The 144179-nt window shown below is 35.1% G+C and overlaps 1 protein-coding gene and 1 non-coding gene across 2 annotated transcripts; both read left to right on the top strand.

The window, feature by feature from the left end:
• Window positions 1-32496: 32496 nt before the first annotated feature.
• Window positions 32497-136383, top strand: LOC106883885 (peregrin). The gene is made up of 15 exons (XM_014935024.3): window positions 32497-32689; window positions 46353-47073; window positions 55171-56027; window positions 71406-71559; window positions 82867-82998; window positions 86819-86947; window positions 89249-89437; window positions 107745-107871; window positions 120089-120190; window positions 122042-122164; window positions 124608-124931; window positions 128106-128867; window positions 131627-131733; window positions 131909-132051; window positions 135995-136383. Exons 2-15 carry the CDS (start codon window positions 46429-46431, stop codon window positions 136185-136187), a joined length of 3987 nt encoding a protein of 1328 aa, XP_014790510.1. The 5' UTR covers window positions 32497-32689; window positions 46353-46428; the 3' UTR covers window positions 136188-136383.
• On the top strand, window positions 131214-131287 carry Trnat-agu (transfer RNA threonine (anticodon AGU)). The gene has a single exon. It is a non-coding gene; the product is annotated as a tRNA-Thr (tRNA).
• Window positions 136384-144179: the final 7796 nt, after the last annotated feature.

The following is a 144179-nucleotide window of genomic DNA, read 5'->3' as shown; positions in this document are numbered from 1 at the left end:
TGCTTAGGATATTAGACATTATAAGCACCCATTTGAGGCAGAAAAGAGAAACATGCCCACTGAAAGATTCATTTACATTCAAACCAGAACAGTTAATTCATAATTTGTATTACATATGTTAGCAAATACAATTTTAAGAGGAAAAAGTTAATAACCTTTGACAAAAATTGGATTATTTCATCAGAAGTTATCAAAACTTCCTTTTAATTCATATTTTTTATGTGTGTTTTACAGATTATTTTTTAAAAAACATTTCCCTGTAATATATTCCTAAAATATTTAGACTAAGTAAAACCTCATGTTTACACACACACACACACACACACACACACACACACACACACACACACACACACACACATATTGTGTAACATTTGTGAAATATTTAGAGCTATATTCTTAAAGGAAATTTTAATCAGTATAATTTCCTTACTTTTCTCCATGAAATCATTATATAGATATGATGATGATGACACAATTTCATGTATAATTAGACACACACATAAACAAGCATGTAAACATATACATAAATATATACATTAACACACATGTATGGCATTGTAAGTGTATTTCCTTTCTCTCATACATATGAATGGATATGTGTGTGTGTGTGTGTGAGAGAGAGAGAGAGAGAGAGAGAGAGAGAGAGAGAGAGAGAGAGAGAGAGAGAGAGAGAGAGAGAGAGAGAGAGAGAGACAAGTGAAGTTTTAATTTCAGTCACTGGAGATTTCAGAATTTATGGTTTCAAAAGACTATAATAATAAGGATTTCTAATGTAGGCACAAAGATGATTTTTGAGGGGAGGGTGTTTGTCAATACCACTGACCCCCAATAGTACTTAATTTTTTGATACCATGAGGATAAAAACAAAGTCGACCTAGGCAGAATTTGAACTCACAATGTAAAGAACTGAAAGAAATAGAAGACATTTTTTTGTCTAATGCATGGTTCTCAACCATTTTTTTGTCTATGGACCCCTTTGATTATTATTTTACCTGGGTGGACCCTCATAGTCATTCAATGTTTTAAAAAGTCCTATTACATTTTTGTACTTAAATATGAGGTGCAGGCATGGCTGTGTGGTAAGAAGCTTGCTTCCCAAACACATGGTCCGGGTTCAGTCCCACTGCATGACACCTTAGTAAAAGTGCCTTTTACTATAGCCTTGGGCTGACCAAAGCCTTGTCAGTGGATTTGGTAGACAGAAACTGAAAGAAGCCTGTCATTTGCTGGCCGAACGTTTCTCAGACTGGAGAATGATACTCCACATTCCCATGTGGCGGACAAAAAACAAGACAGGAAAACAAACAGAAAAGGCTTTACGGCCAGACGAGAAAAATTATGTGTGTATGAACGCGATGAGGCACGGAACCGAGAGAGACAAAGTGGTGGCGTGTGTTACTTGGCGAAAGCCAAGGAAGGAAAGGATTATTGACCGGAAGCATGTGACCATGCCGGTGTAAAGGGAAGAGAGAGAGTGGTAGAGGGAGAAAGAGAGGGAGGAAGTAGAAGAATGGTGAGCAACGAGAGGAAAAAAGAAAAAGAGGAAATACGAGGGGGAAAAAAAAGATACGTAGTAGTAACAGAGATATATATATATATATATGTGTGTGTGTGTGTGTGTGTGTGTGTGCATATCTATATATCTGTGTGTGTGTGTGTGTGTGTGTGTGTGTATGTGTGTGTGTATGTATGCATATCTATATATCTGTGTGTGTGTCTGTATTTGTTGCCTCCCCATCACCGCTTGACAACCGGTGTTGGTGTGTTTACATCCCCATAATTTGGAGGTTCAGCAAAAGAGACTGATAGAATAAGTACTAGGCTTAAAAAATAAGTCCAGGGGGTGATTTGTTTGACTAAAATCCTTCAAGGCAGTGCTCCAGCATGGCCACAGTCAAATGACTGAAACAAATAAAAGAATTATAAGGAATTGTATTAAAAAAATTGTTAAAATATTTTGTGTATTGTAGAAGTATAACCAATATATTGCACATAAATTTTATATGGACCCCTAAGGGCCATGTGTACCCTACTTGAGAACCATTGGTCTAATAGGTCAGCCAATCCACCACAGGTACAATGCCAGCAATTCTGGCAGGAGGGGATTAGTCAATTATATTAACTCCAGCACTTGACTGGTACTTTATTTTATCAATCCTTTCATTTTTATCAATGAAATGATGTATGATGGAAGGAAGGTTTTTATGATACTTTTGGGGTATCTTCTTCTTCCATTATAATTATTCTGTTGATTCAAGGAGCTGGAAATACGAAGAATGAAGTTCTCAGGCGGAGTAAATTCAAATAATCGTTTATTCAGAGGTGCTTCATACAAGGGATTTGCTTTCAGTAACCATCTTCACAGCAGTGCGTAGTTAGCCTTCTCTCCCATACACATGAGGTTCAATAACCTCTGGAGAAAATTCATGTGGTATCACAGCAGGACAAAAGTCCACTATGAGCTCCTGGCTTTGAAGTCTTGCTTGGCATCAGTGTGAGAGGAATGACAGGGAAAATGTTATTGTCTTTTCCTTAAATAATGGTTACAAGCGAGATCTCATTTTTGTCTCACATATGGCAATGGTTGCAGGCAAGATCTTGCTGTTTCAAAATGGCACTGGCTTCTTTGTGCCTCACTACAGGGGAAAAGGTTAAGTTGGGGAAAATGTTGGGGAAAAGAAAAACATCCTACTATTTTAAGGAAAATAAAAGTAAATTACAAAAATAAGGAAGTAATTGGAGAAAATTACCATGTGACATGCTAAGGGAGACTTCCGGATTAATAAATAATATTTCAAATTAACCTCTCCCTCTCAAATCCCTACAGCCATTACCCACTTTACTACTTAACTCTCCACTGCAACTAAATGACCACACCCAACATTTGCCTACCTCTTAACTTCTTTCTATAGAAACCAAGATAAAAACTTCTGTCAAATAAAAGGGCTTTTAAGAGAAAACACATAAATCAACAAAACATGGTGGTGGTGGTTGTGATGGTGCTGATTGTGGTGGTTGTTTTGGTGATGACTGCAAGAATGGGGTAACAGTAGTGGTGGTGAATATGTGTGTGTGGTGGAATGATGATGTGGGTTAGTGTATGTTGATAGTAATGGTGGTGGTGGTGGTGTTTTTGATGGTACTTATGAAAGAAGTGTAGTAATGGTAGTGTTTGTGGAGTGGTGGTGGTGATAGTTGTTATTGCATTGAAGATGATGGCAATGATAATAATGAGGTGGGTAGAACTGAAGATGAAGGGAGAAGAAAAGCAATGATGATGCTTTGAGTTTTGACGAAGGTAGTGGCAGTGGTGGTGGTGAAAGTGATAGTGATGGTAGCTGTGAATTTGAATTTTGTGAAGTAATATTTCTTTTTTCTTTATATATTTGTTTTGTTTCTCTCAACAGATTGATAGACAGTGGCTTTTGAAATAATGTTACTGTGTTTGTTCTGGTGGCTAGTTGTTTATTAGTGGCTAGACATCTAATTGTAGATACTATATAACAGAGCTTCTCAACCAGGATCCACAGGAACTTAGTGTTCCATATAAGATTTTATTGTTAAAATTTATGTACAATAAATTGGTTATACTTCAAGAAATATTTTAGCAATCTTTTTTATTCAATTCCTAATAATTTCAATTAAAAAAAATACAATAGGATTGTTTAACACTTCAGCATTCAAATTATTCTGTCAATGAAATGCTTATTTATTCACATTGTTTTGAATTAGTTATGCATTATCTTGTAGCTTCAAGATTTCGATGATGTGACTGCTTACTTTTTGCAATGACATTATAGGACAGGTGGGAGATGTTGAATCTGGCTAGTTTGAACATAAAACTGGCAGAATATTTTGGTCAGATCTGGGCCAGTTTAAATGCTAAAGGGTTAAACATCAAAATGGTGATAAGGATCCATCCCAGTAAAATAAGAATCAAAGGGGCCCACAGGTAAAAAGTGGTTGAGAATCACTGCTATATAGGCTAGAACCACAGTACTTATACATGTATATATATCTAACTAAACTTCGGAACTTATCTATTTGGAACTATCCAAATAATAGTAATCAATTTACATGAGTAAAAACTTCTTTTTTAACAATTTTTATCCTGAAAATCACCTGTTTTGTTTTAAAGTGAAAGACAGGAGAAAATGAAAGATGTATGAACATGTATATGAAATGGACGTGTGTGTGTGTGTGAGAGAGAGAGAGAGAGAGAGAGCCTCTTACATATGCACGAGAACATACACATTCATTCACTCTCACACACACACGCACACGCGCGCGCGCACACACACACACACACACACACACAAGCACATGTACATACTAAAAAGATGTATGCATATGTATTGATGTATGTACTATACATGACAGCACACCCCTTCACTCACTCTCTCTCTCTTTCTCTCTCTCTCTCCTATTTTCTCTCGCTCTTCCTCTCTCTCTCTTTCACACACACACATCCATTTCATATACACACACATACATCTTTCACTTTCTTTTCTGTTTCACTTTGAAACAAAAGTAAATAAATAAAAATTTTTTACAGAAATTAATGCACACCAGATGATGAAATCACATTCAGTTAAAAAGATTTCTAAATGATTAAAACATTGTGTACATCAAAAAGTCGATGTTTTTTTCTTAGAAGGCATGAAGACTATGTGTGTGTATATGTCACAGATAGTGGACATATGTTCGTGTTGACTGATATGCCATGACATTCATTATATGTGTGTGTATTCTGTATGTGTGTATACATCACAGAAGTCATATTTTTTTTGTCAAGAAATAACAAACAAAAATTGTGTGTAATCATTTAAATAGAGGTCCAAAATCACAAAAATCTGTACTGCACTGCTGAAGGTAAGTATGAAAATAAATATGCAAAAAAACAATTAAGATAAAATATTTCGGGTACACACAAACATCTCTAGAGTTTTAGCATTATTGAGATATATATATATTCATGCACACACATATGTATGTGTGTGTATGTTTGTGACTCTTTGTCTTGACATTATTGTAAAATGGTTGTTGTAACTGTCATACAATAGTGTCATTCATACAAGTAGTGTCATTCATTTCCAGTATTCTATGAGAACATTCTGGCCATAGTGAAAACAGGTAAAGATTGGTAGCAGGATGAGCATCTGAGCAAAAACTCTGCCTCAATAAAACTTTGTTTGGCCTATGCAAGCGTTAAAAAGTGAACATTGAAATGATGATAATTATGATGATCATGATGAAGATGATGATGATGAAGATGATGATGTTAGATTGCATAAAGGATCACTAATATATATGCTAACTAAGCTCAACATTCTTTATATTCTAAGTTCAGACAAAAACCAATAATTTTATGGAGTATGGTCAAAAGGTGCAGCATGGCTCTTCCAATATAACTCTTTGAAATTTCACTAAATCTAAAGCAATTAACATAGAAATATTCTTCAAAAACAGTAAAAGTTTCATGGATATTGATATGAGGGTGGGCTGAAAAGTTCATAGGCTGCCTATGAAGGAGTGATGCTGGAGTTGTGAAATCTTGCATGTATTCATTTCAACTTTTCTTATTAAATAACTGCATTCTTTCTTTCTAGGTAAACTGATATCTTGCTGTTCAAAGAAGATTTCAAAGTAACTGGTAGCAATTTCTTGGGAAAATGGACAAAATTTGGCATCATGGTGTTATCAAGTACCTGCTGAAAAAGGGTTTAACTTCAAGCACATTTATGCTGACATGGTTGCTACATTAGGGGATGACATCCCAGCTTTATCAACTGTGCAAAAGTGGGTAGCTAAGTTTAAGAGGGGAAGAGAGAGAGTCTTGAAGATGATCCAAGGTCTGGACATCCTGCAATGCCACCAATAAAGAAAACATTGCCTGTGTTCATCATATGATGATGGATGACAAGCAATTGACTATGAGTCAAATAGCCAATGCTATTAGCATATTACATGAGAGAGTTGAAAATATTCTGCACAATGGACTTGGCATGATGAAGGTTTCTACTCTGTAGGTACCATGTAATCTGACACCCGATCAAAAGCAGACTAGGCTGATTACATCACAGAAAAATCTGACATTGTTTGAGACAGAGTCAGTTGGTTTCCTTGAACGTTTCTTAACTCAGGATGAGTGTTGGTTTCATCACTTTGAGCCAGAGACAAAGTGACAATAATCCATACAACTGCTCCAAAAAGACCAAGGTTGTTTCATCCGCAGAGGATATAATGACTTCAGATTTTTGAGGTTGCAAAAATCATTGTGTTTATTGACTATCTTTAAAAGAATCACACCATCAATGGAGTGTACTGTGCCAACTTGATGAGGAAGTTATGAAAGGTTATCAAGACCAAACACCCAGGAAAACTGACGAAAGGGAGCTTGTTTCATCCGGACAAAGCTCCAGAATACAAGTCCTTGCTTTCAATCGCTGCTGGTTTGGCCACATCTGACTGTCATCTGTTCCCCAACATGAAAAAACATTTGGCTGGGAAGCAGTATCATAGTGATGATGACATCGTACCTACTGTTGATGACTCTTTTGATCAACAAAATGAAAGCTTCTTTACCAGCGGGATCTGAGCACTACAACACTGATGGAAGAAGTGTGTAGACCTCAAGGGGGACTATATTGAAAAATAAACCTCATTTGGTCGCATTCCATGAGAGTATCTTGGTTACTTTTCAACAGAACCTTGTATGTATGTGTGTGTCTGTGTGCATACATACATACATATATATATATATATATATATATATATATATATATATATATTGCCTGACTGGCCCTCATGCACGTAGCATGTAAAAGCACCCACTACACTCGCAGAGTGGTTGGCATTAGAAAGGGCAGCCAGCTGTAGAAACTCTGTCAGATCAGATTGGAGCCTGGTGCAGCCATCTAGTTTGCCAGTCCTCAGTCAAATCGTCCAACCTATGCCAGCATGGAAAGCAGACGTTAAATGATGATGATGATAATATTTCTAAAGATGTGTGTTTATTTAATTTAATTTTTTTTAATAATTTTTAATTTAAGAAATCTGAAATATTTTCATAACTTGAAATTGAGAGCTGAAATCTGATGAATAAAACTTAAAAAATTAAAATTGAAATTCAATCAAACTCTGTAATTTGATTTAACCTGAAAAACAAGTGCTCATTGAATTTTGCTTCAAGTATAAATTCCAGTTTGAAATATGATAGTAGTAGTAATAATAATAATAATAATAATAATAATAATAATAATAATAATAATAATAATAATAATAATAATAATAATAATAGTAATAATAATAATAATAATAATAATAATAATAATAATAATAATAATAATAATAATAATTAATAATAATAATAATGATAATAATAATAATAATAAATAATAATAATAATAATAATAATAATAATAATAATAATAATAATAATAATAATAATAATAATAATGATAATGATAAACAAGAGACTGAGACACTAATTAGCCACTCAGGAACAAGTCATTAGAACTAATATGATAAAAGCTAATACTGACAAAACTCAGTCAGACAGCAAACGCTGAATCTGCAGGAAAGGAGATGAAAGTATCAATCATCTTTTGAGTAAGTGCAGTAAATTAGCACAAAAAGATTAATAAGTGTGGGCATGTTTTGGTAAAAGAGTACATTGGGGTGTTAGCTGAGTGTGTGGTTTGAAAATAATAGAAAAGTTGTACAAGCATGAACCAGAGGCTGAGATAGAAAATGAGAATTACAGGATCTTGCAGGATTTCCCCATAAAAACTGATCATATTAGATAGAAGACCAAATAGGATTATAGTGGACAAACTAGACAAACAGTGTAAGATCATAAACTTTGCAATTCCCTATAACAACAGAGTCAATATCAAAGAAATTGATAAGATTGAGAAAGATCAGAATCTAGCCAGGGGGCTGAAGAGACTGTGGACGACTAAAACAACAATTATTCTTGCGGTAATTGATGCACTTGGGACAACACCCAAAATACCACCTAAAAGACTGAATGATAGTGGAATTGAGATTTGCATTGTTAACCTACAGAAAAGTACCATCCTATATTTAGCAAGAATCCAAAGAAAGATTCTTGAGATTTGAGGAGACTTATTACCAAACCTCAAGACAACATTCCTGCTGTACTAAATTATAATAATAATTGCAATAATAATTAACATAGGTGAGACTGGTTGAAGAAAGGAACAGTCTGGTAGTGGACAAGGTGAACTAAATAGTAAAGAAAACAGACTAAAAAAATAGACATATATAATCCCCTTAGATACAAGATAGCTTGACTATGGAAAAGGAAGATGATGAAGATAGTGCCAATTATTGTTGGATCCTTGGGGACAGTATCAAAAGGCATCAACAGGAATATAAAGGAAATCAGAACAGAGTACCCAGTAGAGCTGTTGCAAAACGTTTGTCTTCTTGGCATGACCAGAACCATCAAGAAAGTATTAGATAGCTGAAAAGAACAGATAGCATGTTATAGTAGGCTGCAAGTAGCAAGCCCGCTTTGAATGCAAGACTCCAGGAGTTCAAACAAAACCTGAGTTATAATAATAATAATAATAATAATAATAATAATAATAATAATAATAATAATAATAATCCTTTCTACTATTGGTGCAAGGCTTGGATTTTGTGCACAGGAGCCAAGTCAGGGAACACTGGTATCGATCACATTTGGGTGATGCATTTTATGTGCCACTGGAACGGGAGCCATGATGATGATCATCATCGTCGTTTAACGTCCGCTTTCCATGCTAGCATGGGTTGGACGATTTGACTGAGGACTGGTGAAACCGGATGGCAACACCAGGCTCCAATCTAATTTGGCAGAGTTTCTACAGCTGGATGCCCTTCCTAACGCCAACCACTCAGAGAGTGTAGTGGGTGCTTTTACGTGTCACCCGCACGAAAACGGCCACGCTCGAAATGGTGTCTTTTATGTGCCACCCGCACAAGCCAGTCCAGGGGCACTGGCAACGATCTCGCTCGAAAATCCTACGGGAGCCAGTCAGGCGGTACTGGCAACGGCCACGCTCAAAATGGTGCATCTCATGTGCCACCCGCACAAGAGCCAGTTCAGGGGCACTGGCAACGATCTTACTTGGCTTGCCGGGTCTTCTCACGCACAGCACATTTCCAAAGGTCTCGGTCAGTAGTCATCGCCTCAGTGAGGCCCAATGTACGAAGGTCTTGCCTCACCACCTCAGCCCAGGTCTTCCTGGGCCTACCTCTTCCACGGGTTCCCTCAACTGTTAGGGTGTGGCACTTTTTCACGCAGCTATCCTCATCCATTCTCACCACATGTCCATACCAGCGCAATCGTCTCTCTTGCACACCACAACTGATGCTTCTAATGTTCAGCTTTTCTCTCAAGATACTTACACTCTGACAGGTATTCACATTGACATTACACATCCAACGGAGCATACTGGCTTCATTCCTTGCGAGCTTACGTATGTCCTCAGCAGTTACAGCCCATGTTTCACTGCCATGTAGCATGGCTGTTCGTACGCATGCGTCATACAGTCTGCCTTTTACTCTGAGTGAGAGTCCCTTTGTCGCCAGCAGGGGTAAGAGCTCTCTAAACTTTGCCCAGGCTATTCTTATTCTAGCAGCTACACTTTCAGCGCACCCACCCCCACTACTAACTTGGTCGCCCAGATAGCGGAAGCTATATATATATATATATGTATATATATATATATATATATATATATATATATATATATATATAAAGTGTAGTATATTGCCACTTAAGTGTGGCTGACCCCTAGGGGTGGATGTTACTGTTGCTTTTAGCCCCAGGAGGACATCTCCTCCAGCTGGCTTATCGACACACGACTGTGTCCTGTTTGCCAAGGGAGTTATCCCTCTCACCTCGACCAGCAGCACGAACGTATCCGGATTTCAGGGTTATTTCCCTTCGTCGGCGTTCGACAGCTGATGACCTTGGTGAGAGAGACAAAAACCTGGCAAACCTTATATCTTCTTTTCCAGTGAAATTCTTCACTGATATTGAAAAGGTGAAAACAAGCAATGTTAATTCTCTAAATGAAGTATTAACAGTAACTGCACGATAAAGTGTAGTATATTGCCACTTAAGTGTGGCTGACCCCTAGGGGTGGATGTTACTGTTGCTTTTAGCCCCAGGAGGACATCTCCTCCAGCTGGCTTATCGACACACGACTGTGTCCTGTTTGCCAAGGGAGTTATCCCTCTCACCTCGACCAGCAGCACGAACGTATCCGACGAAGGGAAATAACCCTGAAATCCGGATACGTTCGTGCTGCTGGTCGAGGTGAGAGGGATAACTCCCTTGGCAAACAGGACACAGTCGTGTGTCGATAAGCCAGCTGGAGGAGATGTCCTCCTGGGGCTAAAAGCAACAGTAACATCCACCCCTAGGGGTCAGCCACACTTAAGTGGCAATATACTACACTTTATCGTGCAGTTACTGTTAATACTTCATTTAGAGAATTAACATTGCTTGTTTTCACCTTTTCAATATCAGTGAAGAATTTCACTGGAAAAGAAGATATAAGGTTTGCCAGGTTTTTGTCTCTCTCACCAAGGTCATCAGCTGTCGAACGCCGACGAAGGGAAATAACCCTGAAATCCAGATACGTTCGTGCTGCTGGTCGAGGTGAGAGGGATAACTCCCTTGGCAAACAGGACACAGTCGTGTGTCGATAAGCCAGCTGGAGGAGATGTCCTCCTGGGGCTAAAAGCAACAGTAACATCCACCCCTAGGGGTCAGCCACACTTAAGTGGCAATATACTACACTTTATCGTGCAGTTACTGTTAATACTTCATTTAGAGAATTAACATTGCTTATATATATATATATATATATATATATATATATATATATATATATATATATATATATATATATATATATATTATACAACATATTATACTACACTCTCTGAGTGGTTGGCGTTAGGAAGGGCATCCAGCTGTAGAAACTCTGCCAAATTAGATTGGAGCCTGGTGTTGCCATCCGGTTTCACCAGTCCTCAGTCAAATCGTCCAACCCATGCTAGCATGGAAAGCGGACGTTAAACGATGATGATGATGATGATGATGATGATGATGATGATGATGCTTCTTTCAATTTCTGTCAGCCAAATCTGCTCACAAGGCTTTGATTAGCCTGGGGCTAGAGTAGAAGACACATGTCTAAGGTACCAGGCTGTGGAACTGAACCTAAGACAATGTGGTTGGAAAGCAAACTTGTCTACCACACAGCCACATCTGCATCTTAGAAACATGCTTTCTAATTTTATTTATGGAAACAATTCAAATTTTATTAATTTTAGATTTCAACTCAAAACAAAACAAAAAAAATATATTTAAATGGGTCAAAAAATATATAATCTGAAATCAAAATTCTATATCTAGTTAAAATACCATTTTTAACATGTAAATTTATAGTGGGATGTTTGTAAATTCATTCAAGTCATTTTTAACTCAATACATGTTATTTAAAATACACATACACTGTCCCTACAGCCCCGCATACAAATGAAGATTTTTAATGTTAGAGATGATGATAACTTTTTTGAATCTTAGTCAACTGATTTATAAACTTTTTGCTGTGTGCAATATCTGTCTGTTTCTTGTTTACCTTTCATAACAGTTTTTTCAAGTTGCTTAAAAGTCTTATCTCAAAGAAAATGAACTTTTCAAGAAGATAAGAAGACAAACTTTAAAATACTAAAGATATATCCACAAATACTGCGATAGTGAATATGCACACTATCACAGTATGTCCACTAGTTTGCAGGGTACTTCTTTGGTCATTGTCTTTTTTTCCTCAGCTTGATGACACACATCAGATTATGGTCCTTCTACTATTATTTATATTTTATTATAAAAAGCCTGAAAGGCAGCAAGCTGGCAGAATCGTTAGCACACTGGACGAAATGCTTAATGGTATTTTACTATGTTCTGAGATCAAATTTTGCCAAGGTTGATTTTGCCTTTCATCGTTTCAGGGTTGATAAAATAATACCAGTCATTCTGAGTACAAATTCCACCAAGGTCGACTTTGCTGTTCATCTTTTTGAGGTCAATAAAATAAGTACCAGTTGAGTACTGGGGTCAATGTAATCGACTAGTCCCCGCCCCCCACAAATTTCAGACCTTGTGTGCTGGGAAAAGTGCTTAGCAGCATTTTGTATGTCTTTATGTTCTGAGTTTGAGTTAAAAATCCACTGGTGGGGGGGTCTTTGCTTTTCCTCTTTTTGGGCGAGAGAGAGAGAGAGAGAGAGAGAGAGAGAGAGAGAGAGAGAGAGAGAGAGAGAGAGAGCGAGAGAGAGAGAGACACAGAGAGAGTTGAATTGCCTTGTGAATAAAATGCCTTACTGATTTCAAATCCTGACTTGTCCAACTTTGTGCTTTGTCCCTTTAAGTTTGATAGAGAAAATACATGTCAATACTGTTTCTCTCTTTCTCTGTCAGTCTCTCTCTCTCTCCATTCTCTCTCTCTCTCTCCATTCTCTCCTCTATATGTGTGTGCACGTGTGTATACACATGTGTATCAGTGTTTTTGATGGCTGTGTTTGCATATATATAAACATGTGCATGCAAGTGTGACTATCTGTGTGTTTGTTTACATCTATGCTCACTTATACATACATCACGATGTTTGAACAGTGTTGTTTCTGGCACAATGATAAACTGTCTACCTGCTTAGTATTTTAAAATCTGTCTGGAATAAGAGATCATTTACTTGAAAAGCAGGTAAGGATTAGCACCAGGAAGTGCATTTGACAGGAAAATAATATCTCAATAATATATTCATCTAACCTGTGCTAGAATGGGAAAATGGGACATAAAAACAAATGACTGAAAGCATAATCAAAGGGAAGAAGGAAGGGAGGATGTTTGCATCAGATTGTATACATACACCAGATGCTTACAATGGATAGTACTCTGACACAAGCACCCATAGACCAGATGGTGATGTTAAACTAGGTATTGGATTAAATCTACCACCCAAAATAGGGCATGTCTTTCTGACAGGCTTCAAAAAAAAAAAAAAAGCTCCTTCTACAAAATTTCATCCATAAGGCTTTGATTGATACAAAACAATAGCAGAAGATACTCAAGGTTCACACACTGTTGGGATTGAACTCATAACTATGAATTTGAGAAGTAAACTTCTGAACCACACAGTCATATGACAACTGAGAGGAAAATGTCTTTGCTATGGACCTAATAAAGTGCTATCGGCAGCTGACAGTTCTGGATCAATCAGCTGGCAGACTCGTCATTTTATCAATTTTGCCAGCTGTTCTTCTGACAGATGTACTGACATATGTTCCAAAATACATACACACTCCCATGCACACAAGTACATGTGCACACACACACACACACACACATACAGGAAGGGAATATATTTATGAATAGGTATGAATGCATATTAACCAATATATCCACACACATGTGTGTGTGTGGGTGGATAGATGGATGGATGGATGTTTGGTATATATATGTGTATGTGTATGTTTCTACACATATGTGTATAAACTGGGTGTAGCCAAGTTTGCAAACTATTCAAGAGTTAAGTGTGACATTAAATACCAGTGTCTCTTAGTCACTTTTACCCATTTGACATTTTTTTCCTCTGGAATGATCAAAAGACTATATACACTTATTTCCAAATATTCTTGGAATAAATTTACTTATCATTAAAATATATCTAATCAGAAATTGAAATATTGATTATAATCAAAAAATCAAATTGATTTTTTTAATAATTTCACAAAATATTTTCTAGAATTTTAGTTCCATGGCATGAGCATTCAATAGTTAATAGATTTTAGTAATAATTTGTTTCAATTTCATAATTTGAAGTTTATTTCATTACCTGTTTTAAATTGGTAAAAACTCAATAACATTTTTTGGCTCAATGCTTACCAGCAGTCAGCCAAAAGTTGTTATTGAATTTTATTTCCTAAGATTCATATGTGGTTTAATCTCAAAAAAATGGGTGCATCAATAAACATCATAAGTCATTCAAGCAATCTAATCTTTCGCCTTCATTTATAATGTATACACTAAGAAGAAAGGACATGAAGAAGAAAGGACATGAAAATGTTACTAGAAGAGCTTGCTGAATAAAGAAAATGCATGAAGGATGGAGAGAGGTCTACTGCAAGTAGAACCAAAAGCAGGACCAGTTATCGATGGTGACAGCAATATAATCAAAACTGTGAGTATATGAATGTAGAAAAGTTGCTTGACCACAAAAATTGGTTTCTGAGATGCTGTAATTAGAAGCATATGTCACGCAGGCAATCAGTTATATGGTAGAAAGAGGTGTTATCCACAATGACTGCTGTTGTGATATCATCAAGTGCTATAGAACAGTGAAGACACTCTCAAGAGAAACAACTACAGAGGCATGAAATAGATGGATCAGGTGATGAAGGCAACAGAATGAGTTATAGTATACCTGATTTGAAAGAGAACTTACATGAGAAATACTGTTTGGGTTTGTGTTTGGTTGTGGTGTCAATGGTGCTCACTTTCTATTACAGGAAATTTTAGCTAAGTTTTTAAGTCTCTATACCTAGTATTTCTTTACTTGGAGAAAACCTTTGACAAGGTGCTACACAGTGTAGTTAGGTCGTCACAAGGTTAGTTAACTGTGGAAGCTGTCAGTAAGATGGCTGTAAGTAATAATTATGACAGGGAAATTATAGTGCAAGCAGGTATCCAACAGGGCACACTACTCAACCCGCTCTTGTTTATTTTAGTTTATCAAGCCATAGCAGAAGAGTTTATGACTGGTTGTCCATAGGAACTTCTATGCAGGAACTACTATGCTAATACCCTATTTCTCATAGCTGAATCTGTTGAAGAATTAGAGAAGTAATTTCAAACACAGAAGCAAAGAATAGAACTGAGATGCTCAAAGTAAATTAACCAAAACAAAATTTCCTATGAGAAAGAAGATAGGACACTGTAGTTATTAAAGAGGCACCAATGCACAATACGTAGAAAATGAGTCTGTAGAATCTCTTGGATCTGTCCTTAGTGCAAACTATAGTTACGTAAGTGATGCAGTGAGATCATAGAAAAATACTGACAGGCAAGAAAGATTTTGTATGTAACAGATATTAGTAGTAGGAGGTCCTTGTAAATCTAAGGAGACTCCTTAGAAGCGGCTTTTGTTAGCTAGGTGACCTTATTAGCTGTGGAGGTGGGTGTTCTGAAGGCATAGCACTCAGCAGAAGAACTGGGTGGAAAAAGTTGAAGAACTATTATTTCTTCTGAAAAGAAAGTATTCCTCTCTTAGAGAAGGGAAAATTGTATAATGCTTGTGTATGACATGCAATGTTGCATGGTACTGAAAGATAATTATTGAATGAGGAGGAGGTGGGAAAGCTGCAGAGAAATGAAGCAAATGTTCTCCATTGGATATGTTATGTTAATGTGAAAGAACATCAGAGCACAAATGAGCTAAGGAAAATACTGGTTATAAGAAAATCATATGGAATATGCTAGAGAGAAGGCTGTGCTGACATGGTTATGTAATATACATGAGAGAGGATGACATTTGGGTAAGTGCTAAATGATTTCCCTCTTTCACAGAATCCAAGGATAATGTGGAAAAGAAAGGTCGAGGATCTCAACAGGCTGAACTGCATGAAGAAGATGATGAAGGAATGCAGTAAGTGCTGAGCTGCTGAACTTGAGAAAACCAGTTCAATCCCTCTAGAAATGTAAAAAAGTGGTTGTAAAATTATGATGATCATGCATGCACATGCACACACACACACATACATATGTATGATGAGCTTCTCTCAGTTTTCATCTACCAGATCCACTCACAAGGTTTTGATTGGCCAGAGGGTATAGTTAAAGACACTTGCCCCAAATGCCACACAATGGAACTGAACCCAAGACTATATGGTCATTAAGTGAACTTGTTAAATATACAGCCAGGCCTATAATGTTTTATCTTTTTCTTACATGCTTCAATCAATGGATTGCAGCCATGCTGGAGCACTGCCATACAGGGTTTAGTCAAACATATTGATTCCAGTACTTGTTTTCTAAGCCTGATACTTATCCTATTGGGATTTTGTTGTTGTTGAACTACTAAGTTATTGGGATGTAAACAAACCAACACTGATTTCGAAGCAGAGGTGGGAGAGGATGAACACAAAGACACACACACACACATATATATATATACATGACAGTCTTCCACCCAGTTTCTGTCTACCAAATTGACTCACAAGGCACTGGTTGGCTCAGGGCTATAGTAAAAGACACTTACCTAAGATTCTGCATAGTGGGACTGAAACTGAAATCACGTGGTTACAAAGTGAGCTTCTAAATCACACAGCCATGCACTTAATACATTCAGGGAACTATTTGATGTTAGGGAGGGTAATCACCTGTAGAAGCCATGCCCATAATGGAATAGTAATGCAAGACATGGTGCTCCAACCTGTCTAGGAGAGAAGTAACTCTGAATAAGAAATTACTTGGACTGCTGACCTGTCTAACCTTTGCAAGCATGGGAAGTAGACATAAAATAATGATCATGGTGATGATGTTTGAATTCATAAAGTATAAGAGAACTAACAACTCAATGCTTGTTTGCAAAGTGCAGTATATTTTTGTGTATTACAGGCTGAATGTTACAGCGCCACATTAGAACTTGAGTTTCACCATTTTATGAGCTCTCTAGATGAATAGTATATGAAATGTAATTGCATATTCATATTATTAAAATTTGATATCAAAATTACTGTCAATTTCTTCTGTTATATTTCAAAATTGTAAACAACTTTGATTGTAACTGGTCAATGGGGTTGATGGTGTGTGTGTGTGTTTGTGTGTGTGTGTGTGTGTGCATGGCCATCTGTTTGTGTGTGTCTGTGTGCATGTGGTTATGAAAATTATGTAAGTGTATGAGAAATTTTAAGGTGATTTTAATAATAAATTATAATGTCTCAGATCATTGTGAGCTACCTTTTGCTAGAATACAAAATACAAAAAATGTTGAAGAAAATTTTAAATTTGAATTTTTAAATTATATCCTTTAGGAATATTACTGAAGAAGGAATGCTATGTATGACAGCTGACAAAAGAAAAAGTTTTCTCAATAAATTCATAAAAATCAAAGATGATACATAAATTGTCCTACTGCAGAGAAATACTAAGAAGAAAATAAACAGTTTAACCCACAATAGATATATTACTATCCGATGACCATGAACTTTACATTGTAGATGGTTTGGAAATCATAAAAATTTTTGAATCTGAATAAACCATTTCAGGTTAGATTGTATTACTTTGAGTAAACTACATCAACAGCAAGAATAAATCTAACTTTTCAAATGCAAATCAATCTAACACCAACTCTTTTTCTGAGATTTTTTTTCTCTTAAAACAACATCATTCAAGTGACTCTAAGTGAATGAATTGGATATTATTATCTAGAAGCTAGAATGTCAAAAGTGATGTTGCCATGTAAGGGCTTTTAAACTGTTATTAGAAATGTTACACAAAATATTAGAAAATATTTATTTTGAGACAATATTCTATAAAATTGGTTTGTTTTCACTGACCTTTATTTTCTATAACAGGGTTATGAATGTATGCATTCTAATACTTTTCCCAAATGGTTTCTTAAATATTACAAAGTTGTCTTTCTTTTGAATATATAAAAATAGAAATATAGAGAAAGGCTATCAAGTTTTAAGAGTTTATACTAACCATATAAAAACACAATATTCTTACAGAATTTCAGCAAAGAAAGATACACATTTTGATGCCACAATGCCTATGCCTATCATAATGTTCATCTTTTATGGTTACTATTATTATCATTCTGTTATTGTGCAACCAAAGAGAATTTGATTTACATATCATTACCAGTGCTGTAGAGAAAATTCTAGCAAAAATACCTAACTATCACAAGCCCAGCCAGCCTAATTGCTTTGTGTAGCAAGAGCAAAATATACTGAATATTTCATAAAACTTGTTGTGATAGGTGGTTGACTTAATCTAGTAGATAGTTTGACATCACCACCTCACCTTTGGATGCTTTTAGCAGAGTTCACTTTGTTGCAAGCATCAAGTTCAAGTTTTTGGTCTGAAGATAACTTTCTCCCTTCTTCCTACAAGCTATTGAGGATTTGAAAATGGTCAGGGATACTGCTTTTTCTCCTTTGATCAAACTGTTAAAAAATCCTTCTAAAAGAGAAAAAGAAACCACTTAGTCTTCAGTGATGTCACAAAGACATAATGCATTATCAAAATCCTTTGCTGAAATTGATTCTACCAAATTTACAATGAAAATTTTAAACATCTAAACAAATTTCTTATTATTTGAATTTAATTTTTATGTCTTTCAAGAATTTTAAACAATTTTAATTGCTTAATTTGTTTTTTTTTTTTAATGAACCTCAGGTACATTTTTATCTTTCTATAACATAGCAGACTGTTCTGTAACCAACAATTTTAGTTATGAATTCAGTTGGTTATGAGGTCTTCTTTAACTGTATAATGAATTTTGTTTATACATTCAATGATATTTCATTTTCAGAAGTATATGAACAATTATGAATGGAATAAATGACTGCAGATGACCATTTGGACAATGACTGGAATAAATGAGTTTACTTTTTTGTAAGTTTACTTATTTTACGAGTCATAAAAAATCATAGGATTAGTTATTAACTTTGATTTCTATGATAATAAAAATAAGAAAATAAGTCTTGTAGATAGCCATAGCATTTTCAAACCCTCCCCTAAAAAACTGGTAGTCATTGCTCCTATCAGACAATCTGAGCTGTGTTGGAGTAACTTTTTAATGGCTTAGTCAGAAGCAGGGTCAGTGGTAATGATTGTTGCTATCCCTCCATGACTATTGAGACTTATATGGCTGATGTTCAGTTTTAACAACTGTAAGTCCACTAAGCAATGTACAACCCATCTACAAAGATGCTGTCAGTAAGGTGAAGTTAGCAACAAGTATAATGAGAAATTCAGGGTACAAGTAGGGGTTCACCAAGGATCAGTCCTCAGCACTCATTACACTCTTGGAGTGGTTGGGGTTAAGAAGGGCATCCAACTGTAGAAACCATGCCAAATCAAATTGAAACCTGATGCAGGTTTCCAGCTTACCAGTTTTCAGTCAAACCATCCAAGCCATGCAGCATGGAAAATGGATGTTAAATAATGATGATGAAGTCAACATCTGCTGTAAAAATGTGGATGAAGGAACATGTGGGCAAAGAGGTGGATGAAACACAATGGGGAGTGGTTAGAGGAGGTTAAAGAGATGTGTATCCTTAAATAAAGGTGATATGCAATTAACTAATTTAGAAGAACAGAGGTTGTAGTGTGGTTGGTGTGTGAGTCTACCAATCAGATGAAGGAAAGATACCATGTAGTGGATATGACCAAATGGTATATCATCTTGAACACTGAATATCAATGTCAATCAGACATTTTGTGATAATAAGGAAAAATGGCACATTATTTTGAATGTGATATTAATTTGAAGTTGTTAATTTTTTGGTCACAGGCCATACATGTAGAGCAGACCTATAAAAAAGATATTTCAACCAGATCGTTCTTTTCTTTCTCTTTTTTTAAGAAAGTTGACGACTGTAATTTCAGGGAGATTTAGCCTGTATTTCCAGCAAGCTGATCAATTATATGGAGGCTTCCTCATTAGTCCATTTAATTGAAAGTCATTTTGCTACATGTCTGCAAGTAGACAAAGGATAATCTATAGCTGCAAATAATTCCTCCTTTTTCCTCAAAAAACATTCATGACAGGTTTTATTCACATTAAATTGCAGTAAATTTCCCTTGAGAAAACTAAGAAGGCTACATAATTTCAATTTCCTGTCGTCTATAAATATAAGGTCTTAGGGAAGGTTTTTGATATCTTGAAATCAGAAGTCATTGCTTTTATGTGGTTCTTAGAGCCAGCTGCCCACTTTTCCTCAACTAAGACGGTTCAGTTAGCAGCACTTCCATCGAAAAAAATTAATGTATTGTTGACTGTTTCCTCTACATTTCTACACTGCACTCAGCAAAACTCCTCCTGAACTCTCAGTTTTCATGCTCCCAGTATCACCCCAGTCAGGTCAGCAAGTGCAAAAGCCACTCCAATCACTGCAATCTAATGCCAGAAACCCACAGCATTATGTCACAAAACTCATTAGTGCTTCCTCAACTAAGTTGCTTGTCCTGTTTTACACCTTTCTCTCATTTCTTTGACAGGAAGATTTTCCATCTGACCATACCAGTGCAACTCTGCCAGTAAGGCTCACTCCGGTACTTAGTCTCTCAATTTTGATGTACTCCAAAGTCCAGTAATATCTAACATGCACTTTTTCCATAATTAATACCTACTTGCATTCTTTCTAACAAGGCACTCATGGGAAGCTTTGCTATACTTCATTTCCCATTAAAAAAAGGTAAAGACCTCCTTTGGTCATGAATGACCATGAGGTTGCACCTAGAAAGTTCCCCTCTGAGGTACAAGTCTGGGAAAATTTGTTTATAGAAGATCAGCAGTCATCCATGCATACCTGCCTCTCTTCACCACACCATTAATGATACCCAAGGGAAATACAAAGGCAAAGGCTGATACAACTTGGAGCCAGTGATGTTGCAACTTATTTCTAAAGCTGAGTGAACTGGAACAATGCGAAATAAAGTGTCTTGCTCAAGAACTCAACACATATCCTGGTCCAAGAATCGAACTCACTACCTCATGATTGTGAGCCCAAAGTTCTAATCACTGAGCCATAACCTTCTACATACAGATGAGGATATGACAACACAATCTCTTCTACCAGTACAAATTCTCAGTTGCTAGACATAGTTTATAAACATAAGTGTAGCAATTGTGTGTTACACTCTAATCATAATTAGTACAACTAAAACTCAAATTTGTTTCAAATTCTAGTCCATGCTATCCTGGATGATCTTCCATAGCTACTCTATAAACATGATAACATTAGGATTCTATTTTACAGGAGATACTTTAGCTCTAATTAGTTGTTAAGCCTCTAGAAAAATCAAGTTAAATCCATTTTCAATTTTGTTCACATCTATGAGACAGTGCTGCTGCTATATACACAAAAATCCTTGATTGCATCAAAGACAAGGTTATTCAATTGGCAAGGATTCAATCACCAACAGGCTTTAACCACTTGCTCATAGATGTTATGTTTTTTTTCTATTTGCTTCTTCTATTGCTATCCCATTATTCTCTGCTCCTCAAGATTAGCTAGCTCTAGGTTCTCCCAGCCTCTCTTTCATAGAAATGTAATCCTCTGGAATTCTTCTTTTGACAATATTTTCCAGCAAATTTTCAAGCTGAACAATGACTGTCAATCTTGTCAATCATACCAAACTAAGGGAGTCTTTATAAGCCATGAGTACAGTCCCATTTCTGATAATTTAATAAAGCTAGCCCTTTAACCAAAATTAAATTTCATAGTTATTTCAATAACGATGTTAAATATCAACCAAAAACTAGAGTTGATATTTTCTGCAAGTCATGTTGTCTCATTAACCTTGACATATCTTATATCCTTTACTTGTTTCATTCATTAGACTGTGGCCATGCTGGGCACCACCTTGAAGAATCTTTAGTTGAATGAATCAATCCCCAATACTTTTTTTTTTTTTAAGCCTGGTACTTATTCTATTGATCTGTTTTACAGAACTGCTAATTTATGGGAACAACACGTCAATACCAGTTGTCAAGTAGTGGTGGTGGGACACAGACACACACCCATTGTACTCAACAAATGTATAGAGTAATCCTTCAGATTAATGTAAAATTGTTTTTATTATAACTGAACAGAAAAACAAACATTAAGATATATATATATACACACTTCAGGAAACCTGCCAGTCACCTAGTCACCTACCGCTCCGGCAGACACTCTAGCCAAATCGACTACATCCTCGCCAGAAATAGGGAAAGAGGGCGGCTTATAAATGCCAAAACTTACCCTGGCGAAGAATGTACCCCACAACATAGATTAGTAGTTAGCGACTTTGGGATCAAGGCAAAATGGGTGCCCAGAATTAGACAGGCTTGGAGGAGAAGGGTGTGGAAGCTTAAAGACCCTGCAAACTGACAGAGACTTAGAGACAAGTTACTTGAAGCATTTAACGAAATAGAAGGGGATATAGCATCATACAACGTGGAAGACAATTGGAGATTTCTGCGGGACAACCTGTTGAAAGCCACCGACCAGATTTGTGGGTGGTGTAAGGTCCCCTCCCGACCCAGAGTAACGTGGTGGTGGAACAAGGAGGTAGACAGGGCTATTAGACAAAAGAAACAGGCTTGGAAGGACTGGAAGAACGGTGGTAGCAGGGAATTGTACCAATGTGCCAGAAGGGAGGCTAGGCGACAGGTTTATTTAGCCAGAGGGGAAGCAGATAAGGAAAGATTTGCCAATGTTCTGCGCCGTGAGGACCAAAGACTCGAGGTATTTCGTGTTGCAAGACAGTGTAGGAGAGAGAATAGTGATGTTGTAGGAGAGAAATGTGTTCGCATGGATGATGGTACGCTTGCACTAAATGAGGATGCAAAGAAAGAGGTCTGGAGATGCCACTACGATAGATTGCTTAATAAAGAGAATGAATGGGAGAAAGAGAGCCTGCCGTATGTCGACCCAATAGAGGGACCAGCTATCCGAGTTGATAGTACCAGGGTAGATAAAGCAATTAAGAGTATGAAGACCGGGAAAGCCCCCGGCCCATCAGGAATCACTGCAGAGATGCTCAAAATATCTGGCAGTGTTGGCTATAACCTAGTCACCCGTATTACGAACCAGGTGATACACGAAGGAGTCATACCCAATGACTGGTGTAGCAGCATCATAGTCAACTGCTACAAAGGTAAAGGTGACGCTTTAGATACAAATAATTACAGAGGCATCAAGCTGTTAGATCAGGTTATGAAAGTTACAGAGAGGGTCATAGCCCAACTAATTAGGGAGCGAATCAATTTAGATGAGATGCAGTTTGGGTTCGTGCCAGGTAAAAGCACTACTGATGCCTTATTTCTAGTGAGACAGTTGCAGGAGAAATACCTAGCTAAGGATAAACCTCTGTACCTGGCTTTCGTTGACATGGAGAAAGCCTTTGACAGGGTCCCCCGATCCCTTATCTGGTGGTCAATGAGGAAACTTGGGATAGAAGAATGGTTAGTGAGAGCTGTGCGAGCCATGTACAGAGATGCTGCCAGTAAGGTGAGGGTTGGAAATGAGTACAGCAATGAATTCTGGGTAGAGGTAGGGGTCCACCAAGGTTCCGTCCTCAGCCCCCTCTTATTTATCATAGTCCTCCAGGCAATCACAGAGGAGTTCAAGACAGGTTGCCCCTGGGAGCTCCTCTATGCTGATGAACTTGCCCTAATTGCGGAGTCACTATCAGAACTAGAGGAGAAGTTTCAGGTGTGGAAGCAAGGTCTAGAATTGAAGGGCCTTAGAGTCAACCTAGCTAAAACCAAAATCCTAATAAGTAGGAAGGTAGATAAAACACAAACCCCTTCAGGTAGATGGCCCTGCTCAGTATGTAGAAAAGGAGTAGGTAGTAACTCTATAAGATGTACCCGGTGCAAGCTATGGACACATAAGAGGTGCAGCAACATCAAAGGCAGGTTAACTAGCAAGTTAGTTTTTGTTTGTGGCAGATGTTCAGGTGCAATAAAGACTGTAAACAAACAGGAAACAACTTCTATCTCATTCCAGGGTGAAAAACTAGAGGTAGTCGATAGCTTCCGCTATCTGGGCGACCAAGTTAGTAGTGGGGGTGGGTGCGCTGAAAGTGTAGCTGCTAGAATAAGAATAGCCTGGGCAAAGTTTAGAGAGCTCTTACCCCTGCTGGCGACAAAGGGACTCTCACTCAGAGTAAAAGGCAGACTGTATGACGCATGCGTACGAACAGCCATGCTACATGGCAGTGAAACATGGGCTGTAACTGCTGAGGACATATGTAAGCTCGCAAGGAATGAAGCCAGTATGCTCCGTTGGATGTGTAATGTCAATGTGAATACCCGTCAGAGTGTAAGTATCTTGAGAGAAAAGCTGAACATTAGAAGCATCAGTTGTGGTGTGCAAGAGAGACGATTGCGCTGGTATGGACATGTGGTGAGAATGGATGAGGATAGCTGCGTGAAAAAGTGCCACACCCTAACAGTTGAGGGAACCCGTGGAAGAGGTAGGCCCAGGAAGACCTGGGCTGAGGTGGTGAGGCAAGACCTTCGTACATTGGGCCTCACTGAGGCGATGACTACTGACCGAGACCTTTGGAAATGTGCTGTGCGTGAGAAGACCCGGCAAGCCAAGTAAGATCGTTGCCAGTGCCCCTGGACTGGTTCTTGTGTGGGTGGCACATGAGATGCACCATTTTGAGCGTGGCCGTTGCCAGTACCGCCTGACTGGCTCCCGTAGGATTTTCGAGCGAGATCGTTGCCAGTGCCCCTGGACTGGCTTGTGCGGGTGGCACATAAAAGACACCATTTCGAGCGTGGCCGTTTTCGTGCGGGTGACACGTAAAAGCACCCACTACACTCTCTGAGTGGTTGGCGTTAGGAAGGGCATCCAGCTGTAGAAACTCTGCCAAATTAGACTGGAGCCTGGTGTTGCCATCCGGTTTCACCAGTCCTCAGTCAAATCGTCCAACCCATGCTAGCATGGAAAGCGGACGTTAAACGATGATGATGATGATGATGATACACACATGCACATATATATATGCAATGGGTTTCTGCATAGTTTCCCCCAAATCTATTCATGAAGTGGTCAACTCAAGGATATTATTGTAGAAGACACTTGTCTATGGTACCTGGAACTATGTAGGTATGAAAGAAACTTCTTAACCATGCAGCCATGCCAATGTCTATGCATACTATATGCTATCTTTCTCTCTGATAGCAGTGATTCTTGTTTTTGTAGGAACAACACAAATTATGTTGACATTTTATTTTAGTTGAAATTTGGATTATTTCTTCCAGATTGGTTTGACATATGTTTTTCTATTCTACTGCAATTTAGCTCAGTTGTATGTACTTCTGAGTCACTATTACTTATTTTGTCACTTTCTACTGTTCCTAATTGACACTAATTCACTTGAGTGTCTTGGTGTCATTGTCCAACCTTCCAAATCTTTTTTGAGACATGCGAAGATGTTTTCTATTAAACTTTTTGCTGGTCATGTTAATCTCAGGAATTCAGGGTAGTTTTGAATTTTCTGTATTTCAGTCCTCCTTCATCTTCTGTTAATACTATTCTCCCTATTTATGTTTCTACTTCTACCTGTTTATAGTTGATATCAATACTCAGACAGATATTACATGACTACATAAAATATGACTACATAAAATATGCTCAAATCAAATACTGAATTTTTATTGACTTACTAAAAGATTGTGACCTTGTAATAAATAGACACTATTTATGCATATAATTTAGTTAAATACACACTATTTTGCTGAAATTAGCTACAGAGTAAACTTGAAACCATATGGCATGTCTGCTTGTCAAACCCAGTTAACATTTGACCTTATGACAAGCTGGTCTGTTGCTATTATAAATTTCTCATATGGATGAAATAACACAATAGTAAAATGTATCAGTGACTCAGATAAATCAGTTGGGCTATAGACTAATACTGTAATTTAGCTAAATTTTAAAGAGAAAAGGGGTACAATTAATTGAATTGAATTCAGTGAAATTGAGAGTCTGATCTTTAGTAAAGAATAAATTTAATCAGACAACCATCATCATTGTCTAACATCCACTTTTTCATGCTTGTTTGGGTCAAATGGAATTCCTTGAGGCAGGGTTTTTTTTTATGGCTGGATGCCCTTCTTGTTTCCAGGCAAGGTATTATTTTCCCATGGCCAGACATGTTTTTCTTGAAAGACTAAAAACAAACCACACCACTTGGTGATGTTCTTTATTTATGGTCATCATATGGTGATGATGCTCACTCACAATCCTTACATGATGTTAAGACAAGGGGACACACACACGTGGCAGGCTTCTTTCATCTTACGTCTACCATATCCACTCATACGGCTTTGGTCAGCCTGAAGTTATAGCAGAAAACTTGCCCAAGGTGCCACACAGTGTGACTGAACCCAAGATCTTATGGTTGGGAAGCAAACTTCTTAACCACACAGCTACATCTGCACCCAATATCTCTAAGATATAACAATATACTCTTAGTCTAATGTACTGGATTAAAAAAAATTCTAACAGGAAATACTGTCATAGAAGTAATGTTTTAAAATTAGTTCTTGATTATTTATTGTTTGTTAAGTTTTGGAGTTATCAGAACGTGTTGCTTTGTTTACTTCCTCTGATTAGCTCAAAGTTACGATTGTCTTCAGTATGAGATAAACATGAACTATTTGTTTCAATGTGAATTTTTATTAGATAATATATTTTATTTAAGAATCACAACAAAGTCAATAATATGCCTACCTACTTTGTGGGAGTTAATTATTTGTATCACATCAATCATCTACTCTATTTAACTATAAAATATTATCATTAGAAGAATCACTTCTAAGAAGAAAGAAACAGGAATAGAAAATAATTGGTGAATTAATTTAGCAGAATGAAAAAGATGTAAAATTACTTCAATATATAATTAATAAGTCTAATCAAAAGCACAAAAATTGTTTCTGTCAGTTAATTAACTTTTAATTTACTCAGCAAAGTATGAACTCAGTTAATATAGCAATTTGTTTTTTATTGGTTATAGATGAGTCAGAAAATTAGTCAATTAACACTAATGGAAATATTCTAATGAATTCTTCAAGAGTTTTTTCCTTTGTGAGTAAAATGTTTGAGATGCATTGGAAAATTAGTTTCAGTTCTATTGGATGGAATAATTTTTGTTTGAATTTCATTGATTTCTAGTGTCTTTTCATGACATCCTATTTGTTTCAACATAAAGGGGATTATGTAACCAATCAACATAAAGAGGATTGGTTTCCCAAACAGAGGTAATTTTACTTCCAAGGGACAAATTAACAGTGGGTAAATTTTCCATTTCTGGATTTGTTGAGTTTTTTCTTTACAGCTATAATTTAAAAAAATCAAAAGTTGAGGAGATTTGAAGAAGGCCCATTTTCTGAGTGGACATACCAAAAAACTAGTTTCTTAAATTTTCTAGTTGAATTCTCAGACTTGACTGTAAATAACTAAAACTTATTCTGCTCACTAACCTCATTTCACCTTCAATCTTCAGCCATGTTATAAATTTCATTCACCTCAATATGGTAATAGTTACTCCTGATTGCAGCTTCACTCAACAGCAGAATACAATTTTTAACAGATTCCATTCCAATTGGAACCAGGAAAACATCAACCATATGAAGAAACTGAATGTTAAATTACAATTCCACACAACCTTACCAGACACTGTAAATTTCAAGCTGAAAGAAATGATGTCTATTCAGAGAAGAGCATTATATATATTAATCTATATTAGAGATCTTCAGAGTACCATATTCAACACAGAATCCTTGTAAGCCCTTCACTGAATCAAGAACAAGCAATTACCTAAATTTATTCTTTGGAAACTGCTCAGAGAAATGCAAAAGCTTACCAGTGATTTTCTCACTATCTTAATGCTCTCTTAAGAACTGCAGCAGAAACAGAGTACTGCTCTCCAACCTATAGATGAAAATATTATTTTTGTATTGGCCTCTACAATAACCGTTCTCTTTGTCTTGTGAAAGATGAAAACTGAAGTATTTAGTGTTAGTGAATGAAAATTTGAGTGGCATGAAAACATTAAAAAATGACTGAACATGGGGAAATGTTCAGAGATACCTGCTTTATGACAAACATTTAAAAAAGTAAGTGCAAATATACATAATGTAGCATTACCAAAAATTTAGTAAATTAAAATTACACACACATTGTCATTAATATTAATGATTTTTCTTCTTCTTTGTCTTTCGTCCTTTCAGGGTTGATAAACTAAGTGCCAGTTGAGCACTGAGGGCAATGTAATCAATTTAACCCCCTCCCAAAATTGCTGGCTTTGTGCCAAAATTTGAAACCGATATTAATGATTTTTTTCCTTCTCGTTTATTTAAATAAATTTATGATTCTTTTTAGCTCACCACTCTTAACTATTTGCTTTTCTTGTTGAAACTTTTCAATATTGTTTGTAAAAAGAGATTGCTGAGAATGTAAATGCTGTTAATGCACATGTACACATTATGCAATGCAACATTACTGTCACCACCACCACTGCTGCTATCACCATCACCGTCACCATCAGGTACTGTCCACTCTCAGCATATCCTTATGCTCACCTTAATATATTCACTGTATTTTAAGTTTGTCCATTTCTTGATATTAACCATCTATGTCATTGTTGGTTCCCCTTCTCCCTTTCCCCATTTAGCTTTCTATTAAAAGATTTTGTAATCCATTTTTTATAATTCATTGCCCCAAATATTTTATTTACTTTTTTATTTGATGGTAATTAATGAGGTTTTCTGTATTTTGCTATTCTTACTACTTCTTCATTGATCTTGTGTCCATGATATTTTCAAATGCCTTCAGTATACCCATATTTCAAAGTCTTGTAATCTGTTTGATAATACTTTTATCAATATCTGAGTTTTGCTGTCACTGTCTCTGATACCATCACATTCCTTATAGCTTTGTCATTATCACTCTCAAATTGTCCAGTATTCTTTTAGTGAATTTGCTATAGTGCAATGTAGTCCTTATAGATTTTGCTATAGTATCACATAATCATTATGATTTCCACTCCTTTCGCTCCTGAATACAACATTGAGTAATTTTCTCAAACAATTTTAACATCACCAAGCAGATATTGGAGCTTGGTGCAGTCCTCTGCATTACTTGCTCCTGTCAAACCACCCTAACCCATGCCAGCATGGAAAGTAGACATGTGATGATAATATATGCTCTCTAAACATATAAGCCTTTTGGTCTAAATTCTCTTCTTCATGTACATACCCTCACATTCTTCTTTGTCCTAATCTTCTCATCCTTTTACCTTTCTTCTGTTTGAGATTTCTTTTTCCTTTGTCATTTTCCTTCCCCTATCTGACTCTTCCAAGCCATGCATTCAGACAAAACTCTGGGGCTGATTTCTCTTCTTTGTGGACTTAGCACTTTCACTATCTTTGGACTCTCAAAACTTGCTCTTTTTCCTCCCTTTCACTATGCCTTAACCTCTGTCACATATTTACACAGCTATCAGTTGCCTAAGTATACCACCTTGCTAATTTTCCATTATCAGCTCCTCACCATATTTTAGACATTTCTTTTTCACTCCCCCTGGTGATTGCACCAGTTACATATCTTCTTGGACTTTTCACCAGTATTGAATTTTTATTTATTTTTGCAATTATTTTCTCTATTTTTTTTTGATTTTCCTCCTTTCTCTGAACTCACTGTTCACCATTATAACTTTTTTCTTCTTCCTTCCATTTATACGCATTATGTTCACCTCTATCATCTCCCTTTTGCCTCTCCATGTGATTCAATAATTTTTTTTCCCCCATAAAACTATTTTTTGGACCAGTTTTGTATTACAACCCACCTTCCTCTCTTTTCTTCATAACTTCTACATTATGATGGCGCACACACACCCATACTTTTACATAGACTTCTATCACCTCCTCTTTTACTGCACACTTACCCATTCCAATCTCATTACTTCCATGTTTTCCTCTCACACACACCCCAACTAAGCCATGTCACTATGTTTCTGTATTTTCACAACTGTACACCACACAGCAGCACTCATCCCACTTATGCCCATTTCAAAACATGATACACTCCCATACATGTGCACGTGTACCTGTCCTTTCCTTCCATAGAATCGCATTCCGACCTGGCCCTCTTACCCCTCACCTGTTTTTTCTTTTTTTTCAACTTTCTCCCTTTCATATTCCTACATCACTTCTCTCCTGATGAAGAACTTGTGTCTGAAATGTTAAAACTCTTTCCCCTTTCTTTGTGTAAAACCAATACAATATTTGTAAAAACGTGTCCCTCCTATGTTGTTTTTGTTAATTACCTTTACAATATGGTAACTTTTACAAGGATATCTGGCATTAGCCATTATGAGTGCTTGCCACCCCACCATCACATTGGAGAAAGGTCAAATATCAGTTGGTGTTCAAATATTCGTATTACTTTTGCACGATGCAAATCATTATCAGTTTCCTTGGATTCGAGAGAAATTCATTAAAAAATATCAGGTGTTTCACCTTGCAAAATATATATAAAAAAAGTTTGTACTTTTTTATATTTTACCATTGCTATGTCTATTCCTGTCAGTGATGACAGAGAAACTATTGAGCCATACTTGATGTTTTCCACTATAAAGATTGATGTTTGACTTTTCTGAATTTCATTTCCTAGAGATGAATTTTACCTTTCATTAAATTAACGATAAAATAAGTACTTCGATTCTATTTATTATAGTTCCACTAGCATAAAACTGTTCTTTCTGTCGACTTTATAGTTTCATACCTATGCAAGATAGTCTTCTTCCTTACATAAAGTTAAGGATAGCAGAATATGGTAACCAAGCTCTACCTATCATGAATCACTCACATTGCAGCTTATGCTGATATTTATAATCTATCGACTAGGGTTCGCTCTAAAGCTCAGTTATATAATTTAAATACTCTCTTATTGTCATTAATGAACTTCTCGTTGTCACATTTCAGCTATACGTATTAGGGTGCTGATGAAATCCCATCGCATTATGTAAATACTTCGTATTTCAATAAATTAAATTCAAATAACTACACTTCATCGTATGCACACATAAGACACCCTCGCTAATCACGAACACGCAAGTAAAATCACCACACACCTCTTTAAATTCGAGATTTTAGAAAGTTTTATGACAAAGAAATGACGATATATTCTCTCACTGAACAGCTGCTCAAATTATGAGTTCACAAATACGCTCCCTAGGGGAAGCCTATCATTGACATTTTTTATGCACCATGGCCAAAATGGCCATTCGCCAAGATATTAGCTTGGAACATTTACAGCACTCGGTCGTGATATACCTTTTCTATTACTATTAGAATGGCATGCTTATTTGAAGTTCAAGACCCATGCTATACAGCTCACGTCTATACTACTTCTATGTACACACCTCTCATATAGATGTCATCGACAATGTTTAAAATCATCCGATCCATCGTACCTTTAGCTACTTCTGTTTGTGAGCGTACTTTGCCAAGGTTTTCCCTCCAAATACTTATCTGCTATGATATTGAACGAACATGAACCGCATTAAAACTACGATCACTATAACACTAAGGCTCTGGGAGAGTTTGAAAAGACTACGGGCCTGTCCTATTTTGCAAAGTAATCAAAAAAAAAAAAAAATTTATACTGCTTGCAGATGGTTTGTGATGATACAGGAAATTATATTTCTATATTCAAACAAAACAGAATTTATAGAATTTAACATTAAAAAAAAAACACCGAAAACTGAGTTTCACATTCTAATTATGTATTTCATATTTAAAAAAAAAATCAGACCTGTTTTTTAATATTTAATTTTAACCAATAATTTTGATAGTAAAAGAAAATATCTAGGAAAAAACAAACGAAAAGGTTAATTAGTATTATCAATTATATTTAAAAGTTTTAAAATGTACATCAATATATATCGAGACGGTATTCAAAAAGTTGTAAGACAATATTCAGTTTGCACTTTAACCGCCACTTAACACTGGAAACTGAACGCGCGCTTAGCTTTTTTTAATTTTATTTACTAACCACAGAAAACACTTGTAATTTATAATTAGCTAAACAAATCAAAACCACTATTCTTTTTTACATCTAAAAATCAACAAAATCCCCATTCAGTTTCAGTTTAAGGTCATTGTAACGGTGCTTTTAAAAGAATTTCATAATGGAACTTACCAAAGTTCAAAGTTATTGATAAATATAAGACAAAAAGGGGGTGGAGGATAACAACTTATGAAATATTATTAAACACTATCGGAAGTACATTTTAATGGTATCAATAAGTAATCGTAAGTTTATCTAGGATCTGAGAAATAATAAAAGTAGTACCAGTAGAGATGCATTGTATTAACCGATACAGCACTCGCTCTATAATCACGCTATTGAAGGATTTTTTCATAACTGATCCCGCTTCTTCTCATACTCCTACTGTAAATGATTATTTTTGTATAACGTTGTAAGTACATGTCTAAATTCCGTTGTACAGTTTATTAATTATTCTCATTTCCATAGTTCAAAATATATTTATAAACATTAGTAGCGAAAGTAATTCGTAAATAAGAAAATCTTAGGTTATTTTGCCTACTAAGCAGCTTGTTAAAAGTAATGAGAAGAGCCCAGCCTGAGTTTACCGGAAGTTATTAATGCATATGCGCAGTACTGTTCACAGATGAAGTAGCAGATTCCTATTTGTTTCCTCTGGAAACGACTTTGAATTAAGAATAACGATTTAATTATATTTCATCACGCAATGATCAAAATTTTGTAATTGTAGACTAAAATGAATATCTGGAATACCTTAGCCGAAAGAAAGAACCTAAACGATTTAACACTAAAAGTGGTAGGTTTTTCTTTGTTTCGTACAAACTATTTTTCTCTGTGAGCATTTGAATGTACACAGTTCGTTATTCAAATTTCAGATTGCTTGTTCAATTTATCATTTTATTACCGAATAATCTTACATTTCCAAATTGAGAATAACTTCCTGCTTTGTTACATTATATTATCTACTTTATCCGTTGCATTCTCTGGCTTTTGATTTCCAGAAGCCATGTTGGATATTTAAATATTGACGTTGTTTCAACACTTCCTGTTAAATTGTTGCTTAGTTAATAGATGTGCTTTTTAAGTGTACACCTATATTCATTAAATATTCTAACATAAGTGATCAGTATAGTGGCTTATATTTGTTGTTAACATATCCCGATCGTTCTAACGATATCTAATTATATATTTTACCCCCTTGAATTTATGTAGTCGGTCCGATAAATAAACCGGTATTAGTTTTTAACTGAAATTATTCAGATCGTATTATTTTAACAGCATTACATTTCTTTTCACTAATTGAATATCGTATGTTTATATATATATGTATGTATGTATATATAACTATATGATGAAAAAGTTTATTTTTTTGTAATTAGATTAATTTCAGTTTACAAATTATTACCTCCCTTATTTTTACTTATCCCCCCCCCCCCTCCTTCACTCTTGTTTTTCCTGTTTTCCCATTTCTTTCTTCCCTTCTCTTTCTATTTCCTCTCTGTTTTACTTCTCTCTTTCCCTCCCTTTCCATAACTTCTGCCTTTTTCTGTCTTGCAATTATGTTTTTATATCGTTTCTTTAGTACAGTAAATTTTAAAGAATTATTATTTATAAGCGTTTCTCTCTTGTTTTATATTTCTCTTTTACTCCTTATGTGTCTATCCTCTTACTGCTGGTGTTTATATTTTGTTTGTAGTTAACGGTGAAATTGCATTTAGCTGCTGTATACCCCTCCTCACTTTTCACATAGGTATTGTTATCCTCGTATGCCGTGCTATTAATTCAGTTAACAAATGAACTCTTCTGTCCCCGTTTATTGTAGTTCATGCCTGCATTTAAATTTTTTTCATAAATATATATCTAGGTATGGTTCGATTTCATCGAGCGAAATTGTTTGTTTTCTTTTGTCTTTCGGATTTTGTTGTTTACATATTATAGTTTATTGTATTTTTTTATATTGTTTACACATATCTACTAAAGATTCATTTTTCATTTTCCTATGAAACTATTGGGGGAACATAGAAACTAATCGTTTTGTGAACATTATATTGCAGTTATCCTTTGTCTTATTTATTCCCTTGTTGCTGTTGAAATATCCTTGCCGTCTACTTTTGTTCATGGAAAAGCAAAACAAAAACTTTTCTTTCATAAAACTAAACTGTTGTTTCCGCTTCTCTTTCCTTCCAATTAATTTTTATGTAATTGATGATTTATACACTTTTGTTTGGGTTTCAATATACAAATAAAGAAAATCTAGTTCATTGAATGAGGAATATTGATAAGTTTCTTTTTGAATGTCGACATTGGTTTTTTCATTGTTTTTGAATTCAAACCTCCTTTCCAGTTTCCACGTCTCTTACTTTACAAATTAAGTAAATGTCGTTGATATCTGAGAGATGTTACTTGTTTTGAAAAATTGATTAGAATTGAACAATACTACCACAGTTACCGGAGGAGATCTTTAACATTATATGTAAACATTTTGCAACTAACGTGTTGCTGGCTAACCTAGTAACCGACCGATAAATGCTGTAAATGCAATATTCCAACTTTCCCGGGTAATTTGAAAAGCTGAAATCCAGAAATTTTTTTTTCTGAATAATAATCTCACGTAATGATTTGCATCATTTTAGGGCATTTATTTCATTTCTTCTTGTAGCTAGGAAATTAGCCGAGGTAACAAACCGAACCTTTGTTTTAAATTGATCAAAATGCTCGGGGATTATTCAAGGTAACAAGATGATATAAAATTTCAGCCTTGCTTCATATTGATGATATTTTCCTATATTCCCTAGGTCCAGAATAGTTCTTTCAGGGCAAGTGCTAAGCTCCTGTTTCGCAAAATGACATGGAAGAATGATAAATCTGAATGGGACTCATGTATATCGAAACAAGGTGCATATTTCTGCAACTCGGTTAACTGGGGCGTGTAAAATTAATTGACGTACTCAGAAACAACGCGCTTGGCATATGAAAGTAGGGTCTAGACTGGTTGGTTGATCGTTTCCCAGAAATAGTCAATATATTAAACAGCAGACCTGTTCAGTACATGCTACCAGCATGGAAAGACAGATGTTAAAATGTTGATGAAAAGCATTAAATTAGAATTCTGCTTTTATTGGATATTTTTCACTACGGAAATTATTTGGTATGCTAAAAGCTTGATCAAGCGACTAGCTTAAAAGTAGTTAAATGGTGAGTGCTTTTCTGACAACAAATATGACTTTTGGCTCAACTGAAGAAAATGAAAGCTAGAACACAAAAGTAGATTATCAAATGACAGTTTGTGTTTTATTCGATTATTTTAATGAGTTCAAGAACGTGTTACTTCAAATATAGGTCAAGTATCTATTTTTGATCTGCAAGTGATGACAAATCTCTGATCAATTTGTTTAAAAATCGCGAAGTAATCAAAGAAGCAACATAAAGTAAAGAAATGTGTTGGAAATTCCTTATTAAATTGTTTTTTGTTTTTTACCACTTACTCTCTGAACCCTTTGAAGCACTGCAGTTTGTGGTAAACTCAGGGCAATTTCTGATATTCTTCGCTATAGCTTAAGCAATATCCCAAATATATCCAGCAGATATTTCCTGACCATATTTTATTGATAAGGTCACTCTGACATTCTGAGAATATCTGAAAGTTTTAACTGCATCGTTGACAGCAGAAATTTTAACAACTTATAAAATTGTGATTAAGCATTTCAATAGTAAAAAAATAATTTGTATGTAGAGTTGTGCATAAATTACTGTGAGGGATATATAGCACCAAGGGCGTGCTCCAGCATGGCCACAGTCAAATGTCTGAAACAAGTAAAAGAATAAAAGTATGTATCATCATCGTTTAACGTCCGCTTTCCATGCTTTCCATGCTGGACAGTTTGACTGGTGAGGCAGATGGCTGCACCTGGCTCCAATCTGATCTGGCAGAGTTTCTACAGCTGGATGCCCTTCCTAATGCCAACCACTCTGAGAGTGTAGTGGGTGCTTTTATGTGCCACCGGCATGAGTGGCCGTTGCCAGTACTGCTACCTTAAATGGTGTTTTTATGTGTCACCTGCACAGGAGCCAACCCTGTGGCACTAGCAATGCCCTCGCTCGAATGTTGTTTTCCACGTACCACTGGCACAAGTGCCAGTAAGGCGATGCTGGTAATAATCACGCTTGAATGGTGCTTTATATGTGCCACTGGAATGGGGGCCAGTCAGCGGCCCTGGTAACGATCACGCTTGGATGGTGTTCTTAGCGCTCCACTAGCACGGATGCCAGTCATGCAGTGCTGTCATCGAATTTGATTCCGATTTCACTTGCCTCAACAGGTCTTCACAAGCAGAGTTTAGTGTCCAATGAAAGAAAGGTATGCCTAAGTGGGCTGGTTACACCACTGCACTTGATTTACCGGGTCTTCTCAAGCACAGCATATTTCCAAAGGTCTCGGTCACTAGTCATTGCCTTGGTGAGGCCTAATGTTTGAGGGTTGTGCTTCACCACCTCATCCTGGGTCTACCTCTTCCACAGTTTCCTTCAAACGCTAGGTTGTGACACTTTTTCACACAGCTATCCTCATCCATTCGTACCACATGACCATACCAGCACAGTCGTCTCTCTTGCACAACACATCTAATTCTTCTAAGGTCCAACTTTTCTCTCAAGGCACTTATACTCTGTCGAGTATGCACACTGACATTACACATCCAGCGGAGCATACTGGCTTCGTTCCTTGCAAGCTTACATATGTCATCAGCAGTCATGGCCCATGGTTCACTGCCATGTAGCATGGCTGTTCGTACACATGCGTCATACAGTCTGGCTTTTACTCTGAGCAAGAGGCCCTTTTGTCACCACCTGCGGCATGCACCTCCACTCTCTTTCACTTGCTTATCTGCACACAATTACACTCAGCACCCTCATATATCTATCATAACCCCCTGAATCTCTCCTATATCTTAAACAATCAATTGCTACAGTCACCTCTTATCTCTGACCATCTCCCTTCATACTCTTATGAAACATCCCTCTCATTCCCTCTTGCCTATTCACCCTGTTCAATCTTCTGTATCACATATATTCACCTCCCACTGTACCTTGAGGATATGTACTGCCATATCTCTACCATCATCTTTCTCTCTCACTCTGTCCATCTTTCTGTCTCTCTCTTTTCTCTCCTTTCTTTTCCAACTGGGGCAGCCAAGTACCTTCTCTATAGCAAGACACCTATTTCTATCCCTCTAAACTGCACAAAGCCATCTTCCTCAATAATACTGCCCCTCCCACTCAGGAGTCTTTTCTTGCAAGCTATTTGGTTTTGGTGTCATATAAAAAGCACACAGTACCCTCTGTGAAATTGTTGGTGTTAGAAAGGGCATCCAGCTATAGAAACCATACCAAAGCAGACAGAAAGGCCTTGTGTAGTTCTCTGGCTAGCCAGCATGGAAAACACATTAAATGATGATGATGTGTGCATACACGATAGTGTGATGTAATGTCAGTGTTCATAAATGACAGTGTGAGCACTGTGAGAGAAAAGTTGGACATAAGAAGCATCAAATGTGGTGTGCAAGCAAGACAACTACTAGTATGATCATGTGTTACATATGGATGAGGTCAGCTGTGTGAGGAAGTGCCACACCCTAACTGTGGCAGAGATAGACTCAGGAAGACATAGGATGAGGTGGTGAAGCATGACCTTTGAGCATTGAGCCTCACAGATGCAATGACAGGAGACTGTGACCTTTGGAGATTATGCTGTGATTGAGAACACCCAGCAACTAAAGTGAGATTGCAGCCATGGCTGATGCTAGTGTTGCATGTCCAGCCCATTTAAGAGTATCCTCGATGTGTTGGGCGATATGTTATGCTTGAGAAGACCTGTTGAGTCAAGTAAAACCAAAATCGTAGCTGTGACCAGTGTTCCCTTGACTAACTCCTGTCCCTGTGACATGTAAAAAGCACCATCCAAATGTGGTTGATACCAGGGCCGCCTGACTGGCTCGCATGCCGGTGGCATGTAAAAGGCACCATCTGAACGTGGCTGATGCCAGTACCCACTGACTGGCTCCTGTGCCGGTAGCATGTAAAAAACACCCACTATACTCTCAGAGTGGTTGGCGTTAGGAAGGGCATCTAGCTGTAGAAACACTGCCAGATCAGTTTGGAGCCTGGTGCAGCTGCTGGCTTTCCAGATCTCAGTCAAACTGTTCATCCCATGCCAACATGGAAAACGGACGTTAAATGATGATGATGATATATATATATATATATATATATATATATATATGTATATATATATATATATATATATATATAAAATCATCATCATTTGCATCAGCCACAGGAGTGGCTATGTGGTAACTAGCTTGCTTACCAACCACATGGTCATGGGTTCAGTCCCGCTGTGTGGCACCTTGGCAAGTGTCTTCTATTATAGCCTCGGGTCGACCAAAGCCTTGTGAGTGGATTTGGTTGACGGAAACTGGAAAAAGCTTGTCGTATATGTATATATATGTGTGTGTGTGTATATGCTTGTGTGTCCGTGTTTGTCCCCCCAACATCATTTGACAACCGATGCTGGTGTGTTTACGACCCCCGTAACTTAGCGGTTCGGGAATAGAGACTGATAAAATAAGTACTAGGCTTACACAGAATAAGCTCTGGGGTCGATTTTCTCGACTAAAGCGGTGCTCCAGTAAAAGAAATAAAAGATATATATTAAAAGAAATAAAAGATATATATTAGCTGCTTTCTCATATATGAGCGAAGCCATAGTTGCTAGAAAGAATCACTTAAATGAGTCATTGTTGATGCAATGCTAGGCCCTTGTATGACTCTTGAGCCTGGCCAAAGATTTGCACATTCTATTGCATAATGCATAGCTGTGCTGGCTGGCAGAAGGAACAGGTGCCACAGTATATACTCTTTTGACATGCCTTTTCAATTCTCCAACTGAGAGGCACACCTTTCCACAGGTTGCACATGTTCTCTTGTGAACAATAACCATATCACAATTTACAATAGGTTGATTCCTGTGAATTCTATAATGGCTGACCAGGCCGGAATGACTCAAACATTTCCTTCCACAAATCACACAGATAGTAATGTACATTATTTACATTTGACGGATATTTGTCCTCATCTTGTTTGTTGTTAACACAACCTTTCAGCTGATATACCCTCCAGCCTTCATCAGGTGTCTTGGGGAAATTTCGAACTTGGGTTCTGATTCCTATGGTTCGAAATTTCCCCAAGACACCTGATGAAGGCTGGAGGGTATATCAGCCGAAACGTGTTAACAACAAACAAGATGAGGACAAATATCTTTCAAATGTAAATAATGTACATAATCCCTCATCTCTTAAATATAGAACTGTCAGATGGTAATGTGTCTTTTAATTTTTGTCTTTGTATTATGGTTAAAAAAGTTCAGTTTGCATATTGTATATGTAAAGTGCATAGGTTCTGTATTTTAGATGATGACTTAGTAAATTTGGTAATATGGGTATTTTGATTTTTATGTTAATATTTCACAAATGGAAGATAATCATGACTGATCACATTGAAATAATCTATCATCTAATTTGTTGATATCTAACTGTTGATCAGCATTCAGAAGGAAAAAGAGTGAAATGGATTTGCAGAATCATTTGTGTAGTGAGAAAAATGCCTTGCAGTATTCATTCTAGTTCTTTATATTCTGAATTCAAATCCCACCAAAGTCTACTTGCCTTTGATCCTTCAGAGTTTGTAAAATAAGTACTATTTAAATGCTAAGGCTGATGTAATCAACTTGTTCCTTCTCTCAAAATTGCTGTCCTTGTGCCTAAATTAGAAACAATTATTATCATTAAGGTGGTGAAGTGGTAGAATCAGTGGAGTACTGGACAAAATGTCTGGCTACACTTAGATTCTTTTATGTGCTTAGTTCAAATCCTGCTGGATTTCAATTTGCCTTTCATTTGTCTCAGATCTAAGAGACAAGTTGGAGCCATTAGAGGGCAAGTATTGTGTGCCAGACACCGTTGAATGCTATGTTGATGTCAAGTTCAGCAACACCTTTTACCAACACTGTTATTTTGGATTTTCAATATGTCTACCAAAAAAATACATTGTTTGCACAATCTCAGCTTTAGTTACCCTAGCAACATAATTAAATAGGCTAATCCTGTGTTTTCTGGGTTAAAAAAAAACCACTGGAAGCATTATTAGATTTCTAATCCTAACATTTTTTTACACTTTTAGGCCTTTTTATCTATTATGTGGTCAGTGCTATCAGGAGCATATGTGCTCCTAAGTGATATAAAAAGGATAATATCTTCTGACCAATAAACTCTTCATTCACTTTGCCTAGTTATGTTTCCAGAAACAAGGACTCCACTTGTAGTATTTTAGGAGCTGAAGAGAAGTCATCCAAAATTCAGGCCTGACAGGAAGATGTCATGAAGAATAAGATACCATTTGTCTCCATTGGTACTGACCATACATGCAAACAACTAAAGAGGATGACTCTTGGTTAGTTGATACTTCCAATAATGTTAACATGTGGCAACAATTCTTACTGGATACCCTAGAGCAAAGGTTCTCAACAGGGGCTATATGACCCCCCTCCCCGGGGGGGCTGGGGGCATTTGGAGCTCAAGGGGGGCATTTTGGAGGAAAGGGGCTCTCTTGTACCAAAGAGTACTCTTTTGATAGACAACATGTTGATCTCAAAAGTGTTGCATGGTGGAAATAAACGTAATTACCAAACTTTCAATTCATTATTTCATTTCTTTTGCATTTCAATTTGTACATTTGTACTCCCAATTGCGTACAAGCACATGTGTAAAATGACGTCCTTTATTTTTTAATCATTATCTGCTGATATCAAAATAAGTAGTATATTGAAAAATGAAAATATTTTCGTGGGGTGGGGGTGGATATATGACTCCAAGAGTCAAAAGGGGGCCTTTGGCCAAAATGGGTTGAGAACCTTCGCACTAGAGTTTTCATGCCTCTCAACAGTTTAATGTCCTTACTCATACACCACAAAAACACCTTGAGATACAACTAAGAGTATGACATTAAGTGGGAATCCCTCCTTTGATGCAGAAGGGGATTAACTTCACTCCTTCATGATAGATGTTTGTAGAAATTCCGAATGTGGACAAAAGTGGCCAGAAAATTATAGTGTGTATTTTACTGAATGAATCGGTTTCTACAGGTATCAGGAAGCAGAACAATGCCATGTTTATATCAGGAAATTTTCAAAATGCACAAGGCACCAATATTTGAGGAACATGTTTGTGCAGCAGAAACATCTTCAGCATGCTTGCCATTGTGAATGAAATATTCTTTGTACCAACTGATGGAAAAGAAATCTGAGACAACCACCACAGCTAGAGATCTTGACAACAATTCAATGACAGGCTGTTCAGTTTGATAGTAGTTTTTGATGAGGCTATTCTGGTCTTTGATACCTACAAAATAGAAAACGGCTGAAATAATGGCAAGGCAAATATTCATTCAGTAGAAGATTGCTGGCAACACAAACATTAACCCAGTTCTTTATTGCAAGTAATTACAACCATTGCTTGGGTTTGTAAAACAGGAATGAAGGACTTTTCTATGCAAGAAACGAAATTTAGCTTCATTTTAGAAAGAACATCCTGTCAGAGGATTTCTCTGTTTGTATTGTATACATTTATTGTTTGAGTGAATTCAGATTTTTTATTCCTTCAATTTTTGAGTGTCATGGTAATGACACTAAGCAAAGACTTAGAAATCAGTGATATTATTTATTAATGATTTCTTTATTAATGATTTAATTAAGGATGGAGAGTTTTGACTTGGAGAAAATAATGAGTGAAATTTCAGTGTCATCTGTACACACCAGTGATCGAAATGATATGAACATCTATTGATTCTGAGCAGTAGTGAAGATATGTAGTTGCATCAGTGCTTTCGTTTGTGATGTGGATTCTACAAAAACCTTGTGTTAAGCAACAAAGCTTGTTGAGTAGTTTCTTCAACTTTGTGGTCATCCTCACAAAAAGTTTACAAAACAAAGTATGGACATTAATAGGGCAACACCACCTTCATTATATTACATTTCTTGGAATGCTTTTTCTGATGGGAATGAACACAAATTCAGCTCTGTTACAGGAAATTGAATCCCAGCAATCTTGTAAATATTTGTGAAAACACCTGCATGTAATCAACTTATCTGGACAGAATGTGTATTGGTGGGATGCTTCTTATCTAATGAGAAGACAGAACTGCTTTGCACTAGTTGGATTCAAAAATACAACTTTCCAAAAGTTAGTCACTACATCAGCATTAGAATGTGCAAGAAGCATGACATGCAGTTGAAAATAACCCTCTTAGGATAATTGATACATGGATAATCTGTTTAGCAATAGCTGAATCATATTGCTATCCTGATGCATAGAACGTCTCTTCTTCAGCTTTGATTCTGGCTGTTCATTAAAAGCTCTGCAAATATAGTCTTGTGCATTGTGTTAGGTACTTTGTTGATTGAGTCAATCTGGTGTGTGCTGGAACAAGGCAAGATAACTGCATTACCAATATTCCAGGGATTCATTGGAGTAGACAAAATTGTAAGATTCTCTTGGTTCAAGAGTACATAAATATTGACAGAGGCATCATCTGAGCAGTGATAAAACTGACAGAAGTAATTAACTCAGGAAGTGAAGGATGAATTAGTCAACTTAACATACTGCCCATAGGGCACCATATAAGTGTCCTTGACCTAAGGCAGCACCTTCTTTGCAAACTGGCAAAAAGTAGCAAGTCAACTTTGAATGCATTGTATGTGTGTGTGTGTGTGTGGACTACAAGAGTAGAATGTGATACAAGTCACCATGATTTCGTCAATCTATTATTTTAAAAAAATGACTATAACCAAAATAATTATTGTGAGATACTTTTTACAACTATGACAGTTCCAACTCCATCACAGGACACTGTGGAGTTGGTTGTATGTCAGTATGAAAATTTATACAGCCCAGAGTTATTAATGTAAGAGACACAACTTAGCTTATTTGAAGATAAAACAGGTAAAATATTTTGGCCGGATATGGGCAGTTTGAATGCTAAAAGGTTAACATAATCAACCTGGATCCTTTGTAGGTTTACTGACTGAAAGAGTACAGTTGTGAATACAAGCAGCTGAAATGGGATTCCTCTGAAGGATCACCAGAGTAATATTATTCAACAGGATGCTTAGCTTAGAGATCAGATCATGCCATTATTTCTCTGCATTGAGAGATCACATCTCCAGTACTATGGATACTTGATTAGAAAGTCACCAGAAAGAATCTCTAGATGGATTCTTCAAGCTGGGCTAGTTGGCAGGAGATGGCTGGATAATATCCATGGTCTCAGTTGGTCATACTTGGAAACCCAATCAGAAAATTTAATGACACTTGCTTCTGATAAGACTCTAAGGAGGAGGTGCCTGAGGACTCTGTTTCCTTGACCCTCTCAGGAATAGTGGGCTAAGAAGATTAATGGATTGTAAATCTGACTAATTAATGGTAGGGCCAGAGAAGTCCTTTCGGAATGAATCACTATGATTGACTAACCCTTCAGGGCAGTGTCCCAGCATGAATCCAGTAAAAAATACTGAAAGTATATACACACATCCAATACAAAGAGTAGATGTTTTATTGTTGAGAAGCTATGTATTGCCATTGGATATGATGGATGCCATTTTTGTCTTGGCTGCATTGATTTTCACACAAACATGTGAGGTATACACACTAAGATGTTCAGTGAGTGATTGGATACTCATGTAGTTGTCAATTATTGTTGAGGTTGTCAGCATAGTAAAGGTCAGATGAAATCTCATCTCACAGTGACATCCACAATTTTCTCAAGATTACACTCAATGATTCAGTAAATGACATAGTTGAAGAGTAAAAGATAAAAGACTGTTTTAGTCACCCACATAGCATTCATTATTATTGTCAAATAGAGTATGAAACCATTTAAATGCCATTTAATATTCTGAAGCTGTATATCAGACAAAACACTGCTGCAGTGATTAATTCAATTTTTCTCTGTAAACAAAAGTCTTCAGTAAATTAGATATTTTCAGTTAATGTGAAACTCAAATGAGTGCAACATATTTTCATTTCTTACTTATAAGTGTCCTTGACCTAAGGCAGCACCTTCTTTGCAAACTGGCAAAAAGTAGCAAGTCAACTTTGAATGCATTGTATGTGTGTGTGTGTGTGTGGACTACAAGAGTAGAATGTGATACAAGTCACCATGATTTCGTCAATCTATTATTTTAAAAAAATGACTATAACCAAAATAATTATTGTGAGATACTTTTTACAACTATGACAGTTCCAACTCCATCACAGGACACTGTGGAGTTGGTTGTATGTCAGTATGAAAATTTATACAGCATATCTTAATGACAGTTAGTTGATCATTGAAGAAATAATGTTATATGATTCACCTCCACTAATTTATTCAGTTATTCTTGTGTTTCAATAATCTACACAGGAAAGCAACTTTGTAGGAAATAGTTTCTTTAATTCAAGTATAAGATCAAATGGAATTAGATAAATTCTTAGTATGATTGATTTTTAAAATCAGTGGAAAGGTAGTATAATTTGAAAGAGATATTTCAATTTATGTTTAAATTGTAAACTATATTAATTTCAGATTTATTATTATACAACTTTAGAGTTAATTATGAAAACTTTGGTTTTAATTTAATTCCATAGTAACCGTAAATGTTCATTTTATGAACTGAGGAAAATAAACTTACAGTTAGCTTATTTTAATTGTAAAAGCTACTGAAATCTTTATTTGCATGCCAGGAGAAAACCCAATAAAAAATGACAGAACAGCTAAAGATATAAAAAATTAAACTATATTTTACTTGCTTTCACTCTTTAGAAAAAGCAAAAGGGAAATTTTGTGTCTGACATCTTGTGGTTGTAGCATGTTGTAAGTAAATGATTGTCAGCTAGTCAAATAGCCTTCATTTTGATCCCTGTATCCATATATGTTGTACAGCAACAGTTTCCTCTATGTGAGTAATCTTAGTTGAGCTTTGTAGGTCAGCAACTGATCAAGATTTTCTAATTCTGATAAGGTTTCCTAATTTTTGTTATGTGATTTAGGTAATGTCATACATGTGGGGTTACCATGTGTGATCATCAAAGATTAACAATTACTTTCAAGGTTTATTTGTGTTGTTTGTGAATAGCTAGTGAGGTAAAGTCCATTTTCTTGGTATGTGTCTTAGTGTTGTTAAAAGATTCCCGATTGAAAAATGTTCTCAAAGCCTTTGTTTATGAAAGCAGTGTATGTCTTGCATATGGTGTTGAAGCTGTGCGTGCAGGTTAATGAAGAGTGAATGGTTGTACCATTTGTGGTAAAGTATTTCCATAATGTACAGAATGAAATGTGGGGTAGACCATAACCAAACTTTGGAATATACCAGAGTTAGTAAATTGTGAGTCAAAGAGAATCCCATTGGCATATGTTGCAGGAAGACTCCAGTCTAAGGAATCAGAAGTGGATGTAGACTGTAGGACAACTTTAGGTAAAGCTTTGTTGATGTTTAGTGCAACAAGTCTGTAGTTGATCCGATAGTCACTAAGAAGGTGTTGTAATCATTTACTTTAACTTTTGAAATGCTGGAAGTGAGAGCAATTGGTCAATAGTTTGTAAGGGGTTCAGAGAGATTAGCCTTGTTGGTAATGGAGACACTGAAAAGTTTGGTAACAATAGAAATTCTTCCTCTCTAAACTAGTTGATTCATTTGACAATATTAACCCTCCATTGTAAAATTAACTTTATACTCAGTCAGAAATTTCATTAACCAAGTTAGATTGTTGACTAACAGGTTATGAGTTTGTATTTTATCATAGATGTACTGTCTTTCATTGCCTGAATTTTTTCTGACCACATTGCTGGTACTTGAGGCATGATACTAAAGCATAATTGCAAAGGAACTGGAAATTAAAGATGTGTCAGATGGCTTACCCCGCCCCAGCTTGTCAGCTCTGGTCACTGTCCAACCCATGCCAACATGGACAATGAACATTAAATGATGACAATGATGATCCAAAATCATCATCATCATCATCATCGTTTAACGTCCGCTTTCCATGCTAGCATGGGTTGGACGACTTGACTGAGGACTGGTGAAACTGGATGGCAACACCAGGCTCCAAAATGTAGTTTAATAACGACAGTTGTTTTACTAAATTCTTCATTGATTTTAAATTAGTTGAAACAAAGGCAGCATATCTTGTCGATTGAAAAATTAACTACTTAGAGCTATTTTCTATTTTTGTTTTCTAGTTACTTCAAATATTTAGCATGCAACCATAGTTTTGTATGTTAGTAACTTTTCTAGATTATTATTGCTTCAATATTATAGATGTTTTACACGAGTCATTATTAACTTATTGATTTCATTATAATTTCTATTGCAGGTTGTTTCCAGTTGGATCAATGTTTGCCATTGTTAGGAATTTGCGTTATTAATGAAATGGAGACTGATACACAAACATGGTTTTTGATTTTGATGTGAAAACTTACGTACAAAACTTAAAGGCCACAAAACCACCTTATGAATGCCCAGTGAAAGATTGTGGTCGTGTCTATAAAAGTTTCTGTGGTATCCAATTTCATTTATATAATTTTGATCATGAAAACCCAGAAAATGTTGTGCCTCCTACTCACTCCAACAAGAAAGCAAAGCGTAAGAATAAATGGCACCATCGGGCTAATCGAAGGTCGCCAACACCTCCTGAGTTTTTCCGGACTCAATCCAGAGACACACTATCTTACGCTGATGCACAGAGATTGGTGGAAGTGGACTTAGAAGGAAAGGTTCATCGCATCAATATTTATGAGCCTTTGGAAATTATCTCACAGGATGAGATTGACAACCAGAGCAATGCTGAGAAGGAAGAAAAAGGTGAAAAATCACCCCAAAAGGTGAATAACAATAAACACCCTGAAAATCAAAAATTAAAAAAGGAGGTGAGCAATGGACATGTTGCTATTAAATTACCAGAAGCCCAATTCAAAGTTGTTGAAGACTATGTAAAACCGTCGAATGTTCGTCCTAGGCCTCTGTCCTATTATCGATACATTGAGAAATCATCAGAGGAATTGGATGAAGAAATAGAATATGATATGGATGAAGAGGTGAGAATATATTATTTATAACTTCCTTGAATATAACTGTTTTAATTTCGACTTTGATCTTAAATGTAAAAAAGCAGAAGTCTGAATGGTAATCATAAAAGAATGTAATTTAATTTTGTTTTGTTTAATAAACATATATAATTAATGACACATTGGTTGCGAGGTTGCGATGCTGAAATATTGTGTTTAAACCTTGTGTTGTACTGTGCTTCAAGGTAAAAAATTCATAACTCAGCTTATCTTAGTCTGCTGTGTTGAAAATAATTTCATTATCAAAATTAAGGAGTTAATGGCAAGAAGTAGGTGTATCCTGCTCTAAGATATTTTACTTCACTAATTCATTTGCAAAATGCTATACTCTGTTAATATGAGAAAACAAATACAAAATATATTTAAACAATCATTTTGGTTGCATATAAGTTGCATAATGATTGAGGCAAATTGTAGATGTGAATGTTGCATTATGTATTGAAAGCATGTAAGAGGATTGAATACTAATGGATGGTTAGAATAAAAAGAAGAAATAATAGTTTGTTTATAGCTATAAATATTTTGGTAGAAGTAAAATATTGTTAAATATAGAATAACCTGAATAGTATAAGCTTGGTACATAGATATAACAAGTAGCTTATATAAATTAAATGGAATGTTACAATTGAAGAATTACATGAATACAGTGTTATGCTAGATTTACAATGGATGTGGACGAATAGAAAGAAATAGAATATATTAGACATTTATCATCATCATCATCATCGTTTAACGTCCGCTTTCCATGCTAAAAGTGGATAAGCTACACAAATTACCAACTACAACGGTGCAGGCTTGACTGTGTGGTTGAGAAGCTTGCTTCCCAAACATGAGGTCTCATATTCAGTCTCATTGCATGGTACCTTGAACAAGTGTCTTCTACTATAAACTCAGGCCAACCAAAACCATATGAATGAATTTGATAGACAGAAACTGAAAGAAGCTTGTTGCGTGTGTGTATAATAAATATATACATACATACATACATATATATATATATATATATATATATATATATATATATATATATATATATATATATATATATATATATATATATATATATATATATATGCATATATGTGTGTGAGTCCATGTAAATGTGCATCACCATCATACAAGTGATGTTGTTCATTCCCAGTCTCTTCCATGAAATATGAAATATTATCTTGTTTGGAAGCCCAATAAATTCTGATTGCTGCATGCAGGCATGGATAAGTGGACCTTAAACATTGATGATGATGAATGATTTACTTTTACATTCGTATGAAGAGAACACATTTTGTTAACACAGTCTCAAGGAACTTAAAGTTTTCAGGAAGTTCCAATGCTGTTGCTGATTCACTACAGATAGATCTTAGATCCAACTGGAATACCAGCTTAATATCAGGAAAACGTGTCAAAATATGTAGAGTGTATGTGTGAAACATTTATATATCTATGTATGAAGCAGTTATATATCTTTGTGTATAAATGCTTATACAACAAGTGTTTATGAAATAGCATGCCATATGTGTCTTTCTTGCAGCATCTCCTCATGGAAAAACAGTATTTCAAAAGGATGCAATCAGCTGGTTCTAGTTTATCTTAGTTAAATTAAGTGGGAAAATCTTATGACGCTGAAAGTATTGAGCATTGTTATGTTTTTGTGTTTATGATTATAAACATTGTACATAGTATTCCTATGTATTCAAACACTGTACATGTATACATGGATGTAAATGTAACATCGTCCTTACCAACAGTGATGGGACATTCAGTGAATGTTTATACCAGTCCTTTTCTTATGAAGCAAGCCTAGTTCTGTGAAACCTAAACTGCTAGGATATAAACATATATCTGGTCTGCATGCTCAAAGCACTATTGTATAGCACCAATAGTTAGATCTGATACTCAACCAGATTGGCTTAACCAATACTCGCAGGCAATGTTTAAATTTGGTCAAAAAAGCTGATGAAGATTTTGTCATCTACTGGAGTGGTTAACAGAGAGTGTGAGAAATTCAGATTGAATGAGTTGCCCTCAGACATGTTCAAGTGTTTAATTTATGTTCAAGGTGTTACTGCAAGCAAAGATGCAAATATATGTTCCCGGATATTATCAAAATTTAACTCTGCTGGCAGTAGCAGAAGAATGTCAGAGGATTATTAATCTAAGATATGGCACAAATAAAATTGAAGAGAAAGATTGCTCTCAGGTTCAAGCATGTTGACTGGTAATGAATAAGAAACAAGAGAAAAAAATGTTAAGACCGAATCCATGTTATGGGTGCAGTGGTGTACATTTTAAAAATAACTGTCTATTTAAAAATAACTGTCTATTTAAAAATAACTGTCTATTTAAAAATATGAAATGCTTCAAGTGTGGTAAAATAGGCCATAAAAAGTTGCACTGTAGGACAAAACATAAAAAATGGTTCAACAGAAAAAATCATGTAAATGGGTTATTGGTGATAAAAAATAGAAATGAGCCTCAAAAGAAATTTGCATATGTAAAAATTAATAGCACAGACATCAAGTTAAAATTGGATACAGGCAGTGACATCTCAATAATTAACACAGATATCTGGAAAAAAAAGTGGGAGACCTCAACTTCAAAAATTGCCCATGGTGTTTCTGGGGAAAAAAAAGAATAATATATTTATAAGTAACATAACATTTCGTGAAAAAACCTAAAAAGCTGAAGTTTTTGTGTTATATAATACCACAAATTTATTTGGTATGGACTGGATGGAATTATTTAACTTATGGGACTTCTCCATAAATCTTTTCTGTAAAAATATGAATGGTTTTTCCTCCAGTACAAATAAGTCGTTAGATGAATTGAAAAATGAAAATTTTTTAATATTTTTCCTGAAGTTCTGTCTAATAAATTAGGTCTGTGTACCAAAACAAAGGCATGGTTTCAAAAAAAAAAAAAAGAAAGAAAACGCCATACAAGTATTTAAACAAAAATGAACTGTACTGTTTGCAGTATTAGGACAGATAAACTTAGAGAGACTAGAAAAAATTGGAGTTATCCAAGAATTGGAATATAGTCAATGAGCATCACCAACTGTTTACGTTAAGAAAAAGAATAATAAAATCAGTATGTGTGCTGCTTTTTCCACTGGCTTAAATGAATGTCTTAAAACATTCGCTATCTACTCCGGAGGATATTTTTGCGAAATTAAATGGTGGCAAGATGTTTTCTAAATTAGATCTCTCTGATGCATACCTAGAATTAACACACATAAAGAACTGTATAAATACAACAGGTTACCATTTGGCTTAAAAGTCGCAGCAGTGATTTTTCAACAGATTATGGATGCAATGTTAGCAGACTGTGAATTTGCAAGTCCATATCTGGATGATATACTCATTAAAAGTGAATTTAGGGATCAACACACAGAGAATGTAAAAATGTATTTGAAAAAGTTAGGGATTACGGCTTTACTTTGAGTGAAAAGTGTGAATTTTTTGTACCAAAAATAAGATATTTAGGACAAATCATTGACAGAAATGGACGTTGAATAGACCTGTCATGGCCAAACACAATTACATCTTTCGTTACTGTATTTCTAACCCAAATACACCCCTCATGAGTTTCAATTAGATTCTAAAATAATTATGAATTTAGACTAGTTTCATTAAACAACAGTAACTTTTTTACTTATCAACATATTAATGTGATATTTGGAACATAATTGAAGAAAGGATTCTTAATCAATTCTATTGCATAACTTTTGTCTCAAAGTGACTCTCATTACAGGTAAATACAGAAAAATATAAAAATATTTATATTTTGCTTAAACATCATAGAAAATGAGCCATCAGTTAATATTCAATGAGCTATGCAGCAAAATTATAACATAGGAAAATTGTGTACATTACTAGATTATCAGTTGAATTTAATGCACATAAGAACAGGTAAAGGTAAAATAAAAATGAAATACTGGAATTTGTTTTTGATAAAAACTAGAAAATTAAATACATCAACTAAATGAAATAAACTTACACATATACATGAATACACAAGAATATATATAATAAAGATTTACAATAGAAGAAATTAAATCAAAACTTGTCACTCACCTTACAGGCAAATTAAAATTACAGGTAAAAGTAAAAATGAAGTAAATTTGAAAAATATTTATACAATCTAATCATACATGTATACAATATTCACACAATATTACTGTCATGGAAATTTGTAAAACATCCCACTCTACATACTGTATCCTTGTAGAATGCACATTGGAAAGAAGTTTCAACTGGTTGCCCACTGGAAGTTTTTCTTTGTTGATGTAGACATACTAACATTATTGCCTCTTTTCCCAGTATAAAAACTAAACCCACAGTAGTACCCAGTATTTGCATCACAAATTTTCCAAACTTTGATCCCCTATTTCGTGGGCTTTCCTGGCATATATTGTTGGAAGTGTACCCTTCCTTTATCCCCCACCATGCCCTCATTGACGGATAGGTATCTATCCAGGTTGTAAAGTGTTTTATATGCATTTTGAATGCAGTCGATGAGGAGTCTTATTTTAAATAAGGGATCAAAGTTTGGTTCTCCACGTACTGGAGTACTGCTAGTGTCTCTCACATGTAAATACTGGTTCAATTTCATAAATCGTGTCCTTGACATAACACTAGAAACGTACCGATCGTCAAAAGGTTCCTGATTGCTCTAGTAATTTGCAATTCTGGGTAATTGTCTTATACCTACAATAATATTTATGGCAAAAAAATGCCCATATTTCTTCTACGCTTATGGGAAACCACAAACTATCTTTTTTTCCAGTTTATTTACATTTTGCATAACGATTTGTTTCTGCAGTGCTGGCTTCTAACAAACTTAATGTAAAAAATTATAAAAAAAAGTTTAACCACTTCCTGACGAAGACTATAAGTAAATCCAGTCTCCTCAGAAAAATTGTTTAAGTATTTTTTAACTTCTTACTCCATTCAGGTGTAAAATTGTCCTCGCTGTCGCTATTGCTGCTTTCAGTTCCTTCAGAATTGCTGCTTTCAGTTTCAAATACAGAAATATCCGATTCATTCTCATACACCACATGCTTTTGTAGTTCACTCATACTTTTGCTCCATATCTTCCACTGAAAATCCCTCAAATTCGGAATCACTGTTTGATAGCATGAAACTCCTATCCATCTTAAAAGTTGAAAAAATGTGGAAAAAGATCTCCCAAAATTCACAGAGTTCAGATATCATGTCAAACAATGTCGGATATTATAACTCAATTATTTACAAAGTGAAATCATGTGTTTTCACAAATGTACTAATGAAATTTCTGCTGAAATTCACATTTAAATAACAATAGGTTTCCTGGGCTGGGTTGGTCATTTGACCGAAAAAATTTTTCACCCGGCTATGGCTCGGTTGGTATCAAAAGAATTAAAAATATGCCTCCTCTGACAAATATAATGACTATACAAGCATTTTTAGGATTGGCAAATTGTTACCAAAATTATATTCCACATATGCGTAAGGTGAGAGTTTCTTTGAATAATCTGCTGAAAAAGATATGAAATGGAGTTGGTCAGAAAATTGCCAAAAGGCGTTTGATGAAATTAAAAAATACTAACATCTGATTTATCATTAGCACACTTCGATCCTGCAGTAGAGATTTTTATAGCTTCAGATGCTTCTGAATACAGTATAGGAGCTGTGATGCTACATAAAGATGGTAGCATGAAGGTGGTGATTCATGCTTCATATTCTGATATCAACAGAGAGAAATTACAGTCAAATCGAAAAAAGCTCTAGTGATTATTTTTACCGTGAAAAAATTTTCGCAGGCTTTTGTATGGTAAAAGTTTTTGTCTACAGACAGATCATCCATTATTAACAATATTTGGGTCAAAGAAAGGAATTCCTATCCATACTGTTAATAGGTTGCTATGATTTCATGAATTTAGGTTGTGTGGATTGTCCATCAAGACTGATTTTAAAAAATGCGGAACCATTTGAAGATATCATGATTGCTGCTTTGTGAGTGAAAAATGAAATTGAAAATGTTTTGTGTATCGTCATTCTTGAACTGTAGGTTACTTTACATGACAAAATTAAAATTGGAAAACAATAATTTCATTATAAAAATGAAAAAAAAAAATACTGAAGGCTACAAGTGATAAAAATATGTGCAACACAAATGTGAACCATTTCTCACTGAGTGACAATGGATTGATAATTGCACAAAGAGTTGTAGTGCCAGCCACACTACAGAAGCAATTACTAAAGAAATTTCACATTGGTCACCCAAGGATTCCAAGAATGAAATCATTAATGAGAAGTTGGCCAACAATGGACTGTGACATTGAAGAATCAGTGAAAGCATACAGAGGGTGTGCCTTAGCTGCAAAAGCGCCTACCACTAAATGGCAACCATGGCCAAAAACATGTTCCATATGCCAGACTGCATGTTGCTTATGCAGGTCCACTTAAGAGTTCATATTACCTTGTTGTAGTAGACAGTTTTTCAAAGTGACTGAAAGTGCATAAATGCAAAAAGCCAACAACTGCAGCTGCAATAAGTTTTTTACACAAATTGTTCATCAGATATGGTATTCTGGATACTATTGTATCTGATAATGGAACTCAATTTATGTTTGACGAGTTCAGAAAATTTTGTAAAATGTTTGTTATTGAACATGTGACCACTGTGCTGTATCATCATAGGTCAAATAGACAAGCAGAGCATTTTGTTGACATTTTCAAGAGAGCATTGATAAAAGCGAACCGTAAAGTTATGGACGATATTGCACCTCAATAATTTCTTAGAGTGTACCAAGTAACACCTGATCTGAAGAAAGGTCAGATCTATCTTTGACAAGCTAATACTGAGTGAAAATAAAAAAAATGTGAATAACAAAAATTCTTCAAAATTCTTCAAGTTAAGTGACAAAGTTTTTTTTTAAACCTATAGATATGGTAAAGAAAGCTGGGAGGATGGTGTAATTATTAAACAAACTGGAAGAATGCTTTTCCTGGTAAAAGGAAAAAATGTTTAACAAAAGATTCACGGAATAAACAGTCATGAGAAATGAAATCCCCATGGAAGTATTGTACAACACGTTTGAGGTACCAATATCCAAACAGTTTGTGACTATATGTTCTGGTACCAGAAAATGGAAAAGAACAGAAACACTATAATTGAACCCTAAGTGTAAGAGTTATTAAAACTCAGAGCGGAGTTCAATTCTCAAAAGAGAAGATAGGGGAGACTGATTCTAAAAAGGGGAGATGTGAAAGGATCCTGACCATCCCCATATGACTTAAAGGGGGCTGAGACATTTCTGTCAAGTCATCAGGAGTTCGAGTTGGTAAGCAGTTCATTGTGAGCCATTGATATAAAGCTTTGAGTCTCATGTAATAGTAATAGTAGTGCATCATGTAAATACTTTCTTCCCCCCACCTTGCTTTGTTATATTATATATCCAATACAAGGATATAAAAATTTGTTTTGGTCGAAAGTTTAAGTTGGTCTGTTGGCAGAGTCATTAGAGTGTCAGATGGAATATGTTGCAACATTTGTTCCATCTCTCTGTGCTCTAAGTTTACATCCCACTGAGACCCACATTATTTTTTGTCCTTTCAGGACCAATAAAAAGTACCAGCCTAGTGCTAATGCAGCCCTCTCTCCATTCAGCTGTTATATCCTAGTGTATCACTGCATCATGAGTTGGAAAGCTGAAAGGATGTCTGTGTTTGTTTGCATCTACAACAATTAGCAAAGGCTAATTGTACATGCTTACCAAGCCATACTTGCTTGCAAGTGATGTTTGTAGTACCTTGAAAGTTAAAAACTATTTTAGCCATTAATTGCAACAAAAGGATCCAGTTGTTGAACCTTAAACTATCACTAGTGGAATCAGAGTATGACCCTAACTGCTTCATTTATACTCTCTTCATTGTTTATTCTGGATGTAAGTTTCATCTTGAAATATAATTTTTAATATTTTTTTATTGTTTTTTCTTGTTTGTTTCTTTTAAACTTGAAATGAAATGAAGTTGTTTTATATTAGCATCCATTTTCTGAATTTTTTTTTTTTTTTTGACATTTTAGGATCATGCTTGGCTAGAAATTATTAATGAGAAAAGACGGAATGATAGTCTTCAGATAATTACTCAAGAAGTATTTGAAATTTTGATGGATCGATTTGAGAAAGAAGCTTTCTTTCAGAGTCAGAGTTCTGGGAAGGATAACAATCCGTCTATTGATGAAGACGCTGTCTGTTCAATTTGTATGGATGGGGAGTGCCAGAACAGTAATTACATTTTGTTTTGTGATATGTGTAACCTTGCTGTTCACCAGGAATGTTATGGTGTACCGTATATTCCTGAGGGCCAGTGGCTCTGCAGGCGTTGTCTTCAATCACCTTCTAGAGCAGTAGATTGCTGTCTCTGTCCAAACAAGGGTGGTGCTTTCAAACAAACTGATGATGGTAGGTGGGCTCATGTTGTATGTGCTCTCTGGATACCTGAAGTTGGATTTGCTAATACTGTATTCTTAGAACCTATAGATAGTATAGACCATATTCCACCTGCCAGATGGAAACTTACTTGTTACATTTGCCGACAGCGCGGAACAGGGGCATGCATTCAGTGTCATAAAACTAATTGTTATACTGCCTTCCATGTGACTTGTGCCCAACAAGCAGGCTTATATATGAAAATTGAACCTGTACGTGATGTAGTAAACACTGCTGCGCTTGGGGTGCGCAAGACATCTTATTGTGACGTGCATACACCTGCCGACTCGGAATGTACACCTATGTTAAGTGATGAAAACGATGAAAAATCACCTACTGCCAAGCATGCGAAAGCTAAATCGCGTATTAAAATGAGAAAAGCTCGGAAGATTTTAGCTGAGAAAAGAAATGCTCTACCTGTAGTGTCCATACCTACCATTCCACAACAAAAGTAAGTATCTTTTACTTATCAGCATTATTTCCAATATCATTAACATCTGGGATAGCACTGTAGATTACAGATGCTTGTTTTTGGCAAGTACTGTAGATTACAGATAAATTCCAAGAAAACTAATTCTAACCCAGTTTTGATTCATGATAGTAGCCATTTTGTTTTAGTTTTGTTGCTGACACTTTTGAGAAAAAGTATGAACTTCACACATTCTTGTTTCTTGTATTTCATAAACTGGAATTTTTGAATGTAAGAAATCAATATTATTAATATCCGGGCCTCAAATATATGAAATTTCATCTTTTTTATCTCCGTGCTTGTATAGTCTAAGCCAGGTGTTAGATACTATACTTATTCTAAACAAATTTGAGAAAAGTAAGATATAAAATCATGTGTAACTACATTCCAACAGATTGTGCCTCCAAATACCACAATTCAGAGATTTTGCTCACTCTGTTTGAATCTAGTATGCTTTCTTCACAAGTTGTTCATTTACAAAGTTCCTAGATGAATTTGTTTGGAAACATTACAGTCACACCTTAGCTAAAACTACATGAAGAAAATTGGTCATCCTCTTTAAAGGCAAGATTTAGTTTAGCCTCAATTAGTTTACTTAAAAACTAAAATGAATGTTCTACTTCGTCCTAAGTAGAAATATAGCATCTATAGATATAACAGTTCACCTGATAGTTGTGTTAGTAGATTGTTGATGATAGTCTACTTGGTAGGATGCAGATCATCAACTTTGGTATGGTATTACTATTGTATGGCTGGTTCAGGTTATAGTTAGGTAATTCTGGTGTGGAGAGATTGTATATAACACTTTGTTATAATATCTTTCTTCTACTTAGTCCAGAATAAGTGGAGTTTAAAGGTATCTATCATTGAAATCCAAACCTTATTATATGAATATTTCAAAGCAGTCAGCATTCCTTTGGTGCTGCTGTCGCAATGGAATTGTGTGTTTAGGCTGGATTGGTTCTGATTTTGAAGTGGTATGTCACAATAGTACCAATGCTGTAATTTGGAATATTTGTAGTAACAATGATTCCATGGTGGGAAATTATTGTGATTGAGCAACACATCAGATACCAATTATTTGATTTGTTAAACAGTATTTTCTAAACATTTAATTAACCAGTTCCATTTGATATCTTTTGTTAATTAGTTATTATATTGACTTTGAAAACATTTGTGCATAACTTGCAAAAATGCTGGAGTGTCCTACAATTCCTCAAAGTTTTCTTAATGTGATATTTATATGTGTATTTGTTAAAATGTATCAATATTTGAGACTCATCTGTGCTTGTTAGTTCTTTCGTCTATGTATTTGGTTTTGCATAATGTAAATTGTACCTTTCTGCTCAAAGATACAAATCCAGATCCTTTCATTGATTTGCAATATTGTCTAACGATTGTAATAATTTTTCAAGGTTTGCAGCTATAATGATCACATCATCAGTGTTATTTAGTTCCACTCTAACCTAAGTTCAAATAATGCTTTTGTTAATTGTAAATTATACATATTATATTGGCTAAAGGATTGTATGAGCATTGTTGAAGCCCGCTTGATAGGAAGAAGGTAGTTAAGGGAGTGATTTGTGTGTGTGTGTATATGTAAAATATATATATATATATATATGTGCTGGTGCCATGTAAAAAGTACTCAGTTCACCCTGTGGGGTAGTTGATGTTAGGAAGGGTGTCCAGCCATAAAAACCATGCCACAACAGATACTGAAGCCTGGTGCAGTCTTCTGCTTAGCCATCTCTTGTCAAACTGTCCAACCCATGCCAGCATAGAAGGCAGACATCAAATGATGATGATACATACACACATACATACAAAATGGAGACGCGTGCCAACACTTCCATGTGGCGTGTTTGCACAATTGGGAAGACCTCTTCACACGAAACCATTGGTTGCTTTGTTACCTGGCAAATAAGTGTGTGTGTATATATATATTTATATATCTTACTGAACCTGTACAATGTAATCCTGTACTACTGTGGTGCAGTGCCACGTGATGTGACTCAATACACTAGTGGAGTTGTTATTTTATTCTTTTGACAAAAGTTTCCTTCTAATTAATGGAGTTGTATTCTTTGGCATGTTCCAAGGAAATCCAAATATATAAATTGCACAAAAATTATCATCTAGAAGTCTGCATACTCTTGTCATCAAAGTGTTCCATCTAATAGTTACCTTCCAGTTTCTAAATACCGATTCATCTCATATATTGCATCTGTATTTTATTTGTGATGGTTTAACTACTTCTGTCATCAAACATGAGATTGTAGCCAAGAAAAAAAATTATATTCATGAATAACCAGAATCAGCACTCCATCAGTTTCATTGTGAAACTTTTTTTTCTCTCTGCTTCATCTTCCATTTCTATGTTACTCCATTTAAGTTCTTTTTGAAGCTGTTTGTCTTTTTTTAACAATGGTGCCATACATGAAACAGTATTATTTTTATATTGTTTTGTATTGAGGTACAAAATATCAGATAGTATATTTGGATGAATCGATGAATAGAAATGAGATACGGTTTTATTAAAAGAAATGATTATTTTAAATGCAAGCTAATTTTGAAAATTGATTTTACTAGTATAAAACTAGTTTAAACTTCTAAAAGGATGTATTAACTTTACTAAAAAGGAACATGGTTTTATGTTATAAAGAGTAAAGTTCTGAAGGATTTTATTTACATTTGTTAATTTTAAGAATGGAAATTGTATGTTTTTTTTCTAATCTTTTAATCAATATTTATCACTTGTCATATTTTACATAGCATTTCAAATAGAAGGAACCTCTTCTGCAGGTTCCATCTAGTTGAATTACTTAACAAATCTTTTATCCAACATCCTTCATACCCATCACATGGTCATACTGAGTTTTCCTCTCAGCTTATTTGTGCTCTGTCTTTCAAGCATAGTAACATTAAAGCATTGGAGCATGCTTGCCTCATTTCTTTCCAGCTTTCATCCATCCTCCACATTCATTGTCCTCACTTCACAGTCATGCAGTATCACATTTCTTACAATCATACAATCTGCCTTACATTTGGAGGAAGAATTCCCTTTTTTGCTAGCAAGACTTTCCTCACCATTTTTATTTTGGAACATTCTTCTCTATTGTTAGTAAGGTCCCCTGTTTAACAGAAGCTATCAACTTGTTTTTGGTAGCCCTCTGAGCATTTGCAACTATTTCATGTTTTCTTACTGTTTTACTATTATCGACTCGGCTTGCGAAGACCTGTTGGGGCAAGCGAAAGTGAAATCATGTTGGCACCTGTACCAGTAGATCATTAAGAGCACCGTCGGAGCATGATCGTTGCCAGAGCACCAGCTGTCTGGCTTCTATGCTGGGGGCACGTAAATAGCACCCATTTGAGCGTGATCGTTACCAACATCGCCCTCCTGGCACGTGAAAAGACATCCGAGCAAGTTCATTGCCAGTACCGCTGGACTAGCTCCTGTGCAGGTGGCATGTAAAATACACCATTTTGAGCGTGGTCGTTGCCAGTACCTCTTGACTGGCCTTCGTGCTGGTGGCACGTAAAAGCACCCACTACACTCTCGGAGTGGTTGGCGTTAGGAAGGGCATCCAGCTGTAGAAACTTTGCCAAATCAGATTGGAGCCTGGTGTAGCCATCTGGTTCACCAGTCCTCAGTCAAATTGTCCAACCCATGCTAGCATGGAAAGCAGACGTTAAACGATGATGATGATGACTCTTGAACAATCTGCTACATTTGAGGTCTTCTGTCAGCCTCTTTATAATTCCATTACACTTCTTGTGTATTCATAGTTTACATTCAGTGCACTATAGAATTCCTAGCTACTCTTTTCCTGCATATTGAGCATTCCAGTTGGCAGTAGACCCCTGTTTTCTTTCTTGATGAATTAACTTTTGTCTTTGCATGTTTATTTTAAGAACTTTCAATTTTTGGCTTTATTTTCATGTTTGGAATTACTTTTGTAATTCTTCAACAAATTCAGCCCTGAGAACTAAGTCATCAACATACAGATGTTCTAGAGGCAGCTAGTCTTAAATTCCTCTGTCATGGCTGGAAAACCATAAAACCAGGAGAGTGCTGAGAACTGAGTTTTAACAGACATCTACCTGCAAACTAAATTTCCCACTGAACTTGAGCATAACTCCCAGCCTACTGTCAACTCTCTGTACATTACTTTTATGTCATCTATACTTTGTCTCTTTTAGTAACTACTTGGCAAAATAGCATAGTACTCTGTCAAAGCCCTTCTCCAGGTCATTGGGACAGTTTTTCCCATGAACTATCCTCATTCTGCAACCTCTCATAGTAGCATTTCTGTGCCTTCTTTGTAACATTCCATTGTACCACTCATTATGCACGTGCTTTTCACCTACAACATCCTGATTCATACTGACAGATTGCTTTGAAATTCAGAATGGCTCACACTTTTGATTCTTACATCATAGAACATTTGTAAACCTCTGACTTTTCCCTTCTCTCATAATTATGTCTGACATCTGGTTACCTGATATCATTCTGCTTTAGTTATATGATATCATTCCTTACTCTCCCTTTCTATTCTTTCTAATTCTTTGCCTAAGTTTTTATTTTTCTGCCTATTGTATCATTCCAATACTTTGTTACCTTCTGTCTGACTGTAATTTTGTTCCTTACACAGATCTAACCTGTGGCTTGCAATAGGTTCTTTTGTAGATACTTCCAGTTGTTTTCTGTATTGTAGGTTCCTAAATCCTCTTCCTTCTTGCAATATGTTATCTTGTACCCCTCATCTTTCAGTTTCCATGCCACCTTTCTTCAGATTGTCTCATGTCTGGGTTCCTGTAGCTCTTATTCAGATATCATTAATCTCTAGTCTTTGTTAAGTATTACATTCTTCATTGGGAAAAGACAGCAGTATTAATAAAAATTACATCTTGGGATGTAATTTTAAACATTGCAAGATTTCTCTGATAAGTCAGATCAATGTGGTTCATACTTAGTTTAAACTTCTATGTATGTATCTGCAAAGAAATTAGCTCCAGAGGGTTGCAATCTTAGGGAGGAATGGTTGAGTGAAGTGTTTCATCTGGGATTTGGGAAGTGAGACACTGTAACAGTAATGAGAAGCAAACATGTTGCTTAGTCCTGCTACGATTTATGATCAAAGGCGTTCCAGCCATGATAATTCTTTCTTCAGGCTTAGTGTATCTAGGATTGCATTCCCTAATATGTCCTTTGTTTTCTTTTTAGGGTGTGATAAGTGAAGGCTATCACTACATTGGAATAGGCTTGGATGGTGTGGTACAGCTTAACAGTACAAAAGAATACAAACTGTAGTAGTAATAATAGAAGAAAGGCTATAGAGTATAGATGGGCAAGTGATTGTAGCATGTTGGTCAATGAAAGTTTGCTGATCAGTTGGATGGCCGGTTTTGGATAGGGTCTAAAGTGTTCTAATATGGACCACATTTGTATATTGTTGAGGGTCAGCGAGTATTCAGAGCTGAAATTGTTCTTGACTTCGAAGTAAAACTTTTGGAAAGCAGTTTTGTCAGTAGTTTGGAGATGTTACTATGAAAGATAGAGATTGTGGTGGTAACAGATTCTGATTTAGCATATCCAGCTTCAAAGCAGTAATGGAAGTTTGGTATGAGTTTATGCATAATTGATGTATTTTTGCATAAGGATAGGGAGGAGTGAAGAATGGTATCTTCTATGTAGGCATATGCTTCGGAGTAAACTATAGAAAAGGAAATTGTAGCACATACCTGTTGGTTAGTAAAGCTCGCAAAGGAAAGACATCAGTGTTGGAGTAATTGGGGAATAAAATCACAATTTTAAAACCTAACTGAAGCAGCATTACAAACCCATCATTTTCTTGTGAACCCCTTCAAAGTTTGAACAAAACTTAACCTAAACTTTAGCAACCTACACATATTTCTCTCCAATTCAGTATTCAACCACCACACTACTCACTGACTTTATAGCTTAGGGGATGTTTTAAACAGTTATTGATCAACTCAAGACATCTGAAGTTTTTGCTATGAATTGTATTAAATTTGTAGTGGAAGAGAGCATAATCATTGAAATTGCTTTCACTAGTCTAGTGTCTATTTTTGTTTCATGTATAACAGATATGCAAACATCATACTCTGAACTCAGTCTTGGTAAACCAATACACATTTCTTTCCTTTGCTCCCCAAAAAGCATAGACCATCAACAACTTTTCTCCACTGTTCTCAACTTCGGGCTGTCTTTTCCTCTCCCAGGTCATGTAGATTTTGAATTGTCATCAAATCTTCTGTAACTTTTCTTTCTTTCTAGTTAGGGTTGCTGACCCAGTGCAGACCCAGTTTTTTTTTTGTACTTCTAGCAAGGAGTGATCCATATTAGTCTGGTTTCTATCTTCGACAGAGCTTGGGAGGCCCCATTAGGAGCTTGTGCTCAGGGTCATTACAGCACACAAACCACACCAAGGACTTACCTGAATGAGTTGCTATATATATGGAAGCCAAATCTTATTCAGATCACTTAAGCCATCATAGAAATAGAAAGGCACATCAAATAACATAGAACTATATACACTGTCTAGAAAAAAAAGATGGAATGGTCATGGCTAGAAAGCCTTTGATCATCGCTCAATCAGGACTACATCATAGACTTGGGACTATATTATAACCACTGGTGATATATAAATTTCTTTTCAATTACTTAACTCTAAATAAATATTAAGTCTTTTCAAGGTCACTAAAAATATATATTCTTTTGCTATACAAAATTCAGTCAGAAACCAAGACAGAACAGACTGTCAAAAGATTTCTGATGTTTTAGTACTATTATCAGTGTCAATTGCTTTGCTCAGTCATGGTGAGTGGCAATGACAGGCAACTACAACTCTCTCCCTCTCCATCTGACTTGTTCTGTCACTGCTTGTCTGATTTTATCTGGGGACATGAGGAAGTGATAGTTCATGAACTTAATCTACATACTGCTGGCAGATCTGCTTTTGGCCACCCTTGTTTAGCTGTCCAAGTGAGATAATATTGCTTATTTCATAGTACAAAATACAAAAAAAAAAGATATGAAAATGAATGTTTAATAACAAATTTAACTAAAGAGAACTTTGTATCACATTACTCTTGATTCCAATAACCCCCTTTTTTTTCAATGTCTTGTTACACTTTAATATAGAAGTCTATTTATTTGTCTTGTTCTGTTCGTATTGAGGTCAACTCATCTACTATAAAAAAAAAAGAAAAAAATAGAGAAGGGTGGAAAGAATGAAAGAAAATTGTTTCTAATTCAGTAGGGTTTGGGAAAAAGAATTACTACTTAATGTATTGTTATTTATTTAGGTTTCTTAAAGTATTACTTACATAGCTTTCTTCTGTTTAGAGGCACTTAAAATGTCTCATTGAGCCATTAATAAATTTTCTGCTTCTCTACCTTCAATATGGCATATAAACTATTTAGGATGGATTTTTTTTCTCCATTTTGTTTTTCTAATTTTACATCAGAAGACAGACTGTAGAATTCTTGGATCATTGAGCTTAATACAATGTAAATTTGAACAAAGACATATATGCAAGTATGTGCATGCACACACATGCATGCATGTGTGCATGTGCATACTGATGTTTCTCATGGGTCAAGGGTGAATGCATATCAAGGGAATATGGGGGTGTCATAGCATAGTATGTAGATTTATGATGTGTAGCCGTAAGGCAATGGTTGGTTGACCCAATAGGTGCAGAGGTGGTGATGATTTGGAAGAATTTAGGTTTGGATGTAGGGAAGAGATCAAGAGTGTTTGGGATGTGTATATGTTGGTTAGGAATGTATCTGAGGATGAAACTTAATGTACAAAAGTTTGTGAAAGACTTAGGCTCTGCATAAGTAGCATCAGTATAAGGTCAGTGCAAGAGCCAAGAATTGTGTGTATTGAAATTACTTAGATTGATAAATTTAAAACAGAATAATGTGAGATAGAGCTCTAAGTCTCTCAGTGGTTCACTTGTAACTGCATTGCAGCTGTTCAGGCCAAAAAAAAAAGCCTACTACACTTAAAAAAAAAAAAATCAAAAGTCTCTTACCTTTATAAACTGCTTGAAGGCACTTCATTTGTGACCATTCCATATATTTTTAAAGACAGGTGAGGTGTGATATGAGGCACATATAGAAGTTATTTATAGCAGGTCATGCAACCATACAGAAGCTTCCTCAAATGCTTCTCAAGGTGTTTAAGAAAGAAATAAAGTAATTTCCACTTGAATGCTCAAAGAGTGCTCAAGTCTCTGTGACCAAATAAAATGTTGATATACTTATCTGTGACATCTTTGCTTTTACGAGCTACTTCAGTGTCAGTTCATTACTTGTAAGGATTGAGATTAGCCTCCTCTTCAGTTGTTGTCAATATAATGTGTTCTCACAAATTTTTGCATAAATTAGCATTTTGAACTATGTACTAGTTTACTGAGCTAGATATATGATTTCAACCAGGTGTGGGCAACCTTTTTGTTTTTTGTGAAGTGGGTTGCATTTGACATGGTTCATCATCAAGTAGGCTGTGCTACTAGAAAAACTAAGGGCAATTTTTTGCTAGGCCATTCAGAATGTCTCACAGGTTGTTCATGATTTATTTCGATTATCTTTAGTTTAATGGCATTGATGAAACTTATTGATTTTCCAACAATAACAATTATTTCCATTGCTATCCATTCAACAGTATAATATACCGGTAGTATTTAGATTTTTGTCATTTCCCTAAAAAAGCAGACTATGAATTAATTGCTAAGATTCTCAATTTTAACAAACACCAATTTGATACAGAAAAGACCATTCCCATCACCAACAGGCTAGTTCTTTTTGTGTGGTTGAGTAGTTTGCTTTTCAACCACATGGTTTTGAGTTCAGTCCTACTTAATGGCACCTTGATCAAGTGTCTTCTGCTATAATGTGGACTGAGAAAGCCATATGAGTGGATTTGGTAGATGGAAACTAAAAGAAGCCCATTGTGTGTGTGTGTGTGCACACACGTGTATGTGTGGGTGTATGGGTGTGTGCATGCGCAGGCATGTGTGTTTCTGTCTCCTTGTCTTGACACCAAAAAAACAGTTGAAAATTAGTGTCATACAAACATTGTCATTTGTTTCCAATCTTCTGTGCAAATATATCTGGCCATGGGGAAATACTATCTTGCTTAGAAAAATGTGACAATGGGCATTTGCTATAGAAAACCTACCTCAATGGACTCTGATTCATGCAAGCATGGTAAAGTGGATGTTAAAGCAATGATGATGATAATGTTAATATTGGGTTATAAGCTATTAGTTGTAAGTTTCAAAAGGGAATATATATAAAAAGATCATATTTTGTGAATTTTAGGTGCATTGTTTTGAAATTTAAGTTTGTAATGGTTTAATAAACTCTTCAGGTGCTAAGACTTATTTTGCATTTTTACTTTCCATAGAATATCTTATGATCTTCAAAGCCTAATAACTGTGTGTGTGTGTGCATGCGTGTGTGTAGACACACACACACACACACACACACACACAAATTAGTTGTGACTGGCTACTTCACCTGTCATGCTCATTAACAATGTTACTATTTTTGCCCCAATGGCATTTATGAAAATCCTCATTGATTTATCAGCAGTATTAGATATTTCTATCACCAGCATTGTCAAAGAACTAATGTGATGTGTTCTTAATATATCTTGCACAATTTGCCATCTATATCAAAATATCCTAAGATCTGAATTTTTTTCTTATATGTATGTATTAAAAAAGAAGAATTAAATTTTTTAGTGAATTAAAGTTATAGGAATTTAAAGTCTGAGTTAACTATAACATTATTTTCTACAAATGTTCCAACTATTTTGTTTTCTTTTGGCAATTAACTGAAATGTAAATGTGAATTGGTAAATTTCCTTGATATCATTTATTATCTGACTGTTCTGGATATCATATATCTTGTACTAATAACTATACTCTTGAAGGCTTGACTTCCTCTTTCCTCTTCCTGAGTGAAATCTTTTAATTAACTTAAAGTACTTACGTAAGAAATGTGTGGGAAGTAAACTCGTCATTTCTTGAAATAATTTATTCCTATATTTTCTCTTATTAGTTGTCTCCAGTTAGTTACCATGAATTACTATGTTTGTTTGTATAATGTGCACACGTGTATAATGTGCACCCCTAGTTATAAGCAAAGAATTTTAGAAAAGAAGAATTTGGTCAGGTTTATTATAATTACTGTATTAAATTCTTTGTAAAAGTTTGGTTTTGTTCCATAGAGAAGTACTACTGATGCTGTCTTGTAAGACGGCTTCAGGAACATTTTTCTAAATGTAAATCGTATTTTGCATTTGTCAGCCTTGAAAATCCTTTGATAGGGTCCCTTGCTTTGTGATCTGGTAGTCCCTGAGGAAGCTAAGAACAGATGAACAAGTAGCTCATAAAAGCCATAAAAGCAATATATAGGAGTACTAGCTGTAAGGTGCAAGTTAGCAACAATGTAGTAACGAATTTAGTGTAGAAGTATAGCTCACTAGGTTTTGATTCTCAGTCCTCTTGTTTTTATCATAGTCTTCCAGGCCATAACACTAGAATTTAAGACTGGTTTCCTTTGGGAACAGCTACATGTTGATGTCCTTGTTCTTAAGGCTGAAACTATAGTAGAATTAGAAAATAAATTCTAGGTATGAAAGGAAAGCCTGGAATCAAAAGGCCTTAAAGTTAACTTAATAAAGAGCAAATTAGGAAAATGGCTCAATATGTAGGAAAAGTGTTGGTAGAAATTCCATAGGGTATACTCAATGCCAGCTATAGATACACAAGAAGTGCAGTGGAATCACTGGTTGGTTAACAGAGAAAGTAGATTTTGTATGCAGCAGAAGCACAGGTGCAATAAACACAAAGAACGAGAAATAAATTTTCTCAAATGTCCAAGAGGCTCCCTACAGGTAGTAGGTTGTTTCTGTTATTTAAGTGACCTAATTAGCAGTGGAGGAGGATGTTCTGAATGCATAGTTATTAAAATAACATGATTGAAAAAGTTCAGTGAGTTATTACTTCATTAGTAACAAATAGTCTTTCTCACAGAGTGAAGAGCAGCCTGTATGATACTTGTGTATGAATATCAGTGCTACATGGTAGGGAGATGTGGTCTCTGAATACAGAGGACATACAAAGAGTTGAAAGGAATGAAACCAGCATGTTCTGCTGGATGTACAGCATCGATGTGCATCCACAACAAAACAAAAATGTGTTAAGAGAAAAATTGGGTGTAAGAGGAATCAAATGTAGCATGCATGAGTGAACTGCATTGGTTTGGTCATGTGATGTGTAAGGATAAGAACAGCTGTATAAAGAAGTGCTGATTGCTAAATATGGGTGGAGCTTGTGGAAGAGGGAAACCCCATAAGAAATGGGATATAGTAGTCAAAACTGATCTCATGATGTTGAACCTCACTGAGGAGATGCAAAAGACTGAGATGACTGTTTGAAAAGACCCATCCATCTTGACAAAAGTGAGGTCCTAAAAGCATTATGTTTATATCTACTCACTGGGCCCTGCTCCTGCACCCAGTATGTCCTTATCACCCTCCCCTTCCCAGCTCATTTTCCTGGCACCCATCCCTTCACAGTTATAGCTACAGCATTATTCAGCTGCTATAATCATATGGGAGCAGAAATGCATATATTTCATTCTCCTTTTATGTTGTCAGTTATGCCCTCCTCTTCCTGGAACTACTTTGTTTTAAAATCTTCCCTCTTAGGACTGCCATTACTTTATCTTTGACACCCTCTCTTATCTACTATTGACATCCTCCTCCCACCCTTGTTTCTCCCCACCCCTGTGACATCTGACATCCCTCTCCTTCACTGTACATTTCTCTCTTGCCCACCCACTCACCTATCCCCATATTTTCTAATCTACCTAGTGGTTTATTATATTCTGTTGGTCTCCTCCCCCTTTTTCCACTGTCACTTCCACTGCCTGAACCACTCTTATTCATTTACCCTCCCCTCCGCCGTATGATATTTACCTCCAACCACACTGCTGCTCTTACTCCACTACATTCACCTTAGACCTCATCTATAACCACTTATCTCTCCTCGTACTCTTATTGAACTTACTAATCCTTCCAGACTCTTTTTCTGTATTCTCTTTAATACTTCCCTTCTAGTATCTTGAGAGCATGTTTTGACACTTTATCACTTCCATCCCAGCTACTCCTGCTCTTCTATAATGTGGTGGGGAAGCCATGTATCTCCTCTATAGTAAGATATCTCTGCCTGTTACTCTTGTCATACTTTAACTTCTCAATATTTGATATAAAGTCACCTGTACCTCTTCACTACAACCAGACTCAGTCAAGGGTCTTTTCTTTGACTAGTGACCTCATTAGTGCTAGTGTCATGAAGAAAGCACCTAATACACTCCGTAAAGTGGTTGGCATTAGGAAGGTCATCCAGCCATGGAAACCATGCTAAATCAGACTTTGGAGCTCAAATGCCATCTATCCAACCCATCCACATGGAAAATGAATGTTAGATGATGATGATGATGTATTTATTAAGTTAAAACTTTTTAGTGGTAGCTATTTCTGGCAATAACTATAATTTATGTGACAAAAACAAGTTCTGAGAAGAGGTTAAAGAAAGTTTATGTAGCTGTAATGGTAATAGAAATTACTATCTTTAGAGTATTGTAACATTTCTAAATGTTATTTTTATTAATATGGGTTTCATTCTTTGTACAGATCAATTCCAGTTGCAAGATATTTCTTTGTATAATTAATAATTTGTAGACAGTTTTATTTTGGTCAAAGACCCTTCTAAACTTGCTTTGTTAATTTAAGAAAACTTTTAAAATCTTGTTATTATAGTTTGGTATTCATGGAAAATAGTTTTGGCATTAAAAGTTCTAGAAAAATGTGAAGTAAAGAGAACTTTAGAAAGGTTGTGAAAATCAGTTCTACTGTGTTGCAATAAATCCCTTTCAGTCACTGAAAATAGCATTAATCAATCTGATAAAATACAACTCATTATCTTGGTTTATTGCCATTAATCAATTAAATTCATCCTCAGCCAAGTGGCACCAGTCTTGATGCTATGAAAAGTCTTTTCTTAACATAACTTATTGGTTGAAAACTTATATATGGAAGATAATATCAGTGATATTAATTTTTTAACTGTTAGTAGGTTTCTAAGTTATTGCAAGGTACTGGAAATAAAACAGAACTCAAATTATAGAAACCTAATTTTCATATATTCTAACTATTTTAACAAGTACAATTTTATTTAAGAAATTACCCTCAGCCATTATTATTAATGATGTTTTTTAAAATACACAATCTGATAAAAAATAAAGGCAATTTTCTATAATTACTCTATATTTGATGGAGGTCTATGTAAATAAATAGGGAGCCAAAATAGCTAAAATCTTAGTTTTATGCCTTATCTCCTTAAACTAAATTTAAGTTTCTTTTATTTTTTTTTTTATTATCTGTGTGCCCTCTTTAGCTGTACAAAAATAAACTTTATTTTTTATCTAAATTCTTGCAAGTAATGTTGTGAAATATATCTAATTCTTGTTTTTTCAGGTTTTTTAAAATTAAATTTACATGTCTTGTGGAGAGATTTACTAACATCATTCTGAATCACTTGTTTACTAAACTGATCATTAGTGACCAACTGTTTAATGTTTGATGCCCTTTGCTACCTCGGTTGCAAGTAACTGTTAAGTCATGTCATAATCAGCAATACTTCTGTCTCTATAACTTGGTTATCAGCCCATTTCAAACTGTAGGCATACACATAAACAAAAACACAGATGCAGGTGGGCAGACAGTCACACTGCTTCGTCACACACATGCTGATGTATGTCAGATGCACGCACGCACACACACACACACACACACACACACACACACACACACTCTCTCTCTCTTTCTCTCTCTCTCTCTTTCTCTCTCTCTCTTAAAGAAATTTCTTGTTTTAAAAGTGTAAATATTTAAACCTTTTATCCTTTTGTTTGTAGAATTCCCCTTTTCTTGTGAGTTTATATAGCAGTTTTGATTTGCTCAGCAAACCAATTATAATAACGTTAATATGATGATGATGATGATGATGATCCTTTCTACTATAGGCACAAGGCTTGAAATTTGAGGGGAGTGGGTAAGTCACATCGACCCCAGTGTGTAATTGGTACTTATTTAATTGACCCTGAAAGGTGGAATTTGGTGAAATTTGAACTCAGATGTAAAGATGGATGAAATGCTGCTAAGCGTTTTCCCTGGTGTGTTAATGGTTCTGCCAGCTTGCCACCTTAATAATGATAAATGACAAAGCAACCATACTCTGGGATATGCCAACACACACAGAGAAATCAAGACTAATAGACTGAATATAGTTGTCAGAGATAAAAATAAAATGCCTTCTAATCAATGTATCAATTTCAACAGATGACAATGTGTCTCTAAAAGAAACAGAAACTCGTAAAATAGAAAGATCTGGAAATAGAGATAACCTTAATGTGGAGCTGAAAAAAAAGAAACAATCCCTTTAACAATAGATGCATTAGGTATGATTAAAAAAACCTTCAGGCAAATACATAACAAAACACCAGGACTTACGGCTATATATAACATACATAAAATAGCACTATTAGGCACTGCACACCTCCTACATAAAGCACTTTCAATACAATGAAAATAACAGCACTAAGACAAACCATAGCACATACCCAAGGCATGCAGAGCTGCGCTCGGTAGTGCAGTGAAAGCATGTGATAAAAATAAACTACTGAATAATAATAATCCTTTCTACTAAAGATATAAGGCCTGAAATTTGGTGGGAGGTGACTAGTCAATTACATCGACTCCAATGTTCCACTGGTGCTTAATTTATCGACCCTGAGGGATGAAAGTTGACCTTGGTGGAATTTGAACTCAGAACATAAAGACAGACGAAATGCTGCTTAGCATTTTGCCTGATGTGCTAACAATTCTGCTAGCTCACCACCTTAATAATAATATAATATAATATAGCATGAAATAAAGAATACCTAGTACATGAATTGTCTCTTAAAACTATTTTTCAGAAACTCTGTGTTTATATGGGCATTTTATTGTGTATATGAATATATGTTGTATTTTTAGATATAGGAAGCATCTACATTTATCCAGTTGGTTACACTTTCAAATGTGTTTTATTTCAATATACTGAAGTTTTAATCCTTCTTCCATAGAGACATTTCAATTAAAAAAATTTTCTTTTCTATTTTTCTTAAACTATTAACAGTTTCTTTACTCTCAGGTTGGCGATTTAATCAATTTTAATTTTTTTTTGTTTATTTTTTATTTAATTTAGAATAACCAAAATTTCTGGCATAATTACTTTACAAAAGAAGCAGCAGTTTTTGGCACGACTCTTAAGTTATTGGACTTTAAAACGTCAATCTAGGAATGGTGTTCCACTTCTGCGAAGACTTCAGTCCAATCATATGACTCGGAATAAGGAACAAGTAAGACAAAATTTTATTATAATCTCTGAAAGCCTCTCTCATTCCTCAGAGTGCTGGCTGTTTTTTCTTGGCTTTCTACTCTTATAATTTCCATTTGTGTCTAAGTTTATTAGTTGTGTGTGTGTGTGTGTGTGTGTGTGTGTGTGTGTGTGTGTGTGCATGCGCACGTGCACACACACACATGCAAAAAGAACAAAACAAAACAACTGGGCATTGCTTTGATATTTTTATAAGTGGGAAGCAGCTATTTTTTGAGGTATGTTGTATTGAAGCCATTGAATACTATTCTATGGTTATTGCTTGTAATTTTGATGATAATCATAGGAATACATTTAGAACTATAGTTACACAAAGAACAAACTCAATACCTAATATACAAACAACAGTTGAGGCTTTGCAACAACAATGCCCTTATGCATCACTTGTGACTTATATTCTTCTGCTAAAATGTAGTGTTACATATATTTAGAAAATGCAGTTATTTGGTGTTCGGAAATATTACAGCTGTATTTTTAATCATACATGTCTTAAACAAGAGTTGCACTTGTTTAAAAAAATCTATTGAAGGTGAGCAATGAAACATGTCCAACAGAAACTCTAAATTAAAACTGTTTGTGTAGAGGGATGTCTTCAAGTCATGTCAAATAGTTTGTCTAGTACTAGAGACATGATAAAATGCACCCAATTAATGTTGCAAAGTAGTTGGGAATAGGAAGTGTAATATCAAAATCACAATAGTCACATGTTAGCTAAGTGTGAACCTCCAGTTATGTGCAAGAACCCTTCGACTGTCATCAAATGAGCACATTGTTGCTTTTCTTCTCAGATAAAGAAAACTGACATTAAACAACTCACTCACCATCAAATTCCCTTTTCTTTTAGGGAAAAATACTTAGTGGCATTTCATCCATCATTACGTTCTGAGTTCAGATTCCACCATGGTCAACCTTGCTTTTCTTGGTTGATAAGATAAGTACCAGCTGAGCACTGGGATTGATGTAATTGATTTACCCCTCCCCTAAAATTGCTGGCCTTGTGCTTAAATTTGAAACCAATATAGAGCAGTGTCATACCTCTATGACTGGCAGATTGGTGAACTGTTATAAATGCAAAGGAGATGCTCTTCATTTAATGGCATGAAACTGGTGAATCATGTTATGAATGTAACAGAAAGAGTTATATGCATAACTAATTAGGAAAGAAATCAACTTAAAGATCTGCAGTTTAGGTTTGTGTTAGGTTGTGATTCTCTGGATACACTCTTCTTAGTGAGATAACTTGGAAGTTCTTAGTTAAGCAGAAGCCACTGTACTTAAGTATATATATAAAGAAGGCCTCTGAGGACACCAAACTCTAGTCTAGTGGTTGACAAGAAAGCTAAATATATCTGAAAGGCTTGTAAGAGCTATGTGATGGTTAGCAATGAATTTAGCAAAGAATTTAGTGTGCAAGTAGATGTCCATCAGGGTTAGCTTCACAGCCTTACCTGTTTGTTATAGTTTTCCAGGTAAAAAAAAGAGAGTTTAAGACTATTTGTCTTTGGAATGTCTCTATGCTAATGACCTATTTCTCATAGCTGAACCTGTCGAAGAAATAGAGAAGAAATTCCAAATATGAAAGCAGAGTCTTAGAATAAAAAATAGTCCTCAAATTAAATCTAGCAAAAGTAAATATTGTAGTTAGTAGGAAAGAAAAACAGGATTCTTCTACCATTTGGGAAGTTGCCATGCTTGACATGCAGAGAAGGAATATGTAACCATTCCATGTGGTGTACCCAGTATAAACTATTGGAGTACCAAAAACTTAGTGGAATCAAGAACAGGTTGACAGGATAACTTTATATATAGCTAATGTTTGGGAGTTGTTAGCAGTTAGACCATCTAACTTTCTTGAAATGCCTTTAAATTTCCTGAGAAAAGGACTGCTTCTGTTACCTAGGTGATCCCAGAATAAAGAAAGTTATGGGAACTGTTATTTCTGTTGGCAACAAGGAGATTCATTCTCCAAGTGAAGTACATTATATGATGCTTGTATGTGAAGCATATTTCATGGTAGTGAAACACTGTTTGTAAAGAAATGAGGTGAATATGTTCCACTGGGTGTGTAATGTTAGTTTGAATATATAATAGAGCACAATTGAATTCAGAGAAAATTTGGGTGTAAGGGAAATTCGTTGTAGTGTACAAGAGAGAAGACTGCATTGGTATGGACATGTAGAGGGTGGTTGTTGGGTTATGAAGGTGTTAAGTGATCCAAGTGGAAGAAAAAGACTGAGAAAGACAGATGTTTGATCTCAAAATGCTGACACTAAAAAAGTAGATGATGTTCTTGTGCACAGGCATGTACATGCGTATATTCAGAAGTTTTAAATTAGAAAATGAAGGTACATGCTGAGAAAATTTATCTTAAAAAGAAAAAGAAAAATCTGTTAGCCATTGATGCTGCTGCATGATATAAGAAAACTGAAGTTTCTAAATGATAGTCAGAGATCTTGTACAATATTGGCATATTAGCAAATTTGTCTTTGAATTTTGGTTCTCTAGCCATTATCTCATTGTCTATCTCTACTTGGGGTTATGGTTATAGCAGAATAACTTTTTAAATACCAGCTATGATGAGTTTGGAATAGTGATATAATCTGATAGACGCATAACATTTGAAAGAGCTGGCAGATTTTTGCCTGTGTGCTTTGGCACATGGAATAAGATTATTTTAATCCCCCAAATATTTTAGCATACAATGCAAATTCTTTTGCTTTAGGTACGGCATATCATTTTTAGTTTGTTTTGCAAAAATCTTTTAGAATACTTTCATTTTAATCTTTCTTGACACTTAAGTATTTATCAACCACATATTTTGAATTGGCTGTTTTGAATTATAGTACTCTTTTCTTATCAAGTACATGTCTGATAACATTGTAATAGGGATTGGTGTAGATTTTTGTCTAAACTGTATGAAGATAGTGTAGGTTTATGATATCATTTATTACTTACAGTACATGTTAAATGATAACCTTTACTTGAGATCTCAGTTAATGCTAGTTATTGCTTAGTTCTATCTATGGAAGTTTCTTTAATTTAACTTATATCACCACATCACTGAAAGACTCTGCCTCACTGGAGCTGTCTAGAGATGCTTCAAAACCATTTGAGTTTGATTTTTTAAGATTTGTTCTTGATATTTTACCAGATTCTGGCAAGAAAATTTACTTGCTTCAGTAATCTTGTCTATTTATACTGGCTGTTTATTTAGACGTATGCTTCCTGTTCTTTTGATAGATAATGACAGAAATCTCTTTTTTACACCCAAGATCATTTATCTGGGAAGGTGTTTTTTGATTTCTTTCTTTTTATCTGCAGAAGTAATTGTCACAAAAAGGAAGTTTGCAATCTTCAGCTTCCTTTTGTGGTTTTCCTAAAGTATCTACTTCTCGCGTGAATCAAATATACTTCCATTAAAATTTTTCCTTTCATTCTTGTCATTTGCTGTTCATTATAATCTCTATTACATCCTCTATATTTGATGGGTGTGCCACTGTCTTAGCCTTTATTGGATGCATTAGACCATTCCATTTAAAATATCAAAACCTATCTTGTTTATCAGAAGATCTTCAGATATTTGTTACAGCAATAATTTAGAATCTGGTCAGCTTCCACTGTATTTTGGGATATATTTCTGCCTTTTGGCTTCTCAGAAATAAAAAGAAGAAAAAAAAAAAAAGCTTCATTCAGTCTGAACTTCATAGATTGTATTAATTACAATGAATATTAACTTGATACCTTTGAATCACAAGTAGAACATTTAAGTGGCCCCAGTTAAGTAAAAATGCCTTTGTAAAAGTCTACCTAGTGGTTGAAGCCGACTTGATTTTATTTCATCATAGTAATTTCACCGAACAGTGTAATGTAACAGTGATTCATCAAAAAATCTTTGACTCTGTATAGAAAGGTTATGTGAAATGAGTTATTTCAGAGAATACTTATTAATAAAATGTTTCTATCACTGTCACAAGGCCACACATTTTAGAGACGAGTATTATCAATTAATTAGATACTAGTATTTGATTGGTATGTGTTTTATTGCTCCTCAGAAAGATGACAGTTGTAGTTGCCATCAACAAATTTTGTCCTCTTCTATTATTTATAACGAAAGTTTACATCAAATGCTGTAAGCATTAATTATTTTAAAATGTACTTATGGTATTTTATAAGATAAACTTTAATTAGGACATTTTTTTAATCATTTATATGGCAGTTAATTTTAAGGTGCTGCTAACTATATGATGATAGAATTAAGATGACATACAATTTTGCTGGGTAGAGATGTCTTTAGACTGTATATATTAAAGCTTAGAGTCAGAGCATCTTAGCTTTAGAACATAGTCTTTATGTTCAGGACTTGCACTTTTACATTGTCAGTATTATATAGTTTGGTTGTTTTATTAGTCCATCCAAGGTTTATGTGTATTGTATTATTTCATTATTCGTTATCTCATCAGCAATAATAATAAAAAAATGCATAAGAAATGTTTTCTTTTGTGTATTGGTCACATGAAATGTACTATACTTTCTAATTGGTCACCATGTACAGTGTATATGGCTCATTGCTCCCCAACTTTTATCTTTCTCATTTAGCACTTCAGCATTTTTGTTTCTCTTTTTCTAATTGTAGCAGCATCTGTTCTCATTCTGTCAGTTACATTATTCTTAGCTATCTTCTCTCCCACCAGCAGCATGTGATTTGGTGTTTCCTCTTTTGTCTTCTTTCTCTATGTTGTTCAGTCACTCTGGGTGCCCCTCATAGTCCATATCTTTTTTAACCTTTCATCCTTCCTGTTTTTCTGTTCTTGCCCTCCCCTTCTCGTCTTATAAACAGATGCAAGATTTCATATATTTCAATATTTATGAGGTCACTAGCATACCTGTCAACAGTCTCCAATACTGTTTTGTTTCCCTTCCTTAATGTTTCTTTGCAATTTGTTTTGATACATCTCTGAAATCAAAATAAAATTTAGGCTGTGACATAATTAAAAACATAAGTAACAGGTGAAGTAATATTCTACTTTTCATTTTGTAGAGCTCATGTCTCCATTCCTTGTGTGCATGTGTGTGCGTGTGTGTGTGTGTGCATGCTCTTTTACTGGTTATATTAATTTCAGTTCTGTTGTACTGGGATTCTGTTTCCAAGGGCTTTTGTTGATAATATTGACTCCAATACCATTACATTAATGTATCTGCTTAAGCATAAAAGGTTGTAACTTGTTACCCCAGTTAACATAAGCATACATATCTGTGCATGTGTGTCTGTCCATGTGTATGTATGTATTTACGTACATATGTGGACATGGACACACACACACATAATTTCCTAACTTTTCCTACTAGCTTTCACTCACAAGGCAACTGTACAAGAAACTTATTTGAGGTCCCATGCTGTAAGATTGGACTTCCAACCATCTAGTTGTGAAGCAAAGGTCTTATCTGTCTGTCTATGCTTGCCCACACATACACACAATAATTTAATTATTTCCTAAATCAGTATTTAAACTGTGAGCATGCTAAGCCGTTATATTGAAGTGTTTTTAGTTGTACGAATCCCAGTATTTATTTTACTGGTTCTAATTTTATTGAAAAGCATTGTCAGCTTTTTTTTTCAGTTCTCTTTCTATTTCCTCCATTTTATTTATTACACACACGCACACAATGTGTATGTATATATATATATATATATATATATATATATGCATGCATATACATACATATTATCATTATATAACGTCTGTTGTCCGTGCTGGCATGGGTTGGATGGTTTGACCAGGGCTGGCAAGCTGGAAGGCTGCATCAGACTCCTATCTGATTTGACATGGTTTCTGTGGCTGGATGCCCTTTCTAATGCCAACCACTCCGAGAGTGTAATGGATACTTTTGCATGCCACCAGCATGGCACTGGTATCTACCACAACTGTGATTTTGCATGGCTTGATGGGTCTTCTTCTCAAGTACAATATAATTCCAAAGGTCTTGGTCATTGCCTCCCAACACTTAAAAGGAACTCAACCACTTTGCCTCCATGATGTCCAACACTCGAAAGGAACCCAGCTCTCAGGCCCGACACTCGAAAGGGCTCTTTACATGCCACTAGCACAGATGCCAGTTACATGACACCAGCATCAGTTACAACTACAAATTCACTTGGTTTGACAGCTCTTTTCAAGCACAGCATATTGCCAGAGGTCTTGGTCACTAGTCATTGCCTCTGTGAGGCTCAAAGTTTGGAGATCATGCTTCACTACCTCGTCTAATGTCTTCTTGGGTCTGCCTCTACCACAGGTTCCTTCCACAGTTAGAGATTGACACTTCTTTACACAGCTGTCTTTGTCCATATGCATAGCCATCTCTCTTGCACACCACATCTGATGCCTCTTATGCTTAACTTTCTCTCAAGATGCTTACACTCTGTCAAACATGCACACTGACACTGCACATCCAGCAAAGCATACTGGCTTCATTTCTTTCAAGTCTATGCATGTCCTTGGCTGTCACAGCCCATTGTTTCACTGCCATGTAGCATGGCTGTTCACACACAAGCATCATACAATCTACCTTTCACCCTGAGAGATAGGTCTTTTGTTGCTAGCAGGAGTAGGAGCTTTCTAAACTTTGCCCAGCCTAATCTTATTCTCACAGTTACGCTCTTGGAGCATCAACCTCCACTACTAACTTGGTGATCTAGATAACAGAAGCTACCTACTACCTCTAGCTTGCCCCCCCCCCCAGCAGTTGATGGAGTCTATTTTCTGCACATTTTCAGCATTTATATATATATATATATATATATTGGTTTCACATTTTGGCACAATACCAGCAATTTTGAGGGTGGGGTAAGATGACTACATGAACCCCAGTGTTCAACTGGTACTTATTTTTATCAATCCTAAAAGGCAAAATCGACCTCGCTGGAATTTGAACTCAGAGTGTAAGGACAGACTAATTGCTGATAAGCATTTTGACCAGTGTGCTAATGGTTCTGCCAGCTCGCCATGTGTATATATATATATATATATATATATATATGTATGTATGTATGTATGTATGTATGTATGTATGTATGTGTGTGTGTGTGTGTGTGTGTGTGTGTGTGTGTGTATGTATGTATGTATGTATGTATGTATGTATGTATGTATGTATGTAAAAATTTGGGCTCAACAAGGAGTATGGTTGGACATTTATTTTCAATCACTACAATTGTTTCTATGCAATGTGTTTCTCCAGGTGTGCAGGTACTTGGTTATGCAACCGTTTCCCTGCATTATGAGATCTAGTTGTGTTTTCTCAGGTGATTTGTTAATATTCTGTTTTACTCTAGGCACAAGGCCTCACATTTTTGGGGAGGGGCCAGTTGATTAGATCAACTCCAGTACGCAACTGGTACTTAATTTATCGACCTCGAAAGAATGAAAGGTAAAATTGACCTCGGCAGAATTTGAACTCAGAATGTAAAGACAGACAAAATACCACTAAGCATTTCGCCCAGCATGCTAACATTTCTGCCAGCTTGCTGCCTTGGCAGCATAGCCCATTCAAGTAAAGAGTGATTGTTTGCAGAGATATATCTGGGTGTAGGTGGTTTATCTGGAATTTATTGGAGATATTTGAATGTTGTGAAATGTTTTTCGGCTCTTATGTGTTTTGGCATGTGTGTAAAGCAGTCCATCTTTAGCTATCTAAAGAAAAAAAGAGACTCCTCCTCCTCCTTTTATGAAGGTAATTATTTTCTGGTGTGTTTATTAAAGTTACCCTTAACTATATGTGCATGATTCGTATCATTCTAAACTGTTATCACAGCTAGTTAATAGTATCTTTGGTTTCTTTCTGTCTTAATGATATCACTTCAGTTTTCATATTGTAACACTTTTTTCAAGCAGCTGGTAACAGCGATGACAATTTTTTGAGTAAGTTTTATGGCAGTAGTTTTCCCCTCATCTCTTTGAGACCTTTCTATTCAAACTACTTCTATAGTAGTGCCTGCTCATTATATCTCTTAATTTTAAAATTGTTATTTCAAGAATTTTTAATATTCACCTGAGAGAGCTTGTATTAAAGTGACCATTTAGATTGAATGATCTTGTAAGATTTCAGTTGGTCGAGACTAACATGCCATATACAAATTAGCAAAGTTACAGATATTTTGTCAAACCTCTATAAAGACTTAATTATATTTAAACTCAGTTGAAGCTCATAGTAACTCTGTCCAGAAATATAGTTGCAAAAGTGTTATGTTCTTAGGTTATATCCTTTTGAAACTAGCACTCTAGTTTTTTAATCTCCCCTGCATCTACTCACTGCCTTTTACATACATCACTGCCATCATCATGATCGTATGCTGTTCTCTGTCAGGAACTTGGTGGTCACATTCATCCTCTGTGACAAGATGGAAGTGGCTGTCTTGGAGAAATGGAATACTGTGAGTGATCTACCATGTTCTCACAGTACAGTGCAGCCAATACCAAGAAATGAATTTACACCAGTTCCTGATTGGTACTTTACATTATTGATTCTGGAATGATGAAAGGCAAAGTTGACTGTGGCAAGATTTGAACTCGGAACAGAAATAGCTTGAGTGAATACTGGTACACTAACAGTATTTGTCTGACTCTCTGTTGACTCTCCTTAGTTTTTTTAATACATCTAATTAATAATTTTCATGAACCCTTAAATGGATCACTTTCCTATTGTTACTATGTCTCTATGAATGTTTACACATAGAAATTTCTCCTGTGGTGTTTTCATTTGCTTTTACCATCTGTTTTTTTCTAGTCTAATTATTTATACCTTATTTTCGTCCCCTTTACATTTTTAGAATACTTCTTAACTGTGTCATTATTCTTCCTAGGAATACCTGTTTTTAGCCTTCCATTTTGCGTCTTAGTATTTCTGTGCCATGATGGCTTTCTTTCCTTGTAATTCTCCCATTTTCCTTCTTTCTTATTAACTGCTTGACTTGCTTCAGCATTCTGCCATCACATATGTTTAAAGAAACTGTTAGGCCATCCTCAACCTTTATCAAAGCTTGCAAGAGGCTGTTTCTAAATAAACTACACTTATCCTTGACACTAGTCTGTTTGTGGTCAATAAAACCATCTGTTATAATTGTAAGAAAAGTTCCCTTTAGGCCCCATATTTCTTCAGTTTTCATGTTTTTTTTTCTACTTCAACATTGTTTTTACCGTTCTGTTGCAAATGATTTACGATTGGATTTTCTCTTAAGCAATAAAGCAAAACTTAATTCAATTTTTTTCATTTATATTTAATATCTTTTCAGTAATTTATATTTTAGAATGGAGTGATTTTCTTGATGTACAAATTATAAATTAATGTGTGTTTGAAGAACATTATTTAGATTATTTACATTATTTACATTCAATGGATATTTGTCCTCATCTTGTTTGTTGTTAACACAACGTTTCAGCTGATATACCCTCCAGCCTTCTTCAGGTGTCTTGGGGAAATTTCGAACCTGGGTTCTCATTCCTAAGGCATTTTTCGATGTTGTTGTTGTTATTATTATTATTATTGTTCAGTAGTTTTATTTTTATAACGTGCTTTCACTTCACTATCGAGCGCAGCTCTGTGTGCCTTGGATATGTGCTGTGGTTTGCTGTGATGCTCTTATGGTTACTGTATTGAAAGTGTTTTGCATAGGATGTGTGCAGTGCCCAGTAGTGCAATTTTCTGTATGTTATATATATTTGTAAGTCCTGGTGTTTTTGTTATGTATTTGTCTGAATATTTTTTTTATTATACCTAAGGCACCTACTATGATAGGAATTGTTTCTGTTTTTAGATTCCACATTCGAGTTACCTCTATTTCCAGGTCTTTGTATTTTGAAAGTTTTTCCATTTCTTTTAGAGAAACGTTGTCATCTGCTGGTATTGATACATCAATTAGAAAGCATTTTTTTTCTTCATGATCTTTGACAACTATATCTGGTCTATTGGCCTTAATTTCTCTATCTGTGTGTATTGGCATATCCCAGAGTATGGTTGCTTTCTCGTTTTCTGTGACCTTTTCTGGTGTGTGTTTATACCTTATTATTATTATTATTATTATTATTATTATTCGCTCTTAACCCCAAGATTCCGAGTTTGATTCCAAGCAGTGACCTGAACAATAATAATAATAATAATAATAATAATAATAATAATAATAATAATAATAATAATGATAATAATAATGATAATAATAATAATATCGAAAAAAGATATCTTAGGAATGAGAACCCAGGTTCAAAATTTCCTCAAGACACCTGAAGAAGGCTGGAGGGTATATCAGCTGAAACGTTGTGTTAACAACAAACAAGATGAGGACAAATATCCATCAAATGTAAATAATGTAAAATATCTGTTGAATGTAAATAATATAAATATAGAACTGTGTTTGAAGAGCTTTATTATAAATAAACGTCTAAGAGAAAATAGACATTTATTTTTAATGTAATCCATCTATTAGGACTACAAGCATTTTATGGTTAGTGCCAACTGCTCATCAAACTAGAGTAATTAAAAGTTTTAGTGCACATTGCCCTGAAAGATATCTGTGTAAAAAAAGAAATAATAAAAAATTCTTGATATATTATGTAATGTTACAGCTAGGAAGATAATTCTAATTTGAATTTTCTTGTTATTTTTTCTGATTTTCTTTATGAGCTAAGAATTCCTCTTTAAGACATCATTGTGTGCAAGTAAAATAGCTGTGTGGTTATGGTTATATTTCTAAGGAGTTCATATACATAATAAGCATTTTTCAGTGTATTTGAGCACTATACTTAATTATCTGAGTCTCAGTTCACATAGCTGCCAAGGAATAAGTAACTGATTGTTTGGAAATATTACCTTAGATAACTTTAGGTAACACCCTCTCCATGTTGAAATTATCTTTCATTTACTTACCATGGTGATAAAACTTAGCATTATCCCCTAACAGTCCCTTAGTGGATAGGAAACATATTTATGGCGTTATAGTTTATGACTTAGCTCTTTTGTTTTTTTTACTGTTAGATTTCCTTGTGTGTGTGTGTGTATATTCAAGTTCCTAAATTTGACTCTTTGATTGTCACTTGAATATTGTAATCTAAAATTTTCTGATTTCTCTTTATTACTATAGCAAAGTTCAAATATTTTCCTTTTTAGATAAAAAGACAATATCATAATGATTATTTACTAAGTAGGTTTTAGATCATTTTAATATACTAAGTTGGTTTTTTTCTGAGTCTTGATTTTCATTGGTTTTATTCAATTTTTGTTGCAGACAAAGAATGATAAGCAAAGCAATGCTTTACGAGCACAACTGAAATATTGGCAGAGGCTTCGGCAGGATCTTGAAAAAGCTCGTCTGCTGGTGGAACTCATTAGGAAACGAGAAAAGCTGAAAAGAGAACAGGTTTGGAATTTTTCTATTGCTAGAATTCAGAAAAGACTTTAGAAGTAAAATGTGAAGCTGATGATAGTTTTCTAAGCTTTTTAAGAAAATTTTTCTTTTTAGTCCTGCAAACAATGTTATTTACAATACTCCATTCTGATGGGTTTGGTAGGAAAGTACAATGAATTTTTTTTGTATTGGAAAGCATCTCATCTGGCAAGGTGCAGTCTTGCTGAATGTGCACCAGAAAGTCATTTTAATAGACAACCCATTGCATCTTTTATTCTGTGATTTGGTATTTTCAGCTCACTTTGTTCTAAATAACTGTTTCATAATTCAGGAAAATATTCCTCTCACAGGTTTTAGTTTTTCTCTCAACATTTATTGCTCTCAAGGAATAGGAGAGTGTGCCGAGACATAATTGACATGGTTCATGATAAATTTAATATATTGTTTGTTCACGAACAGAGGCTGTGTATGTTTTGTAGAAGTGTGGAAAAGGTCATGAAGGTTAAAATTTTTTAGTGAGAAGATGGGTTCTTGTAGTACATTATTGCAGATTTTATGAGGGGTGCTGAAAAGTTCCTGGCTTTAGGTAAATGAAAATACAGGAAGATAAGTTAATTATGATTTTATTCATTATATTCCCTTCTCAGATTCACATACTTATTGCAGCAGTGCTTCAGTTTTTCTGAGTTCTGTAAAATGAGGCCTTTTACAATACCGTTAAAGCCAGGTACTTTTCAGCACCCCCTCATAGATGTGTTTATTGTACATTGCATAAGCACTGCAATCTGAAAAATAGCTCACTAATTAGGGTTTTGTATTGTTTCCTTAAGAGGTGTTTTCTACTTTACTAATAATGTTAGTAAAGGACTAACAATGTTTTGCTGACGTTTGTAGTAGGTTAAGATTATGCACTTAGGTTTTGTTGCTGTTGTTGAAGTTGCAATACCTATTTAATAATATGTGTAGGAGGGCTCTGCATATGCAACAATGAAGAGTATGTGAATTATGATAGGACAATATAATTCCAACACATACATGATTACTGGGCATATTTGTGTATCATATGTTTGACTTTAGAAGTTGTTTCATTTCTCCATCAAACTTGGTTTTATTAACAGACTGAAACTAAATATAATACCATTTTACATTCATCAGGATAACAAACATACTTTGACGACATTTAATTTAAATGCACTAAAATAGTCAAAATGCTCAGAAACCATTCAAATACATGGGTAGCTGGCAGAGTCTGAAGCCTACAACTATTGTTTACTGAGACTTGTTGATTAATTAAATTCTTTTCAACCTAGTTTAGTGTTTCTAATAGTTATAACTTTAGATAACATCTTTTATAAAGTTAGTGGTTGTGGAGAGAACCCCAACCAAATCAAAAGTAGGTTGTTTTGTAAATCAAACTTAGCATTATTAAATTGTTTAGTACTATGAACTATCATTGAAAACCGAGTTAAATAATACTGTTTACTGCATGTTTTAATGTGCACCTCAAGAACTTGTTCAGGCAAGAACAAACAATAGTTGAGAGTTCTACTTTCCCTTGTAAGATAAAATGAGGTACAAGTCAACTAACTAAATGATTTCTCAACAATTTTGTTGCAAACTTTGTGACTAGAAGTATATCTTTAAGAATAGGGACCACTCTTGTTTTACGGTTGAGCTAGTCAATATTAGTGCAAACAACCTTATGACCTTATGATGGTAATATTGAAGAATTTGAACAATTATGAGATTTTAAGATTTGTTGAATCATTTTAAAACAGACTGAAATGTAAGGTAAACTTATGAGTATATGTTTTGAGTAAACTTTTAAGCTTATTATGAAAAGTAGAAATTATGTTTTTGTTTGACAGATTTTTGTCTGTGTGGTCAGGAAAAGAGATCTGATTAGTTTCAATATTTATTATTGCTTCATCAGAGCTCTATTGCTTATTTCTTTTGCATTAGAAAAAATAATATATTTATAGAATAAAATCATTATATTTATATTGTATTATTAAAAAAGTAAATTATTAAAATATATAGATTTTGTTTCAAAAATTCCACATTTCTGTTTTAATCATTATTATCATCATCATTATTTAACATCCAGCATGGAAGGCAGACGTTAAACGATGATGATGATGATGATGACGGCGTCGTCGTCGTATTATTTGTATCATCATCATCATCATCATCGTTTAACGTCCGCTTTCCATGCTAGCATGGGTTGGACGATTTGACTGAGGACTGGTGAAACCGGATGGCAACACCAGGCTCCAATCTAATTTGGCAGAGTTTCTACAGCTGGATGCCCTTCCTAACGCCAACCATTCAGAGAGTGTAGTGGATGCTTTTACGTGTCACCCGCACGAAAACGGCCAGGCTTGAAATGGTGTCTTTTATGTGCCACCCGCACAAGCCAGTCCAGGGGCACTGGCAACGATCTCACTCGAAAATCCTACGGGAGCCAGTCAGGCGGTACTGGCAACAGCCACGCTCAAAATGGTGCATCTCATGTGCCACCCGCACAAGAGCCAGTCCAGGGGCACTGGCAACGATCTTACTTGGCTTGCCGGGTCTTCTCACGCACAGCACATTTCCAAAGGTCTCGGTCAGTAGTCATCGCCATGGTGAGGCCCAATGTACGAAGGTCTTGCCTCACCACCTCAACCCAGGTCTTCATGGGCCTACCTCTTCCACGGGTTCCCTCAACTGTTAGGGTGTGGCACTTTTTCACGCAGCTATCCTCATCCATTCTCACCACATGTCCATACCAGCACAATCGTCTCTCTTGCACACCACAACTGATGTTTCTAATGTTCAGCTTTTCTCTCAAGATACTTACACTCTGACGGGTATTCACATTGACATTACACATCCAACGGAGCATACTGGCTTCATTCCTTGCGAGCTTACGTATGTCCTCAGCAGTTACAGCCCATGTTTCACTGCCATGTAGCATGGCTGTTCGTACGCATGCGTCATACAGTCTGCCTTTTACTCTGAGTGAGAGTCCCTTTGTCGCCAGCAGGGGTAAGAGCTCTCTAAACTTTGCCCAGGCTATTCTTATTCTAGCAGCTACACTTTCAGCGCACCCACCCCCACTACTAACTTGGTCGCCCAGATAGCGGAAGCTATCGACTACCTCTAGTTTTTCACCCTGGAATGAGATAGAAGTTGTTTCCTGTTTGTTTACAGTCTTTATTGCATCTGACCATCTGCCACAAACAAAAACTAACTTGCTAGTTAACCTGCCTTTGATGTTGCTGCACCTCTTATGTGTCCATAGCTTGCACCGGGTACATCTTATAGAGTTACTACCTACTCCTTTTCTACATACTGAGCAGGGCCATCTGCCTGAAGGGGTTTGTGTTTTATCTACCTTCCTACTTATTAGGATTTTGGTTTTAGCTGGGTTGACTCTAAGGCCCTTCAATTCTAGACCTTGCTTCCACACCTGAAACTTCTCCTCTAGTTCTGATAGTGACTCCGCAATTAGGGCAAGGTCATCAGCATAGAGGAGCTCCCAGGGGCAACCTGTCTTGAACTCCTCTGTGATTGCCTGGAGGACTATGATAAATAAGAGGGGATATATTTAGAATATACATGATTAAAATAGAAATGTGGAATTTTTAATCAAAATCTGTGCGCTAGATTATGCATACAGACTATTTGAAAATAATTCTTTATTATCTTTTAACCATTTTTATAATGTAGCTGTGTTTTGTTAGTTATAGTACATTTTCATGCCTTTTATTTTATTGTTTTCTTTTGTTGCATGATTATTTGAAACAAAGCATACCTGGTGCTTCACCTTAGATATTTTCCTTTCCAGATAAGAGTACATCAATTAGCCACAGAAATGCAGTTGCAGCCTTTTGTTATTTTCTTAAGACATGCACTAGATCAAATTCAAGAGAAAGATGTGGGAAACATTTTTGCTGAGCCTGTATCTCCAAATGAGGTTAGTGTTGTCAAGTCACTTAAATTGAAATTTCTTTCAAATAATCTATTCTTTTCCATTTCTTTATTACCATCATCTGTAAAGTAATGTGTTTTTTAAAACTTAGATTTTCCTAGAGGAGTATGATAAAAAATATATCAGTCATAAATTCAGATATGATTGTATTAATACTAATCCTACTAATATCTAATATTGTGAAATAATTTTTTTAGCCATTAATATTTAAAGTTGGTTGTTGTAGGTTATTTGCTGTTGCATATATATTTTAGATGACTTAAATTATATAAATATGTTTCTCAAAATAAATTTCAATCACATGACTATAATTTTGTTTATGCATATATTCATATCTTTATAGTACAATGACACATTAACAAATCATACACACACACACACACACACACACACACACACACACACACATACACACACATATTCTTTTACTCGCTTCAGTCATTTGACTGTGGCCATGCTGGAGCACCACCTTTATTCGAACAAATCAACTGCAGGACATATTCTTTGTAAGCTTAGTACTTATTCTATCGGCCTCTTTTGCCAAACTTCTAAGTTATGGGGGTTTAAAACACCAACATCAATTGTCAAACAATGGTGGGGGACAAACATAGACACACAAATATATATATATAAATTTAAATAATCAGAGAATGGAGAAAATTTTTGATCAACAAACAAACAAATTGAACCACATCGGTTGATTATTTTTTAATAAAAGGCATGACATAACATTTCTTACGGCCGTTTCTGCTTCCATTATTAGTCGGTGCTTACAAAAGAAATTCCAGAAATAATATTTGTCATCTTCATAGCACATTCGATGTAGTACATGGAGCTTCATCAGAATGAATATAAAAGCGTAAAATAAAATAAATTAAGGGAAGAGGGAACAGGAAAGAAAGGGCCTCGAGAAGAGGCCTGAAGGCTCAATATATTAAAATCATACCATCTTGCAGAATGGAGCTTGAAGTCGATAGGCAAAAGAGTGAACTAGCAGTGGCCTAGGGAAATATTTATGGATTATTTCTATATAAAGGTTGAACCAGGGTGTTTGAATAGTAGTGAAATGAAGTTAGTACTAAAATGAAACAAGAATTACCAATATTTTCTAGACATTGGTAATTCTTCTTATTTTAGTACTAACTTCATTTCACTATTATTCAAACACCCTGGTTCCCCCCTTTATATAGAAATAACCCAAATACCCGTAAATATTTCCCTAGGCCACTACTAGTTCACTCTTTTGCCCATCTACTTCAAGCTCCATTCTGCAAGATGGTATGATTCTGGCCTCTTCTTGAGGCCCTGTTCTTTCCTATTTCCTCTTCCTTTCATTTAATTTTTTTTAAGCTCTTGTATTCACTCTGATGAAGCTCCATGTACTAGATCGAATGTGCTATGAAGATGATGAATATTATTTCCGGAATTTCTTTTATAAGCACCAAATAATACTGGAAGCAGAAACAGCCATAAGAAATGTTATGTCAGGCTTTGTATTAAAAAATAATCAACTGATGTGATTCAATTTGTTTGTTTGTTGATCAGAAGTTTTCTCCATTTTCTGATTATTTAAATATGATTCCTGATAAACTTTTGTTTATTCTGTTGTTACCTGTACCTTAATAGCATAGTGTGCTTGCATACATATACCCAGGGATAGCACAAGTAATTCATACCGATAGTAAATATGGATACTATTATCCCTTACTCACAAGGCTTTGGGCGGCCTGGGGCTATAGTAGAAGACACATGCCCAAGGTACCATGCCGTGGGACAGAACCCGGGACCATGTGGTTGAGAAGTACCACACAGCCACTTCTGTGCGTAACCACTAGGCACAGGTGCGGCTGTGTGGTATGAAGCTTGCTTCTCAACCACATGGCACCTTAAGCAAGTGTCTTCTACTATAGTCTCAGGCTGACCAAAGCCTTGTGAGTGGATTTGGTAGACGGAAACTGAAAGAAGCCCGTTGTGTGTGTGTATTTGTTCTTCTATCACCATTTGACAATCGGTGTTGGTGTGGTTACTCCCTGTAACTTAGCAGTTTGGCAAAAGGGACTGATAGAATAAGTACTATGCTTGAAAAAATAAGTCCTGAGTCGATTTGTTTGACTAAAATCCTTGAAGGCGGTACTCCAGCATGGCTGCAGTCAAATGACTGAAACAAATAAAAGAATATATATACATACACACACACTCACACAAAGCATTTTTTGATTATTTTTATGCTATAATTCACCTGAGTATTAATATATTCAAAATAATTTGTACTTGAACATTTTTTAGGTCCCAGACTACTTGGAATACATTGAACACCCCATGGATTTCTCGACAATTAGGAAGAAAGTCGATGGCCACATTTACAAAACCATTGATGAATTTCAAGCAGACTTTGAACTTATGATAAAGAATTGCTTAACATATAATGCTAAGGACACAGTCTTTTATAGAGCTGCTGTGCGGCTTCGAGATCAGGTGAGTGGATTTTAAGTTTTTTTACTACTCTGTGGTTGATATTCTTGAATAATGTGGATTGTGTGTCATAAGAAGTAACTAAAATGGGTCAGAAAAACCTGTCCAGCATGGAAAGGTGGACATTAAATAATAATAATAATAATGATGATGATGATGATAATGATATTTAGGATAGTTCTCTAAAATGGAATAGTATTCTGTTATAAGTTAATTTCAAAGTATCTCAAAAACTCTTTTAATTCTATGAAAAAAATTTACATGTGCTGCAAGCAAACCCATCTGTGTATAATTAACATGGAAATTTCTGCAATTAATTTTAGCAAAGTTACTGAGTGTATAACTATTTAATTAAATTATCCAAAGAACAAAAAAGTCAGTAGTCTCTGAGTAACTGTTATGATTGTAATGTATTCCCAGTGAGCATTAACCTTCCAAATTTCAAGGTATTTATAAATCTGGATTTTTTTGTCAAGTAGATCCGAAGAGCCAGTCTTAGGTAATGTGACATTATTTACAATAATTGGATCTTTTTTAAAACGGGGGCCACATTTTTCATTAACGAAACACTTTGAAACTTGGAACACTGGTAGAATGTGTCATATAAAACATCTTTTTCTCTTAGTCTTCTTAAAAAAAAAGAAATCCATAAATTATTCCATGTTAAAGTTGTCGTATTTCTGTAATTTCAACCAATCACTGACGTCCATTCAGCCGATATACATTAAGTGCCGACTACATAAACAAACGATTCTAAAACAATTAACCCTAACCCTAACCGTAACTCTAACCCTAACCCTAGGGTTAGGGTTAGGGTTAGGGTTAAAGCAAATTTAAAATGAAAAAAGCAAATAAAACGAAGAATCGTTTGTTTATGTAGTCGGCACTTAATGTATATCGGCTGAGTGGACGTCAGTGATTGGTTGAAATTATTGAAATAAGACAATTTTTTACATGAAATAAATTCGAATACAAAAATATTTTTCTGTTCTATAACACAAAATAGATAAGTATACGAAGTTTGAAAGTCTTTCGGTACCAAAAACACTACGTAAAACATTAATGAAAAATGTGGCCCCCGTTTTAAAAAAGATCCCAATAATTTGCTAACACTGGCAGATGCATGGTTAGTCTTCACCTATGGAGGCCCTATATTACTAAGGCGTAAAATAATGTTTCTTCATCAAAGATAATTGATTTCTATGCAGTCTAATGTCATTTAAGTCATCATCATCATTGTTATTATCGTCATCATCATTGTTATTATCATCACCACCACCATCATTTAATGTCCATCTTCCATGCTTGTCATGGGTTGGTTGTTTCAAGAATTTGACAAGTTGGATGACTGCATCCTGCTCCAGCATGATTTTTACAGCTTGCTGCCCTTCCTAATGCTAACCACTTTACAGATTGTACTGTAGATACTTTTTTTCATGGCACCAGCACTAGTGTGATCATCTTTCAATTTGCAAGATGAAGGGCTTAAAGTGGCTCTTGTATTTGAAGGAGAATTGAAGCGAGCAGGTGTAATGGCAGGGTGATGTCAAGTATAAATAAAAGAAACTGTGTGTACATATTATACTGTGTTATATTATCATCTTTTAATACCCGTTCTTCATGTTGGCATGGGTTGGATGGTTTGACAGGAGTTGACCAGCTGGAGAGCTGCCTGGGCTCCATTTGTCTGTTTTGGCAAGGGTTCTATGGCTGGATGCCCTTCCTAACACCAGCTCTCAAACTGTTATTTTTATGTGTTTGTTTTTATTGTTGTTCATGTTTTTCTTTCTTCAAAAGAAAAAAAAAAAATCGGTCAAAATGCATTTGAATTTATAACAAGGAACTCTGTAGGAAATTTGATTTTGTGTTTTGGGACTTCACAAAACGCTGAGATTTTCAAGAATGCATCACACCCATAATGCAAAGGATTCCTCTTTTCGTTGCTTACATTTGTGTCTTAACTTTAATCAGAACTGAAATGAAGAACAAGTATATATTTGAAATAGAATTTTAAAATGTGTTGTTTTAACCTTTTTACTCCTATTCCACAATGACTGTTTGCAGTCTATTTCAATACACAAATAAACTCTCGTCCATATAAACAATTGCTATGTTGTATATCACAATTAGCATTTTGTACATTAATTCTGTGTACATTCAGAACATTGCTATGTGTGATTAGACAGACTTATCTTTAATAGCTTGAAAGTCATCACCATTGCCATCGTCATTTATAGAACATTTTAAGTAATTTTGGTTATGAAGTCAAAGAGATATTCTTATCTGTCTTATTTATAGTGTGTGTGTGTGTGTACACTTGCACACACAAACACCCACATATCCAACAAATGCACACACACATATACTAACAAATACAGAGTTCTGTTTTGTGTAGGTGAATGTTTTTTTGATTTTCTGTCTTTCTTTTGCTGTGCATGTGTAATTTGGCTATCATTAAATTCTCTATGTTTACTCTTACATGCCGAGTTTCATTTTTAACTCACTTCTCTCACTATGCACTTTATAACTGTGTTGTATTTCAATTAGTGTATTATAAGCTCCTGCCTTCATTTGTGCTACTAATTCAGTAGTTTTGTAGACAATCTTTGATTATTTCTGTAACATGCTGTTTTACCTTACAATATCAAATATTTTGTGATTCATTATCTATTTCTGTTCATTGTTACATCACTCAAATGTATGCTATTTTTATGCTATATTTATATAGACATATTTATATAGATACTGATAGGCATGACTTCAGATGCACAGACATGGCTGTGTGGTTAAGAAGCTAGCTTTGCATCAATGTAGTTTCAGGTTCAGTCCCACCATGTGGAACCTTGGGCAAGTGTTTTCTACTATAGACTTAGGCTGACCAATGTCCTGTGAATAAATTTGATGTATGGAAACTGTGTGGAAGCCTTTCATGTGTATATGTATGTGTGTTTGTGTTTATCCATCTCACCATTTGCCAAGTGGTTTGGTTTGTTTAAACCCCTATAACTTAACAGTTCAGCAAAAAGAGACTGATAGAAAAAGTCCCAAACTTATAAAAATAAGTAACGGGGCTGATCTGTTTGACAAATCTGTTGAAGGTGGTACTCTAGCATCACTGCAGTTCAATGACTGAAACAAGTAAAACATAAACAGAATAATTATATTGTGGGTAGTTATTAGGTTACATATCAATTGATATTTGTTGGAATTGATAACTATTTGGTTATGGTTTTTCATTCATATTTCATGACTTGATTTACTCTTATGTTCCATTTTACTACATGTCTGATGCTTGCATTGACTTTGAATATCTTCATCTTTAAACCCAAATCTTGTTTACTGCTGTCACTGACTTTGCCACCTTCATTGCTTAAATTCAATCTACCTGACACAGTTTGTTATATATAATTCTAACCATGTTTGTAGAACCTGATGTTTCACATCATCTAACTGGGTGGAATTATATTGATTGTTCTCTTCCTCATCATCATCATCACTATCTTCATTTTGAAGTTCACTTTTCCATGTGAACAATATTTGGGTTGGATGGTATTTATTGTGGCAAATTTTCTACAGCTGGATGCTCTCCAACCATCAACCCTCACCTGTTTCCAAGTATTTCCTATACAGGAAATATACTTCATTTGTAATCTAACTGGGATAGCAAAGTATTCCTATGTATAAAATCTTGTCACAATCAAAAGTTAAAACTCTAAATTCCTATGTGGGTTGCAGATTTGTTCTGACGTTGTAGAGGGGAAGACCTACAACACCTAGAAGAAGTCATCAGCCATCACTAACGGGAAGTGTACATCCATAATCAGAGCACCTATAAGGTGACCATCACAAATAGGATGTCTTTGGGCATTGTACAGCCTGCAAATTCTTTCACCTTTCAAATTACAATGAGACCTTCTGGTCTTTTGCCAAGAAGATCTCTACTAATTTTGTAGAATATTTATACTTGCACTCCATGATAACTTGGTAATCAACACTGTTGCTGCTAATAACTACTATCTTTGTTATTTATATTGCTTATAGTTTCACTTGGGGTGGGATAGGGATGGTTAATGACAGGAGTGTATCAGGTGGTTTTGGGAGGAACAAGTATGTAATTAGATGAATGTGGGGAGCAGAAGTCATTGTAGTAGGGTTGGAATAGTGAGAGAGGGGAGATTGTACAACTGTGGGATAGAAATTATAGGAAACAAATTGTCAGTCAGCTGTATGGCTTCTTTTGGTTGTGATCTAAGATGTATGTATCTAGCTACACTACTACCCCAGATGTGAGAGTGATATTCCATTGTGATTTTCATCTAAACTTTGGAGAGCAATTGTTTGAACCTGAAGTATTTTCTGGCTCTCAAGATAATAGCTAGCCTTTATGATGCAGTTTTCATGGTTATAAATATGAGAACACCAGGCAAAATCATCAGAGATTGTGTTATCTAGTTTTTGTGGAGGCTTCAAGCATTTTCATTGTATATTCTCCAAGACCAGAGCGGTTCAAGTAGACAAAGATTTCTTTTTTTTTCTTTCTTTTTTGAAGGTATAATGCTATGTCCATTTAGACAGGGTTGTTATGTTCCCATTAAAGAGTTGTTTTGAGGACTGTTCTTTTGATGTGAGGTGCTTAAATTTTATAACGATGATATCCATATGCAGAAAATTGAGAGGTGAAGTGAGGTAGTATCATCTTTATATGTGTAAGCATTATTAGAGGTGACAATGAAGTAGTCATGAATGCACAAGTGGAAGAGTGTGGGTGATGTAACTGAACATTTGAGTACACCAGAGTTAATGGAATACATATCAATGAGAGTTCCAACAGGAACACTACAGTGGTGCAATCTGACAACATACTTCCAACTTATAAGATGAGAAGAATACTACCTGAATGAATTCCACTGTCCAAGACAGTGTATTACATTAACTCAGTTACACACAATCATCAATTTCTACAGTTTCCCCATTCCAATAAGACAACTGGTCCTGATGGTTACTCTTGAACAATTGCCCTTCCTTTGACAGTTCTTATCCTCATTGATTACTTCATTCATGATCTATCTCAGCTTATTGAATCTTGATAGTACTCTCACTTGCAAGAAGAGCAATCTTTCTGATACTGCCAACTAGTTAATCTATCACTCTCACTTTCAATGCAGATAGAAACTAGCTTTCTCTTCTCTTCTCAGTTCCACCTGTGTGGTTTCCATTGTGACAGATCTACTTGATATCTGTTATCCTATGCTATACACCAGTGATCTCCCTCTAAGGGTTTTGATGTAGTATTGTTGCTGTTCCCCTTAATATTAGTAAAACTTCTAGCCATGTCTAGCACAAGAAGTTCTTCACCGAGCTTCTAGTCTATGATTATTGTCTTTTAACTCTTGTATCAGTGTTTGCTGTCAAACGACTCAGTTTCAGCAAGTGGTGACAGAGCTTTTTAACCCACATTGTATCAGTTCTGATATAATTCAACACTTGGTTATGTCCTCCATATTATCTTTACATTAGACTTTATTGTTATTTTTAATCACACACTTTCCATCTGTAGATGACACCACTCTCCATTTCTTGCTAAATTTCTGCACATACATCATTCATACACAGTTTAGAAATTTCATGCCAGACTTTTGGCATTTTTAGGCACAGAAATCTTGAAGACAACTACTAATAGAGATATGAAAATTTATTCTTCTATAGCATTAATATATAAGTGTCACATATACCAAGGAAACATTTGTACAACAATGCTAGAACATTCAAACATATCAGTGCAATGTGTTTTCTGATTGTTGCATGGTGATTACACTCACATGTAACACTACTAAAACTGCATCCCAAAAATTAGGATTTTGCTGCAGGATAGAAAATACATCAACCATGTCCAATATGAAGCTGAATGTGACACATTTGAATATTGCTCATATATATATATGTATGTTTGTGTATATGTGTGTGCATGTGTGTGTATATATGTGTATATATATGTGTGTGTGTGTGTATATCTATATGTATATATATGTGTGTGTGTGTATATATATATATATGCATTATTTACATTTGTTCTCATCTTGTTTGTTGTTAACATATATATATATATATATATATATATGAATCAGCTGAAAAAAAAATGTTGATTAGCGAAAACTCTTCCACCAGTTTGCTACAACCACTGACACTTTTCATTTCTTTGTCTCTCCTGCTCCATCTTTAACAATGGCTACTTCTTCTATAAATCACTTTTCTCCTGTTTTCATAAATTCTATAGTGTTTCATTTCAAAAAACATTTCACTGAACTCTTTGCTTAATCTAACCTTCTTTACATTTCCTTCCTTGCATCAATCAACTAACAGAAGTTCAAGCTGAACCTCAGCTACATTTTTCTCCACTAGACAGTGGGAGCTGTAGAAGTAAGAGGCACCATTCCTCCTCCAACTACATTGGGATGGTAGGAGATGGAAAAAAAAAAAAAAAGTTTACCAGCAGACCACGATGCCCTGGCAGGCATTGGTGATGAAATTTGAAGATCCCTACTCTTGTTCTTGTCAGGCTTATCACCAGTTAATCATGGTAATTGATGTCAAACAAACTCTTCTGCATCTTTAAAAAGTTCTTGGCTTTTTTTCCTTGCAACCTATATTTTCTAAAAGCCAGGATAAGTTGAAAATAACCTTGGACCCATCATATATACTTGAATATTTGCATGCATAGATTAAATGAGGGTAGGTTAGAACATCATCAGAGATGGTAGCAAGACCATATTATTGTCAGATGGGATTGGAGTGTAGTAGGAAATAGGAAAGAAAAAAAGCTATCATATAGCTTCCAGTATTGTGGAAGTGTGATTTGGGGAGTGAATATTGATGATAGCAACTAGCAACTATAATAATGGTAACTAACATTAAAGACAGAATTTATGATAATAATATCAACATAAACGTTTCAACTTGTAACCAAATAATTCTAAATTACTTTTTTCTTTAATCTTTGATAAATGTCACAAGTAAAGTATCACATCAACAAAATAATTACTGTTGAAAGATAGAAAATCACTAGTATCTAGAATTCAATGATAAACAGTAGAACTGGAGTGATGTATGTTGACAAAAAGTAAAATAATGTAAACTGCAATAAATTCTAAACTGAGAGGAAGAAGAAGCTTTAACATACCAGGTAGAACCATTAATCAGAAAGAATTTCTTTTCTGCTACAGAAAGCCGCCGCAGCCTCCTCCTCCTCCTCCTCCTCCTCCTCCTCCTCCTCCTCCTCCTCCTCCTCCTCCTAATAATAATAATAATAATAATAATAATAATAATAGTAGTAGTAGTAGTAGTAGTAGTAGTAGTAGTAGTAGTAGTAGTAGTAGTAGTAGATGATGATGATGATTAAAATCTATTCCACAGTTAGAACTTTGATTTTTTTAAAGCTTGACAGCAGAAATTGTCAATGAAGCAAAATTGAAGTATGGTATTCTAAGACATTGGATGTGCATGATCATAAAGTGAAATTATTAATATCATATAATTTCTTGATGGTTTTCAAAATATTTTGAGGAGTTAGTGTTGTATTATGTCTTGTGTAAAGAAGCTATAATGGAAATTAATTGCATGGATATCTAAAATATAATCTCTCATACATAACTTGCATTATCTTGATTATAGCTTGCATCTACCGTGGTTCAGATAAGCTTCATGATCTATGGTACAGCCTCAGTAGTGTTAGCTGCTCTCTCTTTCTCTCTCTCTCTCTCTCTCTCTGTATGTATATATATATATATATATATATATATATATATATATATATATATATGTTTGTATTATAATGTCTGATCAAAAAGTATCTGTTGCCATGGTAACAAAGCTAAAGTATGCAGGATAAAGCTGCTTGGCATTGATTGACCTTGAACTCTGTTGAGCATGCACACAAAGTTATGACATTCTTGCTCACTTCCATTAATTTATATTAGTTCTTGGTAGTACATTGTGGTCATCTCAAAAAAAGGAAGATTGGGTTTCGGCTGCATGGGATCTCCTTGATAGTGTTGAGGAAGATGAAAACATTTTGAAAACAGCCATAACAGGTGATGTATCATGGGGTCTATGGCAATGACCCTGAAACCGAGGCCTAATCTTCGTTGTGGGAGACCCCAACAAGATTTCAAAAAGTCAAGGAAATCCAGAAGTGTGTGGTGAGGCAGTTGCTTGCTACCCATGGAGTTCCAGGAATGCTTCCATCAATTGATAAGGCACTGGATAAAGTGTGCGAGTTCAGAAGGGTACTACTTTGAAGGAGATTGAATGCCAAATTGACATGGATTGTAGTTTTCTTTTTATAGTACCAACACCAACCCTGATACTTTTTGATCAGACTTTGTGTATGTGTGTATATGCCAGGAGAGTGGGTGAGAAGAAGACCAGTTGGGTTCTCTCTCTCTCCCTCCCTCTCTCTCTCCCTCCCTCTCTCTCTCCCTCCCTCTCTCTCTCCCTCCCTCTCTCTCTCCCTCCCTCTCTCTCTCCCTCCCTCTCTCTCTCTCCCTCCCTCTCTCTCTCTCCATCCCTCTCTCTCTCTCCCTCCCTCTCTCTCTCTCCCTCCCTCTCTCTCTCTCCCTCCCTCCCTCTCTCTCCCTCCCTCTCTCTCTCTCCCTCCCTCTCTCTCTCCCTCCCTCTCTCTCTCTCCCTCCCTCTCTCTCTCTCCCTCCCCAAACACATACACACCAATAGTTAAAAACTTAAGTCATTCGATAAACAGTATAGGTAAAATGAGTAGCATGCGCATGTGCACACACACACACACACACACATGCATGCATGCTTTGGAATTCAATATTATCAAGTAAAACTCTAAACTCTTCAAGGGAGTGTTCCCATCAATGACTGAAACCAGCAAAATAAAAAAAAAAAATAAAATAAAAAAAGTAGAAGGATTTAGGTTTGTGTAACCAAAGCATATAGTGATGATGGTTTGTAAAATTTGTAAAGAAATAATCTTGCAAAATTATTTTTGATGAACGTTTTGTGTTAGTGAATGTACTTCTGTTGTTTGGTGTGTGCTTGCACACACTTTCTATCGTGCAATATCCCACATATTTGTACATTGTTATGAATAACTGTTTCATTATCAAATCGATTCTTCACACAGCTGCATTATATTAAGATTTTGCTATATAAATAAAAACCATAAAGCTCCTCACTGAGAATCCAGTTTGTCTACAGCTGTTTTATTTCGACTGCTTCATACTGGAATTGTGTTAAGCATGACTGGGAGGAGAATGAGATGCATAGGGAAATAGGAGCAGGTGAGGTGTTATTGATGCCAGAATTGTTTGATACTCTCCTAAATTTCACCAAGGGTACTTATTGTTTTGTTAGTCGAGATCTATCATATTTAATATAAATATTCTAAAGGGAAGTAACTTTTATAATCTTACAAGTTTTTATTTTATTTTATTTAAACTTTGATATTTTTAATTTATGAATTAAAATTTCTGTTGGATTTTTGTGTGAATGTGTGTATGTGTTTAGTACTTAGTCTGGATGATAAATTGTAGCTTCTCATCAAAACAAACTAGAAGTCATGCTTATCTTCACTTTTTGTTTATGCAGTGCAGAGTGAACAGATAACTTGCAAATTACGACTAATATATATATATATATATATATATATATATATATATATATATATATATATATAATGAAATATCTTGCATTCTTCTTTTGATTTCTAAAGTCACACTATTTACTGTTGTTAACCTAAATAAGTGCATAGTGAAAGGTAGATTGTATGATGCATGTGTGCGAACTGCCATACTTCACAGCAGTGAAACATGGGCCCTGACTGCTGAAGACATGCGTAGGTTTGAAAGAAATGAAGCTAGTATGATTTGCTGGATGTGTTTTGTCAGTGTGCACACATGACAAAGTGTAAGCGCTCTGAGAGAAATGTTAGACATAAGGAGCATTGGATGTGGCGTGCAAGAGAGATGTTTGCGTTGGTATGGTCATGTACTGCGGATGGACAAGGAGAGCTGTGTGAAGAAGTGCCACTCCCAAACATTGGAAGGAATCCAGAGTAGAGGGAGACCCAGGAAGACATGGGATGAAGTGGTGAAGCATGACCTTTGAACGTTGGGCATCACAGAGGCAATGACAAAAGGCCAAGACCTCTGGAGGTATGCTGTGACTGAGAAGACCCGGAAAATAATGTGAGTTCACAGCTGTAACCTACACCAGTGTCGCATAATCAGCCCAATCAAAAGTACCATGGATCGTAGGGCGACATGCCGTGCTTGAGGGGACCTATTGAGTCAAGTACATGAACATCAACAGCAATATCAAAATCAAATCAAATGGAAATTGTAGCTGTGAGCCCCGTGCCAGTAGCACATAAAAAGTACCATCCGAACGTGGTCGATGCCAATACCACTTTGCTGGTGGCACGTAAAAAGCACCATCTGATCGTGGTTGATGCCAGCTCCTCTGTCCCCTGTGCCAGTGGCATGTAAAAAGCACCCACTACACTCTTGCAGTGGTTGGCGTTAGGAAGGGCATCCAGCTGTAGAAACACTGCCAGATCAGATTGGGGCCTGGTGCAGCCTCCTGGCTTCCCAGACCCCAGTCGAACCATCCAGCCCATGCCAGCATGAAAAATGGACGTTAAACGATGATGATACGATATCCTCGTACACCCCTCTGAGAAAATAGCATCCATCACTTACTAAAATGTGAGACTCATTCATTGACATTTTATAATTTGTTTATTAATGTTTCTATATTGATTAAATGGAAGTGTGATATCTAATTGGGAGCATTAATATTAGTTCTATCTCACACACTAACATTACCTTTTGGCTCCCAACTAAGATACCCTACTGGCTTTTGTCATTCTGTTTGAAAGGAAAGGTGCACTATCACTTCTTGTCTAAGTTTCAAGCTTAGAAAAACATACAAACTTCAAAATTTCTTAAAGAAATTTTAAACGTGTCTTCTTGTGGGGTGGGGGTTATTGAATTTAAGCTTGAAGTATTTAATAAATTCATTTTTAAGTAAAACTTTGTTGGAAAATGTTTTGATATTATTCCACATAAAAGATTGTTATACTGTTAGGATTGGTTGTAGTTTCTAAAATATTATTTGACAGGTTAGCTGAGGTTTTATGATCAAGTAAATTACTACTTTGGGGTTAAAAGCAATACCTTAAAGTTATCTTCTTTTCTGTAAAAGACCTGTGTTTCTTTTTACATTAGTCAACTAATGATGATAGACCCACTATAGTAAAAATAAGAAATCTAATTTTCACATAGAAAATCAAAAGTTATACATTAGTTTTGAAATTGAAAACCAGTATGCTTTATTAAATTTTCACAAATTTCATTTTTATAAGAATCAATACACACACACTCACACAATTTGTTTTATATTTGGATATGTTTATTCCTTAAAACCTTTTATGATAGAAGATAATTAAAAGTTTTAGAATATTTTACTTGCTTCTTTTGATCTGCTATAAAAGGTTGAGTGGTTATTGTTCAAAAGCCTTAGTCTCTGTCCTCATTGCAGTGAAACAAACATACTATGTCTATGCTTATCTCTCTACATGCTGTACAAAACACAAAGGCACTCTTTTCTATCTTTATTTACTTTGAAAAGCCCTCACCAAAATTAGCATTTGTGCTTTGTGCTACAGTTGCCATGTTTACTTTAATTACAAACTGACATAATCTCTAGAAAATTTGGAATATTTAGCTGCTACCAGTTCTAAGCATGAAAACAACAGAAAATGAATAGTTTCACATTTCTCTGAACAGCAGTGAATCTGAAAGTTAATAAACTGAAAATAGGGATCACTGGTAGCTCACTAAACAAAGTAAATGTACACAAATTTCAATGTTAAATACAGCAAATTTCTGGTAATCCTGCTAATGCCTTGTATACATGAAAGCAAAGCTTAAACTTTGTGGTTTAGCATTAATATACTTCATTTTTGTACTTGGTTTGCAAGATTCTTTGTGAATTTGTGTGGCATAATTACTCTCCTTAGACACAACAAAAGTTTTAATATAATTTCATCTAAATATGAGATTGTAACAAATTGTTTATTTTAGATGTTTCAACTATAATATAATGAAATATGTCCAGTGTGTCATTTTAGTCTTTAAATTGCACTAAAACAACTGCAATGTGTGTGCACACATTTTGACATTTGTGCAAAGTCAAGGAAGATATCTGTCTAGTCACAGGTTTGTGTGTGTTGAATTTAGCTTGAAATGTGTGTAGCACACCAAATGATGTATACGGATCCAATAATGCAAAACAAACCCTGTATTCAATAGATAAGTGGATTGAGATACTCATTGAATCTAGTCTGAGGCTAAACATTCTCAGATTTTTGATCTTGCATCTCTTTCTGGTAATTAGGTGAACTGGGGTAATGAAGAATAAAGTTTTCTACTCAGAAAAACAATGAAATGCTAGAAACATATTTGAAATCATAAAACCACAAGTAACTTTTCCAATACCTTATGCACAAGGCTGTTTTACCCCAGTGTTGTGTGTGTGTGAATACCATTATATTATTACACTATTATATTTATATAGTTTTAAAAAGTGATGTCTCTTTATTAGCACAACTGAATATTTTCAAAATTAAAAGCATAAAAATAATATCAATAAACACTGTGTGTGTGTGTGTGTGTGTGCTTGCACACATAATCGTATTTTAACTTTTAATTTTGATAATTAGTATTTATGTAGTTGTGGTTGATGACCTTATAGCAAATTCTCTCTGAAAGGAGTCTTATGACCTAGTTTTGGTTCCCAGTTGGAATTAGATATTTTTCTAAACTCTGGGGAAGACATAGACATCACAATTTAGCAGTTTCTTCCTCTATAACCTCTTGGTTTCCTGCTTATTCAAGATGTGTTCACATTACACAATAAGTTTCTTTCTCTTTTTTCAAATAGTTTTTGTTGGTTTTTTAAATATTTCTATTTATATAAAGGCAATTGCCCAACATTATTACACTTAACATTGGTATTAAAATTTATTTAATTGCTTATATTTTAAAGTAAATCATTTTTCAAGTAGGCCCCTACATAGTTATTTAATCTTAGTTTAATACCTTAGTGCAGAGCTATTTAAGTTTCTTTTTCCTCTCTCTCTCTCTCTCTCTTTCATATAGACAACCTTAGTAATATATATTGGTATCTACGTGTGTTTAATATGCTGGGAGAGAGAGAGAGAGAGAGAGAGAGAGAGAGAGACAGACAGAGAGAGGAATTTTTAATAAATAGATTGCTTGTCCAAAATCATACAAATATGCTACAAAGTTTTCAATGGACTGAGTCTACAGTCCAATTTCCAGAATTAAGCTAGTAATGCTCTTCAGAAAAGTATAAAAGTTAAATTTTCTGTTACCATTATCCTGTTTATCAAATTTCTTGAGCCTATGTAAGAAATGATATTGTCAAGTTTATGGTTTGTTAGTTATTGGAGGTGTTTAGACATGGACATTTAATGCTTTTGATATCTGTAGTATTGATAAGCATGTTTATATTTTAAAATGATTTTAATTGCCATAAGTTTGTTCAACCTTCACTTGTTTAAAACTGAAGCATTTCAGTTTTGATATACTTTCTAATATAATAGGTGAAATTTCTTTAGTATTTTAAGTGAATCTGGTTAAGTAATTGTGTATCTAGGTTTTAAACTTCTGTTATACAACCTTTTAAATTCACTAATAGTAGTTTCTTTAACTCTATATTTTGGAATGGTACCTTGCGTACATTTGCTCTCCCAAATAGCACATCTGTGGCTGCTGATAAAACTGTACATCTCATCAAATTTTTTTGAGAGACCAGATGCTCTGGACTTAATAGACACCTACTTAGTGTTGTATAGAATGTATGTCACTTAAGTTTGTAGTTTTCTAGTCAGATTATGCATATTTTCTGCTGCCTATTTAAATTTGGTTATAAAATAAAAAAAACATAAAAAACTAATTTAAGAATTGGAAAGTAATTATTTTTCTGTAAGTGACTTTAAAAAAATTTTCTTCAAAAAAAGTATATATTTTTTCAGTTTTTAAAATTCATATTTAACCCTTTTGATACCAACCCTCCTGAAACTGCCTGAGACGGCCTCTGGTTTTATGATGCAAACTTCCTGTTTTAAAGTTATTTAAATTAAAACCTTCAATCAGAATTTATAACAAACTTATTTGACTAAATTTTTCATTATTTTCAAAATTAATTGAAATTAAAAGCAATGTGTTTCACCAGAAGTATGGTAAAAAAAAAAGGGTAAAAAATAAAAACCATTCTTTGATGAATGTTGAAATATTTTAGATAAGTTAGCAACATTTCCTTAGGGTCTTTCTGTGATTTTTTTTTTTCAGGGACGCAAAATTTATTTTTGGGTGGGTGGGGGATAAATATTGTTTTGCATATCTGTTGACATCTCAAGAAAAAAAAAAAAAAAAAAAAAAAACTAAGTGAAATTTAAAGAAAACTTTGACAATTTCTTGCTAAGGATTGAACAAGTTATTCGGATAAGGGTAGTTTTGTTTCCATATAGATTCGTTCAAATAAATGAATTCCAATAGTGGTCGATATGTTTTGACTGTCTTGTTTTTCTTTGTGATTTGTTTTATTTGATAATAAAATTTATGGAACCTTGCTAATATTGTTGAACTTGGCTCTAATGCTGCTTGACCTAATTCTGACATACAAAATAGAATTTATGATGCAGTGATCCTATAGTGTGCATGAATTCTGGGATTGTTTTCTTTTCTATCAGCTTATTAATCACTCATTATTCTATAAAAATAAATTTTTTATAGGACTTTGTTTTATATTTAATGATCATCATCATTTTATGATTTCTTTGGATGGGTCTTCTAGCACAGTATCTCATTACTTTGTAATGACTTGTGGGGACATGGTATTTCATTATGCAACCATAATATACTGCAAAGCATATTAAATGTCAATACCATGTAGTATTGTGTTAGCTGTGCTCTTAAATTACGTGCTAAAGTCATCTCTACCGATTTTCCATAAAAATTATAGCCAGCACTGATTTTGTTACAGTGGTTCATATCTGAGACACCAAATGTAAACAAACAATGAGATCGTTGATGAAAAATGATTCATCTTATTCTGTTTTCTGGTTACTGTGCCTTTATAACACTTGTCTCTATGACTAATTAGGCTACCCAGGTAATGGAAGCCATTAACTACTTCTGGAGAATCTTCTGAGTATTTAAAAGAATTCATTTACATGGATGCTCTTATTTCTCACTGCTTTTGAGTATGTTGCATACAAAGTCTTTCAGTCTGTCAATTTCTCTGATCCCTTTTCATAGTTTGAGCAAAGTCACCTTCTTGATGGAAGCAGAATCCTGACTTCTTTCCTATTCGCTAGAATTTTTGTCTTTTCTAAGCTTGCTTTGAGATCTCTTGGTTCTAAGTTTTGCTTTCATGTTTGCAATATTTTCTTTAATTCACTGAGAGATTCCATATGTGAATTAAGTTAGCATACTAGAGTTTCCACAAACAGCTAATCTTAAACTCCTCTGAAATGGCCTGGAGAAAATAACACACAAGAGCAGACTGAAACCTGAGGTCTAATGGACATCTATTTTTTTTATATTCCATGTGTTCTTTTGAGGTAGTAAAGGGACCTCTTGACAAAAATAATAGCCAAATACCCTCCAGTTACACCGCTGTCAGATTATATTGCATAATGCAGTTTTTATAAACTGTCTATAAAAAATGTGATGACTAAAGATGGACCATGTTATATTGTAGCTTTGCCTAATCAGGGCTGACCTGAGGATAAACACCGTATATTTAATACTTCAATTTGAGGCATTTTTATCAATATTCTCAGTTCATGGTTATTGGGCTAAAAGACAAAATTATTGTGAATATATATATATTACACCTATCCAGAGAAAGCATTTTAAACAAATATATATATATGCATATATTGGCGTTAGGAAGGGCATCCAGTTGTAGAAACTCTGCCAAATTAGATTGGAGCCTGGTGTAGCCATCCGGTTGCACCAGTCCTCAATCAAATCGTCCAACCCATGCTAGCATGGAAAGCGGACGTTAAACGATGATGATATATATATATATATATATACATATATATATATATATATATATGTTTAAGATGCTTTCTCTGGATAGGTGTAAACATATTTCATAAGCAGCAAGGAAACAGCGTAAGAGCATGAGTGTTACAAGATCATTTGGGAGATAAAATTTCTTGATTTTAAAGTTACCAAAGATTTTTTTTTTTCACATGTGCTAACTAAACTTTTTTGGTAACTGTTGTGTGAGTGGCTTTTGGGTTTTTTTTTTAATATTTAATTTGTACTATCTCTTTCTTTTGGAGTGGAGCAATCATTCCCTCTCTCTTTCTCTCTGATAAAAAGGTTTGTAACATCCCCTCTTTCTCAAAGATGGAAATCTTCAGATCTAAAAATATTTCAAGTGTAGCTGCTTTTGATGCTAAGCTAGTGATATTATTGATGTTTAAAATTGCTGCCTTAGAAATACTATAGGAAAGGGTGTCAGTTTCTGCAGTATTGTGTTTGGCCTAGAAGCTGTAAGCTCTGCATTCTCACAAAAATAAAATGGGTTTAAATGTGCTAGTAAAAGTCAGCTTTTACTTATCTGTATTATTATGTTCATGGAAAAATGAAAGTTTAAAAATCACTTCTATTGCTTGTTTCTTTAATAAAGTGACCAATTTAAAGTTAGGTGAAATATTGAACATGTTTTTAAATTCATTTTAAAATTACTTATAATATCTGAAATAGTAATAATTAGCTTCCAACTACTATTGTTGTGTTAACATTTGTAGTAATTTTTGCATTTTTGATATTGGAAGTATCTTGTACATTGTCCACAAAACAAAAGTTAACTTTCTAATCTAATTGGAGTTGATAAAATGAACATTGGTAAAAAATTTTCCATAATGGTATCTTTTCTAAATGTCATTAAATAGAGTGTTGTTCAATATTCATGCTGTTGAATTTATAGAATCTTGTAAACATTCAAACCAATTTTAGTAATTAAAGTATAATTAAGGTTGATTCAATTAATTATACACCTGCCCTTTCCATCATTTAAAAATAAGAAGTAATATTAAAAGCTGCTGCTTTATGGTATAATATAATTGTATGGTTTATTAAGGGTGGAGCTTCTGAATTTTGTATAACACTGCTTCTTTATTTGTGCTGGCAAATTTTATATACATGCAATTTGTATGGAATTAGTGATGAAAGTGTAAGCAAAATTGTTTTAATCAAGATAATTAAAACTTGAACTAACAGCAATGCTATTGTAGTTTCTTACATTGGCACAAGACTACACATTTATATGGAAGAGATATAGCTAGTTGATTGACCATCTCTACTTTAGTGTATATCTGGCAGCTTTTTCGTTAACCCTTGAAGGATGCAAAGAAAAATCAATTATGATATAATTACGATATATATTTGTAGCATAGATGACAAAACTGTGTCAAGTATTCAGTCGTGTACATTATCATTTATGCAACTACAGGCACTGTGTTATTAAACTTTTTGTTTGAAAGCTTTTACCCTTAACTTCACTTTTTTTTTTCTGTATGCTACTATCATTAATATGGTTTCTATTAATGATACAAGCAATTAGGCACCAGGTTAGAAAATTGGTGGTGTGAGGTTGGTGAAATCAGTGCCAATACTTTACTGTTTTTTTATTTTTTTGACACTGTGAGATACTTGATGTTGGTGAAGACATTCTCTTTATCTGATGTATATAAGTATTAAGAAAAGAAAATATTTGATAACATTAATTATAGATGTCTACATTCTTTTACCAAATCACTACATCTATGACAATACTGATTACCTTTCACCTGCAGATACTTTTTTATTTTTGCTAAGATTATTATTTTAGCGTGATGGATTGGTAGAGTCATTACAGGAATACAATAAATGCCTTGTATTTGTTCTGAGTTCAAATCCCACTGGTGTTCTCTTTGCCTTTCATCCCTCTAGGATTGATAAAATGAAGTACCACTCAAGTATTGATGTTGATTTATTTAACTATCCCTCCCGCCAAATTCTGACCTTCTGTCTGTTGTCAGAAACAATTGTTATTTTTATTTTTTGTGTTTATTTTTGTTGGAAGAAACCAAACTGCAGTAAAAATATTTTCTGACAGCATTCTTTTTCAGTATTTATGCAAAGGTTTTTGCATTCAATTATCTTTTTTAACCATCATTTTTCTTAACTTCTGTTTGTAGGGGGGATCCATAGTGAGAGCTTGCAAACGAACAATTGAGAAAGTCGGTTATGATCCTGAAACAGGATTACACTTAACTGAAGCTCCAAAGTCTCAAGATAAACAACCTGTTGTTTTAGAGAAAGACTGTAAGTAATGTTTATTTTCATTTTTCTAAATATTGTTTATGATTTTATTACCAGATTCCAATTACCTTACATTCTGACCTGAATATAAAAGAAAAATATAAAAACACAACTACAAATATTCAAAACATTAAGAATTATGGTCAGTAAATATAGGAAAAATTGATTGTTGATGTTTTCTTTTGTGAAAGATTAATCAATATTCAAGGTATATAAAAAATAAAAGTTAAGATGAAAAAATATGGAAAAGTATAAAACTGTAAATGTAGAACAACTTTCAAGTAGATTGATTGCTAAGATCTGCCAATGAATTTAACCTTGACCTGTATACTTTATCTGCTGTTTATTAACTTAACTGCCAAATTCTTCTGCTGGAATCACTCTTAACATCTACCTCTGCTGACAAAATTTTACTCACCCACTTTTAAAATTTCTTTTTATTTTCTCATCTTATGTGAATTTATTATTACTGTTGTTAACACTAGAAGTAATATTTGATCACTAAAAAGTTGACTCATATCAATCTAAGTCTTTGAAAACATTTTTCTAAATTGTGACATTGCTGAGTACACAATTGTAATATTTGTGTCTGGGAATGTAGACATTTAGATATTCAGTACTTGGAATTCATAGGAGACCTGCTGATTTATAATGGTTTTTAGATTCAGAAGCACCATTCACTGTCATTTCTTAGGTTATTTTCTCTGGTATATTTCTGTACCCTTAGAAACTAGTTCTTTAGCTGCTGCTATTTAATATTGTGAATGGCAATCAAGAGGCACTATTTCAGACTAGACTTAGAATTACATGCCTTCATTTTTCTATAATTTATCATGAGCCAGGTGTTGATATTGCTTTTCTAGTTTGGCATGTGTTGGATTCCCTCCAACCTCAGCCAACAGTGAAATGTTCTATCTTAGGTCTAACATTAGCCTAACTGAGTTAGTTTAGTACTCATGGAAGGTAACATTCTCAGTCTATAGACGTTATTATTGATAATCGTTAGGCTGTAGTCTTTATGTTTACTTTCTTACTTTAATCAGCTTTCTTCTGGTATCAAGTTCTATTGCACTAGACAACATACTGTCTCGTTTGTTTTCTTTAGCAGACCTATATTTATATTTGGTAAAGAATCAAAGTTATTTATGTCATCTTTCTATTTTGCATTTAGCTGGAAGTAACTTTTAGCCTAAGAGGGTATTGGAAAAATCTGTTGCACAATGTCACTTTAATTCTTCTTTGTTATTGGTATTTCTATCGTTGGCAAATTTCTTCCTTAATCACAAGTTTAGTTTTAAATTGAATATAGACTTTGAGAGCACTACTGATTTTGTAAATGACCAGGTGTAATAGTGAAACGTTACACTAGCATAGAATACTAAACTTCAGTGTCACTCATTTATGATCAAAATGTCATTTATGATGATTACTCTGTGTGTGTGTGTGCATGCATGCATACATACATGCAGATACCCCCCCCCCCCCCCCCCTCACACACACACACACACATACACACACTATATCCAAAATCTTATAGAATCATTTCTCTGGAAGATTCTTGAAATATATCATCGTCATCATCATCATTGGAATTAGAAAAAATATTACTGTTTTCACTGAGTGATGAATATATTTTTTATATATCTTAAACAGTCTTTATGACCATATAAACTTGTCTTTAATTATGTTCCCTTCTTACCATCATCATACTTGGCATAAATCCTCTATATGAAATCTGGAAAGATGATAGGCAAAAGTTAATCGAGAAGGATTTAAACACTGATTGACTTTCATTAAAGTAATTGATTCCTGCATGAACTTGTGTGTGTGTGGATGAAAGGTAGTGGCAGTTCTAAAATAAAAAATATCCTTTAAAAAAAAGAAAAAAAAAAGAAAGACATTGTACCATATGCACCATTGCACATGCAAACACATATATACACAGTCTGCTTACAAAAGCACTAACCAGAAAAGTAAAAAGGAAGGCATATCACTCACTAATGCCCTCCTTCCCTCCCTCTGTTATGTCCTTGAGTAAGGCACTCATTTCATATTGCAGTCTCTTCAAATGAAAATGGGTACCATCTGAGTGCAGACATAACACTCTTCTCTCAAGCTGTCACTTTTTGATGTTCTTTTGCGACAAGGATGAGAGAGAGAGTGCCTGTATCAGCTCATGACTACAAAGTAGTCTAAAACAGTAAAAGTATGGTATATGCTGCCAGTCATACAAACTTGAAAGTGATGGCTATGGATATATATGTGTGTTTTTATTCATTCACCATTCATTCATCATCATTTTTAACATCCACTTTTCCATGCTTGCATAGGTCGGACAATTTGTCAAGTCAGATTTTACCAAGGCCAGATGCTCTTCGTTTTGCTAATGCTCTTGTATGTATGTGTGCATATATGTGTGTGCATAATTTTTGTGTAACGTATGTAAAATTACCTAGTCCCTAAAAGTGTTCTACTCTTTTTTCTATATGATGTATGTAATTATCCATGCTTGGGAAACTATTATGAGATACAACAACTGTCTGGATAATAAATCTGCAAATACACTATTTGATGTGATTAGGGAGCAAGTGATTTGATTGAGGTCAATAACTTATTTATTCTGTTTCACCTTATTGATGAAGTTCTCCAATTTAGGAGGCAGTTTATAGAGAGATGACAGTCTTTTGACCCTGACTAATTGCAGGTCCTGAGCTATAGATGGATTTAGGAAGAACTTGATTTTAGTATCTCAAAGGTTTTAATTTGTCAGTGATATTAGTCAAAACTCTATCTTTTGTGAATTTCTTAGATTCTGACCCAGAATCTCTCTGTTGGATTGCTTATATAGAAAATCTAATGAAACCCTTAATTATGTCAAAAAATTTCACATTATCTAAACTGCAAAGAATATTTGGTTAAATGTATCTCATTGTGATTAGCTCATTTGTCAGCTAATGGGGAAATTTTTAAAGGAAGCTTAACTTGTAACAAAGCAACTAGTATTTTAAAGAGAAACTGTATTTTATTAAGAAGCCTAGAATTAGGAAGAACATATCTAGCTATATTATTTGGCCACATTTATAGTTAAAATCTTTTCTTTTTCAAGAAGTATTTTCCAGTAGAACATGTTCTACTGGAAAATGCTTTGGTATATAAGTATTGTAAGATCTTTCATAGGAATATTGTAAAATTGTCTTATTCTACAGCTAAGTTTGGACGAAACATTACATTTTTAGATGTAATTAAATTAACAAATAGTAATAATAATATTGTTAATGTTGATGGTAGATACGATGCAAATTTAATTGCTGTAATAGAAATAATTGTTCTTTAGATGAGAACTGCCATTTTAACAAGGTAGTATATGTATGTGATTAACTCCTCTCCCCATCACTATGAGTAAGTTGTATATAGGTTTAACATCCAGTAAATTTAAGGCTAGACATGACACACAGTCATATATCTCAAAACCAGGCTAGTAGGAATATATCATTCTTCTATATTATATCTGGGGCTTGACAGATAAAAAGCATCTAGTACAGCACTCTGAGAATTTGGCAGGGGACAAATTTTCCAGTGATATTAAAAAGCCGTGTGATTTATGTGTGGCAAACATAGTGGGGATCCTTTTTGCTGAAGATACAATTTTGAATAGGAATTCTGAAATCACTTCAGTATGTAAGTCTAAAATTTACAAGATATACCTACATTCAGTCCAATTCCATACCCAGATGTATGAAAACTAAATTCACTGTTTTTTAATTGCTGACTTTAATGAACTGGTCTGATGACTAATTTTCATATCTAGAATTGTGTAAATGCTAATGATTAAAATTCTAAAAATATTACTTTCATGATAATCAAACACTAAAATTAGTTTTATTCATATAAAGATTGAATCACATTTTAATTACAAGGAAACAGAGTAGGAGGAGGAAATCAACCATAAGAAAATAGGGGGTGAGTACACTCCAGAAAAAAATGGTGTGTTCAGCCACATCTTGAGGACATGACTGTGATGGCATTATCCTGGAGAATGGCCTGCAACACTCATTGTGGCAGACACCTCACCTCACAGGGTTCATTTATGAGATGGGTCACAGTTAACCCAATTTTGCAGAGGAAATTTGCAGTGCAAAGTCCGAGAACGCCTTGATCTTCAATTAGATTATGTCATTATAATATAGATAGGTGTGTTAATTTAAGTATGAAAGTACTTCTATATGCATATATATGATTATATATAACTATATGAAAGTATGTCTGTATACTTAGACAAGCAGTAAGAATGCATGTAGATATGTTTACAGTGAGGTACCTATATATACAAGGTTCTCTACACAAACTGAATAATGAACGGATTTTCTAAAGAAAATTAAACTTGCAGAATGAGCTGAAATTTGATCAAGGAACAACGAGCAGACTATGCATGCCTATAAGTGACTGGGAGCCTATTAGCTGAAATTTGAACTACAAATCACAAGCAGACTACATATGCATATAATTAGCTGGCAGAACATGTACAAACAGTTCATTAAAGTCCATGTATACATTTCATGGGGCTTGTAAATTTACATACATTATATAGAAAATGATAATATTTCTTATATGTTTTTGCTGGAAACATAATTGTGGGTTGACATCAGTAAGACAAAGGGAGAAATGTGTGCATGTATACACACACACACAGCACATATACATATATACATTTATGTATTATTTATTTATGGACAAGTAAAACCTCATTTTATGCCTTTGCATGGAGTTTAGTGTGGCTCACAAAAGATTACCTCTATTTATATGTATTTCAACTATTCATGTAACAAATAATTTGGTTAACAAACAGGGCTCTGGAATGGATTATGCTCACATATAGAGACCCCATTGTATGCATATGTATATGGCTGTGTTCATGTATATGTGTTTCGATATACTTTCACATATTTATGTATATATATATATATATATATATATATATATATACACACACATATATATATAGGCGTAGGAGTGGCTGTGTGGTAAGTAGCTTGCTTACCAACCACATGGTTCCGGGTTCAGTCCCACTACATGGCACCTTGGGCAAGTGTCTACTATAGCCTCGGGCCGACTAAAGCCTTGTGAGTGGATTTGGTAGACGGAAACTGAAAGAAGCCTGTCGTATATATGTATATATATATATATATATATATATATATATATGTGTGTGTATATGTTTGCGTGTCTCTGTTTGTCCCCCCCAACATCGCTTGACAACCGATGCTGGTGTGTTTACGTCCCCGTAACTTAGCGGTTCGGCAAAAGAGACCGATAGAATAAGTACTAGGCTTACAAAGAATAAGTCCTGGGGTTGATTTGCTCGACTAAAGGTGGTGCTCCAGCATGGCCACAGTCAAATGACTGAAACAAGTAAAAGATATATATATATATATTTATATATATATATCTGTGTGTATGTATATGTAAATATACAAGCATGGTTGTCCTTGCATACAGGCATGTCCCCTGCTTCACTCTCGTGCTGAGCATTCCTAATCTTGTGGGCTTGTGGGTGCTGGTGCAATGTAAGAAGCATCTGTACTATTACCATGTAAATGCACCCATGCTGGTGCTGCTTCAATACACTGTAAAATAGTTAATGTTAGGAAGGGCATCCAACCATAGAAACCATGCCACTACAGACAGGGAGCCTGGGCAGCTCTTTAGCTGGCCAGCTCCTGTCAAACCATCCAACCCATGCCAGCATGGAAAACAGACATTAAATGATGATGATGATGATGATGATGGAAGTTTACAGATATGAGAGTATGTGTGTGCTATGTTTCTGTATGTATATTATGTAGATGTGTGTGTGTGTGCATGTGATTGTATGTGCATATAAGTCTGTCTGTCTGTCTGTCTGTTTGTATGTATGTGTACATATATATATAATGTATATATATGTATGTGTACATATATATAATGTATATATGTATGTGTACATATATATAATGTATATGTATATATATGTATGTGTACATATATATAATGTATATATGTATGTGTACATATATAATGTATATATGTATGTGTGCATATATATATATATATATATATATATATATGAACATACACAGTACAAAAATTTGATTATATGTCTATGTCAGTATGTATGCTGGCTTGAGTAAAAGTATTACGCCCAAATGTATACAACTATCTGACTGCATGTGTGTGTGTGTGTATATATATATATATAGTTGGCACATTTTTATTGGGAGTGTCTACAAATGTATCCATAGATTGCAGTATTTATTTATTCAATTTTCCAATTCGTTATAATTAATGATTTAATTTGGTATCTTCCGTATATTATTATTTTATTTTTGTTATTGCTGTATATATTTATTATACTACTAAGTGTGTATGTATTTGTAAATATTAGTACATGAATGCAGGACTGAATTATATGCATGTGTTTTCCTCTAATATGTAAAATGATTGTTTCATCATCCTCATGATGTTAACATGCACTTTTGCATACTTGCATGGGGTGGATGGTATTTATTTAGACAGATGCCTGTCCTGTTGCTAACCCATACCTGCTTCCAAGTAAGGCAATATTTCCCCATAGCCAGACATGGTCTTGCAGAATATTGAAATAAATGACACTGCTTGTATGACAGTAACATTCATTTACAGCTATCACATGATGTCAAAACAAGGAGACAAACACACACACATACACACACGTGCATGAATGTGTGTGTGTGTGTGTGTGTGTATATATATATATATATATATATATATATATATATATATATATATACACCCCACTCTGCACACATTAGCACCCCACATCACTCCACATACACTACCACTGACCACTTCCCAGCACCCACATTAACGGATTATACATATTAAGATATACCGTAAATCCTCGAGTATAGTCTGCCCTTGAGTATAATACGCAGGGGATTTTTAGGGGGCTGTACCTCTGAAAAACCTAAATTTTGTGAATAAAACGCACCCCCTTCTCTAACTTGGATCAAGGAGGTCTATATAACGTCCTTGGTTTGTAAACATATACACAGTAATGTCCTTTATTATTATTGCATATATAACATAATGCAAACGTGTAGTTTTTTTGTGCACTTTGTTTGCAGAAAATAAAGAAATAACAGTAATAACGTCAGTGAAAAATAAATATTAAATAAATAAGGTGACAACAAAACATCCAGACAGATGATACAAAAAAGGACAGGAAAAAACCTGGACAGGTCATTCGGAGCTTTCTATCCTCAGTTGAGTTCCAGATTATCTCAGCAATTTTGGCCAGTTACACTCAAAACTGCTTGAATCTGGCTGGCCCCAAGAAAATCTAAAAGAAAGCAAGCGAATGTATATAGAAACAAGACCGAAAAAAAAAAAAAAACAGAGGAATGGTACACAATTACAACTACAAACAACAGGTCATTAACAACAGGTGTCTTTCAACTAAGGATGATGGGTCAGCTTTAAGACTGTCCCTTCCTCTCCTAAATTCAGCTATCCACTTTTGTACTGTTGACAAAATTGAAGCGTGATCCTCATGTATCTCCTTGGGGGCTCAACCCCTTTTCTGCTGGTACTTGAAAACACCATGATGCCAAATTTTGTCTGTTTTCAAGAGATGTCGCTACTAGTTACTTTTGAAGTCTTCTTTGAACAGTCAGATGTCAATTTACCTGGAAAGAAACAATGCAGTTATTAATAAGAAGGGTTGAAATTAATGTATGCAAGATTTCACAGCTCTAGCATCACTCTCTCATTGTCAGCCTCTGAACTTTTCAGCCCACCCTCATAAATCCAGCTACATTCAGATGTCTCACTATTATTCAATTTCTTGGTCTGCTTTGTAGTTTATAAAGTCCTTGCTCATGCAAAGATGAAAGTAAATCAGAACAATCAGGCAATGTGAAGTGGCTGTCATCTGAGTAGATGAGGCAATCATATACACATATCTATATGTGAATATATGTGTGTGTGTGTGTGTGTGTGTGTGTGTGTGTACGTATATACATGTACACACACATACACTTGTGTGTGTGTGTGTGTGTTTTTGTAATTTATAGGTATGTATGTATTTATGTATATATTAGGCAATGTGCTTAAGATATTCACTTTGGATCCATTTGGTTAAGGGTTCGATCTTTCTATATTGGATATTGTTGACCAGTGTCCTTTACTATTAGCTGTGGGTTGTCATATACCTTGTGAATGAAAATAACATGGAAATTGTTGTGTGTGTGTATATGCATGTAAGTTTTCATTTGTGTGAGTACTTATTTTCCTTTGTCTTGACATGTGTTCACTGATTGTAAATAAAGGCCAAACTGTTCATGCAGATGGTATTGTTCATTTGCAGTCTACTGCATAAGCTTATCCTAGGTTTCTTCATAAGCATGTCTTGATATCATGCATGGTTTTTTTGTAAGCAAAAGGCTTGCGATTCATACAAGCAGTGTTATTTGTTTCCAATTCTCCATGTAACCATATGTGGTCTGTTTGTTATTTATAGACTGGAAGATATTACCTTGCTTGTGCACAGGTAAGGGCTGGCATTAGGGAGAGCATCCAGCTGTAAAAGTACTCTGCTCTGATATCTTGTAAGACCCATGCAAGCACAGGAAGTAGATGTTAAAAAAATCATTATGATATTTACTTTCACCCCTACACCCTGACCTCCACCTCTTATCTACCTGTTGATCACCTCACCCCTTCCACCCGTTTCCCTATTCCTTCCAACCATCTAATCTCTCTATCACCCTTAACCCATCTTCTCTTATCTCCTTGCCACCTATGAAGCTTCCACACTTTGAATGGCTGCTCTGCTAACCTCCATCGCTTTACCACCTCTAGCCTTCACTAAGCTATGTATGAGGGGCTAATGGTTCATCCTCATCTGCTCATTTTCCTTCTATCCATCTACCCATTCACTTCAATCAGCATTCCATCATTTGTATCATCTCATAGCTTGTTAGCTCACTGCCATCCATCACTCTCTTTATTTTTTTTTTCACTCTCTTCTCCTCATAGCTTCTCTGCCACCTCAATACCCTATCAGTTCTTCATTTCTTTTTCTCTTTGTAATGTTTCCTTCTCTTAATTATCTGTTCACGCTTGCCTTTATAGTGAGAGAGTCTTGGGTCCACTTTTGTTTCAACCCATCTCCTCACCCTTACCACTCTGTCACTCCCTTTCTCACTAACTCTTGATACTAATCCCTTCCTTGTACCCTGTCCATTTTATCCTTCCTTCTCCAGTAGTGTCTGCTCTTACTTCTACCTCTACCAGCCTCTCAACAACTATAAATCAGTTTCATCACACTTCTCCCTCTCTCATCACCTCATCTAGAATTATCACATCCTTCCTCTGATTCTCCTTCATTTTTAGAGCCCTTTTAGTAGCAAGGTAACCTCACTGGTGCTGGTGTCACAAAAAAAAAAAGTGTCACTCTGTAAGGAGGTTGGTGTTAGGAAGGATATCCAGCTATAGAACCTTGCCAAAATGGACATTGGAGTATGACACCATCTCCTGGTTTCTTGAATCTTGTCAAACCATTCAGCTCATGTTGGCATGGAGAGTAGACTTTAATTGCTGCTGTTGTTGTGGATAATGACTAATTATGTCTGTATAACATTTACCAGCAATATAGATCTTTGTTCAATATTTATAGGCAATACATACCTATATATATATATATATATATGCATACATAATGTCTGTATACACAAGTATATAAATTTATACATGTACATCAAGCACAAAATCAATGTTATCTGTGTGCAAGAACATAACCTTTATTTTGATGATGTTGAGCTGAAACACAACGATACTAATAAAGGCCAGACTTTCATCTCAGCCTCAGCTTGGGAAAATTCTACTAGTTCCACCATTGCTATTGTAGTCATGCTACTGAGCCCTCTGAAGTGCATATTGAAAATACATGCAAGAATAATACATAACCTGTTATTAAGGAAATCCAGAACCATCACTCATACCTTGCTGTTCATCAATGAATGCAGCAGATGATGAAGTTTCCAATTTTTATCGGGCTCTTCATCAGTGAGACAAATACCAAAGCACAATGTTTTCATAACTGGAGGTAATATGAATGCCCATCTTGAAAAATCTGAAGCCCATAAATAGCCAATATGTAACTGAGTTTTTTCTTGAAAATCAGTTGGTATGTCGAAATGTCAAATTCTAAAAGAAACCCTCCAGGCTATATACATTCACCTATGCCAATGGCTCAAATACCCAACTAGATTACATGCTGCCCAACTAGAAATGGGTGAATAGCACCTTAAACATGATGTTTACAATACTTTTGACGGAGTGAGCAGCAACTACAAAATTGTCACATCAAAATTTTGCTTTAGTTTTAGAGTTAGCAAAACCAAATCCTTTTAGCCTCTGGTATATGACTGGTCAGTTTTAACCAACAACAGAGAAATCTGCAATCAATACACCATAGCAATTAGAAACAGATTTGAGCTACTATAAAATGAAAATGAAGAAAATTCCTCCAACACAGTATACAATTATTTTGAACCGTCCCACACAGAAGTTGCAAAAGAGATCATACCCATAAAACCAAGAACTAATAAACGTCTTTCCTGGGATGATCAAAAGATGATAAAGAGAAAACACCCCAAAAAAGTGGCTCAAACTAAAATTATTACATCCAAGCCCCTCAAATGCATTGTTTCAAAAAGCTACAAAAAAAGAGCTAGTGGACCTTATACAACAAAACTACATTAAGTAAAATAAATCAAATTAAGCACGCTGTAAAGAAGCAGACACCACTAGTTTAGCAGACAGTAAACGAAATAAGTGGACAGAAAAACTACAAGTCAAAATTGAAGCTAAGAATCACCCACAGGAACACTTAGAAAAAGTGGAAGGATTATTTTCGAAATTTGCCCTCAGTTTTTGATACACAAATAACATCAATTATTGACTACTTCCTTGATGTCATAACTGCCGATTTCACCATTGATAAATCGAAAGAAGTCCTTAAAAACACCAAAAATCGAAAAGCTGGTGAATGTGTGTGTGTATGTGTGATATTTACTGTGTATTGAGTACTATTTCGAAAATATTTACTTCTACACATTTACATGAACGAAGTGCATAAAATTATATATATAGCGCACGCACACACACACACACTCTCCCTTTTCATAGATACCTACGTAAGAGAACATTGTTAATGTTGAAAAATAAAACCAGTTCTTCATATATTTCCATGTTCACGTGTTTATTATATTAATTTACTTTAGTGATTGTAAGTTGTGCCACGCGCTGTTTGTAAACAGATAATTTGGGCGACCGTCCTATAGGTACAAGGGACATAACTCGTGTGCCTGTGTTGGTATGTATATGTGCGCGTGTGTTTGCGTGATGGAGGGTGTTTATTATTTTTCAAGTTTGCATTCCCCTCCCCTCCCATTTTAGAAGAGGGGTGTATTTATGAAAATCCGGATCATTTCCTTTGGAAATGATTGTTTTAAGAATTCTTAATTATAAAATGAACTAAAATGGGTGCTTTACTAATGTTTGTATATTACTAATGTCATTGTAGAATCTTAACTTGCGTTACGCTATTAGCTATCAAATGTGATTCCTGTCAGGACGCACAGTTCTGTTTTTCTGTTCATTCATCTGTTGAGGAATTAGCTCCAATAAACCTAAGGGCTATTCTAAAATTTACTTGTTTTAGATTAGTATTGGAACATCCATCTGGGCTTTATTTGTTTTAACCACTCTGAATGTTAGAAGGTTTAATTTTTTTCCCTAGTATATATCTCCAAGTATATATGTTCACGTCGTAGACATGCTGGGACTACTATTATGTCTATTCTAAATTGTGTGTGGTTGCTTAGACAGACAATGCTTTCTTCGACTAGTTTCAGTCAGTGAATTGTGGTCATACTGAAACACCTAGGGCACAAGTGATTACATCATCTCCAGTGTTTGTTTTATGAACCTCAGAAGAATTAAAAGGCAAAGTCAACCTGAATGGGATTTGAACTTAGAATGTAAAGGGACTTAGCCAAATACTATTAGATATTTTGACTGACACACTGCTGATTCTGTTTCCAATTTGCTGTATTTCATAAGAGACAGGTGGATAAGACATGACATTCATGTTGCCAGTTGACATATATCTCAAGAGTTGTTTTCACTTTATTTCCAGTTGACAGTTTTCTACAAGATGTTAAGGAAGACATGCCACTGAAAGAGCAATTAAGTTTGCTGCTGGACAGAATGGACATGACAAACAGCATACCTCACGGCGGTAAGTAGAAGAATTGTGCGTTTCCACATTATACCAAAAATAAATAACTCTTTCTGGAAGGAAAATTGGTTATGTTCGTGGTAATATAAAGTTGACTAAATTAATTGTTTGTGCACACAAAGATGAATTCCTTATCAAGGTATTATTTTATTGTTGGATATTTTTTCTGTCACTAGTCTTTTCCTGACTTTGAAGCTAGGCATCTCTTATTCCAATCTGGCTTTGAAGGTGCAAAGCAAGCAGATGATTGTTGACAACATCGCTGCCTGTTTGTTGCAGTTTTCATATAAGTGAATGAGATGTATCATTAACACACACATGCCTACAGATTTTCTGTGGCCAGATGCCTTTCCTGTTGTCAACCCTCACCTGTTTCCAAGGTAATATTTCCTCATAGCCAGACATTTTTCACATGAGGTTGGAAACAAACATCACCATTTATATGACAGTGATGCTTGTTTACAACTGTTACAACTGTTGTGTGTTTGTATCACTTTGTCAAGACAAGAAGACACAAACACATGTATACATACATGTGCGCGCACACACACACACACACACACACACACACACACACACACACACACACACACACACACACACACACACACACACACACACACACACACACACACACACACACACACACACACACACACACACACACACACACACACACAGAGTTTCTTCCAGATTCTGTAAATCTACTTGCAAGGCTTTGGTTAGCCTGAGGCTGTTGTAGAAGACACTCGTTCAAAATGTTACACCATGGGACTGTACTTAAAATTACAATCACACAGCCATGCATGTGTCCCAAGCTTCTTCCAGTTTCTGGCTACTGAATCCACTCCAAGACTTTAGTCAACCCAGGACTATAGAAATCATTTGCCCAAAGTGACACACAGACTGAATCTGAAACTTTGTGTGTGAGAGAGAGATGTCTATTTTTATATATATCTACATACACTCACACCTACAGCCTTCTACCAAATTCCACATGGAAAGTATCAGTAAACTTGAAGGTGCTGTGCAGTGGTATTACACCTAGAACCACTTGGTTGCAAAGCAAAGTTGTTGTTTTTTTCCAGATTTATTGCTTTTACTTGTAACAACAGGAAAATGTGAAAACAATATTTATTGACTATATTATCTGTGTGTGTGTGAATGGATGTAAAATAAGGATGCACACAGGCATGCACATATGCAAACACATGCATCATCTTTGTTTTTTCGCTTGCCTTTCCATGTGGGCACAAGTTGCATGGTACTCTGTGAGGCAGTTTTCACAGCTGGATGCCCTTCTTGTTGCCAACCCACTTAGTCATCTGTTTAAATGTGTGCATGCATGCACACATATGCACATGTGCATACACACACTCTGGTGTCCCAGTAGCCTTATTTATCAATTACAGAATTTGCAAAACCATCTAACAAAGCATTTAATAGGTGGTTGGAAAGAAAATATTACAAAATTACGTTTTGCATATTTTAAAGTAGAAATTTTTTTTTTTTAGTCTTGCTTCCATTTTTAATCACTTTAAATTACAGGTAGGTTCTAATGTATGTGTGTGGTGTAGATATGTTTTAGACTTTTGCCAAGCCTCTGAAAGTATTGTAGTGACATGATGATGCTTGAAAGTAATGTAATAGCTGAACAAGATTACTTACCACCTTTTCAATTGAATTATTTCTTTAGATTTTATAGTGCCATTCACAGAACTCTGAAGAATAATACTTGCTTATAGCATGTAAATTATGCAGTTGTTTTTAAAAAAAGGAAGAAGTTAAATTTCTTGAATGATTGTTTTTTTAAGTTTGATAAATATTGTTATAAATGAATACTTTCTCTAGGCAAGCGCTCTAAATTTGCAAAGAGAATTAAAAAAGAGATAATAAAAGTGCGGCGAAGACTCGCTCTACAAAGAAATATTTGTTCCAGTGAGAATGAAGATCCTGCTCAGGGAACTGAACCTTGTAAGTGATGTTTCTGTTATATAATTTACACTATCTTCTGTTTCTTTTATTTAATTCACTTGTTTTATGTCTTTTTTTTTGTTTTTGTTCTATGCTAGCATGGGTTGGACTGATAGGTAACATTGTTTACAGCTGGATGCCCTCCTTGTCTCCATCCTTTACCTGTTTTTCAAGTAAAGAATGTTTTTTTCATTCTACTTATCTTCAAAAAAGAAAAACAGAGCTACAAGACCATTTTTTTAATAGGGAATGTCAACAGATGACACTATCTTTAGCTTATTACTTTCAGGCAAAGGTGCAGAATGTAGACATTCAGATAGATGTGTGTACACACACTCACACACATGCACAACCAACTTTTGTGCACTTTTCCTTTACTAATTCCATTCACAAGTCCTTTGTCAGCTCATCATTGCAGTAGAAAATATATACCCACGGTACTGTACATTTTATTGAAAACATATGTAATTAGTTGAGATTGATTTATCTCCAAAATCTTTTATGTTTAGGCATTTGAATGATAATTATTTCAAATTTTTGCCACAAGGGCATCTTGGGAGAGGTAGGGATGAGTTGATTACATTGACTCCAGTGTTCAACTGGTACTTATTTTATTGACCCCAAAAGGATGAAAGGTAAAGTTGACCTTGGTGGAATTTGAACTCAGAACCTAAGGACAGACGGCATACCACTAAGCATTTCATCCAGCATGCTAATGATTCTGCCAGCTCACCACCTTCATAGCATTTGAATGATAATGAGAAGCATTCAAGTTTGCATCCTATATAAGTGAGAAATTTAGTTGGCAATATATATCTACACCGTAAAGCAATATTAATTGATTGCTTCTAATCAGGACTAGCCTAGTGTATTTATTAATTAATAATAATTCACTGAGCAGAAATCTGTCTGCTATTCACATTTAGTTTTGAGAAGACTTATTTCATTTGATATATCATTATATAAAAGAATCAGCAAGATACAGAAATGTGTATTTTTAGTTCATATCTTGTGTAGACTGTATGACTCATCTGTCATTGAAATAATTGCCATGATATTTTAAACTGTTATGGCTTATCTCAAAGCAGGTTGTTTTAGGGTTCCACAGCCCTTCATTTTTTAAATAGCTGATATGACTGCTATGCCACTTTCACAAATGTTATTTCCTTTTCATCAGAGGCTTTTGGCTGAAGTTTGGCTAAATCTTCAAAACTCTCCTGACTTCTTCCTTTAACACAAACCTTTTTTTTTCTCTTTTATTGCTATTATTGTGGTATACAGTTTTTCTTTTCCATTCTAATGGTGATCACTCTTGCTTATAACATCTAAGTTTCTTTATTTCCCTCTTTTGCTCCTAATTTCAAATATAGTCACTCTTCCCAGAATAGCTTCCATCTCACGCCCATATTCAGAAATTGTTATCTTGATGAAAGCTTTTATGTAATGGTAGCTAATTATTCAGGGCTACTTCCAGCAGTTACATCTCATCTGCCATATATTGCAATTGTTTCTTAGTAAATAGCAATAGTATTCTTAATTAAATTTTGATGGATTCTTCTTTGTTTTCTGCAGTCATCATATAATTAATCTACTGTTCTTCACCCTCTCTGTACTCTTCTCACCTACCTTCCTTTCAGCTCATTTACCATCAACCACCCGTCCACCCTTGTTTACTGTTCACTTTATTCACCTCTACCCCATTACCTCAGCTCCAATCATCTATCATTCTACCCACACACACTGCAACCACCACCCATTTACCCTTTTGAATCTTCTGTCTCTTTCTTTCTTCTATTCACCCACATGTGCCTTGAGACCACACTCTGGTACCATCATCTTCATCTCTCTTTCCAGCTCTGCTGCTATTGTCCCTACCTATCCTTAAATAAGGCAAAGTAGCATCTCCTCTATAACAAAAATCCTGTTCTCGTCTTTTCTATCTTATATTAACCTTTCAACACCTAGCATAAAGTTACCTCCCTCTCAATCAAGTTACATAACAGCATCACTCAGGTCTGTGCCATGAAAAAAAGTACCCACTATACACTTTAAAGTGGTTGGCATTTGGAAGGGCATCCAGCTGTGGAAACCATGCTAAAGCAGACATTGGATCGCAATACAGTTTGACACTGTTGAACTGTCCAACCTATGTCAGCATCAGAGATGGATGTTAAATGATGATATTAATGACTATATTGTTAGCATTGTTCTTCAAGATGAAAACTATTATTTCCATGTATTTCCTTCAAAATAATAATTCTTTTAACTAGATCTTTTATTCCAATGATGTACATATTGTTATTTAAAAAAAAAAAATTCATTGAATTATAAATTTAATTGGTAAATTTTGGATTTAAAACATTGAATATGTCAACTTTGTGAGTAAGATTTTATATTTTTTTAATAACTTGCTCTTTTATATTGCATCTTGATTCTTTTTCAGCATCAGAAGGACTCTCAGCAAGTTCTGAAAGTGGCCCTGTATTATCAGTTAAGCAAACTTCCCAAACATGTTTACGATCAGACTCATCATCTTCCATGGCAACAGTATCTGCCCCACCCTCATCCAAGCCCACCTCACCTCCTCTGGTCAAATCGCCTGCATCATCTCCTACATCAGCTGCAACTACTGCATCAGAAAAGACTTCCTCAGTGCCATTGAAACCTACTAAGCCTACAGCAGGTCGTCGGGGCCGAGGCAGATTACGGGCACGTAGCAGCCGTAGTGAATCTGAAAGTGATGTATGTTCTTCCCGGCGGGAGTTAGGTAAATATACCGCTTCTCCTCGTAGACTAAGTGTTGACAAGTACTAAGACAGGTTGTTCCCTACTCTATATATTTACCTGCTACTGAAGCATTACAGGTTTAACTTACCAGCAAAGCCTGACCTTACAGATGAATCCAGTTACAGAATACAAAAAATATCATCCAAAAAATAAAAAAAACCTAAAGAATACAATTAAAGGAAAGAAAGAGCACACCTATTCTCGCCTCTTCTGTATTCTCCCTTTCCTGACTTTATTTCAAAACCTTGTATGAGTCCATGAAATAAAGCTTGTGTGATCATGTTTAGAATTGTTCTTTTTTTTTCTTCCCCTCCTTACATTTTGAAAGTTAATCAAGTGTTTCTGCTATTAAAATTCTGCAATGCTGTTTCTATCTTGTATATAACTATCTGCTTGGTATGTACTCTTGATTTTATTGAATGTCTGCAGTAACACATAATGTAGATCAAGGCATAGCTTCTGAACAAATATTGTCTATGCCAAGCCAAAATCATTCCTGTGTTGCTTCACATAAAAATTCTGTGTACATGTAGAGCTAGTCTTTGTGATCACTATTTTATTTTTTGTATTATTAGCATAATGCTAATTTTGCCCTCTGTATGAGGTTGTACAAAATATTGAAGTGTTTTAGCAAACATAGCTTTGTTTTTCAAGAAAAATGATTTTAATTCATTATCTAACCATCATTGATTTTATTTTCAAAAATAATTATTCAGCCTTAGTTTTCATATTAGAATAATTAGATTCATTAGGGAACCATTTCAATTCCTTTTTTTAATTTCTTCACAAAGACTAACTCAGAACACGAAATGAAAACTGACCAAGAAATGATTATGTAGTGTTGTTTCAGATAAGCAATACCTCAGCTATGAAAATAGAATGAGTTAATTTTCATTTACATTCTTAAAAAAAGAAACAAAATCAATTCAGTCACTTTGATTTGGTTGGAAGGAAGTTAATTGATATGTAAACTAATTTCTATTAATTTTTGTTGTCTTAAATTAAATATACATATAACATTATTTGATCAATTCTTGGTTAGTACATGACAAAGGTCATATATTGGAATAATATATATATATATATATATATATATATATATATATATATATATATATATATATTTATATAATAATTTTGTGCATACTACTAATTTTTCCCTCATGTTATAGAATGGTTATTTTCCAAACATATGAATATTCTTCTTTTAAACTCCTTTATAATAGGAATCACTTTTAATTAATTTTCCTAACCTTATTTAAAAATATACATATATATTTGAATTGATGAATTATATGGCAATTTTCATTTTACATTTCCTTCTCAGAAATTGTGAAGATTTTTTTTTTTTTAATATCTTGCAGAGAACTTAAAGGTCAACTGTTGATTCTTTTTTTTCTCTTTAATATCGCCCATAGTTCTTTAACCGTTGTACTGGCTGACTTGCTCACTAAGACTATCTTCCTTTCATTGATAGCCAAGGCCTTGTTCCATTCAATGTTGCTGCTGATACTGACATACTTTTCCTCATATCTTTTCTCAAACTCTTTTTGCTTTTCAATTACAGCCATTACTCATTCTTCATCCCTTTACTATTTTCTTTCCATCCAACTAAAAACTTAGTAAATTCTACCCCCTCTTCCAAAATAACAATAACCATTGCAAATACTAAAAGGTTATTAAAAATAATCAGAAATTTTAAAATTGACTCAATTAACAAGGAAATAGTTATTTGTTTCAGAAATGCAATAAGTTGTGATTTTAAAAACATTTTTCAAAGTTTTGCTGAACTCTCACTCTTCTGACAAAGTGCTAGATCATGAAATGGAAAATTTAGAACTGTTTATGCTGTGTAGTTCAGTTAAAATTTAACCAGTTTCCAAATATTCCTTACAAACTTGTTTGCACTTACAATTTATGGTAGGAATTTCAGTTTTTTTGTGAGCATTATAGTTTTTCACTAAGCTTTTTTGTGTTGATTTGTGGAGTAAAATATAGAAAGTCATTTTTATAGTGACTTCATTCTTTGCCAGATTGAATTAGTTATCATTTGTTTACTACAGATGTAGTGAACTCCTTTCCTGTCGGTAATATTCTGCTGAAAAATGTCTTGCTACTGGGAACCATTTTAAGCAGATTCTATAAATTACACAAATGATTGTTTCATTTAAATACAGAAAATTTCGAATCTTTCAGACTTCTCTGGAATGCTGTTATTATTATAACCATAATAAATGATGGTATAATAATAACAATGATAATAAAAATACTAAAAGTGTAATTATCTGTTTAATTAATTCTCCGATACATTTATATTTTGTTTCATTTTGCTGGGAATCATTTGAACAGTTGAAGTCTTTATTATTTTTGTTTTTCCTTGTTTTGTTAATTCATTTATTGACTTGTTCTTTCATTAAGTCCAGCATGACCGATGATTGGAAACTTACTCCCAACAGCTGAAGATTGGTATAGGCTTGGTTTCTTTTGGAATTTACTATTTTTCTTGTTTAGGTTACTCCATTTGTGATTCTTGGTTTACGGGCACATTCTTGTGGGATAGATTGTGTGTGTGTGTGTGTGTATATATATATATATTTATATATATATATACTCTTGGTAATTCAACTTGCCTGTTTCTTAATAAAAAAGGATAATAATCTTGCAAATAAAGCATTGAAATTTAAATGAAGATTCTTTCTCTTCCTTGAAATCAAAGGCATTCAATCTTGGCTCTCTATTCAGATTTTCTTCTTTTCCTTTTCATAATTGCTGCTGCTAATTACTACTACCTCAATAATAATTATCTTTAATAAATATTTAAAGTTGTTCCTTAAAATCATACATCCAAAGTAGTGTAGGTGTGATTGGTTAAGTACCTTAAGTGAAAGCATTTCCCCATCCTTCAACATTATCATTCTTTTATTTCTTATCTTGTTTTTTTTTTTAATATTTTTATTTCTATAGTGCTTGTTAACAAATGATTAATGATATTCTACAAGCTACAATTTGTGACTTGTTGATTGTTACCATACTCCTTCCCCTCTTCTGTACAACATTTCCAACAGCATTTTTCTGTTATATTTGCCTATAAGCCAAGAAAAGAATGGTGTTTCCTTCATTACATTGCTGTTTTTCTTTCTTTCCTATTTTTCAGGAGGGGACGCTAAAACTTCTAATGACACTTCTCAAACTGTTGCCACTTCTGCCCAGTGTTGTGAATCTAAGGCTTCACCAACTCCTGTTACTCCACCAAATCCAACTGCCCATGCTCCTATTGCTGGAGTCAACCGACGGACTGCAGTGCTCTTCACTAAGAAGTTAAATAAAACAATGACTCCTTCAGCAGTGAGCACGCCACAGCGTAAGGGCCGTCCTCCTCGCCTTAAAAGCCAGCTAGATCTTCCAGACAATTGTAGCACCCAAACATTTCCAGGACCAAATAGCAAAGGAACTGGTGGTAGTGGTAGCAGTGGCAGTGGTGGCAGCAGGGGTGGTAGTTCCAGTAGTAGTGGAAATGTAAGTAGTGTCACTAGCAGCAACAATAACAGCAGCAGTAACAACAACACCAACACCAACACCACTAAAGCTAGTAGTGGTGTCACCAGCCCGGTTTCTGCAAGCAGTGGACGAAAAAGAGCAGCTTGTTCTACTAACATAGGGAACCTAAATGTTCGTGACATCCAGCCAACACCACCCAAACGAGGAGCTGTGTCTGTGGCCTCTGATCCTGCACACTCTAATATGTCAAATTCGGGTGATTCCACTTCAAACCTTTTGCCAAAAAACAGCTTTACTCAGTACCGAATTGATCCAACAAACAGTTTTTCAGAATCGGACAGCACATCGGACATCAGCAGCAGTGATGAGTCTTTGTCTGACAGTTCTAGTGGGCAATCAAGTAGCCAGAGTAGATCAGGTACTTCAGTTTAATTCTGTGTTTCTCTCAACTGCATGCCCTTTCTTTCATTATAAATAAAACTTTTGTATATGTTAAATTCCATCTACTTGCATTGGTTATTTTGACTTTTTGCTGACTTATGATTTTTTCCCTTTTAACTAATTTTTTGATAAAATACAAATCACCCCTCATTAGTTGTGTTCAATTGTTATAAGTCCAGCTTCATTTAAAACCTCTTGTGATTCTAAATCAGTGTCTCTAAAAAGGAGTAGTAATTCCTCCTTGTGTTGGTAAATGTCACACATATTATACTTGTATTGTATGATAAGTGTAATATAGTGTTGGAGGTATTAATGTGTATAAGATAAAACATGAATGTTTTAGTAAAAATTGTGTATGAACTCTATTCTAAAAAATTTGTTCTTTATCTTTATCCATTACTATTTAATTTTTGTTTCATGTTCAAAGGCTTTGAAAAAGAGACACTTTTTAAAGTTACAACTTTGACTATTCTGCCAGTGCCACCTGACTGGCACTTATGTTAGTGACACATAATAAGCACCATTCAAGCGTGGGTTGATGCCAATGCCACCTGACTGGTACCCATGCCGGTGGCATGTAAAAAGCACCACCCAAACGTGGTCGATGCTAGTCCCCCCAACTGGCTTCTGTGCTGGTGGTACATAAAATGCACCCACTACACTCTTGGAGTGGTTGGTGTTAGGAAGGGCATCCAGCTGTAGAAACCTTGCCAGATCAGATTGTAGCCTGGTGCAGTCTACTGGCTTGCCAGTCCCCAGTCAAACCGTCCAACCCATGCCAGCATGGAAAACGGACATTAAATGATGATGATGATGATGATGATAATTGAGATTTGTAAGTAGCTAACTTATGCAGAATCTTGACTGGTTAAATAGCTAATAATAGTATAAGTAATACTGGCTAGTTAATGTTAATTCAACATCATTTTATCCACTTCAATTTTTTTTTAACTTGCTTTCTTAAAAAATGTAATCTATCATTTGGTTTCATTAAATAAAATCTTACAACTATTTCCATTCATTACTAGAAGTGGACAATGAGTGGACTATTTGGTTAAAGCAGCATGAGTTCCATTTATACCCTTCCTTTACATTTTCCTTAACTTCCCTGGCTACTTCCTTTCCATTTTCATTTCTTTTTTATATTTTAAATTTAAATATATTTATAGTTTTTAAATTACTCTATTATATATTTTAAACAATCTTCTTAGCTGCAGATATGATAGAAGATATATAGCATATGTTTGTTTGTATGCGTGAAATTAATGGTGATGCTTATCTTAAATTTTTCTTTTGCATATCATTTAATGTATAAAATATTAAATTTTTCATGTTCATAATAGAAATTACTGGTATACTGTAAGACATGTACTGTAATGGTTGCAATCATTCAGATAAACCTGAATTGTTTTTGGGAAGAATGCCCTTCTTCCAAAGCTGACATTTATGAAATGTCAGTTTGATGCTACTCTTAATGCTTGCAATGGTAAACTTTATTTTCATATAGTCCCTAATTACATTTAGAAGGGCTGAATTAATATGACTTAAGTATCTCTACCTTTGTTAACACTTTTGTTTTATTTTAACCGTTCCAAACTATATATAGTAAACTAATCTTATGTGTATAAAGTAAGCTGCAAAATAGATGGTATGCGATTTATGCGTATATGTGTTTTAGTATATCTGTCCTATATTAGTTATGTTTATGCATTGGACTGAATTCAGGGGTCCATATTTCCAAATCTTTTATCTACTGAATCATAGTCTCTTTGGTCAATTATGTATCAAGTTATTGGACTGAATTTTGCTCTAGTCATACTGGTAATGTTCAGTGTTATACATACTGTCACTGTGCAAACCAATTAACATTTCCAACAACTTCACCTTCAGGAGAATATAACAATAAATAAATAAATACAACTAATTTAAGTATTAGAGATTTCAATTTAAAAGTTTGGAAAGCAAAACTGTTTTCTGCATATATCACATATGTATTGAATAGTTATTAAAATCTTATCATTGACATTGGATTGTGCCTCAAACTATTTTACTGAGAATGTATGTACAGTTCTCAATTCTCAGTTGAATATTTGTGCACTAACATAAATATCTATCTGATGGTAAAGAAACAGTTTCTCCAAGAATCCAAAACTATTAAGCCATTCAACCCATGTTTAACCTATATCAACAAATGTAATATCTTAAAATGAAACAAAGATTTAAAAAAAAAAAAAAAACTTTGAATAATTTTCTTTTTGAAATTATATGTTGATCTTTCTTGGTCAACATAATCAGAATTTTGGGTTGTAAAAATAGCTTACACGACTCCGTAGCTCAGTTGGTTAGAGCGCCAGTTTAGTAAACTGGAGGTCAAGGGTTCAAATCCCTTTGGAGCCTATCATTTTCTTTTTACACATTTTCTCAACTACAGTCCTTTGATGGGATTCTCAAGTTAATGTTTTGTGAGTCCTATTTCTTGAACTGGATATTATTACAGTGTATCTAAAACACTTTAATTATTTTGATATTTTGCTACATAGTGTTTTGAACTCTTGCTTAATTTTTTTTTTAATATTTAAAACACCATATTTTACTTATCTTCCCATTCTCTTCAGTGTCTCTTTTAATAAAATCTTTTTGTTTGGTTTCTCTCTTTACATTAAAATCATGTTATTCTTTATGTGATCTTGTCATGAGCTGATAATCTTTATGAATTTCCATTTATTATTGTTGCAGCACGTGCTCATCGAAGCACAAGTTGTGATTCTGATGACATCATTCCGTTAGAGCCGCTTGATTTAGTGTGGGCCAAATGTCGAGGTTATCCCTGGTATCCAGCACTGGTGAGTTATTTTACAATTTCTGTGCTTTCTCTTTAGTTTCATTTTTCATTGCTTTGACTCCAGTTTTCTTTGTAACTTTTTCATTCCTGACATTTTGTAATTAAAGTCAATTTCTAATTGCCTGTGATAAAATCAATTTCTTTATAATGTCTTTTTTCTTTTTTTTGTGTCACAGATAATTAATCCCAAAATGCCAAAGACTGGTTATTTTCACAATGGAGTTCCAATTCCAGTACCTCCAGATGAAGTTTTGGCTTTACAAAAGAAATATGATGAACCAGTTTACTTAGTGTTGTTCTTTGATACTAAAAGAACTTGGTGTGTAAAATTTTTTTTTTCTCCAAATACTGGACAATTTTTTGGGGGGGACTTCTATTAAAGGTTGAATAAATCTAGCTTTTGCTACTACTTAGGTGTAGGAGATTAGTTTACTAAAGTGTAAAGTGATGTTACTTGAAGAATTTGATGTCTTTCATAAACAAAAATTAACTTAAAAATTTAAATGGAAATACTGCTTAAATCTGAAGTAATGGAGTAAGATTGGCATTTTTCAGAAGAAATAATAGAACATGCGATGCTTTATATAATTTATAGTTTCATCTGTCTAGTGCTTCATCATAGATTAGCTACTGTCATCTCAGCCTATGCACCTCAACCTGGGCTACCAGATGGTCTGAAAGACCAATTCTATGACACCCTCTTGCAAACTACCTCGTCGACGAGTGACAGGGACCTTCTCTTTGTGGCTGGAGACTTCAACGGTCATGTCGGACGTCGTGCTGGGGGCTTCCATGGCATACATGGAGGCTATGGCTTCGGTTCCCGCAACGAGGAGGGAACCAGACTGCTGGAGTTCTGTGATGCAACCAATCTTATAGTCTGCAATACCAACTTCAGGAAACCTGCCAGTCACCTAGTCACCTACCGCTCCGGCAGGCACTCTAGCCAAATCGACTACATCCTCGCCAGAAATAGGGAAAGAGGGCGGCTTATAAATGCCAAAACCTACCCTGGCGAAGAATGTACCCCACAACATAGATTAGTAGTTAGCGACTTTGGGATCAAGGCAAAATGGGTGCCCAGAATTAGACAGGCTTGGAGAAGAAGGGTGTGGAAGCTTAAAGACCCTGCAAACGGACAGAGACTTAGAGACAAGTTACTTGAAGCATTTAACGAAATAGAAGGGGATATAGCATCATACAACGTGGAAGACAATTGGAGATTTCTGCGGGACAACCTGTTGAAAGCCACCGACCAGATTTGTGGGTGGTGTAAGGTCCCCTCCCAACCCAGAGTAACGTGGTGGTGGAACAAGGAGGTAGACAGGGCTATTAGACAAAAGAAACAAGCTTGGAAGGACTGGAAGAACGGTGGTAGCAGGGAATTGTACCAATGTGCCAGAAGGGAGGCTAGGCGACAGGTTTATTTAGCCAGAGGGGAAGCAGATAAGGAAAGATTTGCCAATGTTCTGCGCCGTGAGGACCAAAGACTCGAGGTATTTCGGGTTGCAAGACAGTGTAGGAGAGAGAATAGTGATGTTGTAGGAGAGAAATGTGTTCGCATGGATGATGGTACGCTTGCATTAAATGAGGATGCAAAGAAAGAGGTCTGGAGATGCCACTACGATAGATTGCTTAATAAAGAGAATGAATGGGAGAAAGAGAGCCTGCCTTATGTCGACCCAATAGAGGGACCAGCTATCCGAGTTGATAGTACCAGGGTAGATAAAGCAATTAAGAGTATGAAGACCGGGAAAGCCCCCGGCCCATCAGGAATCACTGCAGAGATGCTCAAAATATCTGGCAGTGTTGGCTATAGCCTAGTCACCCGTATTACGAACCAGGTGATACACGAAGGAGTCATACCCTATGACTGGTGTAGCAGCATCATAGTCAACTGCTACAAAGGTAAAGGGGACGCTTTAGATACAAATAATTACAGAGGCATCAAGCTGTTAGATCAGGTTATGAAAGTTACAGAGAGGGTCATAGCCCAACTAATTAGGGAGCGAATCAATTTAGATGAGATGCAGTTTGGGTTCGTGCCAGGTAAAAGCACTACTGATGCCTTATTTCTAGTGAGACAGTTGCAAGAGAAATACCTAGCCAAGGATAAACCTCTGTACCTGGCTTTCGTTGACATGGAGAAAGCCTTTGACAGGGTCCCCCGATCCCTTATCTGGTGGTCAATGAGGAAACTTGGGATAGAAGAATGGCTAGTGAGAGCTGTGCGAGCCATGTACAGAGATGCGGCCAGTAAGGTGAGGGTTGGAAATGAGTACAGCAATGAATTCCGGGTAGAGGTAGGGGTCCACCAAGGTTCCGTCCTCAGCCCCCTATTATTTACCATAGTCCTCCAGGCAATCACAGAGGAGTTCAAGACAGGTTGCCCCTGGGAGCTCCTCTATGCTGATGACCTTGCCCTAATTGCGGAGTCACTATCAGAACTAGAGGAGAAGTTTCAGGTGTGGAAGCAAGGTCTAGAATTGAAGGGCCTTAGAGTCAACCTAGCTAAAACCAAAATCCTAATAAGTAGGAAGGTAGATAAAACACAAACCCCTTCAGGTAGATGGCCCTGCTCAGTATGTAGAAAAGGAGTAGGTAGTAACTCTATAAGATGTACCCGGTGCAAGCTATGGACACATAAGAGGTGCAGCAACATCAAAGGCAGGTTAACTAGCAAGTTAGTTTTTGTTTGTGGCAGATGTTCAGGTGCAATAAAGACTGCAAACAAACAGGAAACAACTTCTATCTCATTCCAGGGTGAAAAACTAGAGGTAGTCGATAGCTTCCGCTATCTGGGCGACCAAGTTAGTAGTGGGGGTGGGTGCGCTGAAAGTGTAGCTGCTAGAATAAGAATAGCCTGGGCAAAGTTTAGAGAGCTCTTACCCCTGCTGGCGACAAAGGGACTCTCACTCAGAGTAAAAGGCAGACTGTATGACGCATGCGTACGAACAACCATGCTACATGGCAGTGAAACATGGGCTGTAACTGCTGAGGACATACGTAAGCTCGCAAGGAATGAAGCCAGTATGCTCCGTTGGATGTGTAATGTCAATGTGAATACCCGTCAGAGTGTAAGTATCTTGAGAGAAAAGCTGAACATTAGAAGCATCAGTTGTGGCGTGCAAGAGAGACGATTGCGCTGGTATGGACATGTGGTGAGAATGGAGGAGGATAGCTGCGTGAAAAAGTGCCACACCCTAACAGTTGAGGGAACCCGTGGAAGAGGTAGGCCCAGGAAGACCTGGGCTGAGGTGGTGAGGCAAGACCTTCGTACATTGGGCCTCACCGAGGCGATGACTACGGACCGAGACCTTTGGAAATGGGCTGTGCGTGAGAAGACCCGGCAAGCCAAGTAAGATCGTTGCCAGTGCCCCTGGACTGGTTCTTGTGCGGGTGGCACATGAGATGCACCATTTTGAGCGTGGCCGTTGCCAGTACCGCCTGACTGGCTCCTGTAGGATTTTCGAGCGAGATCGTTGCCAGTGCCCCTGGACTGGCTTGTGCGGGTGGCACATAAAAGACACCATTTCGAGCGTGGCCGTTTTCGTGCAGGTGACACGTAAAAGCACCCACTACACTCTCTGAGTGGTTGGCGTTAGGAAGGGCATCCAGCTGTAGAAACTCTGCCAAATCAGACTGGAGCCTGGTGTTGCCATCCGGTTTCACCAGTCCTCAGTCAAATCGTCCAACCCATGCTAGCATGGAAAGCGGACGTTAAACGATGATGATGATGATGATGAGAGTTCAAAACCTAGTAAGGTTGACTATGTCAGCAAGTTAGGCATATACTGTGGTTAATCCAATTTCCTACTAATTTGTAGCTTTGTGCCAATGTCAGAAATTATTTTTGGTTTTCATTGTGTGATTTCAACATTGGAGATTTGAAATTTTGGAGGTTCTTTTTTTAATAGTCCTGAAGCATTGTGTTAGCACTTTAAAAAGTGCAAACACAAATGCTTAAAATTTTTATTAATAACCAAACTCTGATTTTGGTAGACATGTTTGTAAAATGCTCTCAATTTTTTAATCAGTCTGTTTTAACTCTGATACAAATTGCTTAAGAACTTTTTCATTTATTTGTTTTAATTTCATATTCAAATTAAATAATTTCTTTAATTTGACATTAATTTGACATATTTGTTTGGCAATTAAAAAAATAAAAAAATTGCTTTAAGTTTAGGAATATTTTCATGAGAAAGCATTTTGAATTAATTTCATTTTATATTTATATATTTCTTTTCTTATCTTTTTAATAGGCAATGGTTACCAAGAAATAAGCTTGAACCTCTTGGTGTTGACTCAGGTTTGGACAAGGCCAAACTAACGGAAAATAGGAAGCCAAATGTTCGCAAAGCTGTTAGAAAAGCATATGAAAAAGCAATTCTTCATCGTTGTAGTGTGACTGGTGATCCTAATCCGTTGTCTGGGGATTCCAGTACTGAAGACTAACAAGATATCGGACTAATAATATAGCTTCCCTATAATAATAAACTGGCTTATATGGCCAAAGGGCTGTTTATTTTAATATTGCAATTTTGGGAGCTATCTTTACTGACCATCCACATGGCTGCTATATGTAAGGTCTTAATTTATAACTAGCCACCTTCTGTTGTCACTCTCTTCTCACCATTTCTTCCCCCCCCCTCCTCCTTTTTTTTTTCTTTCTAAAGTTTCATTCCTTTTTTATTTTTTTCTCTCTCTCACCTATTCTTTTCAAATAGCACAGATGCTGTCTGCTGTCTGAATAGTTATGAGAGTTAACAGAAGTCGCAGTGAATATTGTTTTATAAATATTTGAGAAATATTGTAAATATTTTTCCATGTAGTCCATTATATCAATTGTTCATCGCCATCTCATCAATGAGTGCTCGGTTAAATGTTTATCCTGTTGGTCTTACATAAATGGCCCAAACGTTTTCTGCTTCTTGACATCTGCTCATCTTATCTGCTATTTTTCTTTTAGTTTTTCACTTGCATACACATACATTTTACCTTTATAAACATACACACACGTACATATATACTCTAGAGTTCCTTAGTTTCTTTTAGCCATCATGTCTAAGGCCATACTGTGGTTATAATTGTGTGTGTGTGTGTATGCATAGTGTGTATACATGTTTGTGTATGAATCTGTATGTATTAATGTGTGTTTGTATGTGTGTCTGAATTTATGCATGTTTGTATATATGATGATGGTATATGTATATATATATGTGTGTGTATTGTATATTTCTATACATATATGGGTATATGTATATAAATATATATTAATATATATATTATTACACATAAATATATACACGCACACGTGTGTATATTTAGGTGTGTGTAAGTGTGTGTATTTTGTAATGGAAATTTATATTGTGCATTTAGTTTTAAAATGCCTTCTCTAAAGACAAAGTTCTTGGTGATTATAAGTGGGATGGGAACTGGGTGCTGTATAACATCATGGACAATATATTATATTTTAAGACTTTGTTTGGAGAAAGCAAAGGATTTTGATGCTTGTTAAGAATTTGTTGTTATCAAGCATCATATTGTTAAATTTGACTTTACAATGGATTTTATTTCTGGTTGCTGCTAACATTTTCTTGCAACACGTACGTAGGAAGTACTTTTGTATTTCATTGCATTTGTTTTTGTACAAAGCACTTAGTATGTTTCCTAATCAGACCAAAGAAGCATGTTGAGGTTGCTGATCAATGGGTGGATGTTGTTTGTGTGTGGGTGGTTGATATCATTTTGAAAGGATTGAACAATTTGAAACTCTTTGCAGTAGTGGAATTAAATGTGAATCACTGGCTTGAATGTTCATCACAACTGTTCTTAAGGGTACCATAGAGAAGACTGAGCTTTTCCCCTCAACCATAGCATTGTCATAGTGGAAACTGACCATCATTTTACCTAGAGATTCATATACAATATTTACTGATAAATTGGCATTTTTGGGGACATATTTTAAATTATTTTTTATTGTCATATATTAATGAAAAGAAACCAAAAGAGAGAATAAAATTAGTTTGAAAAATCTTTTATTTTCTTGATATGATATAAATTAATTTTTTAAAATTCTTGATCTTTTTTTTTTTTAAAATTCCCTCTTGGTTTCATAAAAAATATTATTTGGTTTTTGCCAGTATCTATCTGTCTGTTCATCAAAGTTCGAAAATATTTTCTGATGCAGCTCATTTAATCACCTCATTTTATTTGAAAGCAGGGGCTAGACTCCCACCCCTTTCCTTCCTTTTTGGCATCAGATTTGTCACTCTTTCGGCATAATTCTTCTGTGCTTCTACTTCTGTAGTTTGTCTTAGTCATTATTTACTTTATCTCCTCACAATCTGCCTATATACACATAACTTGATCATTTCTTTCTACTGCCTATGTCCTCTGTAAACCCAGCAGCGATCTCTAATCTCCAAGGTTAGATATAATGGTGTCAGTTACCTCAGCCATTAACTGGTCATGAAGCTTTTCACGGGTATTTTCGTGCATTTTTACATGATATTCACCTTCACTCTTTATCTATTTTCCATTAATTCTTAATCTGTTCCTTTCTAACTATCCATTTCTCTCTGATTATTCTACTGCTGTCCTATCTGAATCTCCAACCTTTCTGGTTCTCTGCATTTTTCATTTAATTCTTTCTCTAATTTTTCTCGCTCTAAAAACTCCATTGTTTTCTTTAAAAAAAGGTAGACATTATTACTTTCTGTAATCTAGGCCTGAACTGTGGCTCTACTGAATATTCCAGCATGTGCTTTTGCTGGAGGTATAAGCACAATAGAAATCTTGTCTAAGCATTTCTGTAAAAAAATTGCTTTAAGGTATTTTCATAATGTAATCACATTTTAGTTTTTCATTTTAGAATGTCATGAATGATTTTGTAAATCCAGACATTTGCATAGATTATAATTTCAAGAGCATAATGTAATGTCTACAACAGGATTTTATATTATTTCTTCAGAATTTGATCCATTCAGCTTTGTCCATTCTCCACAAGTTATAACATTATATTCATTAAAAATGTTATTTCATCAGAATTATGTCTGCTCAACCAATCGATGTTAAAGTGTTTTTTGGAGCATGATCATTTAATCAGTGTAAAGTATGGACTATTCTTTGTGTTACTTAGTAAGTAGCTTATATTTGTAAACTGGATTCTTCCACTTTCTGTCTCTTTATCAAAAGATTAGGTTTTCAATTATTTCACTAAAACCATGGCTATTATCACTGACACTGTTTTGATCCTATTCTTGCAGATTAACTTGTTCAAAAAGATAAGTAACGTTGAATTGAATTTTTTTTAATATGTATTCCAATAAGAGAAAGTTTATTTCGTTTCTTTTCATAACACAAATCGCTTTTCTATTTACCCTCCCCCCTTTTTTTTATATATATATTTTTGGGGGCCAAAATCAAAATTTTTAAAGCTTGCATTTATGAATATGAGGTTAAGTAATGAGTTTTTCATTGTGTTAAACAATGTTCATTGAACACCATGAAAAAAAATAAAATTTAAACATCTTCAATCATTTAATTCTATAGATGTATTGTGGATATGTGTAATGATCATTAATATTTGTGTGTGTGTGTGTGTGTGTGTGTGTGTCCCCCTCATCCATACTTTTATATAAAATCATCTGAATTTTGATATCAATATGAGTTGGATGGTTCTCATAATTTAGAAATTAGAAGCTTTCTTTGCTGAGTGTAACAAAATAAGTATTTGTGTCTAAGAATGTGTAATTCCATGCATTTGGTTCTTTGTAAACTAATAACACTACATTCTATAAAATTGATTTCATTTTAATTAAGTTTTGTCTTTTACTTCTTTAATTACTTATTTATATTTTTTAAAAAAATCTTTGAGTTGTTGCAGTAAGGGTTAAGCAATTGGAGATAAGTTTTAGTGTTTTCTACATGCACTAAATTATATATCATTCATTGCACTGGAAAACTGAAGTTTTATTTAATATATAAATTTTAAAAAGAAAATACATGGTATTTCAATGTTGCTGTTTTCTAAACATAAAATCATTTTTAGTTTTCTTCATTGCTGTGTTGTATTTGTAATCAATGGACCATTTGTAAAGGTATTTATTCCATACCTTGTTGTTTAAGTTCCTCTATGCAGTTTGTTTTGAGTCTACAATTATTTGGTGCTGTTCAACGATTTACTGCTGTCTGTGTTTGCATTTCATTATACAAATTTTTTTCATTTGATTAGGCTTGTTTAGTTTTCTTTTTTAGTATTAGAGTGTGCTCATGCAGATGGTATGTTCTTGTTACAAAATGGCTGTTTGTATAAGTTTTCAGTAAATAGTTGGTGCCTTATAGACAATATCCATTATTGCTTTTGGTTCCTTCTGGAATTCACTTACCTGTTTGTTGCAGTTGTGTCAAACTTTTTTGTAGAAAGAAATCACATTCTGCATTTAACAGACATTCAGGTATAATAGTGTTTCTTTTCCAACTTCTATTTTATTTACATTCCAAAGTTGTTTTTTTATATATATTTTTTCTTCATTCAAACAATGGTACTTGCATCATTGAGAAATAGTTTTAGTTTTTCTGTACTGGATTATTTTAAAGGGATATCGCTTTCCAGCAATCTACACATTTTAGATGAAATATTTCTTGTTAGTCTATCTCTTGTGGCATTCAAGTTGTAAAATTATTGTCTATGGAATGATCAGAAAGTTCTGGACATTATAGAGATTGTTTAACAATTTGGAAGTTTGATTATAACATGCATTTTTAGTAAACCTCCCTAAATATATTATTGGTTTGTTTTACTAATAAAATTGTTTTGTGGTTCTGGCAATATTTCTTTTAAGTTTTGTCTTTGAGAGAGAATGTGATGTTACTTCAATTTGTGGTCTCTCTAAAGATTTCATAACAAAATGTTGCAGAAGGTTTAAATTTTCATGTTGTTGTCATAAGTCTTCTGAAGAAATAGTATGGTTACTTCTACGGTCATTATATGTTTCACTATAAAACTATTCTTAATCAGTTGTTCATTTTTAAACCTTGTTTGTGTGTGGAGATGGTTGTATTGGCAGAAACAAATTCGATGTAAATAAGGTTTTTATAGGAAGCTTATCTCAGTTGTGTAGTCAGCTATGTCTTTAGCCATAGATAACTTTGTGAATCACTGCTGTTTTGGTACTCCAGCATATTTAGACATTCCTCTTTTTTCTTTTTATTATGTATATTGCATTCTTAAAAGATCTCTGTGGAAGTTATCACTTAAAATAATCTTATTTAATCAACTGGTAAATTAGTAGTTAGAAAATGGTAAGTTTTCTTAACTTTTATTTCATTTTAGAACCAAACTTACCAATGCATCTAAGTCATATGTTGTGTTTCATAATTGTTCTTGTTGAATTGTTATATTTCTGATTTGTGGATAGAGTGGGGAAAAAAGAACATGGCCTCTAGTTGTGATTATCAATCTAAGACATTAAGCTACCAATAGAATTTACAGAAATGCCATGCCAACTAGAATGGAGTTACTGTTATTCAATTGATATTTTGTAGACTAGACAATTTTAACTGTATTTTGAGATGCTTCCAAATTCATCGTTTGTGTGTGATTACAAAGACACACTCGCGCGCGCACACACACACACACACATACACACACACGTAATATTTATATCATATATGTATACACATATATACATGTCTGTGTGTGTATATATACACATACATGTGTGTGTGTGTGTGTGTATGTCATATAAACATGTGTGTATGTATATATGTATGTATGTGTATGTATGTAGGCCACATATCTCTCTTCTTTCAACCTTTCCTTTAATACTTCTGCCAATAGAGGGAGTGATTGTTTTTTTTTTTTTGTTGTTTTTTTACACTTGCAGGAACGAAAACATCATTGTTTTTGTTTACTTCTATTTGTTATTTTATAACCGGCGAAAAATTTGACACATTCTTTACTACCTCTATCTTTATCTTTATATTCTGTTGGATAAAACTTTATAGAGGACAGGTGTGAAGGGCAGTGGAAATCAGGGAGCTGAAGCAAAACTCCTTGCTGGCAAGATTATTTTCTCTGGACTCAAGATGGTCTTTGTAAACATTTATAGCTAATGACCTGGCTATGATCTCATCTAACGTCAATCTTTATTCATCAGCCAAGAGCTGGTGGCAGTTTTCATTGAACATTTTGCTTAATAAATCCTTTTTTGACAACTATTTCATCGTTTTTTTTTTTCTTTAGGAATCGGTTTTTTTTTTCATTTTCTTTTTTTTTTTTTGCCCTCTTTGTCTTTTGTCTGATAAGTCTCTCTTTGACTACTTACTTCTCTCCCCCACTTCATCGTGCTACTCTCTTCTTGATTCAGACACCTGGTTGGTTTCCCAATCACTTAGTCAAGTAATAAAGCAATGTTTGTAATAAATGAACATTTTTAAAACACTACTTGTTTACAGTTTTATTTTTTTATAAATCCCATTTCAGTTAAGATGGTACATAGATCAAGCTAGAGGTTCTTTACAAATAGGAAAGGATTGGTGACCCTAGTCTATCAGGGTTTTCCTTTAATGAGTCTGAAGGAAGAGGGCTTATCCATGACCATGGCAAGCTCTCTGAGACTGGTGAACTTAAGGTTGTTAATGCGCTATTTAAACTGCTATAGGTCAACACATGACGAAAAGACAGCTAGGAAAAGATTCCAGGGGATCACTGTTCTGGGGAGGAAGGACGGGACATAATGGTTAGTTTGGGGGTAGAAGGATGACATGGGATGGAGAGATGAGTGGGTTGGGTGCCGAAAATAGAGGAGGTGAAAGACCAACGAACTCTGAGGAACACAGGCCATTGTAGTAGCAATAGAAAACAAAGAGAAGAGGCAGCATGCCTGTAGATCAGCGGGTAGAACATGTCTGTGGAATTGACAGTTCTCATTTAGTGATATTGTCCACGGAAAAGAGAAACAATGTTTTTTCATAGATTAACTTTTTTTTCCCAGTCTGTCAAAAATTTAATATAAGGTTTTCTTTTAGCAAGATACAGATAGTATAGGGTGAAGGAAAACAAATTATGACATTTATGCCTTTCCATATAAAGCACCAATCAAGTACTGGGGATTAATTGTTGGCCTCAAGTAACAGCAAATTGAACGTTTCACTGGGTGTTATGATTAGCACATGGAAGGAAATATTTTTGTTATAAATATAATATTAGTGGTGCATTGCTGTACTCAAGAAGACCCGCCCCGCCCACCACAACAGAAATGAGATCGTAAAACCAAGGTGCCGCATAAAAAGTACTGGTGTGGGTGTCGGTGCCGCGTAAAAAGTACCTTGTACACTTTGTAAAGTGGTCGGCAGTAGGAAGGGCATCCAGCTGTAGCAACCTAACCAAAACAGACTATGGAAATTTGTACGGATCCTGGCCTTGCCTGTTCCTGTCAAGTCGTCTAATCCACACCAGCATGGAAAACGGATGTTAAATTATCATTATTACTATTGTTGTTGTTAGTGAGTTAAGACGTGTTTTCAGAGCTCCGTGAGGTTGGATTTTTTCAAGTTTACTGACTGATTTGTTTGTTTTTTGTTTTCTGAACCCCTTTTGGTGCGCTGAAAGGGTTCTTTTGTTGAAGGTTCCTCCTTTTAGGTACGAATTTTGGACTTTTTGTCCTTTTAAAGAAATATGTTTTTCGTCTAACGAAAAATCAAGATGGCTTCCTCTGTCGAGGGGAGTGACAGTGGCTGTTTTGACGGCCAGTACAACAGCACAAGTACGAACATCAGTAACAACACCAGCACTAACATGGAAGATGAAAAAGTAAGTGAAGAAAACATAGCCAACGTCACCACCGACATGAACACAGTAAACAGAAACAAAAAGAAAGAGTCAAACGAGAATAATGACAAACCAAGCGGCAACAGTTTCGCCTCCGTGGCGAAACAAACGAGAGAGTTGATTCATTTAATTATTGACGATATAAAAAATGTAAAGGGACTGTTGAGGAAGGAAGAAAATAATATTTTCTTTAACACTCCACAACAACTAATAGAAGAAACGCAAAAAAAGAAACAGCAATCTATAGAACATTGAATATTAAAAAATAGAGAGTTGAATGAGCAACTCGACAGCAAATAGAAATAGCATTAAAACCAATATGGAACAGGAAGACCTATGTGATGCAAGGAAGACAATTCAGCGCTGTGGAAGTACGCTTCGCAACGGTAGAAGCAAGACAACATTCCACAGTGCCTCTAAAAACTGAGGAATTCCTGCTCGTGCCGACATAACTAGGTCGGCGCACCAAAATTAAGATTGGAGAGGTGCCCCCGCGAAATGAGTATATGCTGGCTAGTGGCGGCTGTTCTCTTTGATATAGAGGATAGCGCCAGAATACTAAAGGTGCATAAATTGCACCAATAGAGTTGGACGAGTCAGGGATTAGAGCT

This window comes from Octopus bimaculoides, chromosome 1 (genome assembly GCF_046866305.1).
Source record: "Octopus bimaculoides isolate indiv1 chromosome 1, ASM4686630v1, whole genome shotgun sequence".
Classification (NCBI taxonomy): domain Eukaryota; kingdom Metazoa; phylum Mollusca; class Cephalopoda; order Octopoda; family Octopodidae; genus Octopus; species Octopus bimaculoides.
This window is presented reverse-complemented; position numbering and strand designations above follow the sequence as displayed.

Bases quoted from the DNA above. Each gene is read 5' to 3' on its own strand.
- LOC106883885 (XM_014935024.3), top strand. From the start codon at position 46,429: ATGGTTTTTGATTTTGATGTGAAAACTTACGTACAAAACTTAAAGGCC. The intron at 82,999-86,818 runs GTTTGGAATTTT...TTTCCTTTCCAG, and splicing joins AAAAGCTGAAAAGAGAACAG to ATAAGAGTACATCAATTAGC. The intron at 131,734-131,908 runs GTGAGTTATTTT...TTTGTGTCACAG, and splicing joins ATCCCTGGTATCCAGCACTG to ATAATTAATCCCAAAATGCC.